General features: G+C 40.3%; 1 protein-coding gene across 5 annotated transcripts; it reads right to left on the bottom strand.

Moving 5' to 3' along the window:
* Nucleotides 1-263: 263 nt before the first annotated feature.
* On the bottom strand, nt 264-109,291 carry kctd1 (potassium channel tetramerization domain containing 1). 5 transcript variants are annotated; one of them, XM_062980430.1, is made up of 5 exons: nt 109,145-109,291; nt 27,762-27,940; nt 13,644-13,788; nt 5,659-5,964; nt 264-3,841 (listed from the first exon to the last, which is right to left on the bottom strand). In XM_062980430.1, the coding sequence occupies exons 1-5, from the start codon at nt 109,151-109,153 to the stop codon at nt 3,683-3,685; spliced, it is 798 nt and encodes a 265-aa protein (XP_062836500.1). In that variant the 5' UTR covers nt 109,154-109,291; the 3' UTR covers nt 264-3,682. The 5 variants fall into 5 exon arrangements, with proteins under 5 accessions (XP_062836500.1, XP_062836502.1, XP_062836501.1 ...); XM_062980432.1 differs by lacking the exon at nt 109,145-109,291 and adding an exon at nt 63,384-63,799; XM_062980431.1 differs by lacking the exon at nt 109,145-109,291 and adding an exon at nt 62,943-63,194.
* Nucleotides 109,292-112,031: the final 2,740 nt, after the last annotated feature.

Genomic DNA, 112,031 nt, shown 5'->3' with positions numbered 1-112,031 from the left:
CTTTCTAAACCTTGATTTGCCAGTTCCCCCAAACTTTTTTCAATCAGATGCTATTATCCCAACCTGCTGGCAAGATTGGGTCAAAATTGAGCTTGTTTTCTTGCTATTGTGTTTTCACTCCCACTGTAGTAACTTTGATGTAGAACATGGGCACCATAGTTGTCAATAGTCATCAAATAAGAAATTATCCGGCTTCAGAGTTGTTAGGATAAAGTGTGGTCTGATGCTGTTTCTTAAGGAAATAATTAGAGCACACACCGAGAAACTAGAAAGAGGTATTTGTATTGGTAAAAATGCATTGATAACCGATATAAGCAACAATGCCTCAATATGCCTGTGGAAGCTAGTTTCATTTCCACCTCAAGCCACATTTTTTTACATTGAGGAAGGTCATGTTGCATGGCATTTCCAGTATATGTTCCCAGCAGTCCCTTTGCTACCACTTAATCATGTTGACAGAGAACACCGTGTTTGGCAGTGGCTGTTCCTTTCCATTTTTCCATGCATTACAGCAAAATACAGCACCCACTGATGGCATAAAATGCAGATATATATATTTTTTAAAGTAGCTAAATTACAACTACAGTGCATTACAATATAATTAACCTGTAAAAAGAGAGTTGTCATCTCTGTTTTATTCTTATTCAATATATTTATTGCTCGTATCTATCAATCTGATTTAATAAATGACATTTAACAGATCATTAAAAGATTCTGCTTTCTTTGTATAGGGCTAATCAGTCACGCCTAAAAGTCTATGTTTTCCCTAGCCTTGCATCTGTTTTATCCAATCCACTACCCCAGATTTCCTGACTATGACTTAGAGTACTATGTCATTAACATTTTTGACCTCCATAATTTGTGATTCCATTCATAAAATGACATTCAATGAAGCGTTTTTCTGACTATCCAAAGATTTAGAAAGGAGCAAGGCGGTGAAATTACTTAGAAAGGGCTCCAGATCTTATTAAATGCAATACAAAAACCACAATTACACTAACCTGCAGCATTTATAAAATGGAAGAAGATCTTTGCAGCAATACCTGTGACTGGAGTCCTTTTATTAAATATCCCAGGCAGAGTTCAGAACCATGTATTAATCTGTAAGCTCCTATTTAAAGCATGGGATAGTTTTTTATGGCACCCGTTCAAACTCAGAGTCTGTGCCAATTTTTGAAAATGTAAGTCTTGTGAATATAATGATCAGTGTTAAGTACAGATATGGTATTTTAACAGTATATTTTTACATATTTGCAGATTTTTTTCCCTATTGTTTAAGATTTTTTAAAAATGCAGCGTTTCCAGAATTCGCACTCCTTCCATTTCACCTTAGTGCAAAACAAAATAAAAAAAAATGCACTTACATTTTGAAAATCAAAACTACTTGTTTGTATTAGAATCCCAGTTATTTAACAATGCCCCAAATTCAGCAATACTATAGAATACTGTTTTCATTTACAAATTTGAAACCATAAATTTACTCTATCTTTTCAGTACATCCCTAGATTAAAAGAATTACAATTTTATCGAGCATTTTTACCTGAATACCAGCAGTTATTCAAATCTATCACTAGCATTGATCAAACATGTATGTCTTTTATAAGGCAGTGAGCAGACCTTTATCTTAAAAATGGCAATCTTTTTGGAGATTAACAGCATAATTGAGGGCCAACATGGCCAAGGATCTGTTGGACCTATTTTGAATGCCATATGACAACTATACACTAGAGATCTTGGAAATTACTAAGGTCTTACCTCATTCTGGCATAATAGCCTGGTAGTAATGTGGGTTATGAAGTAGTGGTTTGGACATAGAACTTTGACTCTGGAGACCAGGGTTCAATTCCACACTTGGCCATGGAAACCCACTGGGTGACTATGAGTGAATTAGACACCTTCAGAAAATCCTGTGATGGATTCGCTTTAGGGCAATGGTTCTCAACCTGGAATCCCCAGATGTTTTTGGCCTTCAACTTCCTGGTAAACTGGCTGGGATTTCTGGGAGTTGTAGACCAAAATCATCTGGGGACCCCAGGTTGAGAGCCACTGCCTTAGGATCACCATAAGTCATAAATGACTTGAAGGCACACAATATTCAACTGTGGGTTTCTCTAGGCCTGAAGGAGGTTTGGATCTAATATAACTTGGCCCAACCATTTTGGCACTTCCATCATAAGATCTCAGTCAGATCTTAGAGTGCTTTCCTAGCAGATTTCTGAAAGCAGCTGGCAGGAGAGAACTCTAAGGAAGAATATTTCTGCTTTTGGTAGGGATTTCTACTTAATCCTAACCGCCTTACAGCTAGTTATCTCTTTGTCAGAATTGTGCTGTAAATTTAAGATTTCCCTTTGGATACAGAATTAGTAGGATTCCAATCGAATACTATTACTCCATGTCTGAAGGACATGTGTTCCTCCTAAAATAACAATAACTTAGGCCAGGGCTCGGGAATGCTTGCCCCTCTGAATGTGAAGTCCAAAATGTACAGAGAGTGAAAGGTTCTCCGAATCTGAGTTATTTTATAAAATATAGAGGTATAGTATTTCACTAAGGGAAGGAAAAGAAAAATTGAGTGTAAATTTCAAGGGACTAATTTTATGGACACTAATGAAATTATATTGAGTAGCATTAAAAATAGTTAAAGATAATTGCACAGAATTGCATTTAACTGCTTTACCAAAGAAATGGTCATGGCTGGCAGCAAGATCTTTTTTCAGAATGATCACTTTTTCCAAACAGAATCAGTGAAGGAGAGAAAGGGGCACCAAAAAGAGCATCAGATCAATTTCTCACTAGGTACTAAAAATATAGTAATAACCTTTCCTTAGCTCCCTCATGCCTTCATATTTTTTTCTTTGCACACAGAATTCAACGCCACATACATCCAATAAACATATCAAATGCATAATAAACAAGGTAAAAGCTAATGTTAACCTTGACTTTTAAAAATTTATTTAACATTTTTGGGCGAGTCTTGGCTGAAGACTGGATTTTTAACAGAATTTATTGTACTTCATATATTACCTACCGTGTTCTTTGGGGGAAAACATTTGAGAACACCAGACTCAAACCAAATCACATCTAACTAAGTAGTAACAAAATTCTGGCTCCTTTGTAAAATAAAAAAATGATAAAAAAGAAGGCAAATCTTCACATCTGTCAGGTGGACAGAAGTGCATGCCTTCCATACAAGCTACATTAAAAACTGCTGTCCATGACCTTTATGTAATGGATGGATATTTTCTGGAGTTGTGCCCAGTCACTTCTAAGACATATGTCTGCAAACATTATTCAGGGTGTATGCACTGAAAGTCATGTTGCCATTTGGCAATGGGAAATAAAAAAGAATTGTGGGCCTCCCTCTAATGGCAATGGCTTCTGTATTGTTATATCAGGCCTAGCGAAGGCCTAGGACACTTAATGGCCATCACAGCACCAACCTCATCTACCACTGTTAGCATTTTTTTCTTTTTGCATTTCTAACAATTCACATATACATATTTTACACCTTGAGGTTATTATTACTTTTCCAAATGCCCCCATATGAATACAGGTGTGGTCTCTATATTTGATATAAATGTGTCTTTATTCAGCTTTTCGTTCCAGGGCTCTTTTGGTGTCCCATATGCACATGAAAGAAGTCCCTCTTTTTTGTTGCTGTTGCATAAGAAAAAAATTGTCCTTAGTCCAGAGGCTCTTGCTTTATTCGAATGACAGAGGATGAACGAGATGTCCGTCTGAGTTCTCGCCTAAGTACATATTCACTGAACTGGGAAGAGTCCACCCCTCCACCACACGAGCCAACAATTTCAAACCCTCTTTGTTGCAACCTCTCAAGTACCTACAAAACAGGACAAAGGAGAGATTGTGTAAGAAGAACAAGAGAAATTATAATCAACTACTCATCTACTTATCTCAGTTTCAACATTATTAAAATGTATCTCTGAAATGTGTCTGTGCAACACATTAAGCCTAGCATTGTACAGCCATAATTCTTTTGCTTGGATAATCCTTGATGACAACACAAGATAAGTGGCATTGGATGATAATTATTTAACCTCATTTTCAACCAAATATTTTCACATTTCAGTAACAGCATATAACAGCGATTAAATTCTTCATTTCATGTTAAGCAATATTTGCTCTTTAACCTGTGTTTATTTTCACTTGCTTTCTAGCTTGTTATCTTTTCCCCCCAGAAATATATGAAAAGGTGACTCCCACTCCCCAAATAATCACAAGTAGATTTCCATGACTAAGATTTTGGTTCAATTAATAGTGAAATCACATCCAGCCTTGGCTTGTTGCAGAATAAGAATGATGACCAAGATCCTGGATCATATTTTAGCTATATAAATGTAGCTAGCTGTGACCTAAAAAGGCAACCCCTGAAACACACCTTAAGCTCAGATGTGGGGGGCTTTTAGCATAGTTGAGTGGCATCCTTCAGAATGATGTGACTAGTTCCCTGGAGTTTAACAAAGATGTTGAGGGGAATTTATGGTTGTGGCATTAGTGTCATAATGATAAATACAGAGCAGTTACAACGCCTAGCAATACTGATCTATAACTGCAGCGTAGGATATCAATTGACATGTGTATAACATTTACATTCCATTAGCAGTAAAGTAACTCCTTTTTGGATCCAGAATGACTATCCTTTCTGGAGAAAATTAGATGCTATAAAGATGACTACCTAAGATCTTTCCTTGTGGTGGAAATCTCAAAGAGTTGAGGACTTTACTTCCCACAAAGGTTATTTTTTTAATTGGGACAACAATTGGCAAGTTTTATCTATATAGCACTTAAAGGTTTTCCAGACATAACAATACAGATGCTTCTTGAAAAAGTCAGTGTTCTCTGGATCTCCAAATGAATTACTTTACTGTTACTACTGGAGTTTAGCTTTTACTATTCTTTGTCTCAGTCCCCATGGCTAATAGGTGATTGGCCTATGACTGCCCTGACATCCCTTCAGATCAACTAAACCACAAGAGAAATAACATGTGGTACTAAATATAGGCCTGTGATTTCAACACCGTCACTTTTTGTTTCTTCTCTTGTGTGATTTTTAACAAGCTTTGCCTAACAAGGAAGCCAATGGAGCATTGATAGCCTGCATGAAATAGTTTGTACAATTTGGTTGGCCAAGGAAGATATCTCTTATTTGTAGATTTTATTTTATTTCACTTTACAGCCAACATGACTAGTCTTCCATAAATGCTATGCCTACCATCAGAAGTATTTTCCTGTTCTGTTGTGTATTGAACAGGTACAATATGTGTAATTAGAGCTAATGTAACATACAGGAACATAATTTGTTCTCCACAGAGGCACTTCAGGGTACAATATTTTTCTTATAGTTATTAATGAAAAACTGATAATTAGTAAGAGAACATGTAAGCACGTCTGTAAGAAAATAACTGGGAATCCTAATGGTGTCAATCAGATGGGGGAAACAATATACACATGCACATAATGTCTTGATATTGATGTTGAGTTTTCAGATGTCTTGTTGGCAGCAAGACTAATCAATCAGCATCTTATTAAATTAATAAGATATATAATACCATTCATATTTCAATAACTCTTGTTCCATAATTTTTTAAAAAATGACACATGACTAGCATGCTCAGAAACACACTGATGATTACTTACCTGAACTGAATTAAGATGACAATATCCATTTAAAGGAAATCTGATTACATGTGTTGAATCATGATTCCAACCTGCATTCACCGAATTGCACATCACATCACCGATTTCTGGGAAAACCTCTTCTATCAAGGACTTGTCACCACTCAAAGTAATCCTCTCCCCGAGATCTGGAGCAACTCGCACAACCAGACATTCACAGGATTTGGAAAACCGGCCTGTCTCCCGATCCTGTTTCCACCTTTCCATTTCGCCCAGCATGGGCTGAAGCTGAAAATACTTTGCTTCTTCATATAGCAAACTATAGTCCTGAAAGAGATATAGATTTCAATACAACAAAGACTAAAACATAGTTGCCATGAGGTTTACAGTTAAAAAGAAGTAAAATCTTTATTTTGGTGGACAGTTCTCACGTAAAATGAAATTACAGTCCAGAAGCACTGGGATTAATTAGGTTCCTTACCTTTTTTTCAACACTAGGCAACAGACTGTTTACCTATTCCAATTAACAAGAGTTTAGAATAAAGTTGAGAATCATGCAACCCCCCAGATATTGAATTGCAACTTCCAGTATTCCTCATGCTAAGGTTTCTGAGACTTAATATTTGCTAATAACTGGAATACTACATAATTCCTAATCTGGTTTAGGGAGAAATATACTTATGATCAGTTCTACCCTGTACATCATGCATTTGCACAACTTCCAACCAGCTCCCCTCCCAGATGTTGGATTGAGTACAGAGAATTAAACAGTAAGTTAATATACAATGCAGATTAAATTCTATACCATGTAATTTAGGCCAGTAGGATAAAACTATTATATACTAATATTTATGGTTGCTTGTAAATATTAGTGTTTGAAAGCATCTAAATAAAAATGCACTGATTGCTAATAGCCAGCATTAATTTGTTAAACATAAAACATGTCATGAACCTATATTCCCATTGATAAAACAGTTTCATGGATACAAGGACCATAAACAATTCATTTCAGCAAATGTGTTGGCATAACTCAACATGACATTTTAAGTGTAATCATATGCACTTCTCTTCAAAAGTAAATCTTCCTGAGATCAGTGGTATTATCTGCTATACTTTAGGTAAAACATTAGGAAATGAACATCCAAATATGATTGATGGAAGAGTTCAATTAGGCATCTTTTGCTAGACTTTACTGGAATAAGATAGGGATAGTTTAAATGGTTTGCTTATAAATTTCATTTGCAGTTGTAAAGTTTGTGTTTATGTGCGTGTGTGTGTGTGTGTGTGTGTGTGTGGAAGAGATGGATTACAACTCACAGCAATTGGGAAGAATATATTTGATCATGAACCTGATCGGGGTAGCTTTAAAATAAATTATCAGAGGGGAGGGGGCACACCAAGAATTGTTAAAAAGGAAGTACTCAAGAGTGGATAGAAAACAGAATAAGAAATCAGTAGAGCGAATGCATAGAGCATGGATAATAAATAAGATACATAAATACAGGAGGGAAAATTTCACAGGCATCACTGAAATCTGGTAGGATGAATCTCATTATTGTTATGCAGTAATGAAAGGATACAACCCATTCCAAAGCCAGACAGGAAAGCAGAAAGAGTAGCATTATATGTCAAGGATGTGTATACCTGTGAGGAAATTCACAGAAAACAAGTAGAGATCCTTAGGGTAAAACTTAAAAGGAAAAAAGAAAACAGATATCATATTGTAGGCATGCACTACAGTTATCCAGTAATATTCTAGTTTGGAATGATGGCTAAACATTCAAAAATGAGTGAAAAAGTAGTAACAGGAGACTTCCACTATCTTGATCTTTGTTAGAAGTGAAACTTTGTTAGAAGTCAAACTCTGGCAAAAATTATTTACTTGCCTTACAGAATTCCAGAAGGCAACAATGTTTTGGATTTGATCTTAACCAGCACAGATGAACTGGCTAACATGGTGGAAGGAGATTATCCCTGAGATTTGTTACACAGTGTTAAGGGGAAGTCAAATATATGTAATCAGATGATGATGAAATGCTAATGGGGGACAGAGATTTTTGTCCCAGTCTACTCCCAAAAAAGAAAGACTACTCCAATTGTTAAAAATTGAACAAATGACAATGGGACTGCCATTCAGAATAGGTAGAGAAGAAGTGAAGAAATACCTAGCTAATTCTACAGTTATAGATGAACTAAAAGAATTTGTAGTTGTAATCTGTCAACAATACACGAGAATTCTTGGAAAACAGAAAAGGATCCAACTGAACGAAGGAGTGTGAATGTTCTAAGTAGATGCATTATATACTGTAAAGGGTATTATATACTGTAAAGGGTATCTGCTTTTTTGTGTGCTCTGAGTATAGTCTCCCCTTAATAAACCAAGTCAAAATGATACAATTGTGCTCTTGGGTGGTTAGCAGACCAAATTTGTATATTCCACTTGCCAGGATGAATTATAAATTACTGGGATTTATGATCTACTATGATTCCGTGATTTCATAAGGGGACATGCCTAATAATGAAACACCATCTCCAGCCTAAAACTTGTGGGAGAAAGTCTTCCTTAGTTTAAATTAAATGGACCCTGAAAGTTGTGTTTGGATGAGGTTAACTGATTTGTATTTCTAAGCATATTAACTTATCACTTTATCTAAGAAGATGATAAGTAGGTCTCCCAAGCTAAAGTGGTGAGAAAGTGGCTGCCTTGAGTGCTTGTTCTTCATGGCTATTATATATAAAAAGAGGGGCAAATTGGCTACCAGAAATTATTTATCCTTTTTTTTAAAAAAAATAGATGGACTTTTAACTTTTCAGTAGCTTAATCATATTATGTATTTATTCAACAATGATTTTCTTCTGTAATATTTGTAATCTGCCTTATGCCTCAAGAATGGGTTGATCGTAGCATTCTAATTCTTATTGAGCCAATCTAAGGCCGTTTGGAGTCTAGATAAAGCTATCACTATTTCTTTGGTATGTAGTGATACAATGGAAATATAACTTTTCTGGGAAGTAAAGAGTGGTACACCAAAGTCTTCAATTAACAAATATTTTTCCACAGGGTTATTTATGGTTTTCATTAAGCAAAGCATTTAGGTTCAGAATTGGCCAAACACAGAGAGAGATCCAGTTAAAAATGGCCTAAAGGGGAGAAAATTCACAAGTGCTCCCAAAGTACTTTTGTGAAATATAAGGTCCACAAAGTGGAAGCATCTTGCTCTATAGACCTTTTCAAAGATGAAAATGTGTCAGGAACAACATCCTCCATAAAGATTCTGACTCATAGTAGAGAACTAGGTAGCTTCAATATTGTTATATATCAAAATGGAAATGACGTACCATAAATCACAGGTTTGATTTCTTTCCTATTTTACCTGCACTGAAAATAAGCCTAAATTGTGCATTATAAGGCTAACATTAAAACATTTTTAAATGACTGACCTACCTCCAGGAAAGAAAACCATTAGGGGCACTGGAGAAACAGATGCGGAATCTCAAGCAGACATATGTGTTAATAAGGCTATTTTTAGACACTAAGTGCCATTCAGAGTAGTGTTCCCTAAGAATGCTTGCGAAGGGCAAGTTGGTACTACAAGGTTTTATAAAGACTGCAGTTTAGCTCTGTGGCTTGAACTGAAGCACATTTCATCAGTCACACACATTTTGATTTTCCTACTGAGTAGATAAGTAGGGCCAGATGTTTCAAATAACCCGGGGCTGGGTTTTTAAGAGTGCTCATATTAAAAAAAAAACCTTTTGAAAATATGGCCCTTAAGCAACAGGGATAAAACAATTACACAATCTCTTGAAATTCTTCACCTTTTTTCATGGTTCCTTCCCCATCCCACCTGAATGCAAACAAATCCCATCTGGTAGGCACATCATATTAAGGTGTGGATTAATAGGGGATATGAAAAGATTAATTCTGATGGTGCTCAATGTTGTTGCCAGAGAAAGAAGTCATAAGCACAGGAGCTAGATGCTTAAAAGGGAAAATAATATGACAAAAATAATGGCTGGCATCCTATTTGGTATTTACAACATCATAAGCCAGAATTATGGTATCTTAAATGCTGGAATGGTCATTTACAATTGGTGCACCAGTGCAACAACTAAAAATGCCCCCTAAGCCTACCTTTGGCACCAGTTAGCCCCACCAACAGAAGGATTTCTGTAGTGCATAGCCGTCGGTGAAAAAAAAATCCACCCTTCTCTCCATTGCCAAGATAGTGTTGAGAGCTTCTTTGCTGACCACATCATCCTCCAGTGCCTCAGAAATCATTTGATTGGCAAGCTTGTTTTAATGGATTGCTTTGGTGGACATAGCTATGATGATGGAGATCCATTGTCATAGAGACACCTCTATGCCAATACCAAATATATCCCAATGTTCTTACCCATGTAGGTTCTTCAAACCATTATTGATAACATTAACATCTTTGCGCCTGACAGGCTCTGTTAAGGTTCTCTTTGTGTCTGACCGACTGTTAAGTTGAAATAAGCGTAATAAATAACTCCAAATTGGCTACAATTTAAGGAATGTTGACCTAATAACTAATGGAGGGTGTCTCATGTGTCACAATAGTCTGTTTTCTTCTCTTCTGTTTTCTAAAGAATATTACAAATAAGGAGTCAATAATGTGCAATAATGTGAAATCCTGAGTCACTCAGCCATTTTGATCAAAACAAATTCCAAAGTGGCACAGCGGGTTAAACCACTGAGCTGCTGAACTTGCTGACTGAAAGTTTGGCTATTTAAAACCAGGGACTGGGGTGAGCTCCCAGTGTTAGCCCAAGCTTCTGCCAACCTTGCAGTTCGAAAACATGTAAATGTAAGTAGGTCAATAGGTACCACTCCGGCAGGAAGGTAACGGCACTCCATGCAGTCATGCCAGCCACATGACCTTGGAGGTGTCTATGGACAACGCCGGCTCTTCAGCTTAGAAATGAAGATGAGCACCAACCCCCAGAGTAGGACACGACTAGACTTAATGTCAGGGGAAAATCTTTACCTTTATTAACTCCAAGACAATTTTGCCCCTCCAAAGAGATTGCAATTCACATGGTTCCATACTACTGGCTATGCCAGCTAGGGTTGACAAGAGTCCAGCATTACTATTGGGGAGGCAAAAATCAACCACCTCTGCTATTAGGTCAAAATTAACCCCTAGGTGTTTTGTGATGGGGTGGAGAGAGCAGTATATTGTATTGAAAGGGGAAAAAGCAAACACACATAGCCAAAAATAAGCAGCAATGTAAAAGGAAAACGTAGATTAGAAAAAATCCCATTAAATTATCAAGAGTAAAGTGGATTCTTGATTCCTAAATTGCTCAATCAGGAAAGCTGGAATGTAATCAGGAAAGCTACTCCCCCCAATATTTATCCTCTAGACTGGTTCACTATCTGACGTCCCTGTCCCTCGAGGTTTTTATTCTGATCCCTTTCTCACCCAGAGTTTTTAATTTTTAATCTAGTTTTTTAATTGTAGTGTTCATGCGGCCCGCCCTTGTTATACTGCTGTCTTGATCTTATGTTGTACTGTTTATTTTATGTATTGTATTATTTAATTGCATTATGATATGGTTATATTGTATTGTCCTGGGCATGGCCCCATGTAAGCCGCCCCGAGTCCCCATTGGGGAGATGGTGGCGGGGTATAAATAAAGTATTATTATTATTATTATTATTAATATTATTATTATTATTATTATTATAGTACTCCTTCCCCTCACCAAAGCCAGGGCTAGGGTAGTTGGTAGATAACAGGCTGACAGACCTAGGATAGTTCGTGGTGAATTGGATCCTTCTAGGGCAGGTATGGGCAAACTTTGGCCCTCCAGGTGTTTTGGATATATTTTTACTGACCTTAGTATAACCGGTAACAAGAATGGAATTTTATAAGAATACCACATTAAACACCCTTTCATTGATTATGGCCCCTTCTACACTGCCATATAATCCAGATTATCAAATCAAATAATCCACATTTTCTGCTTTGAACTGAATTATATGAGCCTACACTGCCAGATAATCCAGTTCAAAACAGGTAATCTGGATTTTATATGACAGTGTAGAAGGGACCTATCTTTTCCACTTTAATTGAAATGTGTTAGTAAGAGTGAGAGGGCCAATCCTTTGTGCATAAATAAAAGCAGTACATTGGACACACAGCTTTAATAATACTTCTCAAACATTTAATTTGAATGTATTCAAATGCTACGAAATTGCTAAACACACAAAATTTTGCTCCATAAAGCATATATGCTAACATTTTAACATTCAAGAATTGGATAGCTGATAATAAATGTTGATCACCATTAACATAAAAAAGAGGCAAGTGATTTAACAACTTCTTTTGCAATTGCTGTAGCTTATGATACTTGGGCTCTTGAAAAACCTGAAAAAATCTTCCCAAATATTTCTAACTGCTCAACGGGGCGTCCATTGATCTGCCACCAATGTTGGTTCAATTCCCAAGTAAAAACTGAAACTTCAGATGTAACAAAATTACACATATCTCAAACCAACACACACAAACCCAGAAACACTGTAAAATCTGCATCAAGTAAGACAGATCTAGATCTACACACCAGTTTAGGAAGTTGAGGCTATATTTACCAATGCTTTTATGTCAAGCCGTTTTAAGCCCCCCCCCCCTTTTTGGGGAGATAAAGCGGGATATAAATAATAATAATAATATTAATAATAATAATAATAATAATGGTATTTTAAAAATTCAGGAAACATTTAAACTAAAGAATTAATGTACATTTTGAATAAGATACAAACAAGAACATAGCCCTGTTTGAATCCAGTATGGATTGGTATCTGAATCGAGTCCAATGACATTCATGATTACATCTCTCAAGTAGGCTTTGTCATAAAGGCTTTAGTGACATACACATGTGTATGTTTACTTTATGCATTCATATGTCTTTTAGGGGGGCACTGTAGGGACATTATTTCCTCTCACTCTCTGCAACACCAAAGCCCTCCTTGACTTACTGAATAGCACCTGAAGCCATTCTGTGCTTTGTGGGGAGCAAGTAGAGTAACAGAAGTGTCTATGTCCCTATATCATATATGAAATGAATGGTGCTGAGATGCACTTGGGTGTTTCTGGGATCCTAACTGCTCTCCACAAAGCACAGCATGGTCACTGGGAGTTTCAGTGGGTAGTAAGTCAAAGGACAATATACACTCAGTCTTTTGTTTTATTCTGTATCTTCTGAACATGCCAAATACAAAGCTCAAGAATGATCCTAAAATTTAATCTCTGTTAAGACTAAAATTATTTTGATTCTCTTAGTTCCCTCTAAATTTCCAACAGAAATTTAATATTTAATGTTGCTCAAATATTTCCATATGCTCAAATAATTTTCTGTTTGACACCCACTGACATTTGGTTTTGATATTTGATAGCTGAAACTGAAACTTTAACAGTTTCAGGGCCAATATTTTTGTAGTCTTTGACTTTGATCCAAAAGGCAGTTTGAAAAACAATTAATTACATATCAAAATTCACAACTTTGAATGGAATGTTATTACAATCTGAGAACCTGAAAAGTGATATGGAACTTATAGCAAGCAATAAATTATATGCAAATATAATTGATGTTTGTGACAGGCAAAATTGACAGCCTGTCAAAACAAAAACTACTGAAAAGCACCAAACGATCAAAAACATTTGGAGTTGAAAACATTAATCCTGCAATCTAATGAAGGATTACTCAAAAGTAAAACTGATCAAATTCAGTAGGACCCGTTTCCAGATATATTTCCACTCTTAGTTATTAATACATTCAGAAGGTAAGCATGAATTGTGTCTCTAAAATTCTCTTTTAACAGTGTTAAGGACAAATATGAAAAATTCTGCCAGTTTCAAATAGTCATTTTAAAAAAATCTAATCACTGCCATCTTCCTTCATTTGGTAGTTGTGATCATTCCAGCTATCCCCTCACTAAATATTTTCAAATATCATGAAAATGATGAATAACATTTCACCTTGAAATCATCTGGTATGAGGAGTTTTGATGTTCGTAGAAAATTCAAGATATATCTGAACATTTGGCCATCCCTGTCGATGAAATAATGCTGCTTCAGGCTGTCCAAAACAATGGGCTCCGTGCCATCAAAAAGCCTCCCAATTCTGAAAATGAAAGAGAAGTCATCACCAACATCAATCTAGAATCAGCATTGTGAGTCACTAGGAGTCATACTGATCAGAGCAAACTTAAATGATTCCAGCATTTAGTTAAGTTCAGTGCTGAGAAAACTTAACAGGGAACACATATTAAAATGAAACATGATGAATTCTTGGTGCGAATTTGGAAAAGATTTGCAATGGAATGGAAAAATTGTAGGATCTGTCTACTTAGACAGTTATGCTGAAAAGAGAGGCATGTGAAATTTATCCCCCTTTCAACAGCTCCTTAAACCATTCTCTAGGGCTGAATGAAGAAAGTGCACCCTATGGAAGCACTTTTACCCATGCAGGGTTTATTTTTTTCTCCTTAAAACATCTTGAAACATAAACCTTCAGGGCTAGGAATTTTGTGGTCTTTGGCTCTGAGCCAAAATAATCCAAGTGTGCAGAATCTGGTAATCATTTGTCTTTTAGTCTTACATTTGGGATACTTTAAGTTTCCATTCTTGAGGTTGTATTCCCCCCTCCCATGCCTCTTCTTGCTTATATAAAGGAATCAAGAAACAAGCTGTTCTAAATCAGAAGAGAACAATATTAAAATATTATTTTATTTATGATACACAGCCTCTTCTTTTGCACCCCACATTCCATGGAGAAACAGGAAATATTTTACACAATTGAGTATGGTTTCTCAGAAGTAAAAACAGGACATGAATATGGATTTTACCATTGGGAGTTGGGATACTGGTATTTTGCCCCCTGCTGGATCCCAATCTGGATTGGGCTCCTAGTATTTATATATGGATTACCAAAAAGATTAATGAGTGCAAAAAGGTGGCTTGAAATTATTTTCATATCAATGGAAATTGCACTCAAATCTTCCCACTGCCAATTTATAGAGTGCAAGGGAAAGGATTCAAGATTTCTTGCCATCTCAGGTCTGAACTGGGCCCACCATTTGAATAAAGGGGAAAAGGAACCACAGATAGAAAGTATTTTATTGGTTTACTCCACTGAGCTCTTATTTCCTATGTATAACAGGAACTGGCTTAATCCAGCAAACATCATAACTCAGCAGGGATTTGAAGTTGGACTCCACTTTCCCCCTAAAACAGCAACAACAACCCTAACTGCTCTTCTTGTGGTCTTGAGCTTCCACAATAATTACTTTAATAAATATGGAGAAAAATCAGTTCAGGCAACTGGTCAGGGCTGAAGTTCGAATGGTCTCTAAACTTCTGATGGGGGAGAAACTCTGAGAAAGGTTCAGATAACAACCTTCCTGAACAGTAAACCTATCCTATCTCTGAACCTGGTTTATATACAGTATGTTCTCTGGGGTCATCTTCCCATTATGCTTAGCTAGACCTTCTTTCCCATAAAGAGGGGATAGATGCATCCTTACCATGCCCACAGTCAAGTAATCACAGACTTACAATTAAGAGAAAAACTTGAATTTCAGTATATTTTTCAACAATAAACAACAGCAATATGTTTGAAGATAAGATATACACCCCGTGTTTCCTAGTTTTTACCTCTGATGCTTGTTCATTTGATAGAACCAATTCTTCTCACTCAGAAAATGAATGTAGGCAACATTTGTAGTCCCGTTTAAACTTTTTGTCCATAAATACCATTCAGCATCCATTATGGTGTTGTATATATCTTCAGTATTAAGTCAATATTATGTGAACAATAAATAGAGCATAGAAAGATGCAACTCAGCCTGAGTTAAGTCCCAGAATAATCTGTACTTTAAACTATTTGTCTCCACTTCCACGAAAATACCTTCTGATTTTCAGGAAACTGGGGGACAAGAGTCTTAGTTTTAGTAAATTGATTCTGTACTAAGTTAAAAACTGAAGTTATAAAAGCTGAAATAACTAGAAAATAACTACAACTTGCCTACTAAGTAAGATCATATGGATCATGGATTTGGACAAATTCTATCAGCTATGGCTGATTTCTCTGGTTGAGTTAGTCTGCATGAAATGCACTGCAGACTAACTCAACCAGAGAAATCAGCCATAGCAGAGCACTTGATGAAACAATCTGGACACAGTATATTATTTGAGAACACAGAAATTTGTTGTATAACATGATGTTTTGGTGCTTAATTTGTAAAATCATAACCTATTTTGATGTTTAATAGGCTTTTTCTTAATCTCTACTTATTATCCAACATATTTGCTTATCCAACATTCTGCCGGCCCGTTTATGTTGGATAAGTGAGACTCTACTGTACTATCAAATAGACTGAACATGCTGTTTTATCTCCAAACCATGGCCCCATTTACACCTACATTGTTTGCAGTGATTACACTTTAACTGCCATGGTAACATCCTATGGAAATTTGGGCTTTGCAATTTGGGAGGAACTAGAGCTCTATGGCTGATAATTCCTAGTATCTCAAACTAAAAATCCTAGGATTTCATCAGAAAGTCCATGGAAGTTAAAGTGGAAGCATAGTGATATGCTAAAGTTGGACTTTGCGGAGAATAAGTCACATAACTGAACTTAAATGGGTTAACAGAATAACAACGTTCTAATGATCCAGCATTTTAAGTATGCCAGTGACATGAATTAGGTCATTTATTTCTTCCTTCCTGGGCCATTTTCTGCTTAGCACTCTTGCACCAAGCCTCTTCAGTAACAGGACAAAGTATTTCAAAATGAGGGTTGAGTCTTCTTGCTGCCTTACCATCCTTCCCTTCACCTCCTCCTCTTCCCATCCCAGAAGGTCAGTCTCTCACACATGTCTGAATTGGTTTAATATTTGCTTCTGAACTTCCAAGTAGTGGCATGATGAAACTGATAATTTTTGTCAGACTCACTGTGGCCCAAGGCAGAAAGCAGCTGTACGAACTGAAAATGCAACCCAAGAGGCAAATGGGCTGTTTGCAGATTTAAAAAAGAATCCAAAGATTTTTATTGGGATAGGTATCTTTGAAAAAAAAAAGTGAATAAAGAAACAATAATAAAATAAATAAGATAAATTTTCTGAAAACAAGATGATTGGTTTCTTAAGAATTTGTCAACATCTGAGATACCTCTAAAACAAAATGTTTTCCCAAGAGTTGTTCATATCATATTATAGTGACTTAAAATATGAGTCTTAGAGAAAATGACAAATATCACATCAGATTTTGCTTTATTTTTCTTCCAATGTTACTTCTATCTGAAACTTCATTGTCATCATTCATAAAACAAAGTGCAGAGAAAGCTACCAAGATTTGCTGTAGAGCATAACAGGAGCCAGAAGCAAGATCTAGAGAACGTCACTCCTTTTTCTAAAAATGTACAAAATCCTTCACACCTGGCACTGAGTTTAGATCTGTGTGTGGTAAAGGTATGTGGTAGTTCTCCTCATTAGCACTGCCTTGGGGCCACTGCAGTAGCCTTTTTAATAGGCATCTGGGCTCAAGGGTAAGCAGCTAGAAGAAAGATTGTGAGAACTAAGTTGAGAGAAATTAATTGGGCAGTTGCTTGGCAATCACCCATACAAATCTGACAAGTTCCTTCCCCTCTTTCCTAATGATGCCTGTATTGGCCATGATTCTTAGCACTGGTCACCTCAATAAGACAACCATGTCTCAACAGAACCTATTCCAAGAGGGAAACAGCTATTATATATTATAGACACTGTTACCAGGTCTATGGAACAGACAACCTGGTTCAAGGCTTGCCATTTTCACAGGATCCCTGTGAAAGTAGGCAAAATGCAAACAATCCCCCCTTTTAAAACCCAAAATAACTCCTCTAGGTCCTCCAGGGTAACTCTATGGTCAATTTCTGGTGGTGGTTGACCACAGAATTGCACTGAAGGACCTTTAGATTCTTAAGAGACCTCTTCTCTAGATCCTCCAGCATGACTCCAGCATGACTCTGCTGGGTGGGGTGCATCTACACTGTAGAATTAATGCAGTTTGACACCATTTTAATTGCCATGACTCAGGATTATGGAATGATAAGAAGTGGAGTTTTACGAAGTCTTTAGCCTTAAACACTGCTGAGTTTTATCTTTTTAAAATAATAATAATAATAATTTTTAATTAATTTTTTTCAGGTATACATGAATAAAATATAGAAGAAGGGAACTTGGGGGACGACAGGGAAAAGGAAAAGAGAGAGAGAGAGAGAAAAGAGAGGGGAGAAGGAAAGGGAAAACTGAGGGAAAGTCGGGTAGGTTAGGAATAAATCTTTGTGGTCTTCCGTTTTCTTCTACTCTTTGCGGTGTCATCCTTTGTTGTATCATTTGTTTCTTGTTTTTTGGTTTCTTTGTGACTTTCTATTCTCGGGTACTCCTTTCTTTTGTTTTCTAATCCTTTGCCTTCTTTTTGTACTCTTCAAAAAATTTCCAATCTGTTTTTCTTATTGGTTTGCCCCTGTTTACTTTCATTAAATAAGTTAATTTATCCATATCATACATTTCATTTATTTTTTCTAGCCAGAGATCTTTTGTTGGGATTTCTTCTACTTTCCACAGTCTAGCAAAGGTTATTCTTGCGGTCATAGCTATGTATGAAAAAATTATGTCACCATTCTGGTTAAAGTTTGTTATACTTTCTGTTAAACCTAGGAGATAGAGTTCTGGCCTCATAGGAAATGTTTTTTGCATTTTTTTTGTGTGTTTCTTGATGTATCATCTTCCAAAATTTCGTTGTTTCCAGGCATGTCCAACCAACCATGAAAATAAGTCCCTTCTTGTTTCTTACATTTCCAACATTTATTTTGTGTATTTTTGTATATTTTTAATTGAAGAGGTTTATCTTCAATTTTATAAAATCGATACAAAAAAACCAACAAAAACAGATTTACTCAGGTTATCAGTTCAAGAATACAGTAGAATCCTGGTTATCCGATTTAAACTCGGATACCCGGTTTAATCCCGATCTGTAGGCCCAGGCGCCTAGCGGAGGGAGGAAACTTCTCCCTCCAGCAGGCACTTGGACCCAGGGAAGCGTGAGGCATGCCACTGCCTGGTGACAGGCTTCATGCTTCTCTAAAGGGCCAAGTGCCGGCTGAAAGGAGAAGTTTCCTCCCTAGGGCTGGCGCTTGGACCCAGGGAAGCGCGAGGCGTTCCGCTGCCTAGCAACACGCTTCGTGCTTCTCTAAAGGCCCAAGCGCTGGCGAAAGGGAGGAAACTTCTCCCTTTGGCAGGCGCCCCGGCCCAGGGAAGCAGGCCACAATTGCATGCCGCTTCCGGGACACTTCCTCCTGCCTCTCCCTCCTCTTGCAAGAAGGAGCACCTTCTTGCGAGAGGAGAGGAAGTGGGAGGAGAAAGCGCCCCACCTCTTCCTCTCCTTCTCGCGAGAGGAGAGGAGGAGGCTGCCGCGCTCGTGGCCTACTTCCCTGGGCCAAGCCCTCGCCCCTTGGAAAGCAGCCCATGGGCACTGCTAGAGCAGCGGCACTCATGGGCTCCTTCCAAGAGGCGAGGGCTCCTTTCGCTGAAGAGGAAAGGGAGGGGGAGGGGCGCCCCCTTGGATAATGCAGTGGGTCGGTTAACCGGAGTTCTAATGTACCAAAATGATGAAATATGAAAAAATAACAGTGAAGGAAGAAAACAGACACACATTATTTTTTCATGCAAATATACTCATCTGACTATTTTAAAAAGAAAACACATTAATTTTTCCATGGGATACTGAGGAATTTCTCATGAAAGACAATAATAATGAAAGTACCAGAAGTAGCATCTAGTTCAGAGGTTCCCAACCTGTGGTCTTCCAGGCGACTTGGACTTCAACTTCTAGAAATCCCAGCCATCTTACCAGCTGTGAGGAATTGTGGGAGATAAAGTCCAAACACCTGGTGGACCAAAGGAGGGGAACCACTGCTCTGGTCACTTAGGCCTGTTTTTTAAATGAGAGGATGTTGAAAGACTACCACCTTCTTTAAAACATTACTGTATTTCTTCAATTCTAAGATGTACATTTCCCCCTATATCAATGGTTCTCAGCCTGTGAGTCCCCAGATGTTTTGGCCTTCAACTCCCAGAAGTCCTAACAGCTGGTAAACTGGTTGGGATTTCTGCGAGTTGTAGGCGAAAACACCTGGAGACCTACAGGTTGAGAACCTCTAAAAATAGGGTGCATTTTAGAATCACAGGTGTATCTTATGGATTTTTGGTCATGGTAGTGGTACTACAATTAGGGTGCATTTTATGCTCAATGGCGTCTTACAATAGATGAAACACAGTAATACATATTTTAAAGCTTTATTAACCTTGCAATTGATGCCCACAACAGAAAAAACAATGTGCTTTCCCCAATTTGATATATGTTAAATTAAATTAAAATAAATGTAAGAACTAGAAGCGATACCATCTTTCCCAATATTCTAGTTGATAATAGCTTTCACCGATAATTGTATTGCTCTCCTTAAACGTCGGTGGTGGTTGTGATAGTGTGTGTGTGTGTGTGGGGGGGGGGGGGGGGTCACATCTGATTTTCACCATTTCTTTCTTCTGCAATATATCATCAAGATGATGATATTTTTGATGAAGTGTCTCACACAGGGGCCTGAAGATAATGGATTCAATGGTTATACTTAAAGGATCATTTGTCAATTCAGTATTGACTATTTGTGCTGCTCCAAGACAGGAAGAGATTTCATTTTTTTAATATAAGCTGTGAAGCCCTGAGGCATCTTCCTAAACCATTTAAAAAGAAATCAATTTTCAGATGGATAAAAGGAGCCTAGAAGAGTCTTAATGAACTTGAGTGTTCTGGACCTCATTCAGCTGAATCTAAATCAAGGCCAGACAAGTTTAGAACCTATTGTTTTAGCAGAAAAACTATTTGAAATTTGCGGTTATGGCTCTCAACTAAAGCCATGAATTAGTATCTTAGCATTTGAAACATAATGTCTAGTTGTACAAGAATGCAAATTAATTGTTACCACTACTGGGGACAAAGAAAAAGCAGTTACTATGCAAACTAGATTCTGATGTTTATGTGTATGGGAGAAAACCATTATATCTTGTGACCATGTTAATTAAACTCCAGATACTGTAACAAATTGTATATGCAGGTAACTCCATTCACATACAACAGACAAAAAACCTATTTTCAATTAAAAGTTACAACTTCTCGTTTGAAATTACAGCATGCACCTATCTTCTTATGGAACACTGAAAAGGTATTTTTCCCAATATAAATGACTGGCGACACATTCTGACAGACAGAAACCCAAAAAAACTCAAAAGAGCTGACAGCTCTACCAATATGGTGGATGTCAAAATGAAGCTGACAATAAAGGTCAGGGATAGATGCTCCTCATGAGTCATTTAGCTCAAGAACAGTGAAAAAGAAGATCCAGCACACATCAGACGTTCACTTGCCACAAACAGACCACAAGGAAGCAATAGGAGCAAAATTTGTGTTACAGCAAGGATATATACACCTACCAACATATAACTATTTTTGCACTATGTCCTAGTTTCTTATTTAGCTGCTTGACATAACAGAAGAGCACAAGCATATTTCAGTCTCTCTTAACTGACTTTTTGCAAGGATAAAAATCAAATAACACCAAATTGAGAGGTTGATTTCTAAGGTCAAAATACTGTATTTCATTGCATAATAGTCACCATCGTAAAATAGTCGTGCCTCCCTTTTTGGGTCCTGATTTTGGTATATTTGATGTCCCTCGCATAATAGTCACGCCCAGGCCTGTAGCGAGGGGGGGGGGGGTTAGGGGTTCAACCCCCCCCCCCCCCGAAATTTTTCAGGTTATAAAAAAAACCTGGTTTACTCATGAATTTTAACTGGTTAACCAAATCCCCATGCTAAGTCGATGAGATACAAAACATTAAGAGTCCCTCCAGGCACTATTTCAAGCAGATATTGACAGGTTTGTAGCGGGGAGGGGTGTGTGCTAGGGGTTAAACCCCCCCCCCCCAAATTTTCAAAACCCCTCCCGAAATTTTTTTCTGGCTACGGCCCTGGTCACGCCCCTTATTCACTTGCCCATGAGTGAATGAATGGTGCTTGCCCTTTGCTGTTATGGGATTCTCCCAGCTACAACCAAGGGGCACAAGTGTGCGGGTAAGTGAAGCCTCATTGTGTGATAGTATTTAAATCAAATTAAAATTAATATATGGCTTATGTTTTACTTGTAATATCCACTGCAATTTAATTCAATTAAATGAATAAATGTGATTGTTTTCCTTTAATCTGTATTCCACTTCTTGGCTTCTACTTGATCTAGAAGGGGGTCCACATTTTCCCCAACTCGTTTTTCAGTTAGAGAATTCTGAATTCCACTATACTAAATCAAACACTGTTAATAATGACATGATCCAATTATGTCTTTACAGTTCAAGTGCTGTTAACATTGTTTGAATTGGTAAGAATAAAATTTGACTAGGTCATTAAGAGAGTAATGATGAGATAAATTACATAGAATGGAAATGACAGCTGTAAGTGTCAGCATACAAATATATGACATATCTCTTCATTGAACCAGAAAACAACAGAGGAACTGCTCTGAAATTTTAATATTGGCTTTGTAACATTTAGCATAACGATAGTATTATTAAAAGATACAGATATGTAAATTATATTTAATATTTTCTTGTTATGAGATGTTTCTATGGGCGCTGATAAACGGTGACCGGTGACTGTTGGAATAACGTACTGAGGAATAAATGGGTGAAGAGAAAGTCACCAGGAAAAGTAGCTGCTGATGTCATAGGGCAAAAGTAGTAGTAGAAGTTGTCATGTACTGAACTATTACCAAAGAAATGACAAGTGGTTAGGAGAAATTAAGCAGGAAACCTAGAAAAGCTGAGGTTTCTATATCAGGTAATTAATGCTATAAAACAGGGATGGACAAAACATGACCCATTGATTATATCCAACTTCACAATAATTTCTCCAACCTGCCCCTCTCCCCAAGCTCCTTACATTTTCCTTCGAAGAAATCTGAGGTGGTGGTAGACATTATTGTCCCCTAGTGGTAAACAGAACTGGATCTTAACTTTCACAGTCTTCAAAAGTATTCAAAAGCAATATTCTGACCACAGGAATAAGGCTTCACCATAGTGTCATACTTGGAAGTTGGGAAGGGATGCTATTAAGGGAAATTTGATGATTTCTGTATGTGGCAGATAATTAAAATTTAAAAATCAATGGGGCTAAAATGTGCAATGGATTGTGCTATCGAAACCCACAAATGGGGTTCAAATAAGTGTACTATTTTGGGGTCATGACTAAGTCCACCTGAAAATTAGCTAGTAAGAAGGAAGGCAGAGAGAGAGTTAGATATGAAGAGAATCTGATAAAAAAAGTTACAACAAGACACAGGGAACTATTTTAAACTGGGTCAGACCATTGCTTCATCTAGCCCAGTATTGCTGACACAGACTGACAACATGTCTTCAGGGTTTTAGGAAGGAGTCTTTCCAGCCCTACCAAGAGATATAGGGGATTTAATCTGGGACCTTCTGCATGCAAAACTTGTGCTCAACCACAGAGCTCGAGGTAAGATTTTCTTGGCAAAAATAAAACTTTGAGGACAATGCCACCAGATTCAAAGGACTTTCCCCACTTTGCGCTTCCTCCTTAACAAGTGCTGGGAAATAAATCCCACAAATGGCAAGCCTTTCCAAATGCAAAGCCAGCAAAAAGGTGGAACAGCGCCAATCTGAAACGTTCTAGAACTTGGCAGCTATGTCCTGAAGCTTCAAACATGCCCTGTGGGTGGCCATGGGTGTTGGCTGCAAAGCTACAAGCTGAGTCGTTTTGGTTCTGCAATTATATACGTGCAGTGTATGAAACTGCTTAGCAACTATGCAGCAATTTACGAAAAGACAAACATAGCAGAAGCTATTTCATTTGGAAAAGAATTCAAGTACAGTTGGTCCTCCATATCCATGGATTCTGCACCCACGAAGTCAACTATTAATGACTTAAACATGCTCAGAAAGAAAATTCCAAAAATCAATTTTATAAAAATGATACCATTTTATTGTGCCATTGAATATAATAGGAATTGAGCATCAATTCATTTTAGTATCCATGGGAGGTCCTGGAACCAAACCCGAGTAGATACCAAGGACCCACTGTGCTCCAATTAACATCCCAAAACACTGAAGAGCAATGACCAAGAAGTGAATGCATGGAACATGTCAAAATGCTATTTCAATCCACACAAATAATAAGATGGGAATATGAGACTATTTAAAAGAAGCACTGTTTCCCACACTGAATAAATGCCATTGTGTATTCTCAGGTAAATGGCTTGAGATAACCCATGTAAAGAGCCCCCTTTCCCAAGTTTCCTCAATAAAAAACACTGGATCTGTACATCTGTCAAATGGACATTCTTCTTCAAGGATAATAACAGGACAATTTGACAAATGCTGAAAAGGTTACGTTAATATAGTTAATACCCTATGTTTCTTGTAAAGTAGCTCCTGTATTAGGGAAAGAGGAATCAGATTTGGAAAGAAATACTAAAAAAAATCTCATTAGCACTCAATACTTATATATCCCACCTGTCTTATGTTAAGAGAGATTAAGGAGAGTTATTTTGCAGTGTGTATGTGTGATTTGTTAAATGTGTGGGTTTTTTTTTTAAAAAAAGACATTCAGCACAGAGTTTTTTTCAGCACTGTAAGCGCTTAACCACTATTCTGAACCATCTCCTCCTTTGCATTGTCAAGAAAGCCCTTTAATCTCTGGCTGCTCCAAAGCAGATCCCTTCCAAATGCTCTACAAGAGGAAATGACCCATAAATAACTTTGGTTCTATGCTTCTCAACAGGGTGATTACATCTTACTACAGATACCAACTGTTTCTTTAAAATGAAGCAAGATCTGAAAAAGATAGATTTGGCTCCCGCATTCACATTCCAATACCATTTTTTAGAATTTCAATTGCTACCTGACAAACCTGGGAGAACAGCAGGACAATGAAGAGATAGCTGTAAAGGAGCATCCTTTCCCACCACTTCAAATGGAGAAAAAAAGGGCAACACACAGTGTCTGAGGAAAGAGGTGCCACCTTACATTTCATAAGCTGTGTTGGAAGATTGACCCTAGTAAGTGGTCTAATGTTGCCCCCCTCCCAAAAGAATACTCTTGCAATCACACATGGCTAAAGAGACTAAATATTTTAAAAGTATTTCCTCAAGCACACATGCAAGCAATGCTTTCAAGATGTCTTTGCACCTGGAAAAGCATTTATCCATAATAATATTTTTTTCGTGTCAGGAGTGACTTGAGAAACTGCAACTTGCTTCTGGTGTGAGAGAATTGGCCATTTATAAGGATGTTTCCCAGGGGATGCCCGGATGTTTTGATGTTTTTTACCATCCCTGTGGGAGGCTTCTCTTATGTCCCCACATGGAGCTGGAGCTGACAGAGGGAGCTCATCCATGCTCTCCCTGGGTTGGATTTGAACCGGCAACCTTCAGGTCAGCAACCCAACCTTCAAGTCATCAGTCCTGCAGGCACAAGGGTTTAACCCACTGTGCCACTGGGGGATCCTTATTAATATGATGGTTTGCATGTAGACAAGACTACTATGATGTGGATTATGTACACCAATATAGTTTGTACTCATGTTGTTCATTTATCTGACAAACTGAAAACAAACTCAGCTGCAATAATTGAGAAACAATACACTGATATATAGTCCATTCTTAAAAGTACAATTACTTTTTATGATGTTCGTTAGATTTGAGAGAACACAGTAATGCTTCAAGTATAATTGTTGCAAGATTATGATATTCCGTATCACACACTGAAGATTTTTAAAGAACCGCCTTAGAATTAATCCACCTCTTTTCTTTTCCAGTTCTTACTAACAATCAACAGATAACGAGGGGGGGGGGAACTAGACAACAATTAAAAAGATATAGAAAAAATATTTTGACTAAATCCAGACCATTTTTATTATTTTAAAGAAACTTGGGAGGTGTAACCCCTAATGACATTGACTGATACAGCCATGCCAACAACAAGGAAGATTGTCAACAAGTTGCAAAGCACTTTGCAGATAAAATTACTTAGTTTCTGACTTGAATGCTAGCATTAACATAGATCTACCTCAGCTTGTGTTTATCCAATGTCAATAGATAATTTTCAACTTCTACTGCCTGAGGATGTGGACAACATCATTGGAAAATTGAGAGTCATCACATGTGAATTAGATCCTTGCCATTTTTACTTATCAAAAAAGGTCACAAGTGGAATGGTTGGGTAGATAATGGAAGTGTGTAACTTGTCTAAAGGGGGCACTTGTAAGATCCTTTTTAAAAGCCTTTCTGGAGCCAAATCTATGGAATAATTGTCAACTAGTCTCCAATATTCTATTTGGGGTATTGGGATGTATGCTTGCTTTACAGTGTCACGAGGTTTATGGATGAGATTGCTTACCTGGATACATTTCAATTTGGCCTCAAGTCCAATTATGGGTGTACACAGCCTTGGTAATCTTAGTAAATGATGGCGGCTGGGAACTGGGCAGGGGAACTGTGTACCTATTAGTTCTGCTGGGACTGTCAAAACCATTGACCATAGTATCTTTCTGGGCTACCTCTCTGGGATGGGATTTGAAGGCACTTTTCTATAGTGCCTCCATTACTTTCTGGAAGGAGAAACCCAGAAGATGATACTGCAGGCTCCTTTACAACCTTTCAGCTGCTGGTTTGTAAAGTTCCCAAGGACTTTTGACTCATCCTCCAGTTCAAGGCTGACTGGAATTTTAGGATCAAGTGTTAATGGTATGTTGATGATACACAGCTTAGCTATCTTTTCCACTTCAATCCAAGTTGCTGTTTTGATTCTACAGCAGTTCATGTCAACATTAATGGACTGGATGAGGAAGAACAAACTAAAACTTAATTTAGACCAGAAAGTGGTGCCCCAAGTCAGTTGACATGTATGCTGGATGAAGTTACACTCCCCCTGAAAGTACAGGTTTGCCATTTGCAGTTAGGGTGATTATCACTTCCCCCCCAAGATTCAACCTTGAATTTGAATGCTCAAGTATCTGCAGTGGCCAGGGCTGCATTTGCACAATTAAAGTGCTTATCCCTTGAGAGATCTAACTTGCCTCAGTTACATCCCAATTCTATGCAGCACTGCTTTTGAAGATTGTTCAGAAACATCAATTGGTCCAACGAACTACAGTGATATTGCTAACAGTTCCTGGTTACAGGGAAAATGATGTTCCCAGGTTGCAACAGTTACATTTAGTGGCTAGTCTGTTTCTGGCCACAATTCAAAAGTCTGGCTATGACCTTTAATGCCCTATATAGTTCAGGGCCAGCCTATCTGAAGGACTGCACCTCCTCATATGAATTTGCCAGAGCTTTGAAAAACTGAGGGAGGCACTTCTTTCTTTCCCAGCAGCTTCATGGGCACCTTTGGTGAGAACATGAGGCAAGGCCCTCTCTGTGACTGCTCTCACACTAAGGACGTTAGGATGGCTCCTTTCTTGTTGTCTTGTTAGTGGTAAGTTAAGATCTTTTTAGTCCAGAAAACATGGTTTGGAGGAAGGCAAGTGGCAGAATCCATTCTTGCCAAGCCCAGGTCTTTGATCATGCAAGTGCTCTAATTCTGGCTGCTTGGGAACGCAAACCTTTTACTTTGCCAGTTCTTCTCTTGGACTAGCCAACTGCTTATCTACTGTAAAATATCAGATTCTGAGAGATTTTGAGAAATATTTTCTCCTAAGTAAGATCTTCCAATTGGTAAGTTGGTACTCACTGCATAGTGTGAGAAATGCCAGAGTTGGTGTATGCAAGATGCAGGTAAGTCTGGTGGTGTTCTGAGCAAAGAGGTAATACCCAACTACGTGCATTAAGCAAAATGTTTCTGATCGCATTGCACTCAGAAAAGTAGATCACTCATTCAGATGAAAGGTCTTAACACTGAGTAAGCAAAAAATTACAGAGATCAAATGGGAAAAGTGACTAAATTAACACTGCTGCCAGAGTCATGCAACATAATCTTTAGAATTACCTGGAATCAGGATATTTAGTAAGTGTGGCCAAGCTGCTGGTATACATGTGCCCACCCACGTCAATATGTACCGGTGCATTGGATTTTGTGAGCTGTGCTGGCGTGGGAATGCCTTGATTGTTCAAAGGAGATGCAGGGGACCTAGTGATCAGAGGTCTTGACATATTGGGCCGACTGTCCTGTGAAAAGACACAAACACCATTAGGATCTTGGTTTTCCAACTTATGGGAAAAAACCCAATAAAATAAAACAGTGGAATTCACATTTAGGAGTAATTAAATTTAATATTACTACCACTAAAATGCAGTCTCATATACATATGTGAGAGAAATTCATGGAGCTGCCACAAGTCAACAGCTGACTTGAAGGCACACATTTAATATGACTCAAACTGCACTGCATAAAGACAAGTCTAATAAACATAATGTTGCTTAGATCCGCAAGGCAGTATTTCCATTTAAAACTAGAAAAGAACAATGTCCAGAACTGGTTAAGTCACTAATATTCGAATAGATTACATTCAAGATTTAAAAATGGAAAGGTTACTGAAGAGAGTTGGATTTTGAGTGTCCCAACCCCTCTTAAGCAGTTAGAAGAGTTAAATACAAACCCTCAGCTCTTCCATTCTGCCAACTCTTCTCTTGAATTCCCAATTCACATATCACGCAAACAGAAGAGGAAACACCTGGACTAGCCCACTGTTCATGTACTGTAAAACATGGGGCACCGAGAGCCTTTGAGAAAGACATTTTCCATGTAAATATTAAACAAGATGTGACAGATGCCCCTCTGCACCCAGGTAAAGCTACTATTCCCAACAGCGTTCCCAAAGAAACTCCAACAAGGGAGCACCGCAAGCGAATGCAGTTGAAACAAAACACCTCAGTCAAACTGGAAATGCAGTGTCAGTAAATGGCAAGGTCTAAGCCTGTGCGGAGAGTTAAGGGCGGGGCAGAGTAGAGCACAGCAAAGCACTTTGCTGAAGCCAGCAAGGCAGACCAGTTCCAAACTTCTGGAATGTAAACAAAACAAAACCTGGCCACATCTCTAACACAATTTCTCTTCTTCTTAAAAGATACACTGGACACTCAAGCTGAGAAACACTGACAGAGGCTATCAAGGTCCAGGAATGAAAAGCAAGAAGTTAGACAATGCTGAATCCTCAAATGTATTCTATTTAGTTGTAATAATCCTTTTTAGAAAAAGCAATATATGGCAAGGAAAACTTGCATCTAAAATTTAGTGAGGAAAGTGTGTGGTCTGTATGCAATTATAAATTAGTACCTAGGTGGCCTTAGGCAAGTTACTCTAACAATACAATTTTAGGCATGTCTACTCAGAAGAAAAACTGAATTTCACGGGGTTTACTTCCAAGTGAAAGTTTCAATGCTATGAACACTTTCTACTAAACTCAAATGAGGGGTGGGAAGAGAACTTCTGAATAGATTTTCATACACCTATGCACACTGTTAATCTGCAATCCCCATTTGTAAAAACAAGAAGAAAGAAGCTTCTACAACTTCCCTCCACGCTGCTGGCTGCTTTAAAACCTTGCAGCCCAGACTAGTAAAATCAGCTGAGAGAGGAGCCTCCGGTGAGGGCACTGGGCTGCCTCTAATGTTGGGCCTTTTCCATCGTTGCCCCCTTGGGCATCACCGCTACAGCATTCAAACCAGACAGGCAGTCCTGGGGCCTCCTCCACCATTGCCTCCTTGGCTGCTGTGTTCTACCGCTGGCTTGTTCTACCACCATTGTCATTGTCGCCCTTGGAGAAGATGCTGTGGCTTACCATCGCTCAGTGTTTGAACTTTTATTATCAAGCCACCCCCTCCCGCCTGGACCAAACAGACTGGTCTGGGCTAAATAGACTGGACCAGCTGGACGCCTTTTTGGGAATCTTTCATCAACTCACTGGACATTCCTTAAGGACAATTGGGTGTGGGGTGGACTTTAGGTGGGGGTGGGCTGCGTGTGACAATGATTTGAGGATGTTGAGTGCTATTTATTTATCAGGGTTTTGGCCGTTTAAGCCATTGGACTGTAAGACCTGGAATCATGCCACAATGCAATGTAAGTTTGATATGTTTTAATAAGTTTTGATCATTTGAAATACTATTTTAATTGATATGTGTTTTATTACAGTTTTATTATATTGTGTTTTATTAATATTGTTATTATCTGAATCTGGCATTGAATAATTGCCATAGTTTGTAAGCTGCCCTGAGTCCCCCTTTGGGGGCGAGAAGGGTGGGGTATAAGTACAGTAAACAAAAAAAGCAAACAAACAAGAACAATATTAGAGCTTTGGGAACCACTGAGATAAGAACTGAAAAGCACTTTTCACATAAAGGGAGTAAGTTATAAGCAAGATTCACTATAGGATTTACAGTCCTGAACAGTGGAAAAAAGAGCACATATTTCATCAGATTTTATTTGCTGCATGTTTTAAATTCCTGAAAACACTACCTTAAAAATGGCTTACTACAATTTTTTTTAGCTTATTTAAGATATCCTGAGAATTGTGGGGTATCATTCAAATTTGTGATGTTTGCTACATTTCAGTGGAAACATTTTGAATAATTCTTGCATAGAATTGGAAACTACAATGACTAGTTGCACCCTAGGATTTCAGCATCTACAGAATGTAGAGAGTTGGTTTTGAAAAGCAATTAGTTACAGTTATAGTTTCCCCAAACATATATGTATATGGATATGGATACACACACACACACACACACACACACACAGAGTATATGTAACTGCTAATTGTTGATCTCTAAAGAAAAAAATATCTAAATGTAGACCACTGGTCTGCAGCATAGAATACAATTCCTCCCCATTTGTCTAGTTGTTGTTGAAATCCACAATATACCATAAGGGACAACACAATCCAGCACTCAAACCATGTGATATTCTTCTGTCATTTTATTTTTATTTATCATGTCAGAAGCTAATCGAGGGTACAGTTGTAATGTATTTAGAATCACAAACAAAGTCAAAAACTTGGCATTATACTAAGTGTCCTTTGACTAGTAGCTGGTCACTTAAGAGTTCTGCCATTAAGAGAGGCCACATTCCAATAAATATAGAATTATGAAAAAAAATCCTACTTTATGCCACAAAAACAAAACTTGTTAAGTTACAATAATAATAGAACATTATTAGGAAAAAAGAATTAATTACATATAACTCACTATTTGTAACATGTCATTTGTAAGCATTGGTTGGAGAAACAATAACTGAAGAAATACTTCACAGAATTGTACTCCTATCATACTCAAAATGATGGCTCTAGTGTAATTTTGTTATTGAAACCATGTGTAGGGAGCTACAGGTCTACAATACGTTCAGTGGGTATTAGGTCCAGTTAATCACTTCCAAAAGCAAGCAAACTATGCCTCTTTCTATGCAAAGAGAAGGAGTTAAGTAATGACTTCTGTTAATCCCTCTTTACAGGATACTGTGATTTTACAGTCTGGAAATGCTGTAAGACCTACTTGGAAAGTACCCATTACTTGTTCATGTATCCATATGAATGAGAAGGCCATAACACCATAAAAGCACCTGACTATATTTTTAAAACATTTCTTGGAAAGAAGGAGAAAACAAAATGATTAGTAAAAAAAAAATTACTGATAAAATAAGGAGAGGATTACACATTAGTCTCCTTGCTGTATTTAGGATAATCAGAACTAAAACTGACTGATAACTCTACAGCCTTGACTTTACATTTTTTTTCTTACGTATTACTATCATATTTTGGAATATAATAGCATCATCAAGACCCACTGTCTTACTCCTGGCTGGGTGTGTTGGGAGTACTTTATTAGGAAACATTTATTTTCCCAATAAAGTGATACAAATATTTGCTGATTTTTTCAGGACAAAAAATTGGATATTTATAGAATTTTACTTGAAAATTCATACCTCCAATATAATTCCTACTCCCTCCAGATGTAGTATGGTGTGTCTTATTTCTCAATATAGTATGTTCTTCACAATGTGGAAAACCCAAATTGCTCTCTTAATATGCACAAATAAATTTGGAATTTTGAACCTTCTGATTCTATCTCTCTCTGTATCCAGGAGTTTAAAGAGAAGTGGACAGTCCTTGATGCAATAACCATCTTTTTTTCCTCAAAATTTACTATGCTGATAAGACAATATTTTTCAGGCTCACTGATAAAGGCAGACTTCTGAATTAAATCAGATATGTATATAAGGCCAGCACGTCATATAAGAGATGCACTTTTTTTAAAAAAAAAAGCAAAGGGATCAGATGTGAATGAAAAATTTAAAAACATGTTTGATATTTGACATATAGTACTGACAAAAAGGAAACACTTGATATATGCATGCCACTGCTGCTGAAATTGAAAAATCTTAAAACGAAAATGAATTTCATCATTGTTTTGAATCTTCTCAGAAAAAAATCAGCTTGCTTCTGAGTAAATTGATTAACTGTTTTCATCAGAACTGTTTGGAGCTCATATTGTTTGGCTTTTTCTTCACCAGAGATAAATATTTACCATCCAAGAAATTTCAAATCCAATTCTGACTGGTAATTTATTTCTAGGCTGCTGCTGCTTTCTGATAATCTTGAGTGCTGATATTAATTAAAACAGTGTGATAATCTTCTTTCATCAATTAATATTATTGAATTTATGGCAGAATCAATGCAACACCTCAACACCTACAAGATCTACATACAGAACTAAGACATCAATATGTAATTATTGTGCATAGTCAATTCTGTATTTACCAGTGCCATCTTATAAACTAAGCTTAATGGGAATTTCTTCCACCAATTGAACTGAGTAGAAGATTTCAACCTAAAAAGATGGCCACCTGTTTGTGAGGGTAGATAATCTACTCATCAAAGGGTCACTAACCTTAAGATGAATTTGGAAGGTTAAGAAAGAAATTGCAGGATTGTCATAAGAGAAACAAAACACAAGGAACTAAATCATAATGGAAATATGAAATTCATCACTATCTGTTGGTTCATACAATGGAAGACTAAGTCAAGTAATTGCTGTAAACATTTCTCCAACAAAGGATTTCCCCAGGCAGGAAGCAACCAGGCCTTGAAGCTGCAAGACCTTTCAATGCTAATCATGGCGATTAATTGCACCATTCACACTTGCCTCAAACAGACAAGAGTTCTTTATCCCACCCTGGACTTTCCAGATATATAAACCTCTCTTGTGTAGTTTCCAATATACCTCACAACCTCTGAGGATGCCTGCCATAGATGTGGGTGAAACATCAGGAGAAAGTACTTCTGGAACATGGCCATACAGCCCACAAAACTCACAGCAACCCATTTCTCCAATTCTCTCCCATAACACAGAACATTTCTGGCTACTGAGAGGACTTAAACACATACCAATGCCAATATAAGAGTTTACTTCACACATGAAGAAAAAATCTGAATTATTACAAGGTGACATCTAAACATGACACTGATGTGTGGGAATGCAAAAAAAAATGCTGGCAGAAATCTATATTCTATTGGAAAATTCTTTTTCCTTCCAATGTTATGTGTGAAGAGACATTTACAAAAAACAGAAACAACAAAACAGACTAAAACATCAAGCAGAGCCATTGCTCAGATTGTGTATTCAATTTCAGGTTAACCTGATTGGCAGATTTTTACTGATGCTTATTTATACAATTAACACCATTGCTACTTCTAAGGTGTTTTTAACAATCATTGGTCCTATGAGAAAGGTTGGCGGTTTGAATCCAGGGAATGGGGTGAGCTCCCACTGTTAGCCCCAGCTTCTGCCAAACTAGCAGTTTGAAAACATGCAAATGTGAGTAGATCAATGGGTACCACTCCACTGGGAAGGTAACTGCCCTCTACGCAGTCATGCCAGACACATGACCTAGGAGGTGTCTACAGACAATGCGGGCTCTTCAGCTTGGAAATGGAGATGAGCACCAACCCCCAGAGTTGGGCACGAGTAGACTTAATGTCAGGGGAAAACCTTTACCTTTACCTATTAGAAAGCAAATCTACTTAAAGTTTACTACTTATATGGAAATACTTAAATGGAATTGTTACACGATATGATCTAATGAAAAGCAAACCGTAATATCCTATAACAGTCAAGTCATTTTTGGAAAAAGCTTGAGGGAGGGAAGACTAGTCAGACAAATGAACTGTTATACTAGAACAAAAGACTTATATTTATATCTGTATTGTGCACCATAAGCAAAGTATCATAGTGAAGGGCTCTAGCACCTTGTTCATGGTGCATTATATAGTTATAAACCCAAGTTCTCATTTTCGAAACTCGCTGCTGAACAATACGTTTATTTAGACCAACCAAAAGTTCCTAAGCCATCTAAGACTCTTCATTATGCTAAGAGACATACATGCACACACATGAATTGGGGAAGAAAAAAGCCTCCAAATTGGGTCAAATCAGTTGATGAGGTCATGAAATCTGCAGGCTAGACTCTTCTCAAACTATCACTGAGGTATACAGCTATCAAATTAGGTGTAATGAGACACCTCCAATTCCTATCAGACTAGTCTGCAAATATACATTTTGAGACTATATCTAACTTGCAAAGGTATCATAAATATCATACTTTCTTTATTCTGCCAATATGAGAACAACAGCAATCAGGGTTAGTGCAAATCATGCTCAACCATAGGAATAAGAATATAAAGATGTTACAAAGAAGCAGCTGGATTCAGCAGTATGGCTCAATTGATAACACTACCCATAGAATGAAGCCCACTCTCATCACAGTGCTAGGACTGATTTAGAAATCCTCCTAGCTTTGACACCCTGTGTGTGTGTTTTTCAGATTCCCTAATATGTTACAAAATGGGGAAACATTTAGTTCCTTCATGAGTCATACCTGCACTGTCCAGTTAATGTGAGATTAAAGTGGCAGGGTAGGAAGCAATTCAAATGTGGAACTGATCATACATCAAGCACAGGAACCACATTGAGGCCTGGGTGGTGTTTATACGCACCACAGAAGTTACTGGTTTCAGGATACACAGTTTCTATGGCTTTACAGCCATAGAGACTTTGTGGTTTGTTTTCCATTCCTCTGCCATAATGTGCATGTCTGGATCGCCAGAGTGCCCATCCCTTAACTGGTTTACTAAAAAGCGCACTGATGCACATTAGACTATCCTATTTCAGACTATCCCCCAATTTTGCTTATCCTGGTTTAATGCTTCTAATTCAAATTCCTGCACCATTTAAACACACTTTCTAGTTGCCTGGAGTCTACATGAAGTGGTCAGTGTATATATGAAAATGCTATGAACTACACTGAATCTCCAGAGAAACATTAAGTTTTAAAGTGAAATGTGAGAAATGTCTAAGACTGTTTTCTGAAACCAGTGCCTCCCAACATCCCTACATTCTCAAATCCTGAAATGATTCTTTCTATAGTTTTGCATAGTAACCTATGGATGCAAGAGCTGGACCATAAGGAAGGCTGAGCGAAGGAAGATAGACGCTTTTGAACTCTGGTGCTGGAGGAAAATCCTGAGAGTGCCTTGGACCACAAGAAGATTCAACCAGTCCATCCTCCAGGAAATAATGCCCGGCTGCTCACTGGAGGGAAGGATATTAGAGGCAAAGCTGAAGTATTTTGGCCACATCATGAGGAGACAGGAAAGCTTGGAAAAGATCACGATGCTGGGGAAAATGGAAGGACAAAGGAAGAGAGGCCGATCAAGGGCAAGATGGATGGACGGTATCCTTGAAGTGACTGGGTTGACCTTGAAGGAACTGGGGGTGGTGACGGCCGACAGGGAACTCTGGCATGGACTGGTCCATGCGGTCACGAAGAGTCGGAGACGACTAAACGACTGAGCAGCAGCAATAGTTTCGTAATGCAAAGTTTATTTTATTTATTTTCAAATGTGTGTATGTTATCCTTTTTGGTGTACATGTAACATCTCCAGTGACTGAAAAATATTTAAAATCTAAAAGATTGCATAGACATATATTTCAATTAAAATACAATTAAAATATAGCAATGCTAAAAAAAAAGCGAGGGTAGAAACTCAGAACATTTTGTTGAAAGTGAAACATTTATTTTCAGCTAAGACCACAGTGCCTGTACTGTAGCTTTCATATTTTTGAATATTTTTCCATCTCCTTTCCCATAGCCATTCTTCTACTGTCTCCTGACATGTTTTAACCATGTTTCAAATAAACTAACAGAATTAAGTGGATTTCTTCATTATTAAACTCCAACCATCCATGACAGTGATGACATCATAGAGCCAGGGAAATATGTTTGCATCATAATTTCAGTCATTAAAAATACACACTACTCTCACTAAAGTACAGTTCCTCTGGTCATGCCAGAAACTGCAGTGGAAGTACCTATTAAAGCAGACATACAATTAAACACAATAAGATGTATGCATGCAAACAAACTCTGCACCAGAAGCTACCTTAATGGTACATCTTTTTTGAGCAGAATGGCTTTGCTGCCACAGTGCAGTCAAAGAAGTGTAAGTGCAGTTGCTAAGGCAGTTGAGATTGCAGACTTTCTTTTTCTGTAATCTTTTCCTGATTGTTCAAGTACAGGTTGCAACTCCTATTTGGATATCCAAAATCCAAAATTGTTCTAATTGATGGCTGAAACCTTTACTTTCTGATGGTTTATGCACACAGATTTTGTTTCTTGCACAATATTAATAAAATATTTATTATAAAATTACCTTCAGGTTATATGTAGAACAGGCATGGGCAAAATTTGGCCCTCCAGATGTTTTGGACTTCAACTCCCACGATTCCTAACAGCTGGTAAGCTGGCTGGAATTTCTGGGAGTTGAAGCCCAAAAACATGGAGGGCTGAAGTTTGCCTGTGTGTAGAAGCTGTATCTGAAATATAAATGAATGTTGTGTTTAGGCTTGGATCCCATCTCCAAGATATCCCTTCATGTATATGCAAATCCAGTCAGGCTTTCACATCTGTGGGGTTGACTTTTGCAAATTTAATTATGCACAAATTTGATTATAATGTTCTCTCTAGAAATCTCTAAACCCTCCAACGCAGCTTTATGGTCAATTTCTCCTGGTCTCACTAGAAGACCTAGAGATTTCTAGGAAGAATCCCTCTTTAGCAATCCCTAGGTCTTCCAAGGTGATTTTATAGTCAGCTTCCAGCCACTGGTTGACCATGAAGTCATGCTAGAGGTCCCAGAACAGTGGTTCTCACCCTGTGGGTCCCCAGATGTTTTGGCTTTTAACTCCCAGAAATCTTAACAGCTGGTAAACTGGCTGGGGTTTCTGGGAGTTGTAGGCCAAAAACACCTGGGGGCCCACAGGTTGAGAACCATTGACCTAAAAAAACTGAACCAGGTATTCTCCTGGGTAAAAGAATAGTGATTTATTTGTGGTTTTTCACTTTAATTTGAGCCTCTATGCCTCTTACCCCATTGAATGCATAGGTTGACTGTGTTCCAGAGTCTTGGGTGAGGGATCCAAAACACTTCTCATTGTAAGCATTTTGTATAATGGAGATTCAACCTGAAGCACCTTCTTTTATTGATGAAATTTTAATTACAACAGATTTGAAGGACATAAAAGCATTCATAAAACATGGTCTCCAGCTTGGCTCAACTTCCTGGGGTGAGGTTCAGGAGGGGAGAGAACACTAGTTTGCCTTGTGGCAAAATAAGTTAACACTCTTCAGCTTAAACTCAAGTGATCTGCAGTTACAAAGCATAAAAATACCTGGCGATTTCTTTTGGATCTTCAGCAGCCTACTTTCTTGGGATCATTCCAGATCAGTTCCCTATTAGCAAGGAGAAGCTAACACCCATCAGAAAACTTCCAGAGGCACATTAGATGTTTATTCTCCCACTGGCAATTTCACCCTCAGAAGAGGAACAAACATTGCCAGTTGCCATCTCTGCTGAGAAAGCACGAGAAATAATTTCACCCTGTGAAAGTTGCTGATCTGAAAGCTTTTGGGTGACACAGACCTTGCCTTCACAACCCAGTGGCTCTTTTGAATCACAGAGGTTAAAAGAATAGTGGTAAAAAGCAGACTCACCTATTACATCAGGCAGTCTTTTCTCTGCTGTTTTAACTATATTTTGAAAGCACTAAAATGTAAACTTCAGCACCACCACCAACATGGCAAAATACACATATACTGCATACACATACCTATGAATGCAGCACACACCCTCCAAAAATATATTCCTAACTTTTACAATAAAAGCTCTCCTTAGCTAATATGTATTTATGGAAATACAGGACAATGGGCATGAAACAAAAGGAATAGTAGTCATATTAAGTAAATGTGTAAAAAGCAATCCTAAACATATGAGTCACAGAGTTTAGATGTTTCAAGGAAAGCAGCACTCTTGCAATGTTCATAGATGTCTACAAGACTCTCCTCACTCTAGGAGCGGATAGATGAGTCCCCTACTCATCCCCCCAAATGGCATCAAGAAGTTTGCACAAAGAAAGTGCGGCATGCAGATAGCAGATCAAAAGCTGTATGGAGAGCAAAGAAGAAGGACATAGAAGATCTTAGCTTGAAGGAAAAACAGGCTATTCTATGTTGTCCAGCTCAAAGAAGCAGATAGGACTCCCACAGTTTTAAAAGTCAAAACAAAGGAACATTGGTTAGTGCTACTTGCATCCAAACTACATCTCCTGAAATTCCCTGTTTTACAACTACTAAAGGTTCAGGAGCCCTGGCTTGTTTTACACCTGGATACTTCATGCAATTCCAACATTTACTCAAGCAGTCATTAGAGCTCAGCTGGGTTCTGCTTGAGACCACAAGACAGGCTGTAGTTCTGATTGGAGGAGCTGTGGACTTGGATTCTGAAAAATCATAGTCCTTGCATTCAAGCCAGTATCAAGGAGAAGAAGGGGTAGTGTTTTTCTCCTATAGCTTCAATGATATTATTCTCCCATGTATACTTTGGAGCTTTTTCAGGAAGTTCACAAGAACACAAGGATTACATAGCAAGGAATCAAGCCCTAGTGAATGGGTTGCATAGGGGGGTTAGGTAGGAGTATGCAAGTATGCGTATGTATTTTTAAGGCAAAATCATTGCAAATGTTCTTCTATATAAGCTGCTCGGACATAAATAACTTTCAATGAGACATGCACAACAGATCTTGCAGTAGATTGTACCACATGGAATATAGTTAAGTATTTAACTGGTAAATAAAGCTACTAGACAGCAAAATTAATTTCTGCATAATAACTTAATAATAATTTCAAATTTCTAGTTATGTAAAGTTTTTTATACAGCTTTGCTACTTCACCAATTAGCTTTTGTTTATTTTTTGTATTCTGAGCTACATTAAACAGAAACAAAGCAATGACTGAGGAGTATTAATGAATGGGGTTGGCTTGGAAGTGATCTATGTAAAGGGGCCACAGCTGGGCCTGCCAGAAGCAAAATGTGATGCGTGAACTCTATGGTACCAAACCATAACCTTCAGCTGAATTGTTTGATTTGTTAGGAGTATATTTGTTTCAGAAAACAAAAGAATGTTTCAGAAAAACATTATTCTGGGAAAGTGTTTTTACTAAAGCAGATGGAAAACATCTGAGAATAGCATCAAATGGCATACCATTACAACATGGAAGAGATGACCAAAAAATAAGGAACTCAGAACATGCCTTCTTCCATGGCAGACACTAAATGCTAGCAATATTACTGTCCTTTTAAGGACATTATCCATGATATGGTGTTGACACTGCTCTGGATCCAATTCCCAAGTCCCAACAATTTTGTACAACACAACATCTGTATGTGCAAATACAGGTATTACAAAATCCAAAACATATCTGGTACCAAGCATTTCAATTATGTGATACACACACATGCACACCCTCTTAAAAAAAGATATTTATGCACATCACAGGGTCGCAGACAACAAAAGCAAGTGAGCCAAAACACATTTCAGGGAATTGTTTTATAACTCAAGATAGTGCTCCAAGTTAGCAAGAGGGATTTATATCAAGCCTGAGCAGCTTGTAACTCACCAAGATGAAACTGCCCACCAGCTATGTATTGTGGACTGCCAAGTGAATGACAACATCCTTATTTCGCCCGTCCCAGGCAAAAAGCAGAATCAAGATATTTACAGAGGTTTTTGTAAGCATACCTCATGGACTATGCTGGCCTTAGTAGGTGAAAACCTTTGCAAAGTTGATTTATGGCTTTTACTGTAACACATACTTGTATTTTTGTTTAGATATTTAGATATTTTTAGCGTGAAGTATCAAGTCTGAAACAATGCACAGATGCTTTTGAAGATCTCAATGGGTTTATCTTGCTTCAGTGAACTGTAAATGTGGCTTATCTGCAATAATGCAAGTCTCTCTCAAAAGCAACTATTTTTATCTAAGCAACTGAACCAGCTTAATTCATCTTGCCAGACCAATGCAATGCTATAAATAAACTACAGTGACTACAGGTGAAAGCAGGTGAAGCTTCCCTGACAGCAATGTGTGTTTGTGTGCAAATGTGTACAGCGAGGGGAGAGACTGAGCTGTATTATCATACTCTTGCCAAGATCCGTAGATATTTCTAATGTAGTATCTGTATAGCTAGTCACAAAATAAAATTTGAGGAACAAGCAGTAAAGATTGGATGACATGATTTCAAGAAGCTAGTCAAACAAGCAGAAAGTATAACTACATCTGATAGATTTTATAAAACTAAGCAGAGTATGCAAATTTGCCATATCAGCCATGAACGGAAAGGCTACAAGGTCACCCAAAACCTTGTTTATTCTACAAATAATTTATATGCATAATTTTAATTAAATTCATGGATTGGACATTAAAATCAGAGTAATCACCATCAATTTTCAATTTTTCTGACTCTTCCTGACAAATCTTTGTTAATTTCTTTGACCATAGTTACAAATTAATTATGGTAATTATGAAAAAGAGACCGCCAAGACATCTGTCATCATCAGCCTTGCTCATGTCTTGCAGACTCAGTGCTGTGGCTTTCTTGACAGAGTGCCCTTCTACACTTAACAAAAACTTGGGAAGAAGCGGGTTAAAACTCACTTTCTACCGGGTTTCTCCCCATCCCACCCCCACAACCCTGGGCTTTCACTTGGGGGATGGCATCCAGTCACCCCCCAACCCTCCATTTTCCCCAGAGGAACTTGCCGGCAATACAGGCCCCTCTGCACAGTCCTCCTGATGGGAGAAAATGATGCATCAGGAGGTGGGAGGGGGAAATCCCACCCCACCTCCTGACGTACAATTTTCTCCCATCAAGAAGACTCTACAGAGGGGCCTGTGCAGCCAGCAAGCCCCTCTGGTAAGTTTTTTGGGGACGGGAATGGGGGTCTGGGGTGGGGTGAGATGTCCTCCCACTCCTTCGGGTTCCAGGAACCCAAAGAACTGAAGAAGCAGTTCCGGGAATCAATCCCCATAGGCCAGAACTTGCAAAGATCAGGATCTTTGCTTAAGTTCCAGATCTTGCAAGTGTCAAATTAATGCAGAGTAAACTTGGAAAACCATGTCTACTCTACATTCATCTGGGTTTACCTGAGGTGTCATTTGGTCTCCACAGGTACACCCATTACCTATCACAGGCTTTGGGGCCTGTGTAGAAGAGACCTGAGTCTATTCTGTAATTCAGTCTTCCTCTTTTTCTGCTGCCTTCTACCTTTACCAAATATTATTGTCTTTTCTAATGAGTCATACCTTCTCATGACGTGACTAAACATGACAATTTCAGTGTAGTCATTTTGGCTTGTAGGGACAGTTCAGGCTTGATTTGCTTCAGGCCCCACGGATTTGTTGTTTACTATCCACAGAATACCACAGTTCCAGAAATCTTAACAGCTGGTAAACTGGCTGGGATTTCTGGGAGTTGTAGGCCTAAAACCTGGGGACCACAGGTTGAGAACCACTGCTATTAGCTCTCTTCAATATCCAGACATTCTTCTTCTTGTTCAGTACCATTGTGAAAATACAAATGGTATTGCTTGGTTTGTGTTATCTTCTAGCACAGAGAATTAATTCACAGATATTTCAGGGCAAAGTACCTTTATAGAAAGTCTGGGCTTTCAAGTTGCCTGTCAACTGATAGTAGCCCCGTGAATTTCATAGAGTTTTCTTAGGGCAGCAGGCCTGTAGCGAGGTTTTTTTTTTAGGGGTTCAACCCCCCCCTCGAAATTTTCAAAACCCCTCCCGACATTTTTTTTCTGGCTACGGCCCTGTAGGGCAGTGGTTCTCAACCTATGGATCCCCAGGTGTTTTGGCCTACAACTCCCAGAAATCCCAGCCAATTTACTAGCTGTTAGGATTTCTGGGAGTTGAAGGCCAAAACATCTGGGGACTCACAGATTGAGAATCACTGTCTTAGGGATGTAATTTTGCCATTGCTTTCCTCTGAATTTAGCCTGCAGCATCACATTGAAGTCTCCCTATAGGTATTCCTATTAAGTACTAACCCAGGCCTGACCCTACTTAGCTTTTGAAATCAATTGGAATGTCATGTATTCACCATATTTAGGAAACTCGAAGTTCCTTATACATGAACATAAACTGAGTCACATCAGTGAGACCAATGCATTACATAGAGACATGAGAGAGGGCTTGGTTATGTGATACCCTTACCTTGGAGGCTCATTTGGCACTAATTTGGCATAGGGGAAGAGCTTAAATTTCTGGAATGTATGGTTTGAAACTGTTTATATAGTTGACATTTTATATATTTTAGACAGTTCTAATTTATTTTAACATGTTCTTTATTGTTTGAATTGCCTTTTCTCTCCACCGTGTTCTGAAACATTATGATACAGGATGAATATAAATGTTTTAATTCAAAAATAATAGACGTATAAATAAAATGTTTATTTTATTACAGTTTATTATAGTTTTACATATAAAGTCCGATTTCTAAACAAACCTCAATTTTTATTGTTGAGACTACAGCAGTGTTGTGGCAGGATTGGCTTTACAGCTGGCTAGACGTGATGACCAGATATTAAATCCAGCCAACTACAATTTGGTGACCCCTGTCAAAATACGCACATCTTCAAATCGACTGAAACAAACTGATTCTAGTTTGACTGAATGCACACTACATGGATCTAAGATAGCAGTCAGCTTCTCCATAATAACATAATGCTATTGCACAGAGTTTCCTTTTATTCTGTTTTACTGCGTAGTAGCAACCATCAGCCAAAAGAGATTTTCAAAATCGTATTTCAGAGTGTGTACGTTTTCATGACATTACACTTGTATTGTGCTGCTTCTTTTCAACTGATGCCAAGTGTGAGCTGTTTTCTTTCAGCAGAACCTCAAAACCTGTTAATAAGTATTAAAGGAATAAATACTGTACTTTGGTAATTGGTGTGGGGACCTTCATTGCCCAGATGCAACTATCATTTTTGGAAAATAAATGTCATTTCCTACATCTGAGTTTGTATTGTACGACATATCTTATGACTTGTACAAATAATTTGCAAATTTGGCTTGATCAAAACTCTTTTTGGATAAGATACTTTTGGTTCCAATACGGAGAAGAAAAAAGAATGGTGCCCCCTTCAGTTAGTGCATATAATCTCAGCACAATTTGATATATAAGTTCACGCAAAACAATGGGATATCACTAATTTGAAGACAGTAAGGCAAGCTTTTTAAATTGAAGAAGTGGTTAACTATAAGATTTGAACTTTGAATCACTGATAGGTCCAGACTAAGAATTCCTGTCATTCTAAGGACAAAATTTACTTAACAGTTACACACAGATCCACTATGGCAATATTTACAATTGTAAAAAATTTTGGTATCCATATACAGATGATCAATTTTACATACTCCAAGTTACTCTTGCTGTCTTGGAAGCATTAATTATATTGTCAACAAAGCTGAAATGAATGCCTAGTTTTAAAATGCTGGCTTTTAAAATCCACCTTTATGGATTTCTAATACAATTTTTATTTCAATTAAATATGGACAATCTAATATATGTCATGTTTCTTTGTGGAATATGTGGATGTAATCAGTGGTTACTCCTTATAATATGAACAATATGTATGTGTGTGTGACTATGTGTTTTAGTATTTGTAGACTTGGATATGGCCCTGAAAATCTGAACTTGTCTAGGTTAGTAAGGCTATTCCTAATTAATTCCCCATCAATTTTGATTTGCAGTCCTTTACAAGCTCTCTGCTGCACACAGTTTTCTTTTTAGGAATATCTGAAGCAAAATAGGTATTGAGTAACTGATAAGTAAACTTTGTCCTTAGAATGGCAACCATTATTAGACTGGATGTATCAATTGACTGAGCAGGGCTGTTGAGACTTGGAGATCTCTCATTCATGGGGTCACTGTAGAAGTTGGCTTGACAGCAATTCAGTAAAAGCAGGACTGCTGAAGGTGTAAATTCTGGATAGGACTCCTGAGATTGGTAAAATAGACCTCCTAGCAGTTCACCTGTTCTACAAGATTTCTCAAGGATCTGGCAAAGTGGGATTTGACTAATATTCCAAAGTATGAAAGGTAAACATGTATCACCTATCATTCAATGGTCATTAGATCTTATTGCTTTAGTTTATGCTTTTAACGAATAAACGACAAAGATGACCCAGAGTGATGTATGGATAAAGCACGAGAATATTGGATGAACGGATTTTAACCATATGTTTTATATTTTATACTGTATTTAACTATTTGTAATAGATTTTATATGCTGTTTGTTTTTAATGATGTGTCGGCATTGAATTGTTGCCAATTGTACGCTGCCCTGAGTCCCTTAGGGAGAGAAGGGCGGGAAAGAAATATTGGAAATAAATAAATAAATAAACAAACATGCAATGAAAAGACATCAGTTTAAAAAAATCATTTTTCAAAAAAACATTCATCGTATATTAATGTAAAAGCCTAGTTCATGTCTCTATCCTATGTATTTCCCCCACTTTTCCTTTTTTCATAATTATACATTAAAATTTATTTTTTAAAATCTCAAAAATCTATTACACAAGCAGGCGAAAACAATCTTTCTCTGATAATTGTGGTATGAATTCACTGGGGTCAATGTTCTCAAAAAGCTGTCAATAAATACTCAGCATTACTTAAATCCACATGATTCATTTGTCTGGCATCACAGCAAGGTAACTGTCAAAATTCCCACCCAAATCTTAGAAAGAGGATCAGAGGCATACAACTGCACAATAGCACTAGAAATTGATATTATTGAGTACATTGTGCGTATTATAGGACAGGGGTGGTGAAAGCACAACCTGCAGGATCTTGTTTTTCAGCATCCAAACCCCCACTCCCCACTGAAACCCCTGGAAGTTCTCAAAACAACAAAATTCTCCAAATATCTTTAAAATAATAGACAACCACATATATACTGAAAACAAATGAGCAAACAAAAAACCTCCAGATAAATTGGCCAAATATGAAAACACTTCTGGTCATGTTGGTGTGGGGAGTTCAGGAGTGAAAAATAAATCCTGTCCTCTGCCCCACTTCACTTGCCAATCTCTGATATTTAAAGTTATCTGCAAAAACATCAAGTTGTGTCCTTGATCACTGCAGAATACACTGTAGGACATGTGCTTTTGCCTGAATGGACATTTCAGAGAGGAAGTATGACAATTGAGACAAAGAGTGATGAAGTTCTGGAACTTGTACTATCAAGCATATAGAATAGTGCTTGGCAAAATGTAACTCCCCAGACATTGCTGCACTGCAAATTCCATTAGCCCTTGTCAGCACAGTCAAAGGTAAATTATCACAGGGGCTACAGTTCAAAGATAAGCTTCTCTGTTCTAACTTGTTCATAAATATTTCCCAAATAGGGCAGTGTATGGTTATGAATGACACCAAATTATACAGCATGGTAAAAATAAAAAGGGGGATGAAAAGGGCTCCAAAAGATCTCCTCAGGTTGGGTGAATGGTCACTGGAAGAGCAAATGTGGTACCAAGTGTAAAGGAAGAAACTATAATTAGTAGAGTGTTCCCTCACTACTTTGCAGTTCACTTTTTGTGGATTCGCTGTTTTGCGGTTTTTTAATAAACTCTAAAAGACTATTATAAATCATTAAAAATTACAATTTACATCCTAAGGAAGGGAGGAAAGAGAAGCCAAAGGGAGAGAAAAGGAGCCCAAGCGGAAACAGGAGGAAAAGAAGGTGATTTATCAACACACGATTGGTTGATAAAGACTTTAAATAGTGTATAACTACTAAAATGTATAAATATTGAAATAAATATAATGGCCCTACTGTGTGGATTTTTACTTATTGTGGGTGGTCCTGGAACCTAACCCCTGTGATAAGTGAGGGAACACTATATATACTTTTTGTATATATGCAGATGAATAGCAATGATTGACATTTAAAGGAATCTTGCAGCATCCAATGGAGCACTCAGTGAAAATCCCGACTTTAGTGTTTAGCACCTATGTTGGGAATCCTCAGAAAATGAATTGAAGACAAACTTGTCAATTATCTTACTCTCTTGGAATACTGTGTACATTTCTAGTCCCAACACCCCAGTAAGGATAAGGTGCAGAAAGTCATCAAACACTTCACCATTAGAAAAGTTTGAAGTGAAATTTAATCCAGACACCTCTCTAGACACATTTTTTGGAGGGGATTCATCTGTCCAGGAAGTTGTGTTAAATCTGGTCTGAAGAGGGATGCATTCCTTATTAGGACTGCATCTACACTGTAGAATTAATGTAGTTTGACATCAATTTAATTGCCATGGCTCAATGCTATGGAATCCTGGATTTGTAGCTTAGTGAGGGCACCAGTCCTTTTTGGCAGAGAATGCTAAAGAGCTTTTAAAACTATAACTCCTTTGATTCTATAGCATTGAGCCATGGCAGTTAAAGTAGTGTCAGCTGTATTAATTCTACAGTATAGATGCATCTTGGCTCACAGACAGGGAAGAGCTTTTAAATCAGTACTACTGCTTGAAGCACATGCAATCAAAGTGGCTCAGGCACATCTATACAAGTCATTTATGCTGGGACTACACCAGAGTACAGTATTCAGGATCAGTCTCGGGTGAGTTTGTATAGCCAGCCTCCTTTTCCCCAGTCAACTTTCTGATTATGCTGATGCTTCAGCAAGCATTAGCAAATGTTGATGAATGACAAACACAAGCAATTTCATATCCCATGTTCACCACTACTTTGGGGACAGCACGGTGACAGTAAGTGCAATCCCTCTCTCCAGGCTATCTAGGCTAAGGAAAAGTGGGATAGCCATGTAAATAGTGATGGCCAGTTCTGAACCAGCCAAACTGTTTACTCATGCCCAAAGTGTGGGGAAAGTCCAGAGCTCTGGGGAAGCTCTGGGACATCCCCCAACTTTGGATAATGGAGAACAAATCATGTTAAGTGACATTGCTGGACATATAGAGCAAATTGACTCTGTACATCATGTGGATGCTATGAAGTCCATTTACCCCTATCTTGCCTCATTTGGTGTGAGATGGGCCCTCAGAATACCCTTATCAACTCAGGCAGTCTTCCTGGAAAGACACAGCTTTGCAACTGTTATCTTCCATTTGGATAACTGCAGCACAGGACTTGAAAACTCCCGGGAACTTCACTTAATACAAATAGGCCAGGTAGGCTGTTAACTCAAACTGTCCAAAACTGAAAACAGAGGGAGTGTAGTATCCTGGAAATCTAGTTATCTCCAGAATATTGATGTTCTTACAATATTCATGCACTCCATCTGAACATAGTTACCAGTTAATACATGCTGTCGGTGCAATTTACTGCAAACAATAAATAAAAATGTGTATCAATTACACTTGCATAATGAAACATAATATGATATAATGGATCTTCAAAATATTTCTCTTTGCAATGCATAGCTCAATGGTAGCTACTGTGATTTGTAATGGAGTTTCTAATCGATTAAGGGCTAAAAGCCAGAGGCTTCTCAGAAAAGACAGATGCAAAGAGGTTTGGGTATTAGTAAAATGGTTTACCAATTAATTACATATTACAGTTTGAGCCCCATATCCACAGGTAATACATTTCCAGACTCCGTGTGGATATGCAAAACTGCAGATACCTTAGAGTCTCACTTATCCAACGTAAACGGGACGGCAGAATGTAGGATAAGCGAATATGTTGGATAATAAGGAGAGATTAAGGAAAAGCCTATTAAACATTAAATTAGGTTATGATTTTACAAATTAAGCACCAAAACATCATGTTATGCAACAAATTTGACAGAAGAAGTAGTTCAATACACAGTAATGCTATGTAGTAATTACTGTATTTACGAATTTAGCACCGAAATATCAAGATTTATTGAAAACATTGACTACAAAAATGTGTTGGATAATCCAGAACATTGGATATGCGAGTGTTGGATAAGTGAGACTCTACTGTAATAGTAAACTCTATTTAAATGAAGAACTTCTGGCCTAAGCAAACCACAGAGTCTCGGTGGAGGATGCCAAGAGAGGTGGATATTTTGTCAGATGTAGATAAATGAAACTGCAGATATCTGTCCCACAGATGCATGAATTGCACTGTATTATTTAAAAAGTTAATTATGCATATAGTAGTATGGGTTAATTTTATTGTTTTAAAAACCCTACAGTTAAAGTAAGGATTCACAAGAACTGCTACAATTTATTATTAACTAGAACTAGGATCTACCATCAGTAACAGGGAATCCTGAGTAAGACAGTACGTTTAGTAAGATAACCAGCAATCAAAGCTGATTCCTACCAGTGCAGTAAGTGATCGCATAATACATCAGCCCTAATTTGCTAGTTTTATGAAATGCATAAGCAATGGTTCTGGAAAATTTTGATGTCAAGTTAAATATTAGATCTCAAAGAAAACTCCATATGGTGGATGTGGACAATCACTTGTCTAGTGGCACCCTCAGTAAGGTGGCAATGCTACTGATGGGAAACTGATTCTCTTGTAATGGTTCACATATTTTATGAAAGTAAAGTTACTACTCTCCTGCTTTCTTTCCCTTGCAGAGCTATAGTGTAACGCTCCTTGACACATCTTCAGAAGATGAGGCACTTTGTGGTTATATCCCTCAATAGTATTCTACCATATAGTCAATGGCTTAGCTGTTACTATATAAAATTTCAGGGTATTGATGAGCACAGACAGTGTGCAAAGCCACAAACACAATGGCTAGGACCCTGAGTTCCCTTTCTGTTGCAGGAGCATCTCATAAGTGGAATTTTATAAAGAATTTCATTCTTTCAGTGGTAAAAGGCAAGTTGCACCCATCTGCCATTCCCCTGCAGGGATTGCATCCCCAAACCTGCTACTCATGATTAAAGAAAGTCCAGAACCAGGGGCGGTAAGGGAAGAGAGAGGCAGCAAAGTAATTATTTTCTCCAATGTCATATTTTTCTCAAAGTGTTCAGATTTAAAGTTTTGTTTTGCCAATGTATTGAGCTATTTTTTAAAATAACCTTTTAGTAGACTGCAGTTGGACCACACAAGAATGAGAACAAACAAGTCATTTTCTTTTGCAAAATTAGTGCCCAAACATCAGGGCTTGTAACAGGCTTTCCTCAGGCATATACTTTGAGAGGTTGTCTGAAAAACGACATTGAATTCAAATTGTACTGAAATCACCTCCACCAAATTCACAACATATGGCCCATTAAGCATTAGCTGGTACATGGATATTTCAGAGCTACCTTCCCTGCTTTCTTCTTTTGAAGAGGAAACGATGCACAACAAAAAAGAAAAAAGGAAGGAGGGTGGGGGGCGAGGGATGAGACAGGTCTTCCAAAGTGGCTGAAAAATCTACAACACAACTAATTAGGTTCCAACTTCTAACACAATAGTTGGTGTACTAGGGTCTATTATCAAGTTTATAGCTAAAGGCAGCAGACAATACAACCCCACATTCAATTTAATTACAGCCCATGGCTTTTGCAGCAGTGGCGTATTTCAAAGGGTTTAACCACTCATTTATTTCTAGACTATACATAAAATAAGGCAGCTCACTGTCATAGAGATTCACCAATTAAAACTGAGCATTTTCTGATCTCTGGGTCTCTGCACAGAGAACGCGGAGCAAAAGGGAGGCTTTTTCCACAGCCAAAGTACAGAAGCTTCATTTAATAGGGAAAATGCTTTCAGGCACCTGTGATTCTAGTTTGTGCATTAGGGCTTTGATGTTCATATACTGGAGTAGTGAATTATTTAACTATCTGAGAAAAAAAAAGATTTGAACAGTGCCACTTCATCAAGCCTGTCATCATTTCTTTCCTATCCTGGTGGCATCCATGAAAATTTCTCAACTCTGGGCACATAAAATCCCAAACTTTCCCTGCTTCTGCTTTTTTAAAAAAACTGAGAAGACTTTAAAAACTCAGCTTCAGATGTAAGATTTTGGATACATTGCATTCTAATTCCAGTTGTCAGTCACAACTATAACTGAGTTAATGAGAACTTGGTAACCTAAAAGTTATGTAAGTTAAATTGATTCAATAGATCTTGTCGAGTTGTGAGTAATAATTGGAATTATACTAACAAGGGCGACTTGTAAAAGGAAGTGGTTGAAGAGAAGGATCAGATTGCATGATAACAGCCATGCAAATCAGCTTCTGGTGCACACTTGTGCTACATGGCTATCCAGTATATGAGTGTCATAACAGATGTGGAATGTACCTTCATTGCTTGTTATTTATACTACACAGCGCAGCCCTTGGACAGTCCAACCTGGCCAATATTGCAACTACCGTCATGTTCTTTGCATAAGAACCCAGAGTATTAGATTGTGGCAAAGTGGCAACTCTCTGTCCATTACAATTTAAGTAGTATAATAATGAAAAGGCTATAATAATAAAACTAAAGGCTTGAAGGGAAAAACGACATTAATATGCACCCTATCTCACATACCTGGACATTACTGTGGTGCTTCTCTACCCTTCAAAACAGTATGCCATTTGTAGTACAAATCAATTTTTAATTGGATTGATGTGCTACGAAAACAAGATCCAATGCAATTTACAGGAATACTAAAATAAAATTCATTAAAAGGAAAGACAAATCCAAGGTTAAAAAACCTCACAATACTCTATATATTGTTGTACTCTTAAGTCTTAGCATTTCTTGCCATTACTTAAGCCTGACTCCTGGAATTTGATGTTCAACGATATCTGAAAGGCCAGAGGTACATTCTGATTAAAACAAAGTGACACAGAATTCCGAAACCCAATATTAAGAGTAATACATCACCTAAATGATACAAAGTTCTTCCTCAGCAATCAAGCGGCTGCCAAAAGCCTGACTCAGTTAAAAAAATATTTAAGGGCTATTGGAAGGACAATAGGAACAGCCTAGGCTCTTCTGCTGAGGCATTGTAGGGTCTGGCCCTGGCACCAATTAAACATTATGCTCTTTTATGCTTCTTTGGCAATATGTAACACCTTTTCTAAGAGCTGCATCAACACTGTCTAATTAATGCAGTTTGACACCACTTTAATTGCCTTGGTTCAGAGTTACGGAATCATGGGAGTTGTAGTTTCACAAGACCTTCAGGCTTTTCTGCCAAAGAATGCTGGTACCGCCCCAAACTACAACTGCCAGGATTTCACAGCATTGAGAGCCATGGCAGTAAAAGTGGTGTCAAACTGCACTGTTTCAAGAGTTTAGATGCAGCCAATATCCATCCCCGTGGACCATTTTCAGTCCTGGTTTTAATAACTGGAAAAAGTAGGGCTCTCTCTGTGTGTAACTTCAAATTGACTGTTGACTTTGGGTGTCTGTGAATTTTTTAGGGTTTTCTTAAGCAAAGGGTATACAAAGGTGGTTTTGCTAGTGCATGACCAGAAAGGTCGACACACGTGTAGGTACAATGGAAATTAGTTAGGAACAACTTTGCTTTGCTTAAATCCAGATGGGATTGTAGTAATATACTCTACACTGAGCTGATTTTCAAGATATTCTGGAAGCTTTAATTGGTCCCAAATATGTGTTCAAACTTTTGCCTATTTCTCTAGTGTACTGATGGGCAAAAGTGTGGTTCCTGGGCTGTTTGTAGCTCTCCTTAGGCTCCCAAGATTGCTACTGACACTGTGTATCCCAGATTCTATTTTTTTTCTGTTGTTCTAATGATCTCTGTTTCTAAAAGGTGTATTTTCCTTCCACAAAAAGGTCTGATAAGAAAGTACATTAAGGAAAAAACTATGCCACTTATGAGTCTATATTTGAAAGATTAAAAGAGAGGAGTAGTGAATGCGCAAAAATGACCATGCCAACTGAAATCATAAGGTAGATAAAAACTCTAGATTCTCAAAGACTGTCCACAGTTGTTCTAAGGTGAGAACACACAACTCTGGTTTTGCTTTAGTTTCACTACCTTTCTACATGATTTGAATTTTTTTTTCCGTGTCAGGAGCAACTTGAGTCGCTTCTGGAGTGAGAGAATTGGCCATCTGCAAGGACGTTACCCAGGGGGACACCCGGATGTTTTTTTTTTAATGTTTTTACCATCCTTGTGGGAGGCTTCTCTCATGTCCCTGCATGGAGCTGGAGCTGATAGAGGGAGCTCATCCGCACTCTCCCCGGGTGGGATTCGAACCTGGCAGCTTTCAGGTCAGCAACCCAACCTTTGTCACTTAGTCCACTACGCCATCTGGGGGCTCCTATGATTTGAATTCAAAGCACCAGTTCTAGTCTGAAAGTTGACAATGGTTTAGAACCAGGTTCCCTTAGGGACCTTTGCTCCCAAGTAGGCAATTACAAACAGTGTCACAGGCCTCACTTTCAGCATCATTTCAAATGTTTTTAACAAACTAAAAAGGATAGTCTTTCCTACCTGGGGTGCTACATTCTAGGGTGTTCCCACAATTGGAATTTATCAGGCTCCTTTGGTGTGTCTCTTTTGCCAGAAACTTAAGACACACTTTAACATGCAACACTAAGTTATATTCTTGTCTGTTCTAATATGTAACATTTTTTATCTTTACTGCCATTAGGTTTTTGTTATGTTTTCAAGGTTGGTTACATTGTTTATAAACAGTTATCCTATTATGGAATGATTAAGATATGCCCTGATCTGGGTACCTTCAGTAGAATAGTGGCATATAAATAATATTTTTAATTATAGACTACTCACATAACCATTTCCATTTGTGGCCACCACAGAAAAAATTCTAGATTTCAACTTGCCAGTAGAAGGCACTGGACTCTGACAGCTGTGGGGTGCAAACTGACTGTTGCATGTTACCAATTACTATCCTAAAGCTCAATGATGTCAGAAGTATATAACTATGTCACTACAGACTCACTCAGCTGAATTTGTGAGTAATTTTCCTAGTGATCATCATGAGCTTATACAAACCTTAGAATATGCCAATTTATATCCAAATCACCTGAATAATTAATCTAACACATCATAAAAACATTTAGCTGGCACTTATATGGTATTTCCAATAATTACACTGAATGGGTTGCATCCAGATTTCATCACCGTCTAAAGCAGCTGCGAGGAAATCAACAGGACCTATATTAGTGGCATCTTAAATCCTACTGGTTTTAATGGATCTACTCCAACTGTAACTGAATCTGGATCTTACCCACTGTTTATTATCTGTGATGGCTTCATCTGGTGTAACGGATTTGACTTTAGCAAACTCCAAGTTTACAGTGTTAAACAAATAAAGTCAAATAATTAACCTGGAGATATGTGTGGCCTCAGTCATGCTTACTTTCCCTCCTGACATGCAGACATCAGAGTGATTAAGACTAGTCTTGCTGTATGACATTTCAACAATGTAGCTTTGTGGTACTTGCTTGGTTGCAAAAATATAAACAGATTTATGTCAACTGTAATCAAATAGCTTCCCTTCTGGGATAAGTATGTAGCATGTACTGGTACATATGTAGCAGAAGCTACAACAGAATGTATCCAAATGTTGATACACATGTAGTGAAAGCCACAGCAGAATGTATCCAAACATTGGTACATATGTAGCAAAAGTTAAAGCAGAATGTACCCAAATATTGATACATATGTAGCAAAATCTGTGTATCTGTGTATCAGGCTGCCATTGCAACCCTGTCAGAGGACAATCTGGCTCATTAGATCAGTGCAACTCAAAGTGGTGATCTGTGGACTAGTGCCAATTCCTGAGCCACTGACTGCCAACCTCTTGCAAGTTTCGAAGAAAGAAACAAACAAATTTAGTGCCAGTCCCTGATACACAGGGGGGGAAATTAACTGCAACTACGTTAGATCAGATAACGTTAGAAACCCTGCCTTAGGTATTTTCCAAATTTTCTTCACCAAATTTTAAAGGCAATAGATACAGTAGAGTCTCACTTATCCAACATTTGCTTATCCAATGTTCTAGATTATCCAACACAGTCTGCCTTTTAGTAGTCGATGTTTTCAATACATTGTGATGTTTTGGTATTAAATTTGTAAATACAATAATTACTACGTAGCATTACTGCATATTGAACTACTTTTTCTGTCAAATTTGTTGTTAAACATGATGTTTTGCTGCTTAATTTGTAAAATCATAACCTAATTTGATGTTTAATAGACTTTTCCTTAATCCCTCCTTATTATCCAACATAATCGCTTATCCAATGTTCTGCCAGCCCGTTTATGTTGGATAAGTGAGACTCTACTGTATATAAATCCTGACAGCTATTTTACAAAACATATTTCATCAGCCTTAACTATATTGTGGCAATGCTGCCATCAACACTGTTGCTCTTCAGAAGCATTAAAGACTGTAGAAGTCAAGGTCATACAGGCTCAGTCATGTATGATTAAAACACTATAATGCCTCTTGTGCCTGCTACCCAGAGTGGGAGCTGGATTAAAGGGACATCAAATATGTCTTCCCATCATTCCGCTGCAGCTTTCTACGGTGATTCTAAGGCAAGCACACTAAAAGATATCTTACGATGGAAGGAAAAAGGTGGCTGAAATAATGATTACAAACGTACAGACTGCAATTTTGCTGTTCATTTGGTAGCTAGATCAAGAGATCTGAACTCTATATAGCTACATCTCAATTCTTAAAACACAACATGCAAGTATGTTCACACTACATATCATATTTTCCCACATAACATATTTTCCCACATACTGTACATGACATGTCATGTACAGTATTTCCAACATCTAGCTGTGGACGAGATGCTATCCACATTTGATATTTTTGACTGAGTTATACGACTTTAACACTGGAATATATCGCATTATGTTTTGCCACAGAAAACGTGGACTCTCCCTTACTTATGTATTAATATATATCTAGGGTACGGTGGCTTCAAAAAACACATAAATGGGTTTTTCTATTCTCAAACAATTGTTTCATTGTGTAGGTTAATCATATAAGCTATCAACACCTATGAATCTGAATACCCTGTTTCCCCTAAAATAAGACATCCCCAGAAAATAAGACCTAGTAGAGGTTTTGTTGAATTGCTAAATATAAGGCCTCCCCCGAAAGTAAGACCTAGCAAAGTTTTTGTTTGGAAGCATGCCCGCCGAACAGAACACCAGAGCATGCAGGATTGGTAAATGTACGTGCCATAGAGTGTTGTACATGGAAATATTGGTAGTAACAAGAAATTCTTGATAGGATTCAGTTTGTCTGGTTATGCTGGTTTATGATGACAAATACTGTACAGTATATAATAAATGTTCTTTTTTTTTTGTTCAACAATAAATGTGAATTCTTCTTCATGGAAAAATAAGACATCCCCTGAAAATAAGATCTAGAGCTGTCTTATTTTCGGGGAAACACGGTAGCAGCCACTTTCTTAGGAACCCAATTTTATCATTTTTTGCTCCCTGGAATAAAGGATAGAATAGAAGCATTGTTAGCAGATAAACAGACTGTGGATCTTGGAGTTCATGCATGGTATCTTTCCATTCAGAGAAGATAAGAAATCCTCGTATGTGGGAAAATCTGGGGTCATGACCAATGTGAAACCACTATATAAGGTCACTGACTTCAAAAGAGTCTATTTCACTGCATACATGACAGCTTATTCAGCATGCCAATATTATAAGACAGTGTATGGGCACTGTATAAATACTATAACAAGTAACTGAGGCTGGTTCTACACTGTCATATAATGCCATTCAATGCAGTTCAAATCTGATCATATGGCAGTGTAGAACTAGCCCGAATGAAGCTCTGACTTCCCTGAATTTAGGTGAGATTGAAACCTAGACTGTATCATTTATTTTTAGACTAATACAACTGGCAGCATGTATTGCTTTATAATACCATGAATCAATAAAACTATCTTTCTGTGACCTTCGAGACCTTGAAGCTATCAGAAAAGCAGAAATATTTGTCAGCCATGTAATTCAGTGGCATGCCACTTGATGAAGTCAGTAATAACCTAGAAAGTCTATGTTTATAATTAAGCAGTAACTACCATGGGTCAAGTAATTTCCTCCAGATTAATGACCATCTACAAGATATAATGCCCCACAGCAATACTTCAGGGATATTAACCTGAACAGTTATTCATTTCTTTAAACACTTTGCTATATTGTTGCTATTTGTGCATGAAGAGAGCAGGTAAAAGTATTTACTGATTTTTCTGTATGCATGTGTTGTGTGTATGTGTGTGTGTATTTTTCAAACTTACAAGACCATCTATGAAACAGATGAATGGGAAATTTAAAATAAAATTACCTTTAAACTACAGTTAATAGCTACAAATCTCATAGCCCTTTCACACTACACATTTATACCACTATGATTCCACTTACCATGGCAATATCCTATGGAAGCCTGGAATCTGCAGTTTAGGGGGTTATTCAGAATTTCAGCTACAGCACTATAGTGCCCTCCTAAATGACAAAACCTGGGATTCCATAGAATGTTGTCATGTTGTCATGGCAGTAAAAGTGGATTCACAGCACTATAACAGTATTAGTGTGAAAGGATCCAGAGTGAATACTCTTTTTAGTGGAAAAAATGCCAGAAACATCTGATGTCTTTATTCTGTCTAGTGCATATGTAATTTCCTCAACAATTTGCTTCTTTCCTTTCTGTTAAATATCTGCTGAACAAGTCATTCACATTTAAAACCACTACAAAAACTAAGTTCACTTTAAAGGTTAAGGTAAAGGTTTTCATCTGACATTAAGTCAAGTTGTGTCCGATTCTGGGGGTTGGTGCTCATCTCCATTTCTAACCTGAAGAGCTGGCTTTGTTTGTAGACACCTCCAAGGTCATGTGGCTGGCATGTCTGCATGGAGTGCCGTTACCTTCCAGATGAAGTGGTACCTATTGATCTACTCACATTTGCATGTTTTGCAACTGTTAGGTTGGCAAAAGCTGGGGCTAACAGTGAGAGCTCACCCAGCTCCCTGGATTTAAACCACTGATCTTTCAGTCAGCAAGTTAAGAAGCTCAGTTGTTTAACCCACTGCACCACTGGGACTCCTTTAGGTAAGTTCACTTTAGGTAATAATCTAACATACTGTTATACATTACTGGAGAATGGCCTTTTAAGTTATGTAGGAAAAGTTACCTGAAATGGCATAAAGCCTCTTACTGCAGTGACAAAATGTGGTGAACTATATTGAGAATAGACATATTTAAGATGAATTGATTTCTTGCTTACACAAAACCAATATACCATAACATAACAACTATAAAAAGTGTTTCAACTTTGCAAATTTACACCAAAAAAATCCAATACTAAAATGTAATTCCTTTTACCAAGGTAGAATTAAACCATTATCTACACATCAGCAGATCTCTAGTCACTGACTGCCAGAAGACACACACCGCAGGAGACCAAAGTACAATGCCTTCCTCAAGTGGCCCCAAACTCCAAACAGCAAAGCGAGATCACATGCATTTTACAGAAGACCGATGCTGATAGTGCCATTCATAAAAAGGCCCCCTTTTCTTCCATTCGCTTTCAGGCTGGCTGATTAGCTTGCAAACTGCACTGAAAGGGTCAGTTTGTACAAAACGGGTATTTCCACTTTGGAAACTGCTCAGGCATGTCCTGTACCTGTATCCACAGAACGGATCTCTTTCAGGGCTGAGACTGAATTCATTGTTTATCCTGGAACACTAAGATCATCAAGAAGTTTAAGAATCAACCGTAAGGATTTGCAATTAAACTGGCAGCCTCAAAATATATTTAGAGCATGCGGCACAGCAAGCACCCAATAGAGTTGCACATAATGGCATAATAGAAACGAGCTGCTCACGATTAAAATCAAACCACTTAAAAGCAGATTCAAAGGGTATCCCCATATTAGCAAACCAAATGTGCATCAGTGAAATCATCTATTGTGAAGGCTTCCTATCTGGCTTACTGGTGTGGAGCTGACCTGTTTCCTTCATATAAGAATTTACACGCAATTAAGTCACCTTAAATGCCTTCAAGTAGTGCAAAATATAAGGACCTTGTAATATATTTTGCCTCAGGTTGTGAAAGGAGGTCCAATGGCTGTGGCTCTCATCTCACTGACTTAGCCACACACTTTTCAAATAGTGTGTTGGGAATTCCTAACCTCTGCTTCTGCATCTAGCTAATGAGTGGGGACAACTTGCAAGGAAAGGTCACCTTTCCTCAGTATCCCTTAGAGTTCCATGTTATTTTAGGGACCTGGATAGTTCTTGTTCTAGGGACATTGAAGAAACTCGAGAAATCTCCCTGCCTGTGTAAGGATAGCTCGAGTGCTAATGGGGCCTTAAACTCCAAGAAGTTTGTCTTAAGTGTGGACTTGCAACTACATGCCTGAAGCCTCTGGATAGATAACTTCCCTGTTAGGAAGGATTTGTACAGTGTGTTGTCAAAGGCTTTCATGGCCAGAATCACTGGGTTGCTGTGAATTTTCCAGGCTGTGTGGCTATGTTCCATAAGCATTTTCTCCTTATGTTTCGCCTGCATCTATGGCAGGCTTCCCCAGAGGTTGTCAGGTCTGTTGGAAACTAGGCAAGTGGGATTTATATATCTGAGGAATGTTCAGGGTGGGAGAAAGATTCTTGTCTGATTGAGGCAGGTGTGAATGCTTCAATTGGCCATCTTGATTAGCATTTAATAGTCTTGCAGTTTCAAAGCCTGGCTGCTTCCCACCTGGGGGAATGCTTTGTTGGGAGGTGTTAGCTGGCCTTGATTGATTAATGTCTGGAATATTATTTGAGAAATGCTGGACCACTCTGACAACCACCATGTCAAACTACATAGAGAAGCCACTGAAATCCACAACCATGTGGACAATTTCAACAGAAAGGAGGAAACCATGAAAATGAACAATATCTGGCTACCAGTATTTTAAAAAACCCTCTAAAATCAGGACAGGAAATAAAGAACAGCACTCTGAAAACAGGAATTCCAGACATGGCTTCCTCGGGGCCAGCTAACACTTCCCAACAAAGGATTCCCCCAGGCAATAAACAGCCAGACCTTGAAACTGCATGGCTATTCAATGCTAAATAAGGTGGCCAATTGAAATATTCAGACCTGCCTCAAACAGACAAGAATTCTTTCTCTACCCCGAACATTCCACAGATATATAAACCCCACTTGCCTAGTTTCCAACATGCCTCACAACCTCTGAGGATAGACGCAGGTGAAACGTCAGGAGAAAATGCTTCTGGAACATGGCCATACAGCCCGGAAAACTCACAGCAACCCAAATTTAAGGACATTTTAATATATTTTGCCTCAGGTTGTGAAAGGAGCTCCAATGGCTGTGGCTCTCATCTCACTAACTTAGCCACACACTTTTCAAAGAGTGTGTTGGGAATGCTAACTTCTGCTTCTGCAGCTAGCGAATGAGTGCAGAGAGCTTGCAAGGAAAGGTCACCTTTCCTCAGTATCCCTTAGAGCTCCATGTTATTTTAGGGACCAGGATAGTTCTTGTTCTGAGGACATTGTGTAAGGATAGGTTGTCAAAGGCCTTCATGATCGGAATCACTGGGTTGCTGTGAGTTTTCTGGATTCCAGAAGCATTCTCTCCCAACATTTCACCCACACCTGTATCTTCCACATATATAAACTTCTCTTGCTTAGTTTCCAATATACCTCACAACTTTTAAGGATGCCTGCCATAGATGCAGGCGAAACATCAGGAGAGAATGCTTATGGAACATAGACATACAGCCTGGAAAGCTCACAGCAACCCAGTGATTCCAGCCATGAAAGCCTTGGACAACATATTGAGTGGGGACAACTTGCAAAAAAAGGTTACCTTTCCTCAGTATCCTTTAGAACTCTGTTACTTTAGGGACCCAGACAGTTCTTGTTCTGAGGACACTGAAAAAACTAGGGAAACCTCCCAGCCTGTGTAACTATAGCTTGAACGCTAATGGGGGCCCTTTTTTCCATGCCAGTAGCGACTTGAGAAACTGCAAGTCACTTCTGGTGTGAGAGAATTGGCCTCTGCAAGGACATTGCCCAGGGGACGCCCAAATGTTTTGATGTTTTTCTACCATCTTTGTGGGAGGTTTTTCTCGTGCCTCCGTATGGAGCTGGAGCTGATAGCGGGAGCTCATCCATGCTCTCCCTGGGTTGGATTCAAACTGGCATCCTTCAGGTCAGCAACCTAATCTTCAAGTCATCAGTCCTACCAGCAAAAGGGTTTAACCCATTGCACCACTGGAGGCTCTGGTGCACCAATGAGGCCCTAAACTCCAATAAGTTTGGGTTGCTGTGAGTTTTCTGGGCTGTATGCCCATGTTCCAGAAGCATTCTCTCCTAACTTTTCACCCACATCTATGACAGGCATCCTCAGAGGTTGTGAGGATGCCATAGATGTGGAACGCTTCTGGAATATGGTCATACAGCACTGAAACGTCACAGCAAGCCAGTAATTCCGGCTATAAACGCATTCAACAACTACAAGAAGTTTGCCTCAAGAAGTGTGGACTTGCAACTACAGGCCTGAAGCCTCTGGATAGATAAGCTCCCTCAACTTGAATGTGAGGAAGGATGTGTCCAGTATTGGAGGGCTGGGGAAGGAAAGGCAGAGAGAGAGAGCGAGGCAGAGAGAGGAGCGACGGGCAGGGGCTCCTTGGCGTGGCTGGGTTACCTGTGGCGGGGACACCAGCGCAGGCGAGAGGACGGTGGGCGAGCTGGCGCCTCGGTGGTGCCCATTGGCTTCGGGGAGGAGGAGCGGCAGGGGGTCTTGCTTGACGGAGACCACCACCACGGAGGCGGCGTGGTCGAGGGGCTCGGCGGGGCGGAGGCAGCGCCGCTTGGGCGACGAGGAGGGCGCGCAGGCCTCTCCCCCGGCCGCGTAGAGGGCGGCCTCGTGGAGGGGGCGCTTGGCGGCGTCCTTGGGGAGCAGGCAGGAGGCGTGGGTGGCGGGGGGCAGCGGCGGGGGGCGGGCCCGGCCGTTGGGGGCGTAGCCTCCCCCTCCTCCTGCCCCGGCCCCCCCGGGCGCGGAGGGCAGCTTGGTGCCGATGCCGGCGATGCTGTTGAGGGTGGCGATGGAGACGGCGCCGATGCAGTGGTTGGTGTAGGTCTTGGAGAGCTTGGCGGCCTTGGAGAGCATCTGCATGCGGGTGCCGAGCAGGTTCTTCCCGATTGCCTTGTTCTCGTACCAGGTGGCGTCGGCCTCGCCGCAGTGGTCGCGGGGCCGCTGGAAGAAGGCCTTGCAGAGCGGGTTGCGCTTGGCCAGGTACTTGACGAAGCTGGCGTAGGGGCAGAACTCCGTGCCGGTCTCGTACATCCGCGGCAGGTTCTCCTCGTCCGCGGCGGCGGCGCTGCCCTGGTGCCCGCCTCCTCCTCCTCCTCCGCTCTCGGCGCGCTTCTTGCTCCAGGCCGAGGAGCGGGACTTGTGGTAGGGCCCGAGGGCCTTGAAGTAGACGAAGCGGCGCCCGTCCTCGTCGAGGGCCAGCCCGAAGGAGTCCTCCTCCAGCTCGCGCTGGTTCTCGCGTCCGCGCGTGCAGAAGTACATGCAAGTCTCGAACCAGACCTTGTTGAGGAGGCCGAAGGGGCTGCGGGCGGAGAAGACGCTGCAGGTGTAGAGCTTGCGCAGGTCGGCGCGGGTGATGGCCTGCTTCTGCACCACCGGCCCGGCGCCCTGCTCCTCCAGCTTGCGGATGACGGCCGCCAGCGTGAGGTTGGCGGCGCGCAGCTCGGGGTCCTTGGTGAGGTCCAGGGTGCGGCAGTAGGGCGGCTCGTTGAGGTAGCGGTTGAGCGAGCTGCGGATGCTGATGAGCGAGGACTTGGAGTAGAGCTGCCCGCTCTTGGAGCGCGCCTCGGCGTAGAAGGAGCGCAGCACGCGGCACAGCTGCGCCTTGTCCAGCCGCTCGAAGTCCGGGCTCTGCGCCTTCTCGCTCAGGTACTCGCGGAAGATGCGCACCGCGTAGCGGGTGGCCAGGCGCGTGTTCTCGCTCAGCCGGGCCCGCTCCGGACGGGCGGGCAGCAGCAGCTCCGCCTCCCAGTCCTCCGCCGCCGGCGCCGCTTTGCCTCCGGACGAGGAGGACGACGAGGCGGAGGAGGCCGAAGCCCCGACGCCGCCAGCGCCGCCTGCCCCGCGGAGCCTGCCCAGCGGCGGCACTCCCGCCTTGCCCCGGTCCATACGCATCATATGGCCCGGCTCCTCCTCGCCGTCCCATGCCAGCCCCATCATCATCTCCTCCTCCTCTTCTTCCTCCTCGTCCAGGAGTAAGATCCCGCCATCAGCTCCCTCCTCCTCCTCTTCCTCGTCCTCCTCGTCCCCCGTTATCTGCACCTCCTGGATCTCGTCCTCGTCCTCCCCGTCCTCGTCCTCCCCGGCGCTGCAATAGTGGAGGGCCCGGTGGGGCCCGCGGTCCCCCGCATTGTTCTCGCCGTCCCCGCCGCTGCCCCAGTCTCCTCGGCTGCCTCCGCTGCCAGGCATTCTCGCCATATTGCCGTCTCCCTGCCAGTCCTCGGGCAGGGCGCATGCGCTATATTGGACCGCAGCGCTGGAGAGGCTTTTGTGTTTAATGACCTTCAGCTACCGGGAGGCAAAGCTGGGCTCTTAAAGGGGCCGCGCGCTCGCTCTCTCGCTCGCTCGCTCCCACTGGCGCGGCGGGAACGGAACGCGGCGGGCGAGCCCCACAGAATTCAAGCAAGAAGAAGAAAAGAGGATAAGGAGGAAAGAAAGGGGGGCAGGGAGAGCAACCCACGGGCACTGTCACTTCGAAGCCTCCCCCCTCCCGGGTTGGAAATCTGCATGCACGGAGAAGAGAAAGGCGGCGGGTTAACTGTGAACTTACCAGCCTGAGCGCGCCCTAAGTGACGCCCGGAGAGCCGCCCGGCAGCCCCAGCAAGCCCTGCCTCATGGCTGGCGGGGAAGGGACTCCGAGTGGGGTTAGTTAGGGGTGCGATGAGGCGGGGACCAGTCTGAGAGGAGCAGGAGGAGAAGGGCTTGGGGCAGCGGCAGGTGAGGACAGAGAGCGGGAGGGAGAAGGGGAAATGAGAGCGAGAGAGACTCTCGGGCGGGCGGGCGGCTTCCCTGCGCCAGGCAGCTCCTCCCTTCTGAAGCCTGGCAGCCAAGCGCGGAAACCGGCACAAGCGAAGCAGCAGCATCGCAGACTCCCCCTCCCTCCCTCCCCTCCTTGGCTGAGTTGAGCGCCGGCAGAAGAGAGGAGCAAACTTCAGCTGCTCCCTCCCTCCCGTCCCTAGCCATCCCCCCCGCTCTATAGGTGCCACATTACCAGTCACGGCGAAGGAGGCATCGAGGGGCGAGTCTCTCTCTCTCTTGGAGGGGGAACGTGGGAGGGATGCCCTTCTTCGTGTCGAAGAAGGCAGCCCCGCTCGTCTCCTGCCTGGCGCTCGGCAGCTGGAGGAGAAGGAGGAGGAGGAGGAAGAAGAAGAAGCCGCCTCCAGCAGCAGCAGCAGCAGCAGAAGAGAGAGAGAGGGAGAAGAGACGAGCGCCAAGCCCACACGGAGCGTCCGCAGCCCAGAGGCAACGCGGGCGCTCTCTTCCCTGCCTGCGGGGACAGGCAGCTGCAACACACGCGCGCCCACACTCACTCACAGCACACAAACACACAGGCAACGCAGCAGCAGCAGCCCGAGCCCTGCAGAGCCAGCCAGCCGCGTCGCCCTCTCTCTCACACACACTCACACACAAGACATAAACACACTCGCACGCGCGCGCACCTCTCTTCTCCTCTTCTTCCCCGCCGGGTCCCTCTGCTCGCCTCCCCCCCCCCCCCCCCCAAACAAAGCCCCGGCTCCCTCAGGCACAAAAGGCGGGACTCTGCAAGCCCCGCTGCCGACAGAGAAACCCCTCGAGGGGGGCTTGTGAAACCTTCTCTCCTTCCCTTCCCCCTCACCCCACTGTACACGCCTCCTTCGGCTCCCCAGGCGACGTTTCCACCACAAGCTTCCCGCCTTAGACTCCTCTCTCTCACTCGCCTCTTTCCTCACTTCACAACAAGCAACAAGCCCCACTTTATTGTCGATAGGGGACCAGGTGGAGTGGTGCTAGGTGCGTGCTAGACCAACATTATCTAGACCAGGCATGGGCCAACTTGAGCCTTGCCTCCAGGTGTTTTGGACTTCAACTCCCACCATTCCTCACAGCCTCAGGCCCTTTCCTTTTCCCCCTCAGCCGCTTAAGCGGCTGAGGGGGAAAAGGAAGGGGCCTGAGGCTGTGAGGAATGGTGGGAGTTGAAGTCCAAAACACCTGGAGGGGAGACCCAAGTTGGCCCTTGCCTTGGCTAGACTATCATCCCGCTGCTTGTGAGTGTATTTCTGTCTCTCTCCCTCTCTCTGGCTCCCCACCCACTTCCCCTCAGAGGAAAGGCACACGCTCCGCGCCTTGGCACTGCCAGCCTGACGCCGCTGTGTCTTCCCTCCTTCCCCCTCCCTTTCGAAGTGAACAAAGGGGCTTTCCTCCACACTCGCCCGCCTTTTTTCTTTTTTGACACCACAACAAAAGTTTTTGGGAAAATCTTGCTCAAGCTAGCTCCCCGGACGTGTCGCAACCCGCAGTCGCAACACCCCAGAGATGACTCACACAGCACAAGCCTAGGAGGACACCCAGGAGGGCTGCCCGGGTCCCTGAATGAAAGGGGCCGGGAGGGAAGCTGACAACACTGAAGCACACCTTGTGCAGCCGCCTCCGCCGCCACCCACCCCTCGGGCCTCGTTTCTACATCACTCAAAAGTGGTCCAGGAAACAAAAACACAGGCTTGAAGCCTTCTCAAAAATCAGCACAGAGGGAGAGTCACACTTACAAGTCTCTACTTTCTGCCCCAAACAACAAAGCATCCCAAGAAATAAGAAATAATAATAATAAAAGACAAGAAATCAAATTGAATAGGGAAAAGAGAGGAACTAGCACACTAGTCCTTGTGAGCCCAATACATCATCATCGTCATCATCATCAATGTGTAACCTGACGCTCCCTGTAGCCCCAGCTGGGGTGCAACATCCATAAAACAAAAGATAGGTAATGGTAAAGGTTTCCCCCTGACATTAAGTCTAGTTCTGACCGACTCTGGGGGGTTGGTGCTCAATTTCTAAGCCAAAGAGCCAGCATTTTCCATAGACACCTCCAAGGTCATCTGGCAGGCATGACTGCATGGAGCGCTGTTACCTTCCCGCCTGAGTGGTACCTATTGATCTACTCACATTTGCATGTTTTCGAACTGCTAGGTTGGCAGAAGCTGGAGCTAACAGCGGACGCTCACTCTGCTCCCCGGGTTTGAACCTGGGAGCTTTCAGTCTGCAAGTTCAGCATGAACATGACCTTGGAGGTGTCTTCAGACAACACAGGCTCTTCGGCTTAGAAATGGAGATGAGCACCAACCCCCAGAGTCGGACACGACTGGACTTAACGTCAGGGGAAACCTTTACCTTTACTATGCAGTTCAATGTGCTTCAAACTACCTTGCATATGTCTGTACTGACTATATAATACAGCTCAAATTACTTTATTTGGCAGTGTAGATGCAGCCTTACTTCTTTCTTTCACATCAGAGTATTATACTCCATATAAAATATTCATTTTAAAGTATAGATAAAACAATATCGCACCAAACAGAAAATCAACCCCTTTCCAAAGAATAAAAAGGTCTTGATCTTCAGCACAAAATTACAGCAAGGAGGAAGCCAGGCTGGTTTCTGCAGGAAGGGTGTTCCAGAATCTAGGGGCAGCCACAGAAAAAGCCCTTCCTCACACCAAGGAAGTGAAGGATTAATTGGAAGTATAGTTCATGCCTTAGCCAAGATCTCATTTATTTTACACCATTCAACTTTAATAAGACATTGATACCACTTTTACTCCCAATGGCAGCATCCTACATATCCTGGGATTTCTAGGACTTGGATGGGAGACGATTAATGAATACCAGGTACTGTATGCTACATTTCAGAGGAAGCAACTGACAAAACCACCTCTGAGAATTCCTTGCCTAAGAAAACCCTATGAAGTTCACAGGGTTGCCATAAATCAACTGTTAACTTGAACACACACACACACACATCTAAAATTCTCAGCCAGAAATCACTAGCACCTCGCCAAACCACTAATCCCACCATTCCACTGGATGCAGCTATAGCAGTAAAAATGAAACCATGTATTATAGTTGGACAATGTGAAAGAGACCTTGCTTTCCATTAATATATTCAGATCTGGGTGAAGGAGTTCACCTATTTTCTGTATTCAAAACACAAAGTGCTCCAAAATCTTTCAGGGGAAAGAACTCTCAATAGAATGCTAGCTTTCTTATTTATTCTGTTTTAAAAATTCCCTTATGACTTTCTATCAGTCAAAAGCCCTTTATTGAACAATGACAGCTTAGTTCCAACCAACAAGGTCTGTATCTAAATACAGTAGAGTCTCGCTTATCCAACATAAAGGGGCCGGCAGAACATTGGATAAGCGAAAATGTTGGATAATAAGGAAAGATTAAGGAAAAGCCTATTAAACATCAAATTATGTTATTATTTTACAAACTAAGCACCAAAACCAGCATGTTTTACAACAATTTGACAGAAAAAGCTGTTCAATACATGGTAACGTTATGTAGTAATTACTGTATGAATTTAGCACCAAAACATCGCAATGTATTGAAAACATTAACTACAAAAACATTGACTACTAAAAAGCAGACTGCGTTGGATAATACAGAACGTTGGATAAGCGAAGGTTGGATAAGCGAGACTCTACTGTACTGGTAAATTGAATAGGTTATATTTAAACTGAAGTTCTTTGTTAAGTGTGCTTCCCCCCCCCCCTCAGGTCTGTGTGAGTAACCCTAATAGTTAGGCATCAGAAGGAATCTGACCATAAAAGATGTGGCCTATGATACTGTATGTAAGAACTGGTTTTCTATAAGGTGTGTGCATTGCAGAATGGATAATAGTTCTGCGGTTCACATGAGTAGGTAGTGGTGGTGAACACCTGTGGCAGGAGGATGTACATATAAATTGTGTGTTTTGTGTATGGGGAGGGAGAGGGAGGATAGGAAATGCTTCTTCTGATTCTTTTAAAGTAGGATGTCTCAAACGAATCCACCTTCAGCAACAAGAAAGTTTTGATCTTGCTAGCAGTATTAACAATCATGCTTTAACATATTCAGAAACTGCTTTACTAATGTTCTTAATTCCTGATATTTCTAATAATAAAATTACAATCTAGTCTTTAATGCTAGCCAAAAACGTAAGATTGCAAATTCACTTTGGAAAAAGCATCCCTGACATTAACTGGAAACACTTTGGTGAAAAACAGTCATTGGATCCATCAACATACAGACTATGCTTTATAGACCCTGGAGTAACAGAAATATATTTGCAAAGCAGGCACAGAAATTCTCTTCACCATCTACACTGCTTCTCAGTGGCGTAAAAACCCTTGTCTGCATTTGACATCAAAACAGAGTAACACACAAAGGAATTGAAATGTGGATTAGTAGTGAGAGGACTGGTCGCTTCTATAGCAGTGAGAGGGTGAATCTACTGTAGGTTTTGAGGACAGCTCCTTAAAATTCTGCCCTAAACTCTGAGGCAGAAAACAGATGAACATGAAAGAAAGAAAAGTTCATTACAATACATGTGGAATACAACCTTCACCTGGATCCTCCATAAAATTATGTGTACAATAAATACTTCATCTGGTTTTAAACAAAAGGAATGTGGTACTACAAAGTTTTTATCTAGCAGTAGAAGTTTATGCAAATGAATCCTTCTAGTTTTAACAGGATCTATTACCTGAAAGGATTATCTAAAATTGAAGTCTGAGCAGGAAACTTCAAAACTCTTATTGGCAATGTAGTTTCACTGAACTCTGTTGAACTACACTGTTTGAATAAAGGTGCTCATGAAAAGCCACTGAAGAAAACACTGGTAATGAGGGTTCTTTGTGGTTGGGGGAGGGGAGTAGTATCTGTAGATCTCTAAATAACCATTAAAGAATTTAGAGATTACAGCAAGGGTCCCCAAGCTAAGGCCCGTAAGGTCGGATGCAGCCCCCCAAGTTCACCCTAAACTTTAGACTCAGGGTTGCCCTGAGTCTGAAATGACTTTAAGGCACACAGCAACAACAATTCTAATTAACTTGACAAAAGCATGCCCACACTTCCCACTGAAATACTCGTAAGCTTATGCTGGAAAAAAATGTTCTTCATTTTAACTATTGTGTTTTCATGCTTTTTGCACTACAAATAAGATATGTGCAGTGTGCATAGGAATTTGTTCAGGGTTTTTTCAAACTATAGTATGGGCCCCCTACAGTCTGGGGGATCATGAACTGGCTCTCTGCTTAAAAGGTTTGAGGACCTCTGGATTGTAGCATTCCTAATTTCCTATTAAAGTGAATCTATGCATTTCTAGACTATGTATGTATGAAAGATGGACGGTGAAGAAAACTGACAGGGAGAAAATAAAGTAATTTGAAACGTGGTATTGGGGGAGAGTTCTACAGATACTATGGACTGCTAAAAAAGACAAATGAGTCAACCTTAGAGAAAATCAAACCAGATTTTCCCTAGAAGCCAAGATGACTGGATTGAGGCTGTTGTGTTTTGGACGTATCAAGAGTCAGCATCACTCACTAGAAAAGATGAAAATGCTTAGTAAAGTAGGAAGCAATAGGCAGTAGAGAAGAGGCTGCACGATTCTGTCATGGAAACTACAGCCCTGAGTTCGGAGGACATGAACAGGACACCTGATGGCCAGAGAGCTTGAAGGTCTTTTATTTATAGGTTCTCTGTAAGTCCAGGGCCCCTTCCAGACAGGCACTATATCCCAGGATCTGATATCAGGTTTTCTGTTTATCCCAGATTATCTGGCAGTGTGGATTCATATAATCCAGTTCAAAGCAGAAAACCTAGGATCAGATCCTGGGATATAGGGCCTATCTGGAAGGGCCCTATGTTAACTTGTCTCTGCCTACAGGATTTTTCCGTTTCAGAGGTTGAACACATGGCAAAACATCCTTACATCATTGCAAGGAGTGGACAATTTCCGACCCTGCTGGAAGTTATCAGAGTATACTATCCATTAGCTCTAGTAGCCCATTAGCCAAGCTAGTATAGCCAGTGTTAAAGAATGATGGGGACAACAGCCCAATTACATTTGGAACACCATAGGTTGCCCAAACCTGAACTACCAGAAAACTGGCAGCAAATAGCAAATAATAGAGTATAATTGGATTTAAAATGCTGTACACACCTTATCTGACAAAAGAGAAGCAAATGAAATTGCAACACATTTCCAAGGCTGAATGGATTATAATTACTCTTTGTTTGTTTAACAACACGGCTGCAACTCATATTAACTTGAGATATGAAGTCAAGTAAGTCTGCATCCATTTCATTTCAGAGACTTGCCAACTGAAAGCAGCAACCATGATTTATTTAACTGTGTCTGTGTTTTTATTTTGCAATTAGAGGATTACATCCAACCTCATTTAAGGAGACTTTCATTCCTCTTTGTCCCTCCTTCTGCATCCCACAATCTGATTTGGCAGCTGCAGAAAGGAGGGAGGGAAATCCACTCTTCTATTCTACTTACAAATATACACAGATAGAAAGCTGATGCTTGTTTTGTTACTGTTATTTGATACTGACTTTCTAATGTTTTATATACCACATTCTCATAAATTAATTACAACACAATAAACTTTATTCATATTTTGCATAAGACAGGATACTTTCCCATATGTTTTATAGTGTATTATGTTGCCTACCTGGTCTCTAAAACTCTTTTTGGTGAGAATGTAATTTCCTGAAAATTGGTTTCAGTTGAATTTAGGCTTTAAAAAAAATTGTAATTTGTTATCACCTTCCATTTTAGCCAGGCTGCAAATTTTAAGGATTCACATTCTAACACTAAATAATAATGATAATAAAAATAATCTTTAGTGCTGATATCAACATGGAGTTTGGTCTGCAAAAATGTTCGACAGTGGCATTGAAGAAGGGAAAAATAATTGAAAGTGAGGGCATAAATATGCCAAATGGCTAAATGATAAAGTGTCACCAGCCAGAGGCCTATAAATATCTGGGCACACTACAGCTGGACAACATCAAACATGAACATGTAAAAACTGTGGTCAGCAAAGAACACACTCAAAGGGTCAGGAAAATTATCAAAAGCAAGCTCAATGGAGGCAACACCACCAAGGCCATAAACACCTGGGCCATACCTGTCATAAGATATACTGCTGGCATCATAAATTGGACACAGATGGAACTGGGCAATTTGGACAGAAAAACAAGAAAACTCATGACCATTCGTCATTCACATCATTCTCGCAGTGATGCTGACCAGCTATATCTGCCTAGAAGTTCTGGTGGCAGAGGACTCTTACAAGTAAAACAAGCAGTCAAAGAAGAAGAACATGCCCTGGCAGAATATGTAAAGCAAAGTGAAGAACCTGCTATGATTGAAGTCAAAAATCAGAAACTCCTCAAAGCACAGCAGACAAAAAACCAGTACAAGAAAACTGCACTACAATCTGGAGCTGACAGCTGGCACAACAAAGCATTGCATGGACAGTTCCTTGACAAAATTAAAGGAAAAGCTGATAAGGAGAAGACCTGGCTATGGCTCACTGATGGAACCTTGAAGAAGTCAGAAGGTCTGATTCTTGCAGCCCAGGAGCAAGCCATCAGAACAAATGCAATTAAGGCCAAGATAGAAAAATCAATCAGTGACCCAAAATGTAGACTGTGCAAGGAAGCTGACAAAACTATTGATAATATCTTCAGCTGCTGCAAGAAAAGTGCACACAGATGGACTACAAACAAAGGCACAACTATGTGGTCCAAATGATTCATTGGAACTTATGTCACAAGTACCACCTGTCAGCAGTAAAGAACTGGTGGGATCACAAACCTTCAAAGGTAGTGGAAAACGAGCATGCAAAGATACTGTGGGACCTTAGAATCCAGACTGATTAAGTTTTGGAACACAACACACCAGACCTTGTGGTGGAAAAGAAAAAAAGTTTGGATTATTGATGTTGCCATACCAGGTGACAGTCGAATTGACAAAAAACAACAGGAAAAACTCAGCCGTTATCAGGACCTCAAGATCCAACTGCAAAGGCTCTGGCATAAACCATTACAGGTGGTCCCGGTGGTATTTGGTGCACTGAGTGCTGTGCCAAAAGATCTCAGCTGGCATTTGGAAACAATAAACATTGACAAAATTACGATCTGTCAACTACAAAAGGCCACCTTACTGGGATCTGCATGCATCATCTGAAAATACATCACACAGTACTAAACACTTGGGAAGTGTTCAACTTGTGATTTTGTGATACAAAATCCAGCATACAGATCTCGTTTGCTGTGTCATACTGTTTTTGTGTCATAATAATAATAATAATAATAATAATAATAATAATAATAATAATAATTGCAAAGACTCTGGCACAAGCCAGTCAAGGTGGTCCCAGTGGTGATCAGTATACTGGGTGCAGTGCCTAAAGACCTTGGCCTGCACTTAAACACAATCGGCACTGAAAAATTTACCACCTGCCAGCTGCAGAAAGCCACCTTACTGGGATCTGCACGCATTATTCGCTGATACATCACACAGTCCTAGACACTTGGGAAGTGTCCGACATGTGATCCAATACAACAGTCAGCAGAGTGTCTGCTGTGGACTCATCTTGTTGTGTTTCAAATAATAATAATAATAATAATAATAATAATAATAATAATAATAATAATAATAATTTATGGTTATGGTGTCAAAAATACCCATACAATTGATTCTTCAATTCTTGCCTTTGTTGCTTCTACATAGACAATCTATCTTGGGCTTACATGATGCCATATATTCGTACAATAAAATTTAAGTTGGATGCACTCCTACTTTAGGCAGGTTTCTTCAAAGCTACACAAAAAGCATATGTACTCTTTGTGCACATGCTGGTGCAGTTTCCCTCATATGTGATGCTAATCTAGAACAAATGAAATCCAGTTTACCTTGGTTCATATCTATCACCAGGAGGATTCTGGTAATTAATAAATGGACCATTTGTTCCTTTATCATCCACTGATGTGAACTGGAACTCATTTCTTCCAGCTGTTCTTATTGCTACAAAGACATTATTGCCACAAGTCTTTCATATATACAATTCTAGACAAAGTAGATGTTACTGGATGTGGTGTTTCATGAAATTTACTCCACATTTTCAGAAGATGGATAATAAACATGCTGTCTTTTGTTGTTACACTATCATTTTTTTCCTCTTTTGGTCTCTTTGTGTCTACATGGATTTGGTGTGTTACAAAAGATTGCCAATTTAAGTTACAACAAACAGCATGTTACACAGAGTCATTGGGGTTTTCAGGGTTTTTGAAACTCTTTTTTGAAATAAAGAAAGTCACTCCTCCACATTCACTGGGTTATAGGCATAAGAAAGTGCCTGAAAGTCCGTGGCATCATGTTGTTTTTTTCTTAAATTTATTTTGTGACTACTATTTTGTTTGACATTGCATCATATTTAGTTTGGAATTCATCCTGAGGAATTTGTATTTAAACTGATAGGTGTTATGTACATTACTTTAAAATTCTGCTCTTATAACGCTGTTATATACTGTACACCTAGCACCTTTTCTCACAGTCTTATAGTGGAAGGGGCCATAGTCTCCTTTCCTGCTATCCATTGACAAATGGTTGGGTTGAAACTATTGTTAGATTCATTTGATAGTGCAATTTTTAGTTCACAAGAGTTGCTTGCAAGGTTATCATTAAACAAACTAATAGCAATTATCACTCTGTCTTAGAAAAACATAGTGTTGCAATTAAAATGTGTAGGTGCACATTGTATCCATTAACACATCTTGCTGACAATGCATCAAGTTATTTGGAGTCACTTCCTTCAGTCTGTTGAAGCAAATAATCTATTGTGTGAAGCCATTTATGTAATTCAGCTTGTGACACAGGAAACTGCCTTATACTGAGTCAAGCCATTGGTTCGTTTATCTCTGCTCATTGGCCGCAACTCTCTAATGTTTCAGAAAAGTGTATTTCTATTAATTTTTATTAATTTAAAAATCATTTACCAGTATTTTAAAAAGTGTATTTCTAAGCTCTTCTTGTTGTCTAGAGCCCTTTGCCAAATTGTCATGAAATACATATCCAAGCCTATTACAGCATACATTCTACAAAGGAAGTTCAATAATAGTTTCCTAGAAAGTCAATGAGTCCTGAGGTACACATGGCTCCAAATGTTGTTTTTTTCAAATGGATATTGAACAACAAGAGGTTGCTAGGCTTTCTGTACCATTGGTAACTGTGCAAAAGAGGGAACAGCATTTTTTTTACTGTTGCACTTGGCTGTACCTGTTAAAATCAGCTTTAAAAAAACACCAAAAACTATGAATATTTATCATGCTGTCTTACATCTATTTACCTAAGAGACATGTGCAGGATTGCATCACTAGTGGTGTTGCTTAAGGTAATCACATGAAATTATTGTTTGCTCAAACTTGGAAACAGACTAGAACAGGAATGATGGAACAATGGATTGTGAAGGTTGATGCGCTGGCCTCAATTGCCAAATTAACATGGGTTCAAACAAATCAAAGACCTTTTGAAAGACTGGAAGCCATTTATGGATTTTGGGCAATAAGATATGCAACAATGAAATAATCTCTGGTTATGGCTATCAGCAATTAGTTAGATCATTAATGGTCAGGCCCATAGCCAAGATTTTGATTGGGGAGGGGGGGGGGCTGAGTCTGAGTGAGAGAGGATCTACCCTAGCAAACCTTTTCTATTGTTATCCCAATACCCCCATGCATATGGGATATATTGAGCATGGTGATCAGATCATGATATGAATAAACACGTACCATGTGCCACGTACCAGTAAGGCCTTCTCACGGACCACCCTGAGAATTTCGGGGGGGGGGAGGGCCTCAAGCCCCTCAAGTCCGCCCCTACCCCCGGGCTACATGCCTGTTAATGGTAAAATGATCTAACTAAATGCTATTCATTACAGTAAGGATGTGGAATCAGGGGGGTTGGGGACAGAGCCCTATTGTACAGTAAAATTCATTTACTTTGTTTTATATCCCACTCTCTTTCCCTCATCATTTCTCCTCTTTCCCCTATTTTCTTTTCTTTCTTCTTTTTTGCTTGTTGTCTTATTTTCTTTATTTTTTGGATGTTTATTTTTTAAATTGTAAATTAGATTGTTAATATTTTTAAAAATCCAAATAAATAAATTGGTTTAAAATTGTACATATATTAGCTTTGGCTCAAAAGGTATCTATGTATCATAGGTATCAAAGTAACCTACGGATGCAAGAGCTGGACCATAAGGAAGGCTGAGTGAAGGAAGACAGACGCTTTTGAACTCTGGTGTTGGAGGAAAATTCTGAGAGTGCCTTGGATTGAAAGAAGATCCAACCAATCCATCCTCCAGGAAATAATGCCCGGCTGCTCACTGGAGGAAGGATACTAGAGGCAAAGATGAAGTACTTTGGCCACATAATGAGAAGACAGGAAAGCTTGGAGATCATGATGCTGGGGAAAATTGAAGGAAAAAGGAAGAGGGGCTGACCAAGGGCAAGATGGATGGATGGTATCCTTGAAGTGACAGACTTGACTTTGAAGGCGGTGTGTGTGTGTGTGTGTGTGTGTGTGTGTGTGTGTGTGGCAAGTCTGATATTCTGGCGTGGGCTGGTCCATGAGGTTATGAAGAGTTGGAAGTGACTGAATGAATAAACAACAACAACAAAAGGTATCTGAGGCTACTAAATGAGCCAGAACAACAATTATGTTGTAATAATCCTATATAATCAGTTTATTACAAACAAATTTTGTTAGGTTGGATACACCTGAGAATAGGATATCAGATCCCCTCATCAATGAAGCAAAATGGACAGAGACTATAGTCTCCCCACCCTTGAAATTAATCTTTAACCATGGCCCCATCCACACTGACCATTTAATGCTGTTTCAAACTGGCATGGAAGAAAGTGGCTTTTCTGTGAGATGATTATATAGGAAATCCTGGAACCAGTTTGAGGATGGTTATGACAAAACCACTGAGCACTGATACATAGGAAGGGCTTTCTTTTGCACACTTTTATGGGAGTTTTTTTTGTCTGGCTGCCACAGTTTGAAGCTCATTTTGAACCACATTAAATGGTCAACATAGATAGGGCCCATAATAAAGATAAAGGTTTTTAAACGGTACTAATGCAAGATATTAAATTCAGTCTAAAGAGCTACATAGAAAGACAGATCCTATGAAACTACTTTACAATATCAGCACATTTAAACACTTCTATTGACATTTATTATGTGTATGAGATGCATTTAGATTTGCCAGAGGACCAAGGACCTGGGAGTTTGCACTCCTTTCCCCGCCAAGAAAGAGTGCTACAGTCTGCCTTGAGCAACATCAAAAGGCAGGATATAAGGTGCCTTTTTAGTTAATAAACAATGAGAATGAGAAAAACCAAGCATACAGAACAATTCCATCTGGAGAAGTTTTCCTGAGTTGGTGTCTTCAAAAGATCATGTGCCTGAATTATATATTCATTGAGCTTTCCATTATCTTATTACTTGGTCTTTCCAGCTCAGCTCCTGCTTAAGATAGAGTATGGCCATTTAACCAACCAAAAGATCAGAAATAACTCCACTAATTGGTATGACCCAGACTCATGTGGTGTCACATAACTGGACATCACCTGAGTTTGAATTAGAATAGTTATAAGAAATGTAATTGAAATTCCCTTTTTTTCATTCTCTCCTTCCAACTCTTATACTTTAAATATATACAGTAGAGTCTCACTTATCCAAGCTAAACGGGCCGGCAGAAGCTTGGCTAAGCGAATATCTTGGATAATAAGGAGGGATTAAGGAAAAGCCTATTAAACATCAAATTACGTTATGATTTTACAAATTAAGCACCAAAATATCATGTTATACAACAAATTTGACAGAAAAAGTAGTTCACTATGCAGTAATGTTATGTTGTAATTACTGTATTTATGAATTTAGCACCAAAATATCACAATATATTGAAAACATTGACTACAAAAATGGCTTGGATTATCCAGAGGCTTGGATAAGCGGGGCTTGGATTAGTGAGACTCTACTGTATTGGAATTTTGAACAAATGATCTATCATGTTACTAAGGCCCATTTTACACTGCCAGATAATTCACATTATTTGATTTGAATTGGATTATCTTGGTCTACACTATCATATAATCCAGTTCAAAGCAAATAATGTGGATTGTATACAGCTGTGTGGAAGGGGGCTTAATCTGCTGTTCTAGAAACTTTTGGGGAGTGACGGAGATGGTATAAAAGCTTTAAATGAAACAAACATTATGTTTTTCCATCTTACAATTCAGCAACAACCTTCTTACTGTCACTCAGCATTTAATAGTAGAATGGCCTAGATCTGGTAGTTAAATTTAAAATAGATTAATGTTTCACCCATTCAGTTTTTCAGTTCAAAGCAGTGCTATTCTTGAAGAAAGCCAAGGCAGTCATTTTGTTGTTGTTGTGTTCCATCAAAACATTTCTGACTTATTGTGACCTCAAGGTGAACCTATCATGGGAACTACTTGGCAGAATTTGTTCAGAGGAGGAATGCTTTTGCCTTTCTCTGAGGCTGGATGAGATCACATTAGTTTTTAAAGGAAGCTTTCGTCTCCCTGTCACCTGGTTCGTAAAATTCTGAGAAATGTAGTCTGGAGTGGGGCCTTTAGAATTTTTAGCAAGAGAGGTTCTAGCTTGCCTCAACTACATCTTCCAGAATTCTTCAGGAGCAAGCCAGGCGATGGAGCAGTGGTTCTCCACCTTCCTAATGCCACAACCCCTTAATACAGTTCCTCATGTTGTGGTGACCTCCAACCATAAAATTATTTTTGTTGCTACTTCATAACTGTCATTTTGTTACTGCTATGAATTGTCATGTAAATATTTGATATGCAGGATGTATTTTCATTCACTGGACCAAATTTGGCACAAATACCCGATAAACTCTTTTTTTTTCGTGTCAGGAGCAACTTGAGAAACTGCAAGTTGCTTCTGGTGTGAGAGAATTCGCTGTCTACAGGACATTGCCCAGGGGATGCCCAGATGTTTTTCATGTTTTTCTGCCATCCTTGTGGAAGGCTTCTCTTATGTTCCCGCATGGAGGTGGAGCTGATAGAGAGTGCTCATCCGCACTCTTCCCCGGTTTGGATTCGAACCGGCAACCTTTAGATCGACAACCCAACCTTCAAGTCATCAGTCCTGCCGGCAGAAAGATTTAACCCACTGTGCCACTGGGGGCTCCATAACTCTCACAACCAACAGGAAATACTGGAAGGGTCTGCTGAGCACTGACCTTGAGTTTGGGAGTTTGTATTTCACCCGCATCCAGAAAGTACTGTGGACTCAAACAATGAGGACCAAACTTGGCACAAATACTAAATATGCTCAAGTTTGAACACTGGTGGAATTTGGAGAAAATAGACCTTGACATTTGGGAGTTGTAGTTGCTGGGATTTATAGTTCACCTACAATCTAAGAACCCTTTGAACCCCACCAATGATAAAATTGGGGCTAAATGTCCCACACAGAACCCCCATGGCAACAGAAAATACTGGTCTTTGGAGACCCCTTTGAACCCTCCTTACCACCCCCCCTGGGGGGTGGGTTAAAAGCTGTAATAGAGGGACAAAAGCCCACATTCTATAACATTTATGTGATCTTATCCCAGAGAGTGTGACTTGTCCAAGGTCACTCTATGTTTTAAAAATTATTATTCAGACACTGGTCTCCAGAGACACAGTCCAATGCTCAAACCACTATACAATGCTATCTACAATATATTAAATTTTGTAGATATTTGTCTAGTACAGAATATTAATTAGAAAAATGAAAAAGATTGCAGAGGTTGTAATCCTATACATAATTGTGGGAGTAAGCCTGACTGAAAAGTGGGACTGTTAAATGGGTAACCTATCTTGATTTTTTTTACATGAACCAGAGCTGAACCTCTGACTTTTAGATTTCTTGCTAAGCCAAGGAACATATTCATTTCAAACAAAGACAGACAATATGAAACATCAAGAAATACTTCAAAGGGCAAAAGGTAAAATTGTCTGCCCATTCAATGAAAATATGCAACTTGAAATTTAACTAGAAAAAAGTCCTTACAGATGATACAAATAGGACTGCTACAGAGTAAAGCAAGTTCAAGCTTATTAATTGCATATAATTTACCTGATTACCATCTAATGCAGTGGTTCTTAACCTGTGGGTCCCCAGATGTTTTGGCCTTCAACTCCCAGAAATCCTAACAGATGGTAAACTGGCTGTGGTTTCTGGGAGTTGTAGGTAAAACCACTTGGGGACCCACAGGTTGAAAACCACTGATCTAATGTATTTCCACTCAGGTGAAAATGGTTTTCATTTAAGAAGTACAGCCTTCTTTGATATCATACACACACACACACACACACACACAATGCAAGAAGCAAGAGAAATGCTACAATGACTCTTTTAACATGGTGCCATTTTGTACCTATAGCCCGTCTGCTAAGAATGGGGGCAATATTTTAGTTGAGGAACCACTTTTCCAAGTTGAATCATTTAATTATTAATTCATTAAATAAATTTCAGCTGTAAAAACTGGGAGCTCATTTTTCCTTCAAACTGTTTGAAAGAACAGGGTATATTTTAGCCTGAAGCAGAAAACTTGTAAAACATTTTTGAAGTTTTTAAACTTCTGAAGGGGCAAAGGATCTAGAACAAATGGCTGGGAATAGTAGGGAAGTACATTTCAGCTCATTTTTTTTCATGTCAGGATCTACTTGAGAAGCTGCAAGCCGCTTCTGGTGTGAGAGAATTGGCCATCTGCAAGGACGTTGCCCAGGGGACACCCAGATGTTTTGATATTTTTACCATCCTTGTGGAAGGCTTCTCTCATGTCCCCACATGGAGCTGGAACTGATAGAAGAAGCTCATCCACACTCTCCCCAGGTTGGATTCAACTGCCCTATATTCTAGGATCTGATCCCAGAAAATCCCACAATACCTGCTTTGAACTGTATTATATCAGTCTACACTACCAGATAATCTGGGATAAGCAGAAAATCTGGGATCACATCTGGCCAATGTAGATCCATCCTTAGGCCTCTTCCACACAGCTGCATAAAATCCACATTGAACTGGATTATATGGCAGTGTGGACTCAGATAATCCAGTTCAAAGCAGATATTGTGGGATTTTCTGCCTTGATATTCTGGGTTATATGGTTGTGTGGAAGGAGAGGCGGTCCAACCATAAGGCGAACTAGGCACTTGCCTGTGGCGCCATCGTCCTGGGGGCACCTTCGTCCCAGGAGGATGGCGCCACCCCCAACCTCCTTCTCCTTCGGGTCTTCCAGCGGCCGCGCTGGGCCTCCCGGTGCCCATCCTGAGCCTCCCGCCTTTGTGCCGTGCGGGCCCACCTTTGGGGCCTTCAGAGATTGTGAGGTCTGTGGGAACTTGGAATCTAGGTAAGTGGGGTTTATATATCTGTAGAAGGTCCAGTGTGGAGAAAAGAACTCTTCTTTGAAGCAAGTGTGAATGTTGTAATTAATTGCCTTGATTAGCATTTAATGGCCCTGTGGCATCAAGGCCTGGCTTCTTCTTGCCTGGGAGAATCTTTTTGGGAGGTGTTAGCTGTCCCTGATTGTTTACTGTCTGGATTTTTCCTGTTTTCAGAGTGTTGTTCTTTATTTATTGTCCTGATTTTAGAGTTTTTCCTGGGGGCTATCTGGGTTATCTAAGTCCACACTATATCCCTGTTCAATGTTTGGTGCTAAATTCGCAAATATAGTAATTTCTACATAACATTACCATGTATTAAACTTCTTTTTCTGTTGATTTGTTGTAAAACATGATGTTTTGGTGCTTAATTTGTAAAATCTTAATGTAATTTGATGTTTAATAGGCTTTTCCTTAATCCCTCCTTATTATTCAACATTTTCGCTTATCCAACACTTTTATTTTTCAGTGATTGGTTTCGGGGGGGGGGGGACACACCAAAATTCTGTTTGCCTACACTTGAAAATTACCTAGGGCCAGCTCTGTGTGGAAGGGCCCAAAGGTACAAGAAAGTGATGCTTCCATTACCATCCACAAGTAGATGAGGCTGCTACAAGAAATTGCAACAAGGGTCCTGGTACTAATTTATGTATCTACATGGCTATAAAATCCAGATCATCAAAGCAGATAATCCACATTATCTGCTTTGATAATCTAGATTATATGAGTCTTCATTTCCATATAATCCAGTTCAAAGAAGATAATATGGATTTTATATGACAATGTAGATGGGGCCTCAGGGCCCTTCCAGACAGGCCCTATATCCCAGGATCTGATCCCAGGTTTTCTGTTTATCCAAGATTATCTGGCATTATAATCCAGTTTAAAGCAGAAAACCTGGTATCAGATCCTGGGAAATAGGGCCTGTCTGGAAGAGTTGAATACCAATGACTACTTCTTGCCTTAGAATTCATTTTTTTTCCTTGTGCACTGTCACCCCCATTTTTTCTCCACATAATTTCTCTGTAAATATTTGGGATGTTTTAACATGGAGAGAACACTTTGGAGGAATATTCATTTTTATCAGCTGCAAGGAGAAAACTATTGTAATTATTTGTCCTCAGATACAGGAATGAAAGAGTTGAGGATTTGCATCCCTACTTGTCAGCTACTTCACTTCGGAGAGATGTTTACCTAAGGCAAATGTGATGGAGGGCAACTGGTTCTCAGTGAAGCAAAAGATTTTCCAAATGTTCTCCATTAGATATAACTAATTCTACCTGTCAGTATGGCAGATTTCATGCAGGCTGTCTACCACCCAACCCTAATCTGCAAAACAACAGTGAACCTCCTTTTTGCCTGCAGCAGCCAAATGCCTTTTTGCATCATAAATGCACCAGAATAAAATACACTGCAAATTAAAGTAATTTGCTTTTCATCCAAGGCCATGTATGTGGGAGAACAATCAACAGACATTCAAAATACTGATTGCTATCTGGTTTTTATATTTAGTCTTTCCATATCTTTGGTTTATAAATGATGGCCTGCAACCCATTAGTTGCAAGGGGTGGCACCTTGTAGTCTGTTGGTGTGTAGCTTCCAGCGTGGTCAATCATGGGATTATGAGAGATGCAGCCCAAAGATATCTGGCAGGCCAGAAGTTGTCCATCTCAGCATATAACAAAGACTACATTATTGTGGGTTGTTTTTCAGACTAGCACCAGGAAATGTACTTGACAATGATAGCACAGGCAGCAAAAAGGAAAATGAATGCCAAGAAAAGGAGATGGACCATTGCTTATAAAACAAGGAAAGTGAATTTATGACCCCCCAAATGTCCAGCTCCATCTTACATTATCCTTGACCACTAGTCATGCTGGCTAGATATAGGGAGAGTTTCAGGGGCTACATTCTATTTCAGTGGAAGATTGTCCATCAATAAAGAAACAGTACTGTTAAGGGAAAGGAAAGAAAGCCTTAAAGGGTGGAAATAGAAGAGACAACGCCACTGTGTATCCCAACCCAATTCCTTCTAAGCTTGGTCACTTTTAATATGTTATTAAACAAGGAGAGATTTATGGCATATTTTATTTTATTTGTGTTGTTCAATCATTTGACTTCTATGGAGCCTCCGGTGGCACAGTGGGTTAAACCCTTGTGCTGGCAGGGCTGCTGACCTGAAGGTTGCAAGTTAGAATCCTACCCAGGAAGAGCGCAGATGAGCTCCCTCTTTTTCACCAGAATCAACTTGCAGTGTCTCAAGTTGCTCCTGACAAGAAAAAAAAATTCTCTCTATTGTCCATTCTTTTTTGACTTTCAAATGTCCAACTCATAGTTTCACTATTATTTTTTCTTCTTCTCAAGCCAGTTTCATCAAAGCTAGATTTTTTTCTTTTCTTTGCTCTGCCTTCCTGCTCTGTTGTTGTTTTAGGAGTACACACACATACCTTCTGTGTCTCATTATCCCAGCATTTAAACAGCCCCATGCTGAGTCTAAGGAGTTTAATTTCCTTCTCTTCTTTTCCCTTTCCCTCACATCCAAAGCATTTTGGATGATATTTTTGCTTCCCTAGACACTCGAGCTGCCATGCATTTCTCTAAAGCTTCTGCCTTTCCTTGTTCTTTTATGCCCATGGGAATCATCTCCTAACTCCTTTAATCCTGGATCTACCCAGAGGGTTCACAGGTTTCAACTTGCTATAATGCATTTTCATTCACAGGGCAATGCTACACATGTTTATTCGTATTAAGTGTGTTCTGTGGGGCTTTCTCCTAGATAAATGTGCACATAATTGTGGCTGTAAAGGATAAAAGGGCAGCCTATCCAATGCTGAGCTGAAGGATATTGCTGCATGTATTCCTGAACAAAGGTGCAGGAAAGGGGGTGGTTTCTGTATTTCTGCAGCAACCAATCTAGATATAAGACAACGGGGTAAACAGATACAGTCAAATCAGAAGACTAATGATGGGGGAATATCACTGTGAAGTTCCATTTTACATTTGCCTCTTGTCTGTTTGGCTAATCAAATCTAAAACACCACCCCTTTGACCTTCCCATAGGGATGGACCTGTCTGTCTTGTCCATCTAGAATCTTATCTTGCACATGCTGCTACTTTACCATCTAGTTTTCCAACACCATCTCATTATAGTGGGTAGCTGTACCCTCTATGACTTGGCCTTGGACAGAAAATACTGTGTTGAACTTCCCGAAAATCCTGAAGGACCTTAGAGACCAATATTTATGACACGAACTTTCATGGAATAGATGTATGAAGGCATCTCTTTAGCTCAGGCATGGGCAAACTTGGGCTCTCCAGGTGTTTTGGACTTCAACTCCCACAATTCCTAACAGCCTATCGGATATTAGGAATTGTGGGAGTTGAAGTCCAAAACACCCGGAGGGCCCAATTTTGCCCATGCCTGCCTTAGCTGGAGGTCTATTATAGGGCTGCAGTCATGGATGCTAAAGGTAAACTGGGGCCCCCTCTACACTGCTATATAATCCAGATTATCAAATCCACATTATCGGCTTTCAACTGAATTATATTAGTCTACACTGCCATGTAATGCAGTTCAAAGCAGATAATGTGGATTTTATATTGCTGTGTAGAATGGGCCTGGATGTTGTGGGTGTTGAGGATAAACTGGATAAGTCACACTCAACCACTATAACAAGAAATCAAGGTTGGTGGGGGCAAGGGATTGAAGATTGCATGGCTTGTATGGAGATAATGACTCATCTGATTGGCCTGAAACTGCTTCAGGAAGGGGTCTGAACCAAATATGGTAGGTAGTAGAGCTAAATGAACATTGCTATGAAGGAAAGGTGGTGTTACAAATTACAGAACCTGTAAAATAAGTTTTTTATTTCACTACATGTGAATTTTTAAAATAAACCAAACAATAATGATTTTCCCACTTTACAGTTACTGCTTTGTTGACTTCCCAGCCAAACTACCCAATTATGCTCCTTAGACAACACTATGTAAATATATACAGTTCAGCATGAGGTTGGGTGGGCTAGCTAATGGGATAATGAAAAATAAATCAGAGTGCTACAGGGGTTACAGTACTGGGTAAGGACTTGGGAGTTTACCTTCAAGTTCCCATTGGAACTACATTGAGTAATTTTCAATCAGTCATTCCCCATCAGAATGACCTATATTACAGGGTTGCACTGAGGTTAAAGTGGGGAGGAAGAGAACCAAGAATGAGCTCATTGAAAGAAAGATAGCATATTAAGGTAGCCAAGAAAGTAGAGGAAGACAGTTAGTTCAAAATATACAAAAATTAGCCAATTTCCAACACATTTTCATGGAAATGTTTTAGCAAAATGCAGATGCAAAATGGAAAACTTCAATCTGGACTGAACCTGTCTACAGGTGAAGAAACATATTGAATGGTCTTCTGGACATACCAGCCTTAGCCCTCTTGGATTGATTCATCTGGGGAAACAGGAGGATGGGCCAACATGAATATACTGGACGAATCTGGTACTTGGGTCAACCTGTATCCAGCCTGACTGGGGATTCTGGAAGCTATTATCCCAGTAGTCATTTTTTCTAGTTCTGCTTGAAATTCAAGTTACTGGGCAGGACCTGTACTGTGATGCAGACCACACATAGGAACAAAAGTGTGTGTGTGCATATGTGTGTGTGCAGGATATTATTTTCTCTTTTGTTTATAAGATCTGACAAATGATACTGGAGGATAAAAATTCAAACATGGCTTTCTTACAGTGGTGCTTCTTTACATACATGCTTTTTTCCCACTGAAAGGTGTTTTTTTTCACACTGAAGAGGAAGCTGTCCAAAAGCACTTGCTATCAATATGCTTCAACACCTCTTCAGGGAGGACTACAGCCCAAGGCTTCATTTGAGCAAGAAATCAACAGTGCTTAGTCCAAAAAAGCTTTTCGCAGTGCCAAACTGAACGGCCCTCAATTCCCAGAATCCACTAGTCTTCTAGAATCTGGGAAATGTTGGCCAAAAGTAACCTTTCTAAGCTTTTCTGCTTTGCATTGCAAGGCTGTCTGGAGTCCCGTGGATGAATGCTTATGCTGCTAACATTCTAGTGCGTCTGTCTGTCTGTCTGTCTGAGTTCTCTGTCTGTGTGTGCCTTGTGCATGTTGAAGAGGCTCAGTGTTACTGAAAATGTGCCCTTAACTCAGCAAGCATGGATAGCTATTCTCTGTTTCTGAGACCTGGGGACATAACTTCTGCTACATCCTGGGACTGGTGAACAGTGGCAGCATTGTCAAAAATGCTAAGATGTGGTTAGCATTTCCTTCCTCTCTTTTCACTGTATGTCCTCATCCCTAATGCCAGGATGAGCATTTATAAGACAGAGTGGCTGTTCCATAAGACCACAGTATCTCCAAAATGTAGCATAGTAGCAGTATAAGAGTATTCTGTTAAGCACAGCAGTTTCTTCTTCCCAGGGTTTAATTTGACTGTGGTTTACTGTCCATAATGTCAAAGTCTACACAGTACTGATCCCCCCAATCAAATAATTAGCCCTGTTTACAAGTAGGCAACAAATAATAAGAGTATGCAAGGCTAGACTATATTCAAATGCATATATTATAAGAATTCACCATGAAGTGTCTTCTTCTTTAAAGAGCAATTGTTATGACTATATCATGACTGCCCCTTGACTGCCTTTGCAGAAGAACTTAACATTATCAGAAAGGGGAGGGTGAGAAATGTCTGCAAGAGTTAACAGGATAGTTTCTTTACTTTCCATAACAGATGGCCTTTAACTTTGTGTCAGAAAATCATTTTGAAATATTAAGGAAATGTGTGTGTGATAACCACTTGGGTGAAAGAGCAGATCTAGTCCATCTCAAGATTTATAAAATATTCACACCATCACTTAGATGCAAGACGGCAAAGAGCCCTATTTCTAAACTCAGAAAGTCTGAGGGAATCCATTGATTTGCAGTGACTGTTTTATCCTGAAGCAGCTTCACCTGTAGTGAAAAGTGTTCCTGAGTGGCAGGATTTGTCAGAATGCCAGGAGGGGGGTGATAAGGGGATCTAAACCCCTTGTGGCTGCAATTGCTCAACAATTCAGTCAAACTGTCTCTTCTTAGGGCTGTTTCGTATTTTACATTCTTAGCATGTAGATGCTACCACAGAATGGGTAGCGGAGGATTGCAGGCATGGCTGCAGTTCCTTCAGGGGTATATTAAAATCTAATGACCTTTCTGGGGGTCTTGTGGGAAATGGCCTTCTTAACAGAATGGGGAGAAAAAGCACACTAACAATTTCAGCAACAATGCCAAGCATTTACAAAGGGACCGAGACTCACATAGCCCTCTAGATATTGAAGGACTACCACTTCCAGAAGTCCTACCCACTGCAGACAATGGTGAAAAATGCTGGGAGGGGTAATATTTCCCACTCATGATTTACAGTGAGCAAAAGTGGTTACCCTGTGGCCCATCTATTGCCCCATCAATTTTAGATAGCATGGCCTATGGTTAGGGACAATGGGCAAGTCATAGATAGAAAATGTTAGTATTTATAGTAGTTTGTACATGGCACCTTGGTAAGCCAACACCCCTTCTGTACTTCAGAATGAATGCATCTTTAGATCATTGTAACTGCCATGACTCAGTGCCATGGAATCATGGGAACTATAGTTTTTAAGCAGAAGACTGCTGGTGCCCAAATCCCAACATTCCATAACACTGTGCTTATTTTAATAAAGTGGTTCGTATTGTTTCCCCATTGTCACTATAAAGTTATACAGTTACCTCAGTACAGAAATTGCTAGTTTTTAGGGATGTGCAAAATTTCATTTGTGTCTTGCTTGTTGTGTCTATTTTGTAAGGTTCATACATACAATGCAATATTAAGAAATGTGAGGGGCGCCCACACAAAAAACTTAAGATTCCAAACACTGACTTAAATCTTTTCGGAAGAGTTATATAAGCCTAGTAAATGGTTCCAGCTCTCCATCGTGGGCACCACTTCTCCCCCAAAAGGGCTGGGTTTGCTTCCCCCAAAGGGTCCCAAAAAAGATAGTGAGGCTCGGACTGGAGGAAGAAGCCCTGCTCTTTCCCCACAGGGGGGCAGTGAGGGGGGCCAGGGCAGGAAGGCATGTGGGAGGGATGCCTGCCTGGATGGCTGGGCAAGGAAGCAGCCTCTCTGGCACATGGCCGGCCCAGAGAGAGACAGGCAAAGACCTCACTTACATTGAGGTGGGAAGCAAGCAGAATTCTGGGAAATGTAGTTTAGGGTGAGGCCTTTTGAATTCTCTGGCACAAGGTCCTCGCCTTCTCAAACTACATTTCCCAGAATTCCTCCCTGAAAGTTTTGGTGTTCATTCTTTAAAGGGATTTCAAGATAAAAGGGGATTGTTGTGAGTTGAATCAATCCTGTGAAGTAGGCAAGGTTGAAAGGCAGTAGTTTCAAAGTTTATCTAGTCAATTTCCTTTTATTATTATTATTATTATTATTATTATTATTATTATTATTATTATTATTATTATTACTACTACTGAAACAAAGACATAGTATGACAGAGCAAACAAGATATATATGCTGGATTTCGTATTACAAAATCACAAGTCAAACACTTCCCAAGTGTTTAGGACTGTGTAATGTATTTTTGGATGATGCATGCAGATCCCAGTAAGGTGGCCTTTTGCCACCTTACCTCACAACCTCTGAGGATGCCTGCCATAGATGTCGGCGAAACGTCAAGAAAGAATGCTTCTGGAACATGGCCATACAGCCCGGAAAACACACAACAAGCCTGTGATTCCGGCCATGAAAGCCTTTGACAACACATTATTATTATTTTAAAGGCTGGATGGGCATCTGTTGGGGTGTTTTGACTGTGCCTTTCCTGCCTGGCAAAAGAAGGTTGGACTGGATGGCCCCTGGGGTCTTCCAGTGAAATCATACCGTTAAGTTTATGTTGGTTAAAATTCCCTAAAAATCAGTTGATGTGCAAATCGTTCTGAAACATGGGGGGAATTATGCCCCAGTTATGTTGTATCTTTGAAAATAAAATTTTAAGGAGATAGGTCTTGTAGTTTTTTTTTATAAGCTGTTCATAAAACCTTTTTAAAATTTGTAACAATTAGTGGATGTGTGAAACGTTTTGAAACTTGGGGGGGGGGGGGGTTGGTGGTGGTGGTGGTAAATGTATTCTACCATTGTAGCAAGTTTCACTTGATAGCTCTAAAAATGAAGGAGGAAGGAGCCCTGGAAGCTTCTCCACTTGCACAATTATGTAATGAAAAAGTAACAATTTTTTTTGTTATATTGTTATACCAGTAGTTATGATACAGACTCTTTATGATATTTTTGAAACACTTCAGAAATGATTTGCCACGCTCTTTTAATTTAGTAATGAATATTGGAACATTTTTTTCATTAATCGTACAGGCCTACTAGCAGGGCCGGTCCAACAATGGAGGCCGTTTAAGCGGCCGCTTCGGGCGCACGTCAAGGGGGGCGCTGTTGAGGCTCCCTCTCGCACTCCTCGGCCCACTCGCGCATCTCTTGCACTCGGCCCACTCGCGGCCCTCTCGCACTCGGCTCAATCGCGCCCCTCTCGCACTCGGCCCACTCACGCCTCTCTCGCACTCGGCCCACTCACGCATCTCTCTCACTCGGCCCACTCGCGCCCCTCTCGCACTCGGCCCACTCACGCATCTCTCTCACTCGGCCCACTCGCGCCCGTCTCGCACTCGGCCCACTCACGCCTCTCTCGCACTCGGCCCACTCGCACCTCTCTCTCACTCGGCCCACTCGCGCCTCTCTCGCACTCGGCCCACTCGCGCCTCTCTCGCACTCGGCCCACTCACACCCCTCTTGCACTCGGCCCACTCACGCCCCTCTCGCACTCGGCCCACTCACGCCTCTCTCTCACTCGGCCCACTCGCGCCTCTCTCGCACTCGGCCCACTCACACCCCTCTCGCACTCGGCCCACTCGCGCCTCTCTCTCACTCGGCCCACTCACTCCCCTCTCGCACTCGGCCCACTCACGCATCTCTCTCACTCGGCCCACTCACGCCCCTCTCGCACTCGGCCCACTCACGCCTCTTTCGTACTCGGCCCACTCACGCCCCTCTCGCACTCGGCCCACTCACGCCTCTCTCGCACTCGGGCCTCTCGCCTTTGCAGCCCTCTTGCCCCTGAACAAGACCTGAGGCCAGGCCTCTGGGCCTGCTGCTCCACCTGCACCCTTCCTGGATTCCTCCCGCAACGCCCGGCAGCCCTCTGTGGCTGGAAGGAGCTCTGGCAGGTCGAGCAGGCCTGTGCCCCTGCCATGCACCTCCTTGGGGACCCTCTCAGCCATGAAGACGGAGCAGGTAGGAACCCGTCCCTGTTCCTAGCATTTCGCCAGGCATGTCTCCAGGGCAGGCCTGGGCCAACTTGGCAACTGAGGGGGAAATGGAGGGGCCTGAGGCTGGGTTGCTGCAGGTTTTTCAGCTGCCTGGCCATGTTCCAGAAGCTGGATTTTATATGGCAGGGTATGAGTTCTTCTACATAACCATATAATTGAGATTATGAAGGCAGATAATCCAGGTCATATGCACTGAACCGGATTATATGCATCTACACAGCCATATAATCCAATTCAGAGCAGATAGTCTGGATCTTATATGGCAGGGTATGGGTTCTTCTACATAACCATATAATTCAGATTATCAACGCAGATAATCCACATTATCTGCCTTGAACTGGGTTATCTGAGTCTACACTGCCATATAATCCAGTTCAAAGCAGATAACCTGCATTTTATATGGCAATACAGAAAGGGCCTAAGGGTATATTGTAGTGTATATTGTAGTGGTGTACTTCAGAGGGATGCATATATCTCACCAAAGGGCAGCTGCACTTTGGAATTAATGCAGTTTGACTCCAATTTCATTGCCATGGCTCAATGCTATGAAACCCTGGGAATTGTAGTTTTATAAGGTCTTTAAACCTTCTCTGCCAAATAGTTTAGATGCCTCACCGAACTATAACTCCCAGGATTCCATAGCATTGAGCCGTGGCAGTGAAAGTGGAGCCAAACTATGTTAATTCCACGGTGCCTCACTTCTTCCAATGGAGAAATAAAGATACAAGTGCCAGTTAAGTCCAGTGGATTTCTTTATTCATACCAGGGGTCCCCAAACTTTTTAAACAGGGGGCCAGTTCACGATCCTTCGGACCATTGGAGGGCCAGACTATAGTTGGCCACTGAGCAATAATAAATAAATAAATAAATAAATAAATAATAATAACAATAACAATAAAAAAGAGGGTTGGAAGACACCCTTTGGGCCATTGAGTCCAATCCCCTTCTGCTTTGTGCATCGAAAGCACAAGCAAAGCACCCCTGACAGATTATCACCCAGCGTCAATGTGAAGAAGAAGAAGAAGAAGAAGAAGAAGAAGAAGAAGAAGAAGAAGAAAGAGGTTTGGAAGAGACCCCTTGGGCCATTTAGTCCAACCCCCTTCTGCCTGTGTGCACCAAAAGCACAAGCAAAGCATCCCTGATAGATGGCCACCCAGCCTCAATAATAATAATAATAATAATAATAATAATAATAATAATAATAATAATAATAATAGGATTGGAAGAGACCCCTTGGGCCATTTAGTTCAACCCCCTTCTGCCTGTGTGCACCAAAAGCACAAGCAAAGCATCCCTGATAGATGGCCACCCAGCCTCAATAATAATAATAATAATAATAATAATAATAATAATAGGATTGGAAGAGACCCCTTGGGCCATTTAGTCCAACTACCTTCTGCCTCTGTGCACCAAAAGCACAAGCAAAGCATCCCTGATAGATGGCCACCCAGCCTCAATATTAATAATAATAATAATAATAATAATAATAATAATAATAATAATAATAATAATAATAATAATGGTTGTAAGAGAAGAAGAGACCCCTTGGGTTACTTAGCCCAACCCCCTTCTGCCCTTGTGCCGTGGGGCTGGATAAATGGCTTCGATGGGCCGCATCCGGCCCCCGGGCCTTAGTTTGGGGACCCCTGATTCATACCATATGGAGAGGGGCAGATTTCTCGCCCTTTTCATTATATTGTTTAAACTTCCACTCTATATCTAATTTTTGTTTTGTGTAAGGTAAAGGTAAAGGTTTCCCCTGACGTTAAGTCCAGTCATGTCTGACTCTGGGGGTTGGTGCTCATCTCCATTTCTAAGCCAAAGAGCCAGTGTTGTCCGTAGACACCTCCAAGGTCATGTGGCCAGCATGACTGCATGGAGCACCGTTACCTTCCCGCCGGAAGTGGTACCTATTGATCTACTCACATTGGCATGTTTTCGAACTACTAGGTTGGCAAAAGCTGGAGCTAACAGCGGGCGCTCATTTCGCTCCCGGGATTTGAACCTGGGACCTTTCGGTCTGCAAGTTCAGCAGCTCAGTGCTTTAACACACTTCGCTACCGGGGCTCCTTTTTGTTTTGTGTATTTTATGGAAATATGTTTCCATATGTATATTTTACGGAGTGTTTTTAAATTATTATGTGTTCTAGCAATGTTGTCAACCGTCTTGAGCGGGTAAGAAATAAAATTATCATTATCATTATTGAGTTGCTGTGCGTTTTCTGGGCTGTCTGGCCATGCTCCAGAAGCATTCTCTCCTGACATTTCACCCACATCTATGGCAGGCATCCTCAGAGGTTGTGAGGTCTGTTGGAAATTAGGCAAGTGGGGTTTATATATCTGTGGAATGATGTCCAGGGTGGGATAAAGAACTCTTTGAGGCAAGTGTGAATGTTGCAGTTGGCCACCTTGATTAGCATTGAATGTCCCTCACATATTCAAAACCTGGCTGCTTCCTGCCTGAGGGAATCTTTGTTGGGTGGTGTTAGCTGGCCCTGATTGTTTCATGTCTGGAATTCCCCTGTTTTTGAGTGTTCTTTTTTTACTGTCTTGATTTTATTTATTTATTTATTTATTTCCCATACTTGTGTCCCGCCCTTCTCACCCTGAAGAGGGTAGCCTCACAACTGCCAACAATTCGATATCCGATTGTTTTGAGGGGGCGCCAAAATTCTGTTTGCTTACACTTGAAAATTACCTTGGGCCGGCCCTGCCTACTAGTTTCTCAAATCAAGCCTTGCTAAATTGGAAAAACCATTGCTATACCATGTTCAACTTTCATTAATCTAAAACAGGGATGGAAGGAGATTTTGAGTTATCAAAAATGTATCAGCAAGCCTGGTTATCTCACTTTTTAGGGTATAATATATTCACCATTGGTTATCTTCTCTAGGACTCTCTTAGAAACTCACAGACTGGGCTACATACTTCAGCTGAGAGGACTTTAGTCTCCTGCAGTGGGCAGGTCTGTTACAGCTTTTGAAAATCCCTACAGAAGTCTTCCATTTCCAGTGGTAGATAACAGCATCCAGTTTGAAACACAATAATTTTTGGCTCCTACAGCTGCATAGAGTGCAACAGTTCTGCCAGTGGTGGAAGTATCCATATCCACAGCCAGCGGATCTGATATTTCATATCAAGAAAAATGGGAATTCCTCTTTAGGAAGAAACCCACACTTAACTCACATATCAAGCAGTAAATTTCAATTCTATCCAATATCCATGCAAATGAACAGCTTTGGCTGTTTTAGGAAACATGGATATAAAAAAAATCCAAGAGTTTGTTGATGGGCACAGCTTGCTCTGATGCATTACTCTTCCATAAAGTTTTTTAACAGAAAGATTGGCAAAGCACATGGAGGACTCTATGCACAAGATGTCATGTTTAAGAGCAGAGTATTTGACTCTGTGATCCATTGGATCTTTTTGTTCTGAGTTTTCTATGACCAGAATTGTTCCAGTTGGCAGAGATGCAATGAAAGGGATCACTACAATATTTATGCTCACTGGTTCCATATAAAGCTAGTTAAAATTTTGGATCATATTGCAAGAGTTCATGATTTCTTCATGTGTTTGGGAGTGGAGACTAGGCTTACAAACCACTGTTTTGGGAAAACAAAACAGCTTTTCCCAAGCCACAAATTAGCACAGTGTCTTTCAGCCTAGTGTTCTTCTGATGTATTGGGATACAACTCTCATTATCCCTTGCCTTGGGAATGATTGAAATTGCAATCTACTAGATTGAAAATGCTGTTCTGGGAAATTACTCAAATATTTGGTTATACAGTGCAAAAATATTTAACAGTTCAGTGCATTTGTACTTAGTGTCCCTTGTCTCTCAATCTATCCTGATATTTTCCAAAACACCTCAGAGACACAGAGTTTCTTCTAGCCTATAGCAGTTCAGCATTTCAAAACGGCTAAATCGGGACCATGTTTGTTTGGCAGTAAGTGCCACTGAAGTCAGAGGAATTTGCTTTCTTTCCACTGTGCAAAACTGCCTGGAGAACTTTTTGCTGAATGCCAGCATATACATATTCCAAATAAATAATATACTTAGGATTGCAACCTTACATGGAATTAATGCCTCATACTGGATAATCTATTTTATTTTTGGTGAGTAGGTTTATAAAAAAAGTAAAACAAAAGCTGTTGACTTCAATGAGGTCAAAGAAGAAAAATCCCCCAAAAGTGAATTCAGTAATTAATGCAAAATGTAATTATTTATTAAAAACATCTGTAAAAAGCATTAAAGTATCTGAGCCAATTGTATATGAACTGGGTTGAAGTGGACATGTGAATAAACATGCAATCAATGGCATTCTGATCTAGAACCTAATTAAAATTCAGACTAATGAATATAAACATGCTGGCTTCACATTAAGGCATGCAACATATTCAGACTATATAAGCAGAATTTCATAACTGTGCTTCATGGAGGATTTCCTAAACACTCACAAATTGAAACTGTTTGTGTTTTTTTGCTTTTTTATAAGAGCCATGCTAGATGACCTGTGATTGTGTAAGTCAAAGGTCGAATGGTTACCATTAGAATAAAATACACATTTTAGATTAATTTCTTTCAAATGGACAAAATGAGATTATAGTCTGCAAAAAGTAGGACAGAGAATAATGCATTTTAATAGAGTAGGGCAAATTAATTCTTGGTGTATTAGCAAGTGAGTTACACTAAGACTGACTGAGAGTGAGTGTAAAGAGAAATTGTTACCCACAGTGCAACACAGAATCAAATGTGTCAGAGTGACACACTTTAAAATAATGGAGTTTTCTCTCTGGAAAAACAAGGATTTCCCCTCCTTCTGGAAGATGAACCAATCTGGCTCTATAGCAACAGCAAAAAGGCCATCCAAAATAAGTAACAGCAGGCATCTTGGAGGAAATGTTCTCCTGACTGGCAGCTTTTTCCCCTTGAAAAGCAGGGTGGAAAGTTGAACACATTTCAAAAGCAGAAATTCTGTAAATGGAGAAAACAGGAAGGGGACATTTCTCTTGTTTCTCACTTAGTTGAAATGCTTTCTAGTAGACTAAGACGGTTTAAAAACATATTCACATTTCACTACTTGTACCTTTACCAGCATTTTTTTTTAATTGGCAGGCATTTTGTAATTTAGAACAAATGGCAACCAGGCAACTATGGAATATTTGGAACTATGCAACTTTCTCCTTTTGAAATCATATAGCTACTCATGGTTATAATTAATACCTTTTTTCTTTTATGTTTCATTTTATACATAAAAAAGAAAACAACTAGTATTTTTCACAACTTTGCACACAGTAATGGGGAAGGAAGAACCTTTTCCCACTCCTTTTTTTAAACCTAAGAATCAAGTCAGCTTTCCATCTTCAATTGATAGGATTTTTTTTTAAATCAGTGGATCTCAACCTGGGGGTACCCAGATGTTTTTGGCCTATGACTCCCAGAAATTCCAGCCAGTTTACCAGATGTTAGGATTTCTGGGAGTTGAAGGCCAAAAACATCTGGAGACCCACAGGTTGAGGACCACTGTTTTAAATGAACAGACTATATAAAGCCACTGCTTTAGAAGATAGCAAGGGATATTTTGTGAAATCAATCCACATAGTATTTCAAATATATATTTAGATGTCAGTTTGTGGAATGTTTATATGTATATAGCATCTGTGCTTTTGTTGTCTATCTCTGAAGCTAAGTTTCTCTTGAGGGAAAAAACAGCAACCTTTACAAAACTTTCTTTCAGACAGTGTCCCTCTTCTAAGCTTATTTACCTGGAGCTGAATTGCCAGATAGTACAGTCCTACAAGTTTGCCCCACTTCCAAATGGCATTGGACAGCCCCCACTCATTTTTTTAAAAATCCATAAACATAACATTTATGTACATGGGGTTTAGGCAGAGCACTTTCCTTTTATATGCTAGTTTTCCATATGCAAAGTTTTTTGTTATGAAAGAACATCCAAAACATGCAATTTCATCTGACATGACTACAGTAGAGTCTCACTTATCCAACACTCGCTTATCCAACATTCTAGATTATCCAACACATTTTTGTAGTCAATGTCTTCAAAACATCGTGATATTTTGGTGCTAAATTCGTAAATACAGTAATTACTACATAGCATTACTGCGTATTGAACTACCTTTTCTGTCAAATTTGTTGTATAACATGATGTTTTGGTGCTTAATTTGTAAAATCATAACATAATTTGATGTTAAATAGGCTTTTCCTTAATCCCTCCTTATTATCCAACATATTTGCTTATCCAACATTCTGCTGGCCCGTTTATGTTAGATAAGTGAGACTCTACTGTATATCCCAAAACAGCAGTTTCTAAAAACACACACACTTTGTTCTTCTGCGAGGAGAGTCAATGTTCATAAATCTTGTCAAAGAAGCATACAGAGCCTACAAATCATACTGCAATGAATCTCACTACACACCATGTAATGTTTGTAAGGTTTTATCCCTTTTGCTATGCATGGTTGAACTGCACTGCTAAAGTAAATATAGTATTTGTGATGGGCATGTAAGAAAGTTTGAGGTCTTCACAACCATTTGACAACCTGTTCTTTTCCATAAAAGATCACTTCCAGTTGCCTTTTTTAAAACTGTTATAGTCACTTTCAGTTATATTAAAATGACCTAGGGTTGTTTTGGAGTAGGGAGCAAAGTGATTTATCATACAACTGTATCCCTAAAGCAGTGATTCTCAACCTGTAGGTCCCCAGATGTTTTGGTCTTCAACTCCCAGAAATCTGAACAGTTGGTAAATTAGCTGAGATTTCTGGAAGTTGTAGGCCAAAACATCTGTGAACCCACAGGTTGAGAACCACTGCCTTAAAGGATTTCTTTGGTCAATATTTTGGACTGGGGAGATTTGAGGAATTGGGAAGCACATGAAAACCATCCTGGAATACATGAGACCTTAGATTATACAATTCCCAAGCATGGTCTAAAGCAATTACCAGTAAAACCATTACATGAATAACTGTATATATCCATATATACATTTAGTAATTTTAGCTAAAGAAATTTCCCCAAAATTCTGAGTTGACTTATGCATGGGTAAATGTAAGCACTGTATCTTAATTCTTATAAAAAAGGAACAAATGAATTTTGAGCAAAGTGGTGAAAGGCAAAAACTTTGTCTGTTCCAGGAAAACCTAAAAGAAGCACTTACTCTCTCTACCCCTTCTGCTCTGGTGCTACTTTCTGATCTTTTTCAATGCTTATATAGGAAAATGTTGGTAGCAGCCAGGAGTGGCTGTCCCCTTGAAGGGGCACAGACTCCTTTTCCTCTCTGCAGAATGACTCCTGCTTTATCCATGGCTCATGTAAAAATCCGTAATTTTGTCCACAAAAATATGTCTCCAAACCTGAGACCAACTTATACATGAATATATACAGTACTTAGTTTCTGGACTTAACGTCAGGGGAAACCTTTACCTTTTACCTTAGTTTCAACAGCACACATTTGATTACCATGGTGCTCTTTGACTTCTTAAAAATGTAATTTTCTTCTCAAAATAAGCAACAAGTAATTTTTAGCAATTTTCGTCCTGATGTGAGAAAGCCTTCAAAAACTCTGCATATTGCAGCCTATTAACAACTTGGGAGTTTTCTATACAAAATTCACATGTGATTGTTTTGTGCAGGAAGTAGCATTTTTATGCACAGAAAATACTTTTGTGCAGAAAATGATGTTTTCTGTAGAAAACAACCACATGCACATTTTGCGTAGATTACGTTCCAAACTGTTAAGATTATTAGTTACTCCAGCGTTCTTGTTGTCAGAGTTTCTCAAGACTCAAAAAACACCCAGAGATCCCTCACATGATCTTGTGTGATTCTAGGAATTCCACTTGAGGGGAACTTTTAAACTGAAAATATCCATGAGTTGTACACAGGAATTTTTCTGTTAGGCATACAACAGCTAAGATTTGATCATCTAGCCTGAGGAAATACCATAGTGCTGTGTTGTTACAGTCACATGAATATTTCACATGCAACATAATTCCTCGAGGCTCCTTTGCCAGTGCACACATTAAACTAACATATATTTTGATGTGATATAGGGTGCATCTACACTGTTCAATTAAAGCAATTTGAAGCTGTTTTAATCATCATCACTCAATGCTATGGAATCAGGGTTTTTTATCCTTCTTTGTCAGAGTGTGCTGGTGCTTCACCAAGCTACAACTCTCCTGATTCCATAGATTTGAGCCATGTGAATTAAAGTGGTGTCAAATTACATTCATTCTACAATGTAGAAGTTCCCAAAGAGACCTGCATTTGGTCGTTTTCTGACTGCTTTCTTATATACAATTAAAGAAACACAAGTAGCAGCAAAATAAAGATACACCATGTGACATGGCCTAGATATCCTAAATGCACCAGATCCTATCTCATTTTGGAAACTAATCAGGATCAGCCCTGTTTAGTACTTAGATGGGAGACTCTCAATGAATACCTGCTGATGGAGAAAGGAACTAGCAAAACCCAACACAATTCATGGGATCCACAGGTGACTTGAAGGCACATACATACACAGAGTATATGTCAATTTTGGAGTGATGTGTGATCATAGGGTGCTAAGAACCAGAAATAAAAGCTCAATATTTTGGATTCAGATTCAAAACATAAATAGTAAAATCCTAAATTTCACTTGGTTGCTATGAAGCAAGAATTAACACTCTGACCAAGAGGTCATGAGTTCGAGGCCAGCACAGTGCCTGCGTCTGTCTCTGTCTCTGTTCTATGTTATGGCATTGAATGTTTGCCTTATATGTGTAATGTGATCCACCCTGAGTCCCCTTCGGGGTGAGAAGGGCGGAATATAAATACTGTAAATAAATAAATAATCTGGGCTTGAAAATCTCTTCTGGTTGAATTAGATACAGCACGGAAGTTGGTACATAGGGCTGCAGAGGTAGGGATGTCAATTAAGAATGGTATTCTCTTTCTTTTCTATGAGAATATAGGCTGAATAGCTAGACTTTCTGTAACCAGCAAGAGGCCTAGTTGTGGTGAGATTGACTGGAGTTAATTTCACATGACCCAATGACAGCAATATGATTTCACTTTATCTACCATAACAACATCCTATATAATCTGGGATTTTCAATTTAAGGAGAGGAATTTGCAATTTTCAGCCAAAGAAATCTACTGCCTTGACAAACTATAAACCACAGAATTCCATATGATCTAGCCATTGCAATTAAAGCACAACCATAATATAGGTAGTCCCCAATTTACAAACAAGATAGATTCTGTAGGTTTGTTCTGAAGTTTAATTTGTATGTAAGTCAGAACAGATACATTTTTAAAGTGTAACTCCACCCCCTCTCCCCCACATATATGCTTTGGATAGCATAGGGAAGGGTTAATACCCCTGTAGTTTTTGTTTTGATGTCTGTGCCCATTCAGAAGATTTCATCTTACTCCCTTTCTCTGTGATAGTTGGAATTTGAAAAATGTGGCTTGTTGTGGAAACAAGGATTGGTGATAAAGCTTCAGTCGAGATACCTTTTCCCCATGATAATTGTTTCAGGAGTGAATTTCCCTTGTTAGGGGTAAATTTATTTCACTTCATGTTGTCTCAGCCCCATTCTTAACTATGAATCTTTTGTAAGTCAGATGTTTGTAACTCACAGACTACCTGTACTGTAATTGTGTACCATGGAAAGACTCTGAATCCAAGTCAATAACTTTAGTGGTGCAGATTAACTATCCTTTATCCAACATTTGGGATCAGAAGTGTTTTGAATACTTATATTTGCATATATGTACATAATGTGATATCTTGTGAAATGGGACCCTTATATATATAGCTTGCTGGTAATTTTATGCACAATATTTTAAATAATTTATAATACATTGAACTATCAAAAAGGAAATATATCACTATTTTAGCCATTCATGTAGACAATTTTGGAGTTTTGGAATTCAGGACAAGGGATACTCAACATAGACTGTAATGTGAGCCACCCATTGTTATACAAGGACACATGAGACATGTTTGACTCATTCTGCTAGTAGAGGGATGGCTCTGTTATTTCTGTAAAGGCACACTGGAGCAGTTGATATTTGAACAGGATTAGGGAAAAAAAGAAAGGCACAAATGTGTATAAAATGATGTAAGGCATAGGTAGAGAAACAGAATGAACAAAAAACAACTCTTCCTATGAACTGTAACAGTACAACCCTAGATCCCAGCAGAAGTTCTCAGAGATTCATCAAGTCTTCTCAATCCCTGAAAAGTGTGGAAGAACCCAAAAGAGTGAGGTGAGTAGGAAAAACCTTGTGCACTGTCTTAGTGACCTCACTTCCCCAAACGGTACCCCCCGCCAAAAAAAGAACAATTCAAAGGATCACTAGAATTACACACAAAGGACCACACTGTGCTCTCATGATGTGGAGCAGACCTCTAGATTCTAGTGGGCACCTATCTATAAATTAGATGGATATTTCTTGACATAGGTTTATGATGGCTACATGACACCTTCAAGAAAGCAATATACTACTGAAGTTATCATCACTGGAGAACAACAGCAAGAGACAAATATTGTTTTTGTCTTCATCTTTTGGGAGCTTCTCAGATAACTTCTGGCTGTCTATCATGTGAAGTTGTGATGGCAGCCTAGAACAATTCATGACCCAATCCATTTTCTCAGCTCTTTTCATATTTTAAAATCAAGCCTACTGTTACAAAGAAAAGCAGAATGCACAGAAGCTTGAAGTCAACCATTTGAATATATGCAAAACTGCACCAGTAAAGCGACTAGGCAAAAAACAAACAACCTGGCCTGCTCTTGTGCTTTTAACAGGAAAATGATGTAAAAGTTGACAGGTGAAGTTTTGCATGCAATGAAGATAAGTGCAGGGCTGTTCATAACAGACTCATCGATAAGTATGCTATCTAAACTAAATCCACATCCATTGCACTAATCATTAATACACCTCATACCTCTCACCGTAATGTTGCATATTGAGCAGAAAAGCAACAAGAGGACTTTATACATGCACAGCTTCTTATGCTCACATACAGCCACTGATGCACAACTTGCAATGCTAGGCAGAACAAGTAGTGCAGGGTTCCTAACATTAAATAGTTAACATGCATGTAGCTGTACATGTATACTTCTCCTCTAACAGTAAGTGGATAATGCACACATATCAAGCTTTTCATCCTCCATGCTTCAACTATAGATGTGAAGAGGGCTTTTGTGAACTCTTCTTTGCATTTTTCCTTAACTCTATCAGCATGTGTAAATGCAATTATTTCAGAGGAATGAAGAGATGATTTAAAAATTGATCCTCACACTGACAGTTTTGATGCAATCCTGTCAATGTGCTGCTATAGAATTCAGATCAATTGACTTTTGATATATTCATTCCTCTTCAGTATTTTATTCCTTTTAGAATGCCTTAGTTTTGCACTGGTTATTGTTGGTTAATATCACTGCTTCACACACTCTCCACTTGAAAATGTAAAGAAATAAACCTTCCCTGGCATTCTTCAGCTCTGTTGAAAATATATAAATGTTGTCTACACAGAAAGGATGAAAATAGCTTGTTAAGGGTTATGGCTCTATGTTAACTGGTGTGTTAGCAAACATGCCATGGAACCCTCAATACCTGGCTTAACTCAGGATGTGATCATTCCTTTGAATTTGTTTGTCATGATTCCATTTCATGAATGGATTTAATTTTGAAGCAAATGCATTGAATCAGTATGCAAAGGTGCTACCATCTAACTACTACAGTGTAAAAATCATTGCATTTTCTTCTGCTTTAGATGGCAGCCCTGGTTGGCATTATTCAACTCCGAGATTAAAAAGAACTGTAAACACAGACACATCTTAGCTACAAGAGAGACCTCTAGTGTGTGCTAGAACATTTTGTGTTGTGCTTTAGGCATAATTAATACACCAAAATCACTGCAGTCATTTTGAATATGTGATATTACATTTCAGTAAGTGTCTCTCAGAGTGAATTAGTTTTAAATGTCCTCCTAAGTGTGCATTTTAACTCAATTGGCATCAGTTTAGAGCTGAGTGGAAACTGGGAAAAAAACAACTTGCCTTCATTTTGAAAGCTTCTGTATTACGTCTGATCAGTTTCTGTGATTTGATTTTATAGCTGAATGACCAAAAGGTCAACAGCATTCTACTTCTTGTGTACAAACCTTTAGATGTAGGATTAGAAAGAGTTTGCCTGCCAGCTGCTTGTATGCTTGCAATATTACAAATGTAACAAAGAAAGAACCTTACAAATCTAGATTATTTGATCCTTAGAGAGATATGGAATGTCACCTGAAATACATGGCCTCTTTTAAGGGCCAGTAAATCAACATATTATTTTTAAAATTAAAGATGACCTGACATTAATTTTGGGCAATCAAACCTGAAATACTTTGTGTTAAATTGTGTCCATTGGAAATTCAGGTGGCGAAGTGTCTATTGGTAGGGAAGCAACACTTCAAAATAATATATAACTAGGTTCTACACAAATATGATTATATATTAAAAGCATCTTAATGAACATTTTAAAAGTATCCATGAGATACCAGGAAACAGAGAACACCATTTAAAGACAAGCAGAAATGGAACACTTATGATAAGTCAGACACCAGTTCCACTATTTTCATCCTAAGTGTAACACCATTTAGTTCACTCTGGGAACAGCAGGGTGATTGATGATTCATATCCAGGGTCAATTTGGCCCTGACCAAATCAACATGTAATATGGATAGTGAAAATGTAGAAGAAAGGAGAAGGATACTATTGTGCTGTTGTCTTGGCCACTGTGTGAAGAAAACACAAGACTAGATGGGCACAGCTTGCAAGTATTTTATATAAATAACTATATCATTGAATATAATGAGACTTGAGTACTCATGGATTTTGAGATTCACAAGGATCTCTGGAACCAAACTCTAGTGAATCCCAAAGAAACACTGTAGAATTACAGAGCTGGAAGAGACCACAAGGTTCATCCAGTCCAATTCCCAGCTGGGAATAAACAATTTTTATTTAAGAGTTTTTCCCTTCCCACAGTTCTTGTTTTATTCATTCATTTCCCTCTACAACAGTTAGGCTATTGACTCCAACAATTAATTCATATCATCAAAAAAACTTGTCTCCCTCCCCAAAATAAGTTGGTTTAAAGCCCATCTGATCAGATTGGTGAGCTCCTTAGCAAGGATGTTCTTGTCAACTGATGAGTACAACCTATCACTTGCCAGAAGTCATGAAAACTGCAAACCATGGTCCAAGAACCCAAATAATTCACAGTGGTATGCCACTATTATTCTCTCCCTTCCTGGACCATGTTCTTCAACTGAGAAAACAGACAAAATGACATTCCATTTGCTAGATCTTTCAAGGTCACCTGCATATTCTTTGATGACTCATATTGTTTCTGTTCCTCACCATTACTGATAAGGGAGATAGATTCAAATCTATTATGTAGCTCCAAATTCACAGAATGATCTCTGGTCCTTCAAATGTCTATCTCCTATGTTTGGCAAATGACTTCCTCAGAGATATCCCGTCTGTTCCATTCTGTCCAAGAAAACCGCGTGTCCCTTAATATGCTAAAAAGTAGGTACACAGATTTCAAGGTGTTGGACCTTCTCTTTCAACAAGGCTACCAACTTGTACTTGCTACAGATACCTTGCAATATCTGCTTTTCAGTGAATCTACCCACATCCAGTAACACAATTGTGCTGCTCCCACACATTATCCATTATCTTGGATAGATAATGAAACAGAATTCCAGGTTTCTCCCTCAAAATTCACCCACTAAACATCCCTGCTGGTCTTGTCTGTTTGCTGAACCCCAGAGATCAGGGCTGCAGGTATTTAATGAGATAGTGGCTGCAGCTCCTCCCTCAACCAATATACAATTCACTTCCTCTCAGCAGATGCCCCACTTTCCTGAGACATGCAGTCAGGTAGAGGACTTGGATATACACACAATTTATCAATAGAATGCTGATGAGCGACCTCCATTTCTTGTGATTCTTTCCTTAAGATTTACATAGTGTTTCTAGCTCCTGGCATGAGTGGGCTATTAGGGTGGGGGAAGAGTGTCATTTACCTACTCATTCGTATTAAACATTTTTTCATGCATACTAGCTTTATTTTCCCAATCCTTACAACTCCTTTGAAGTGGCTGTTGGGTACAAAGTGATACATATAAACACCAAGGAATAAATTACCTTCTTCTAGTTTTGGACTTGTGTCTGAGTAGGCTTGTGTACAGTGTGTCAGACAGCCTGGATCAAAGAAAGGTCACAGCTGCAACATGGAATCTGAGGGTAACAGTGCTACAAAACCCCTCTTAGGGGACCCATGTAATAATGGAAGATTTTTATAGTGATTGTAAGAGCATTACATGGTTAGTACTTGGATGGGAGGCCACCAAAGAATGCCATGTGCTATAGGCTATATTTCAGAAGAAGGAACTGGCAAAACCACCTATGAATATTCCTTTAAGAAAACCCTATGAAAGTCCACTATATGTCCTTACAATATTCCTGTAAGGCAGGACCAAGCAAAAATAGGTTAGGATCTACTGATAAATTTCTATAATAATTGCAGGAAATTAGAAAGGCTTTCCAAACTTAGCAATTTAAGAGAGCAATGAGAAAAGGCCTCTCCCTCCTAATTGAGTCTGTGGCAATAAAGAAAGATTAGGAAAACCAAGATCAGGATGTGAAACAATTTGTTGTGTGGATATCAGTTTTGATACTAAACATGTGCTCAGACATGCTTAGTTTTGCAATTCTATGTCCACCCTCAGTTGGTGGGCCTTGTGATTTTCAAGAACAAAAACACAATTGGACTGTAAGCCTGAAGTCTGCAGGTAGCAGTTTATCTGAAATCTATAGCAAGAGTGAGAAATATATGGATAGTGGACAGCATGTATCTATGGCAATACTGGCCAGTGGCCACCATGTGGCTTTCCTTACAGCTTTGGGGCCCACTCCACTGCTTCCAAACTAAAAAGGCAGAGCTGTTCTTAGAAGTTGCCAGGAGCAACAATTCTGTTTTACAAGCCACAGCCCATATTGTTTTGCCTGAAAGCTTCCCCCTAAAGGGATTTTACAAAACAAGAAATGAACTTCTGGCTACCTTCCATTTCATTTGTTAGAAATGGAGCCAGTGGTTTTGTAGTTTCAAATATTTAAACTTTCCAAGCTTTGCTTTTAACACAATGCTTTATTACTGGTTATTATTTTCCTTTCATATGCTATTTTAGATTTGTGCACATTCAGAAGAAGTGAGCCCACAATTTTCTTGTTCAGACTACACTCTGCTGACCATACTGGAGGAGGGATTCTAGGAGGCGTAGTGCAAAAATGAACTTTTCCACGCTCTGCTTAGTAGTGTGTGAACTGAATTAAGAAACCTATGCATATTTACTCAAGAGGAAGTCCCATCAACTTTAGTAGAAGTTACTCCAAAGTAAGTGTGCACAACATTGCAGCTTTGTATTTAGCTGTTACTAAAAGCTACTCTTCTAAGGAATTGTGTAAACAAATGTTTGCTGATCATTCATTTAAAAAACATTTTACTCGCATTAGGACATTTCCCTCTTCTTTCCAGCCCTGCTACAGTTCTGTTTGTTTTTCCACTTTCAAAGTAAAAAGACTCTTAAGGAGTCTAACTGCTGAGAAGGTAAAAGCCATTTTCCTCATTTTTTAATTTGCTCAAACAATCCAAGCATGCTTGGTACCCAGAGGGTATGCTCAAATAAACTTGTATGTGTCTGCCAGCTTTGTTGATTGAAACCAGAAGGCGAACATTTCTTAGAGAATGGCGATGTTAAAAACACACACGCACACACACAAACCACCAAACTGTTCTCTTTCTTTTAACAAAAAAGAAAAAGCTAAAGCAGAAATCAAAAAGCAGCCTTATACAAATGGAGCAGGTTTGAGAAGAGAATGTGGTTAGGGTTTTCAAATACAGTAGGACTTGTATTCATTAACTTTTGCTCACTGTGTTGGACCACTTGGACAAAAGAGAAGCAGAGCCATGGAGAACTAGGAGACTCCTTCAACTTTTCCTATGTTTTGTATTGAGCAACAACCTCCATTGGGGCTCCTAATTCTAAAGATGTATCCATACCTGCACCAAAATGTCTTATCGAATAAGAAAAGAGAAATCTAAGGGTAAAACCACACTACATAATAACAGTAGTTCCAACACTACTTTAACCGTGTGACTCCTTGGATTTGTTGTCTGGAGACACATGTCTGTCATACACTTTCCTGAAGTGCAATATTACATAAACTTCCAGAAAGAGAAGCTTAAGTATCTCATGAAAATAGAAATCCCAGGATTCTATAGGATGGAGCACTAGAAGTTAAAATGGGATCAAAGAACAACAACTCTAGTGTGGATATAAAGTGCATCTACACTGTGGAATTAATGCAGTTCAACACCACTTAAACTCATGGCTCAATGCTATGGAATCATAGGAGTTGCTTTTTGATGGTGCATTGTCACTCTTTGGCAGAAAGCGGAAGGCTTTATAAAATTACAGGTCCACTCCCATGATTCCACAGCTTTGGCCCATGGTAGCCAAAGTGGTGTCAAACTGTACTAATTCTACAGTGTAGATGCACCAATACTCTAGATTTTTTTTAATGACTCCAAGACATAAAGGCTCATACACACCCTCTCATTTCACCCCTTGATTTGAATGGGATTCCCTAGCATCCTCTAACTGCAAGGAACTGCTGGATTTGATACTGCCTTACCCACACACTCTGAAAATTGTATCTCCATTTTGTAAAATTGGGATAGCACTGCCTCACACTCTTAGGCTTCAGACTCACCATTTGGGGGACAAATGGTGTGTTTTTTCAGTGCAGAGGTTTACTCACATGTTGATATGTAGTGGTTAATTTCCAGGATGCTGGAAAATCTGAACTACCTTTCAATACAGAATTGAGAATCCCTTATCCAAAACACTTGGGACCAGACGTATTTTGGATTCTGTACTTTGGAATACCCATATTTGCGTATAATTACATAATTATATGGAGATGGGACCCGAGTCTAAACATGAAATTCATGGATGTTTCATATATACCTTATACATATGCCTTGAAGGTAATTTTCTACCCAGTATTTTTTTTTTTACTGATTTTGTGCATGAAAGAAAGTTTGTGTACACTGAACCATCAGAAAGCAAAGGTATCACTATCTCAGCCATTTGGATTGTTCTGGAGAATTTCAGATTTCTAGATAAGGGATACTCAGCTTGTACCACTATTTTAGGGACAACCAGCAGTGCTCAATCAACACCTAATCTCCACTTAATGCAGGTGAAGTTATTTCTGTGTTGCCCTCTTAAAATACCTGAGAGTGGGGTCTCCTTTAGCTCCAGTCCCCAGCCTCCCTTTGAAGGCCTGCAAATCTCTCTGAGACTACCTTACAAGGGCGGGAGAAATAACTCTTGTCTGTTTGAGACAAGCGCAAATGTTGCCAGTGATCACCTTGATTAGCACTGAATAGCCTTGCAGCTTCAAAGCTTGGAAAGTAAATAAAGAACAACACTCAAACATTCCTCTAATTCCAGACATGAAACAATTAGGGACAACAAAGGATTCCCCAGACAGGAAAAAGCCACGCTTGCCTCCAACAGACAAGAGTTATTTCTGCCACCTTGGATATTCCACAGATAAACCCCATTTGTCTAGTTTCCACAACCTCTGAGGATGCTTGCCATAGATGTAGTTTTTTGTGTGTCAGGAGTGACTTGAGAAAATGCAAGTTGCTTCTGATGTGTGAGAATTATCTGTCCGCAAGGATGTTACCTAAGGGACACCTGGATATTTGATGTTTTTACCATCCTTGTGGGAGGCTTCTCTCATGTCCCTGCATTGACCTAGAGGTGATAGAGGGAGTTCATCCACACTCTCCCTGGGTTTGATTTGAACTAACAATCTTCAGGTCAGCAACTCAACCTTCAAGTCATCAGTCCTGCTGGCACAGGGTTTAACCTAGGCATGGACAAATCTTTTTGCCTTGGGGCCACATTGTGGACCCAACCGGGAAGGATGGGCCAGGAGAGAGGGTGACCAGGCACAAGTTGGGTGGGACAGACCTGGGAGGAAGAGAGCCTGGGAGAGGGAGGGGCCAGGAGGGTAGGACAGGGCCTGGGACATCAGGCTGTCCTCTTCGCATAAGGACAGGGATGCTCGCCTCATCCTTTTGCTGGGAGGAAAACAAGGCATGAGGCGATTGCCCTGATCCTCCTCCCCAATATTCCTCCCTCGATCTTTGGGCTGTCCTCTCAGCAATATGCCAGGGGAAAGAGCGCAAGACAGGCGATGGCCGAGAGTACTCCTTAGGGCTCTTAACCGCTGCGTGCTTTCCTCAAGTTGTCCTCCTGGCATAAGTATGGGGCCACTTGCAGGACCATAGCCAGAAAAAAAATGAGGGGGGGGGCATTTGAAACTTTTTTCATAACACAAAATAATTTAGAAATCAGGCTCCACTGATCAACTTCAGTGGACACTCATGGGAATTTGGTTAATCAGTTAAAATTCATGTGTAAACCAGTTTTTTAAAAAATCTGAAATTGGGAAGGGGGGCTGAACCCCTACCTTGGCTATAGCCCTGGCCACTCACAGTGTCCTTATGACAAGAGGAGGGCAAGATACACAGTGGCTGAGAGTGCTCCAGAGGGATCTCAGCTGCCACATGCCTTTCTCCCCTGTCCTTTCTCCCACTACATCCTTATGCCAAGAGGACAGGGAAAATGAGGAGGGCCTGAGGTAGGCACCCAGGGGGGCACACCTAGCCTCTGGGCCTTAGTTTAACCCACTGCGGTATCGTAGGCTCCTTGCTAATCAATTGCTACATTCATTCTTGCCTCATACAAGACTTCTTTCTCCCACCTTGGACATTCCACAGATATATAAACCTCACTTGCGTAGTTTTGAACAACAAGATTCACAACCTCTGAGGATGCTTGCCATAGATGTGGGCGAAACCTCAGGAGATAATGCTTGTGGAACATTGGCTGTACAGCCGGAAAACTCACAGCAAGACAGTGATTCCGGCCACGAAAGACTTCGACAACGCAGGGGTTGTTGTGCATTTTCCGGGCTGTATGGCCATGCTCCAGAAGCGTTATCTCCTGACGTTTCACCCACATATATGGCACGCATCCTCAGAAGTTGTGAGGTATATTGGAAAACGAAGCCTTGGAGAACACATTTGCCACGGTCTGCATTCGACGCGACCCTGGGGATGTGGCAGGACCTGGCCAGCAGAGGGCGGCCGCGAGTGGCGCGCTGGAGGCAGAAGGAACCAACGGCGAGGGAGGAAAAGGAGGAAAAAGGGGCGAAGGCGGGCTCCGCTGAAGGCCCCTCCAAACCCCAATTTGAGGGCAGTGGGCGCCTGCAACGAGCTCCTGCTGTCCCTGTCTCCAGTACCTGAACCAGAGAAAGGGCTCAACCTGAGGGAGGGTTGAAGAAGAAGGGGAGAAAGGGGCGGGGTTTGAGGGCCACGCGGGCCCGCCCCCTTGGCTCGTGCACGGAAGCCCCCTCCTGCCCGCCCGCCCAGTGGGCTTGAAGGTGCCTCTCCTTCCCTCTTGCGACAGGGAGCCCCGAGGCGCGAGGAGGAGGCGGCGCGCGCCCTGACAAACACGAGCGCGCGCTTGCTTGCTTGCTTTCTCTCACATCATGGCGCCAGCTGGGGCATTTTGAGGGGGGGGGAGGAGGGGGGAAGAGACGCTATCAAACAATACTCGACGAGAAAGACTGGGGGGGGGGGGGGGGGAAGGAAAGGCGAAAGACTTCCGAAGGCTCATGGCGGAGGGATTGGGGAAAAGGGATGGAATGGAAGGCAAGGCGAAGCGAAGGGTCCCAACCCAGCCCTCTTTGGCCCTTCCCCTCGCCTTGAATGGGGCTGAAGGCCAACCCGGAGCCTGGCTGCTTGCTTCCCTTCCGTGCCAGGAGTGCGCTCGGCTCCCCCATGCCTTGCCTTGGCACATGCGTAAAAGCGCCTTGCCAGTTGCCATCCCCTTCTTGGCAAAGAATAACAAACCCCCGTCAGATCTTACCTGAAACATTGCAGCCGCCGAAGTCTCTCTCCCTCTTTTTCTCTTTCTCTCTCTGCGTGGGGATATGCCTCTTTCCCCTCTCCCTCTTTCTCTTTCCCCAAGCCCTTTCCTCTCTCTTTCCCCCCTTTTGCCTCCCCACTTTCCCCTCGCCTCTCCTCCCAGCAGCGATCCGCTCTCCTCGCTACACCAGAGAGAAATGCAATCGCTTGGCGAAGGTAGACAGAACAAAATACAGCGAAGAGTTGCTCCAGGGGCTTTGAAACCCCTCAAGGCAAGGATCAGGATACAATTAGCTCATGTCTCCAGCCCTCCCGCCATCTGAATCCATCTCCCAAGTCAAAAAAAAATAATAAGTGAAATTAAATTAACGGATCGCACAGCGGGCACACCACATCTTGCTTATATACTATATAGAAATATATATATTTTTACTCCACATTTTTTTTTTGGGGGGGGGGGGGTATGTGTGTGGAAAAAACCTTCTCCTTCCAAAGCCTCCCAACTTGCTTTGGAGTCTCCTCTTGCACAGAAAAGCTGATTTTAATCGTTGTGATTAGTTTTGATGTAACGTTTCCGCAGGCGATTTCTGCAAATGGATGGCGTGTTTCTTTGCCAGAAGAGGGAAAAGCAGCAGATGATGATAATTATAAGGATTGTTGGTTGTTTCCTTTCCTCCCCCCCCCCCCCAAACGTTGGGAGGGGGGAAAATGGCATTTAGATCCGTCTCCCCGCTTTTCCCGACTTGACCTGACGCTGTCATTGTGCATGAGGTCGCCCAACTTGTTGATTAGGATGCCCTCCCGCCAGGAGGAGGAGGAAGAGGAGGAGGAGAAGAAAAGGAGACCTTGTAATTTGGCAAGGGAGCAAACACATCCCCCCTCCCCGGTTCCTTTGGCTATATAACTTCCCCAGTGACGTGTATAAAAATAAGCACATGGAGCCTGCTTTGCCCCAATCAAGTCTGAATCAGTGCCTCGGGGTGAGACACAAACTCATTTCAAATGTTCAACCATGCAGAATTGGGGAAAGAAAAGGGGAAAAAGAGAAAGAGTGAAGGAGTTCCACTGCATTTTTCTTTGAAAACAGCAAAAAAAATTTTTTTACAAAGCAAACAAAAACCCATGTAAACCTACCCAGGAATTTACCGTGAAGGGTCACGTGCCTTGGTCCATTTCCCCCAATTATCTAATTAAAGGGAAAGAAACCTCATTGTGCCGTCCGCCGGACAATAAAAAACTATAAAACTGAAACGTGCTGTCCTTTATCCGGGCGAACTGCAAATCCCTATAAGCTGTCCTATAGATATTGAACGACTGAGTCTGGATAACTTCAAAAAAGGATGTTTATTCATACAAGGTTGTAAACCTGGCACAGATCTTAAAGTTGCAGAAAATGAAACAAATTTCTATAGGTTTTAGGTACAGAATTATCCCTGGTTCCAGAAAGCAAAGGTGATTATAAAACCACTATACCCTAATCACGCTGCCTATATTAGAAGGAGAAACTCTTTCCTTCCCTATCTTTACAGCAAAGATTAGTTCTAGAAGCGACAGAATAACCCTGCTCCCCTAACTAGATTTCCTGTTCCAGATCAATATAATTCAATACTTATCTAATTTGGATAGGCTTAGATTGGCCTGGTTTTGAGGATGATTTGTCCCAGTTAGCTTTGCACAGCTCCAGCACGTTGGAAGACTATAGCCAGAATGAAGCTCCAAAATGGAGACTAGACCCTGGTAAAAAGGGCGGTCCTAAGATGTTGTACTCTTTGACCAATCATTGCAAAGAAACCTGCAGCCAGCTCTTGCAGACTCCAAGCCACTTTTCCTGGACTTTGCAGCCAGAGGCTGAAACAAAATGCAAAGGAGGGAAAACAAACAAACGACCAATAGGTAAGGCAAACCATCGTCCTGGGGGACGGAACACTCCCCGCTAAATTCCCAGGATGTGGGAATTTACCAATCAAAAACATACAAACACCTTTGTATACACAACAATACAAACACTAGAACTTTAAACATCTCCAATAAGCAACACGAGGTCACTAATTGGTCTGTCCAAAATGGACACTTTGCCTCTGTTGCAAGTCTTTAATTGAACTTTCCTGACCTTACCGTCCGGGCAAGGAAAGGTCTTTAATACAATGCCCATGGGCCATGCATGGCGGGGCAAGTCTTTGTCCTTTAACAACACAACGTTGTTAACCTCAATGTTGTCCTGTGGGCTTTGCCAGATTCTTCTAGCTTGAAGCTGGCTTAAGTACTCAGCTTTCCACCTTTTCCAAAAGTGGTTGGCCAAGGACTGCACCTGTTTCCACAGGGTACGGTGAGTTCCGTCCGGAACTGGCAACATGACGTCCTTCCATCCTGGCACCTTTTGTGTCAAAATAAGTGCAGGAGTCAGTGGTTGTAAGTTCTCAGGGTCACTGGTAAGGGGAACCAGCGGCCGGTTGTTGATAATTGCGGTAACTTCCGCCATAAGTGTCACCAAAACATCATGTGTCAATGACCTATGACTCAAAAACATGGCATTAAGGATTTTGCGACTAATACCAATCATCCTCTCCCAAACACCACCCATGTGGGAGGCGTGAGGAACATTGAAAGTCCACATAATTTGTTCAGTATTCGTAAAGTTCTGAACCTTTGGGTCTCTCCCAAACCTAGACACACAATTGAGTTCTTTGGTCGCACCTACAAAAATTGGTGCCACAGTCCGACCGAATTGACTTAATTGGCCCTCTGAGGACTATGAACCTTTTTAATGCGTTTAAAAATGATGAAGTGTCCATCCCTTCTATGACTTCTATATGGACAGCTCGTATTACTAAACAAGTAAACAAAACTGCCCACCTCTTGTTATTTACAACACCACCTCTGGTTTTCCT

This window comes from Anolis carolinensis, chromosome 4, assembly GCF_035594765.1.
Source record: "Anolis carolinensis isolate JA03-04 chromosome 4, rAnoCar3.1.pri, whole genome shotgun sequence".
Lineage (NCBI taxonomy): Eukaryota > Metazoa > Chordata > Lepidosauria > Squamata > Dactyloidae > Anolis > Anolis carolinensis.
Note: the sequence above shows the minus strand (reverse complement) of the source record. Positions and strands in the feature narration are given on the sequence as shown.

Excerpts from the sequence above, each read along its gene's own strand:
- kctd1 (XM_008108620.3), bottom strand. The coding sequence starts at position 62,590 with ATGGCGAGAATGCCTGGCAGCGGAGGCAGCCGAGGAGACTGGGGCAGC. Across the intron at positions 27,941-60,784 it reads CGCTGGTGTCCCCGCCACAG|GACAGTCGGCCCAATATGTC; the intron begins GTAACCCAGCCA and ends GTCTTTTCACAG. Across the intron at positions 3,842-5,658 it reads GTCATCTTAATTCAGTTCAG|GTACTTGAGAGGTTGCAACA; the intron begins GTAAGTAATCAT and ends CCTGTTTTGTAG.